The 144,179-nt window shown below is 47.5% G+C and overlaps 3 protein-coding genes and 1 pseudogene across 4 annotated transcripts; all 4 read right to left on the bottom strand.

The window, feature by feature from the left end:
* Positions 1–6,526: 6,526 nt before the first annotated feature.
* On the bottom strand, positions 6,527–28,429 carry LOC143989457 (uncharacterized). 2 transcript variants are annotated; one of them, XM_077489586.1, is made up of 7 exons: positions 28,382–28,429; positions 20,747–20,875; positions 20,339–20,473; positions 20,129–20,252; positions 19,915–20,012; positions 18,063–18,198; positions 6,527–8,674 (listed from the first exon to the last, which is right to left on the bottom strand). In XM_077489586.1, the coding sequence occupies exons 2-7, from the start codon at positions 20,840–20,842 to the stop codon at positions 7,599–7,601; spliced, it is 1,665 nt and encodes a 554-aa protein (XP_077345712.1). In that variant the 5' UTR covers positions 20,843–20,875; positions 28,382–28,429; the 3' UTR covers positions 6,527–7,598. The 2 variants fall into 2 exon arrangements, with proteins under 2 accessions (XP_077345712.1, XP_077345711.1); XM_077489585.1 differs by lacking the exon at positions 28,382–28,429 and having other exon boundaries at positions 20,747–21,109.
* A 14,953-nt stretch (positions 28,430–43,382) lies between these two features.
* On the bottom strand, positions 43,383–111,941 carry LOC143989522 (uncharacterized). Its single transcript, XM_077489657.1, has 9 exons — positions 111,882–111,941; positions 95,522–95,646; positions 95,190–95,321; positions 94,980–95,103; positions 94,766–94,863; positions 94,489–94,686; positions 94,038–94,173; positions 90,163–91,429; positions 43,383–44,589 (listed from the first exon to the last, which is right to left on the bottom strand). Exons 2-9 carry the CDS (start codon positions 95,615–95,617, stop codon positions 43,686–43,688), a joined length of 2,955 nt encoding a protein of 984 aa, XP_077345783.1. The 5' UTR covers positions 95,618–95,646; positions 111,882–111,941; the 3' UTR covers positions 43,383–43,685.
* A 13,740-nt stretch (positions 111,942–125,681) lies between these two features.
* Positions 125,682–132,198, bottom strand: LOC143986865 (uncharacterized; annotated as a pseudogene).
* Positions 132,199–132,235: 37 nt separating this feature from the next.
* Positions 132,236–134,413, bottom strand: LOC143989511 (oocyte zinc finger protein XlCOF7.2-like). The gene is made up of 2 exons (XM_077489649.1): positions 132,484–134,413; positions 132,236–132,397 (listed from the first exon to the last, which is right to left on the bottom strand). Exons 1-2 carry the CDS (start codon positions 132,586–132,588, stop codon positions 132,278–132,280), a joined length of 225 nt encoding a protein of 74 aa, XP_077345775.1. The 5' UTR covers positions 132,589–134,413; the 3' UTR covers positions 132,236–132,277.
* Between the last annotated feature and the right edge of the window lie 9,766 nt (positions 134,414–144,179).

Here is a 144,179-nt window from a genome sequence, read left to right as displayed (position 1 = left end):
ATAAAACAAAATAAAAATAATTTCCAAAAAAAAAAAAAAAAAAGACACTCAGGCACAAATGTGCTGGCTTGCTGGGCTTTCAAAGCCTGCTCCAGTAACTTCCCACATTTGTCACTATGTTCATAGAACGTGTGTCTGTATTTAGCAATAGTGGCTTTGGCTCTAACACCAACCAATGCAATTGGTTTCGCAGAGCCTTGACTTCCGCCAAGGTCTTGTCAGCTAGTGATTTCTTATGGGTGGCCTTCATGTCCCTAATTTTGTTCATAAAGTCTATCATTTGCTGTGCTCTGGCCTTCTTGACACGAGACCCAAGCTTAATCAGGACGCCTCGGATATAGCTCTTAGGCACCTCCCACACCATCATTGGAGCACTACACGAGCTAACGTTGGATGAAAAGAAATTGCTCAATTCCCTGGATATCTCTTCCCTGACCTCCGGAGTTTGGATTAAAGAGTCGTTTAGCTTCCACCTCCAATGATTGGGTGTAGGGGGTAACAGATCTATATTTACAAAGACTGGAGCATGGTCCGAGAAGGTAATCGAACCAATAGAGGCCAATGTCATCCTGGACAGGAGGGACTCGGGCAACATGAAGAGATCAATCCTAGAGTATGTGTTGTGAGGGTGTGAGTAAAATGTGTAGTCTCGTAGAGTAGGATGCAGTATCCGCCAGATGTCTACCAGGTGGAATGTGTAAAAACTTTTCTTCAGGTGTTTAAGGGTTGCATACAAGATCTGGGAGGCCTTCCTGGAAGTGTCCAAGGTGGGATCTAATGTGAAATTCATATCTCCCCCACTATCACCGCACCCTTCGTAAATTCCTTCAGCTTAATGAGAACTAGTTCAAAGTAAGCAATCTGATTCAAGTTAGGAAGGTATAAGTTCACCATAGTAACCAGGAAACTGCCCAAGGTCCCCTTCACAAAAAGAGCCCTTCCCTCTGCATCGCTCCACTGATCTCTAAATACCCAAGGGATCGAGCTACGGATCAAGGTGCTAACTCCCTTGGACTTGGAGTCAGGAGAGCAACCGTGGTATGCCATTGAAAAAAAGTGATTTCGGAGTCTTGGTAGTTTATAAGCACAAAAATGTGTCGTCTGAAGGAAACAAACATGAGCTTTCATGTGTTTCAGATTAGTAAGCACCATGGAACGCTTCTCGGGGTATTTAACCCCTTCACATTAATAGACACCAGGCGCACAGGCTGTTTTACCCTTATGCTTAGAAGTGGAGGCTGGTGGGGGGAATAAAATAATAAAAAATAAATAAAAAGGGGGGGGGAGGGAGAGGAAGGTGAGGTGAGAAAGGAATAGAAGAAGAAAATAAAAAGCTGTAGAAAGGGCAATCAGACAGCAGCCCAAGGAGTCCAAAAAGCTACTATGCCAAAAGCGTAGATGAGACAGTCTCTATGCACCCTTTCTGCGCCCAATAGCACTACCAACAGGATGTCTCCCTATGTGGGGAAAGCAGTTGTACACAGCAGGGGTCAGGGGCTCCCTATCCCAACCCACATATACTATAATCAATCATCAAGAAAAAACAACATATAACCATAAACTGTAGATACAATGGTTGCTAAATATGCCAAACAGTTGGAACACTGATAACCGGAGGTATACACTCAGACCCCCCGTGAGGCATAGCCCGCACGCACACCTTCCTCTCTCTGATGAAAGCACCAAGAGAGATACCATGAGCACAGTACTACTAAAGCCTGTGAGCAAGAACGCCAGCTCCCCTTTGAGAGCTAGCAAAACATAGGAACACATTCTGAGCAATGAGATACTGCATTATATACGGGTACAACCTAACGTGAGAAAAATAACAAACATAGGTCGTCCTCTGGGGGGGGGATCCACAACAATTCAGCCAGGGGGAATTATAACAGGGACACAGGCACACAAGGGAAGGGACAGTAAGGGGGGGGGGGGGGGGGGTTGAAAATGGGGGCACAGGGAACACAGGAAGGGGAAGGGAAATATAACCGCCAGGAGCTTTTTACTTTTATTATTAAACAAGTGTGATTTAACTGTACTTCTGTCTCGGCCTGATTTCAAGGTTTCTGACAAAAAGGGAGTTTGCCTGCAGCAGGGGACAGCAACAAAGGGTCAAGCCATGCAGCCAAGAAAAAGACGCCCAAGGTAAAGAGCAGTACTCACATGTCTCTTCATCGCAGGAGTCACATTTCAGGGTCATTCCCCCTCGATGGGGCTTGGCTACCCCTCCGTCTTCTGAAGGAGCAGCGTGTTAGGCCAGACTTGAGATCCCTAGTGGTGGAGCGAGGCTCTCTGCCTGGCAGCGGGCACAGCCAGTCCTGGTTAGGCACCGGCTTGACGTCCAGGAATGCAAATAGGTCTGGAAGATCCTTGTGGTGTCTAAGGAGAAAGGAAGAGCTGCCTTTACGCACAGTCAATTGAAGGGGAAAATCTCAATGATATGTCAGCTCAGAGCGCCGCAAGATCTCCAGTAAGAGCTTTAGCATTGCCCACCACTGCAAAGTGGCTCTGGATACATCAGGAAATATGGAGATTTACATGCCATCGAAGTCGTTCTGCCCCTTGGCCCAGGCAGCACGGAGCACTTGTTCTTTCTACCCATAGCTGTGCAAGGAACATATCATATCACGTGGGCATTCTGGATCAGTCGGCTTAGGTCCATGCGCCAGGTGCACTCTATCAAATTCCATATTGACAGGGAGGCCAGAGAGTAGGATCGCTAATATAGTCTCCTGCAAGTTCTCCCGGCCTCTTGCTTCTGGCAACCCCCAGAGCCGCAAGTTGTTTCTGCGGCCCCGGTTTTCCAAATCCTCCACATGGAGTTGCATCTCCGCAAGGCTGTCCTGGTGAGATGCATGGCCCTGCTCCAGCTGAGCGATACGGTGCTCTAAAGCACTTACCACTGGTTCTCCCTTAGAGAAATTATCGTCCAGGATATGCACCTCTGGGCGGAGCTGCTGGAAGTCCCAACGGTGCTGCTTCTCTACCCGCAGCATCAGCACTTCGATGTCCGCTTTTGTGGGGAGGGCTCGAAGCAGGGCCCTGATGTCTGTATCTTCCTGCGGTGTCTGCGTGCTAGATTCCGAGCTACGGGAGGTGTTGAGTGAGGGATCCAGGATGGCCAGTAGTCCAGCCAGCGAGACAGATACCTGTGACTGGGAGGCGTCCATAGAAGGATAAGGTAAATCTGTGCTCCGGTGAGCGCCACGTGGCTCCGGGGTGCGGGCCGCAGGGGAAGAGTTGGACGGGTACCTGGAAATATTGGCTGATTGAAGCCGTAATGTTAGCCTTTGATGATCCTCTGGTCCTCCTGCATTTAGAGTAACTCATGGCAGGTAAAAAGCATGCTGAAAAGGGTCATAATAGCCGAGTCAGGCAGGTCGGGAGTCAGAAGTTGCATGTCAGAAACCATGAATCAGACTGAGACAGAAGCATAGTTAAATCACACTTGTTAAACCACCTCAATACCAGGCACTTAACCACTTCCCACCCGGCCAATGCATATATACGGCCGGGTGGGAGCCGTCTACTCCTGATAGGCCGTTCAGAATCGTCCTTCAGGAGTAGCGGGATCGCGCGCGCGCGCGCTCGCTCAGCGGCGCGATCCCGATGTGCTCGTGTCACCCGGACACGGCACATCTCAGATCGGCAGGAGGGCTCTGTGATTGGCCCTCCTGATCACATGACGGCCGTGTCCAATCACGGCCGTCATGTGATGTAAACAAACAGCCGGTTGCTAGGCAATCGGCTCTCCTCTCCTCACACGGAAGTCACCGCTGAGGAGAGGAGAGCAGAACGCTGCAGCCGGCTGATGATCAGTGAGTATGGGCTGCTTTTTACAGCTTTTTACTCACTGATCATCAGTGTAGTGTAAACACACAACACACCACACAGTACAAACACAGTCCCCACATATGTCCCCAAAACACACATGTCCCCAAAACATACATGTCCCCAAATAATAAAAACACATGTCCCTAATAATAAAAACATGTCCCCCACATATGTCCCACTAAAATCACATGTCCCAATGATTATCTGCACACATATGTACGTGATCACCTGCACACATATGTACATGATCATTTGCGTACATATGTCCGTGATCACACAAACCAATTATTATACACTTAACGGAATTTTTTTTACCAAAAACATGTAGCAGAATACATTTTGGCTTAAATTTATGACAAAATTTGATTTTATTGGATTTCTTTTCAAATAGAAAAAAGAAAATATTGTTTTTTTTCCAAATTTCCGCTATTTTTGCGCTTATATCGCAAAAAAAAAAAAACGGAGTCGTGAATAAATAACACCAAAATAAAGCTCTATTTGTGCGAACAAAATGATAACAATTTCATTTGGGTACAGTGTAGCATGACCGCGCAATTGTCACTGAAAGCGCTAGAGCGCTGAAAGCTGAAAATTGGGCTGGGAAGGAAGGGGGTGAAAGTGCCCTGTATTGTAGTGGTTAAACACCTTCCTGCCCAGACCAATTTTGAGCTTTCAGCGCTGTCGCACTTTGAATGACAATTGCGCGGTCATGCAACACTGTACCCAAATTAAATTTTTATCATTTTTTTCCCACAAATAGAGCTTTATTTTGGTGGTATTTGATCACCTCTATGGTTTTTATTTTTTGCTAAACAAATAAAAAAAGACCGAAAATTTTGAAAAAAAATATGTTTTTTTTGTTTCAGTTTCAAAACATTGTAAATAAGTACGTTTTCTCCTTCACTGATGGGCACTGATGGGGCTGCACTGATGGGCACTGATAAGGCCGCACTGATGAGGTGGCACCAATGAAGTGGCACTGATGAGGTGGCATTGATGGGCACTGATAGGTGGCACTGATGGGCGACACGGATGGACACTGATAGGTGGCACAAATTGGCACTGATAGCTGGCACGGATAGGCGGCATGAATGGGCATAGATAGGCAGCACAGATGGGCATGGATGGGCACTGATAGTTGGCACGGATGGGCACTGATAGGTGGTACAGATGGGCACTGATCGGCGACATTGTATTGTATTGTTTTGTACTGATGGATGCCAATCAGTGCCAAACAATAATGCCCATTGTGGGCACTGATTGGCATCCATTGTGGGCACTGATTGGCATCCATTGTGGGCACTGACTGGCATCCCTGGTGGTCTAAGGTGGCATACCTGGTGGTCCAGTGTGGGAATCCTCGGGGGGCTGTGCTGATAATTGATCAGCACAGACCCCCCCTGTCAGAGGAGCAGCCAAACGGCTCTCCTCTACTCGCGTCTGACAGACGCGGGTGAGGAAAAGCCGATCACGCGTCTTCCTATTTACACTGTGATCAGCCGTGATTGGACACGGCTGATCACATGGTAAAGAGACTCCGTCGGAGACTCTTTACTGAGATCGTAGTTGCGGGGTGTCAGACTGACACCCAGCAACAACGATCGCCACGATGCGCGCCCCCAAATCCTGAGGACGTCATATGACGTCCGGTCAGGATTTTGAAACCACTTTGCAGCCGTCATTTGCCTATAGGGCGGGCGGCAAGTGGTTAATAATAATAATAATAAAAAAAAAGCGTAAATGTAGTCAAAACATAGCCAGAGTTTCAGGAACCAGAACGGATAATCAGGAAAGCCAAAATGTCAGGGAACAAATATAAAATATGATATAGCGCTTAAACAGTAATAAATATAAAGTTCAAATTATTGATGGACGGATTCCAGGGAAATGGTCTAAACGAAATCGTTGTCTTTTAATTCATGAAAGGAACAGAGGGAACCACCACCAACACCCGATATTACTGACTCTTACCGTCAGTGCTCATATCAAACGCACGTAGGATTGAATTGTAAAAGATCGTATATCCAGACTTCTCCTTATCACAATATGATTAATCCACATAGAGGGAACCATCCAAAGGCCATAAAGGAATTTTTTTCCTCTTATTTATGCACTTCTCAAGACCTCCTCAAAAGCGTTCTCAGAGAGATTAATTTCCCCAATGGCCACATAAAAAAATATAAGAAGAATGGTTTCATTGCGCAGACTTCATGAAAAGTCAATCACTCTTTAATAAAAAGATTTTAAACTCACATTTCAGATGAGATACAAACAGCATCAAAAGTATTAGCAGCATCCGACAACAGGGATGGAAACCACTCTCGTGCTCCTTCTAATGTCACAAGTCCCTCATTCGCCCGACGTTTCGTCACAAACGTGCGTCCTCATTGCATGCCCCTGAGGACGCACGTTTGTGACGAAACGTCGGGCGAATGAGGGACTTGTGACATTAGAAGGAGCACGAGAGTGGTTTCCATCCCTGTTGTCGGATGCTGCTAATACTTTTGATGCTGTTTGTATCTCATCTGAAATGTGAGTTTAAAATCTTTTTATTAAAGAGCACTGATGGTAAGAGTCAGTAATATCGGGTGTTGGTTCCCTCTGTTCCTTTCATGAATTAAAAGACAATGATTTTGTTTAGACCATTTCCCTGGAATCCGTCCATCAATAATTTGAACTTTATATTTATTACTGTTTAAGCGCTATATCATATTTTATATTTGTTTCCATATTGTTTCCAGCAATATTTGTGTTAGCCGCTGTATTTTCTTTGTTTATTTTCTTATGCTTTTAGCGCAACAAAAACTTTGTTCTACAAAATGTCAGGGAGCCAGAAGGAATGTCAGCCAAGCAAGTCTTTAACAGGAACACAAGAGAGCATCTCTAGAGATGTGACCAAGGCGAAGGTCGAGATCTGGACTGGACGGCTTAAGTAGGCAGGCCCGATGAGCAGGATATCATCAACAGGTGAGTCACTGTGGAGAGATAGGAGCTGGCAATTAGCCGACAGCTGAGCGGCCAGCTCATAGAAGATAGGGCTGGACCCAGCCCTGACGCTCCAGCAATGAGTGTCTTCAATCCGTCATGTTCAAGCCACGCCCCCAATCTCCCCAGTCTTGGCGACGATGGGCTCCCTCACAGCGTCCTCCACTTCCCACACCTGGAGTTCATGGTTTTCAGGGTGAAGATCCGGCTTCACACCACTGGGGCCACCACACTACTCTTGGCCCTCCTGGGGGCCCCTGCATCTACCTTCCTCAGTTTGCCGTGGAGCACCGGACCCCTCATGTCACTGGAATACCGCCGCACTATGGTGGGCGGAATCAGGAGGAGGGTCCAGGTGCTGCACTGTGGTGGCCGGAGTCAGGTGGAGGAGCAGGATGGTGCTTTGTGGTGGGCGGAGTCAGGGAGGGGCATGGTGGCACTCTGTTTGTGGGGCAGAGTCAGGAGGCTGAATGCGAATATCCGCCCGCCCTCCCCCAACATCAGAGGCTGAATTTGACAGCTGCACTTTCACTCATTGCAGCCTTATCCCTGCCGGCTTGCCCACCAATCCCTGGATTGCCTATCAGTAGCTGGCAGTGCTAGATATTACAGCATACTGCTGCAGGTCCTCCTCTGCATGGAGTAATGTGGGACAAAGTCCCTGTACTGCAGGACAAAGGTCAAAACGTGGGACAGTCCCGTCCAATCCGGGACTGTTGGGAGATATAGATCCCTGATGTACAGGAAGACAGGACTTCAGAAAGTAACAAATCCCTCAATCAGGACAGGAAAGTGACTTCTCCCCCCGTGTGAGACCTCTGATGTCTGTAGAGATGGGAAGTCTGGTAAAAACATTTCCCGCACTCAAGACAGGAATACAGCTTTTCCCCTGTGTGGCACCTCTGATGCTTGACAAGTTCTCCCATTGTTACAAAACATTTCCTGCACTCAGAACAAGAATGAGGCTTCTCAGGCGTGTGAGACCTTTGATATGTGATAAGATTGCCTTTCTGTGAAAAACATTTTACGCACTCAGGACAGCAATACGGCTTTTCTCCTGTGTGAGACCTCTGATGTGTGACAAGTTCTGATTTATGTACAAAACATTTTCCACACTCAGAACAGGAAAGTAGATTCTCTTGGGTGTGAGATCTCTGATGTCTGTAAAGATGGGACGTCTGTGAAAAACCTTTTCCGCACTCAGGACAGGAATATGGCTTTTCCCCTGTGTGAAACCTCTGATGTGTGACAAGTTCTGATTGTCGTATAAAACATTTCTCGCACTCAGGACAGGAATATGGCTTCTCCCCCGTGTGCAATCTCTGATGTCTGGAAAGATGTGACTTCTGTGAAAAACATTTCCCGCACTTGGTACAAGAATATGGCTTCACACCAGTGTGAGACCTGTGATGTGTGATAAGTTCTGATTTCCGTACAAAACATTTCCCACACTCAGAACAGGAATGCAACTTCTTCCATGTGTGTAATCTCTGATGTCTTTGAAGACTTGACTTCAATAAAAAACATTTCCCACACTCAGTACAGGAATATGGCTTCTCACCTGTGTGAGATCTTTTATGCACATTGAGTTTGGATTTAAAAAGAAATCTCTTCCCGCACTCAGTACAGGAAAACCTCTTCTCTGTTGGAAGGACGGCACCGTCCCTCACAGTCTGAGGTTCCTCAGGATAAGAGGAATACGATGGTCCATCTACACTGTGTGGTGCCGGATGGACATTTGAGGTAGTCGGGTTTTCTCCTGGACTATACTGTGTGATGTCCTCATCTTCTACTTTACAGTCTGGAGACAAAGTGAGACAATCCTCTGAGGTTTTCCTCATCTCCCGTCCATCTACTAAAATAGAAATAAAAAGATTATTCCCAGACAGGAGCTGATTGGTTCCCCTAAACCAGGACTCCACCCACATCAGGCAGCTTGGTCTGTCTGAGAGTATTATGGAGTGAATATCCCCACCCCTTCTACCAATCATGAATAACAACAACTTGGCTGAGCCCCACCAGAGGTCAGAGAGTGAGGATGGAGGGGAACAGCCAAGATGAAGACTGGACTGATGATGAATTCCACCGTTATTTGGTTATTGACTCCTCCCTCATTATAATTTTCTGTTAAATATGTCAACATGTTATCACAAGTATACACACATACCACCAACCAGCACTGCCAGCAAAAAACAGTAATGCACATGATCGAATTGTCTGGCGTACCTAGTCCGACATACAATCCGGCGGATATTCCGGCGGACTTTCTACCGAATGGACTTGGCCACACACGGACACACAGAGAGTCCGACGTTCGCTTGCGCGATGACGTACAGCACGTACGACGGGACTAGAAAAAGGAAGTCCAAGACCCAGCAAAGCACCCTTTGGGATCCTTCTGCTGATTTTGCGTTAGTAGAAGTTTGGTTAGAGACGATTCGCGCTTTTCAGACTTCAGCTTAATTCGTTCATTTTCTGCGGCGCAGTCTGCCTGTGAGGTTTGTATCTGTCTTTCGGTACGCGTGGATCAGTTAGTACCTGTTGTTAGGCGCTTCTGGTCCGCTCGTTTCTGTTTTTCAGATCGTTCTTCATAGGTCTGGCTGTTCTTCGGTGCGTTCAGTTGAGCTTGTTTGTCCAGCCGACCGTTTCAAAGCCATGGAGAGTGGACGTACTCGTTCGCGCTATATGGGGGCTTGGTGTTGGGGTTCATACTTTGACCCGAGCCCAGTCCGTGAACAGGGCAAGGAGGAGTTCATGGACGAAGAATTGGTTGCGCCAGCGCGACCAATTCTCACATATGCCTTTACTCCGTGAGATCCGTGAGAATAATCCTGATGATTTCAGGAATTATCTCAGGATGACGGACCCCGCTTTTCACCGTCTGCTGGCTTTGCTGACCCCTTATATCAGCAGGCAGGATACCTGCATGCGGCAAGCCATCACTCCGGAGCAGAGGCTTATCGCCACGTTGCGCTACTTGGCGACAGGGAGAAGCCTTCAGGACCTCAAGTTCTCTACAGGCATCTCCCCTCAGGCTCTGGGGATCATTATTCCAGAGACCTGTTCTGCCATCATTCAGGTCCTGCAGAAGGAATATATGAAGGTAAGTTTTATCCTTTAATATTGCATTATATGCATTGTATGTTTGTATTAATTTCATCATGACTTTTAATATCCATGACAGGAATATGCTGTGAATGTCCCCTTTATATGCATACATGCATTTATTTTTGCGTAATTTTTTATTGCTTTTACCTTTTGTGTCCCACGTGCATATTTGCCTTCACTAACGTCCCCAGCATGCAATCCTGGGCCCATATACACCCACAGCCGAGACCTTTTTTTCAAATTCATATTGTCAGCTCCATTGTACTGTTTTACTGCCCCCACCCTTTTGGAATTGGTTTCAGGTATTATATACTCATTAATTAGGCCCCTAGCCTTTTGGAATTGGTTTCAGGTATTATATACTCATTAATTAGGTCCCCACCCTTTTGGAATTGGTTTCAGGTATCATATACTCATTAATTAGGCCCCCACCCTTTTGAAATTGGTTTCAGGTATCATATACTCATTAATTAGGCCCCCACCCTTTTGGAATTGGTTTCAGGTATTATATACTCATTAATTAGGCCCCCACCCTTTTGGAATTGGTTTCAGGTATTATATACTCATTAATTAGGCCCCCACCCTTTAGGAATTGGTTTCAGGTATCATATACTCATTAATTAGGCCCCCACCCCACACTCACCCACATAAATTATGTTCCCTGGTCCATCAGAGGGCTGAGTAATCTGTGAATTGGGCCTTATCTTTTTTTTTTTTTTTAAAGACAACTTTTACAATATGTATGTTTTACTGCTGTTCCAAAATGTTTTATGGTTTTATTTGGTATGAATTGTTTTTATTTAATGACTAATTTTTTTTTTTTTTCCTGTGTTTGACTCCCCAGTTTCCATCCACGCCACAGGAACGGCAGACTGTGGCTTCCCAGTTCGCTGCCTGTTGGGACTTTGCCAACTGCGGAGGGGCGATCGACGGGAAACATGTGCGGATTGTGCCCCCACCCCATTCGGGGTCCTACTACTGGAATTATAAGGGGTTCCATAGTGTGGTGTTAATGGCGGTGGTGTCGGCACAATATGACTTTCTCTATGTGGATGTGGGGAAGAACGGTCGGATGTCAGACGGAGGAGTGTTTAAGCAGACCGAGTTCTGCCACCGTCTCATCACTGGTGGCCTGGACTTGCCACCAGATGCTGATAATGTGGAGGGTCTACCTTTTGTCTTTATCGCTGATGAAGCGTTTGGTCTGAGTGACCATTTGATGAAGCCGTTCCCCCAAAGGACCCTCACCCCGGAGAGGAGGGTTTTTAATTACCACCTGGCCAGAGCGAGAAGAGTTGTGGAGAATGCCTTTGGTATTATGGCCAGCCGGTTCCGTTTGTTTTTGACATCAATAAACTTGGCAGAGTACAAACTGAACTGTCATTCTCTGCTGCTGCATTTTACATAACTTTTTACGAAGAAATTCAGGAACCCATTACCTGCAACCAATTGGGCTTGAGGCCGGACAAATTCCTGAACTCACAGGGCTGGATCCTGCCCATCCTGGCTCAGCCCCCCAAACAGCACGTGAGGTGCATGACCAGTATGTCACCTATTTTAATGGTGGGGGGCCATTCCAATGCCAGCTGAACAATAAAGATATCCTTTTGTTCAAATATATATTGTCTGTTCAAATTTTGAAGTTTGATTCTTCTTTGCTTTTCTTGGTGGCTGTCTCCTACATTCTCCTAATTAATGGATATGCAATTGGCGGACCTCCAGCTGTTGCAAAACTACAAGTCCATCATGCCTCTGGGTCTCATGCTTGTGGCTGTCAGTCTTGCTATGCTTCATGGGACTTTTAGTTCTGCAACAGCTGGATTTCCACTAATTGCATATTCCTGTCCTAGTGCATTTGTATTGCAAAGTGTTTTTTCCCAATAGTAAATAAGGCCCTTTGTCACAGAAAACACAAAATGACTTCCCAAACTGGTATTGAGTATTGAAAGAAGGAGACACACACACACACACACACATCTTTTTTAGAAATTTTTAATAGTGCACATTCCAACAAGTGCCTCTTTTTTTTGTATTTTTGTTTTGTTTTGGTAAACATTTTTTTTTGTAAACAATATATATATATATATATATATATATTTTTTGTAAACAATATATATTTTTTTGTAAACAATATATATATATATTTTTTTTGTGAACAATATATATATTTTTATTTTTTTGTAATATATATATATATATATATATATATATATATATATATATATATATATATATATATATATATACACATATACACACACAAACTTTTTTTTTTTTTCAACAATATTATTTTTTATTTTTTTTATTTTACTATATCTATATTTTTTTACATTTATTTTTTATTTTATTTTATTATATAATTATTATATAATTATATAATAACATTTTAAATAAAAAATAAAATAACATTTTTAACTATTTACAGAAAACAAGTGCTAAAGCCAAATTTTGAAGATGCACACCAAAAATTGGTAATGTCAACATGTGCTATCTACCATCATGAGTGATCAATGGACTTGTTTGGTGGGTGCAATCCCTTCCTCTCACACACTAGAATGAGGAAGGTGTTGCAAACCCAAAATGCGTACATTGCAATCCTCTGATGGCACATAGCACATGTTGACACACCGTGTGCATCTTCAAAATTTGGCCTCTAAAAACACATAAAAACAATGTTATAAAAACATTAAAAACTTTTTTACAAGGAAATGAAGAACATGATCTTTCGTTTTAGGGAAAAGGGGCTTAGATTCTCCCTAAAACATGTTCTTAATTTCCTACTGCATAGTGTCCAGTTGCCGTTGCATGTTTTGCATCTGGTTCCTCATGTGATCGATCTGGCCATTCCAGGCCATGATCTGACCAATCAGTCTCTGGGCACTGTCTGTGGAAAATGGCTCCGCGGCTTGTCCCTCCACAACCAGATCATCACCTAAAAACATGTGTAGATAAAAAAATGTGTTAAAATATGCAGCCATTAATTGTTTACCTTAAGCTGGGTTGTCAGACACTCACTTTGTGGGGTGCGTATCTCCACCACCTCTTCTTCCTCCACATCTGGCCCTGGGCTGGGCTGCTCCAGCTCTGGCCCTGGGCTGGGCTGCTCCACGTCTGGCACTGGGCTGGGGCTAACTGCCCAATCAGGCTGGTGAGGTCGGGGGGTCCAGGGCTGCTCCGACTCTTGTCTGAGTCTTTGTTCCCCTATGAGAATGAAAAAAACAAAAAAAGGTATACTTTTAAACAGTGATATTTGAGTCCAGAAATTGGAATATGAAACATTGGTTTAAAGTGGTGTACAATTATTAGCTGGTTGTTACAAGATCCTAGTTTAATACATCATTTAAATGACATTTTTAGTTAGGCTGTCTTCAGACTGCTGCGATTCGCAAACGCTGCAAATCTACTGCGGTTTCCTGCATCGCATGCCTCCCGGAGGCAGTTCGCACTGCCCTATGTGACCTGCTGGGAGTGTCAGTGTAAAGTTTTATTGCAACCTCCAAATTAGTTCTCATATCACAGTGCAATCTTTAAACTCGGACAGGAATCGGACCGCATGGTGTGAACACCCATGTGATCCGATTCTGCTGTGGAGTAAAAAAGGGTCATATACAAGTTTGGGCCGGATTCGATGCAAATTCAGGCATACTATATGTATGGCTGAAATCGCATCACACAGAGATCACATATGATTTGCACTGCAGTGCGGTGCAAATCCCATCCGATCTCGTACATTGCAGCAATGTGAACCTAGCCTTTAACCAAACTGTGATACTTTATATCTTTTGTCCAAGTTTCATAGACGGACACACTCGAATCATCCCCTGGAGTCCCTGTGTGTGATTATCTCAAAAAATGTTCTATGATGTCCCAAACTACACTAAATGATTCCCAGTCCAGATGTTGAATCAGCATTTTATCTATCTATCTAAATTTTTTTTTTTGGACTACATTACACTGAATAAATTTATGAAACAGTTGCAGCTAGAAAGACATGTACACAAGGATATCCTAAACTGAGTGTGACAATTCAATTTATTATGAACAATACCAAAAAAATAATAATAACTAATTAAAATCTAACCCAAAACCAGATAAATTTACACCATATACAAATTCACGCTATTTACGTCCACATATACGAACTATAATATTCGCTACATGAACGATCAATCACACTAATGACCAAATTCGCCAGATTCATAAACCTATACGAACGATTAACCACACGAACGTTCAAATTCGCTGGATTTATAAACAAAATAAACGAACGATTAGGTACGACCGTCATGATTAAGCGCAAAGTACTCACTTTTTTTGAGCGCCTTTTTTATTCTCCTGTATTGGTCCGGCTCCCTGGATTTTATATCGGACCATCGTTTGTGGAGCTGATCTTTGGCTCTTCGCACCCCAAATTTGTTCTCCAAAGTGCTCACAACTGTTGTCATGATTCGATCCTTTCGGATATTGGGTTTGGGATACGGGCCATTTTTCCCATCATAATCCTCCCTTCGAAGTATATGCACCATCTCTTCAAAGGCCATGTTTGTTACCTTAAACCTCTTCCTTGCTCCGGAAGCATGGGGTTCAGGGCTTTCCTCCGCGCTGCTAACTGAAAATCCGTCTGCCATCTTTATCTAGTCAATCTCCCACAGCGGAATGAGGGGAAGAGGGGCGGGGAAATTTGGTCAAAGGAACGTCAGGGGCGGGCGACGTGAGTGACGCAGGCGGAGCTTGACGCATACGCAGTGTATAAAGCGCTCCCGCGAGGTCGTACGTGTGTCCGAACGGAAGCAGCGAGCGATCTAAACGACGGTAAGATTCTAGATCTCAATGGTTTTTACTGTTTAGCATTTTAGGCCTACATTAGGACAGTATATGATGGGACTTTACATTGGTCATTGTTATTTCATTTTAGTGTGGGTTGGTGTTTGTGTGTGGGTGGGTGTCGTGTGTGTGTAATGTGGGTGGGTTAGTAGTGTGTAGTGTGGGTAGGTGGGTGTAGTGTGTGTGTAGTGTGGGTGGGTGGGTGTAGTGTGTAGGTGGGTGTAGTGTGTGTGTAGTGTGGGTGGGTGTAGTGGGTGTAGTGGGTGTGTGTGTGTGTGTGTGTGTGTGTGTGTGTGTGTGTGTGTGTGTGTGTGGGTGTGTGTGTGTGTGTGTGTGTGTGTGGGTGTGTGTGTGTGTGTGTGTGTGTGTGTGTGTGTGTGGGTGTGTGTGTGTGTGTGTGTGTGTGTGTGTGTGGGTAGTGTGGGTGGGTGTAGCATGTGTCTCATCTACATTGTCACAATAATAATACTGTGCGTTTGGTCTGACATTAGTATTTATGTTGTGTGTGTGTGTTTTTTTTTTCAGACAAAAAAATGCAAAAATACAATCCTAACCCCTTTAAGGAGGAGGCATTCCTCTCCAAGTTCATAGAGCTCTATGAGATGGCACAGGAACCTGTGGGAGGTCAGGCACCCATTATATTCAAACCGTCCTGCCCGGAAGAAAACACTGGGAACACTTTTGAAGTTTGTGCAAACCTGACTCCCCCAGTCAGACATTACGTTTGTGGATGCCAAAATTCAGACCCTGCGGAACATGTATAGGCGGGAGCACAACAAGATCATAGAGTCCCACACATCAGGAGCAGCAGCAGCTAAGATTTATGTCCCCAGGCTGTGGTACTACAACAAACTGCGTTTTCTGGATGACCAGTCTGAAGCCAGGCAGTCGCTTTCCACCCTTCCCTCCACCTCAGCTGAGCCATCCCAGGAAGATCCAGACCCTTCCTTCCTGGAAGAAGTTGATGCGCCCAGCTGAAGACAGGTATATTTTATTTTAGCAAATAGTGATGGCTCGAATATTAATGATGTAAAGTTCAATGTTTGAATTGCTTCCAAATCTAGGATTTCATCACAAATTAAATTAGATATAAGTATACAGTAGTTTCCACAAATGTGGCTAAAATCTTGGTGAACTGCTGGAAAAATGATGGTGTCAAAATGATAGTCTTTTGTATTTCAAGACAAATGTATTTGTAAGTGAGAAATTAAAATTGTCAGGGATTGATGAGGCAAAAATATTGATTTTTTTTTTTTTTTTTACACAGGATGAGCTCACCCAGGAGGAGGCCGGGACCAGTGGTATGGAGGAGGAGGCCGGGACCAGCCACACGCAGGAGATAGCTGGGCCCAGCAGGAGTCGGACAGAAAGTCAGGTCTCTCCCCTCCGCATAGCCAGCAAAAGGCCCAGGAGGATGACACGGACGGAGGAGGAGTCATTGGCGCTAATACGTCAGGTGAGCCAATTACTGAGCAAACCCCCCAATCCAGAAGAGGCCTACGGTACCTATTTGGCCAGCAAGTTGCTGGAAAACGACAAGGGACAACGCAACTTATGCGAGCCAATTCTGTTTGACACCATTCAGAGGGGTTTGAAGGGTGAACTAACATCAAGCACCCGACTCTCTAACGCAGACCCTACTGCTCCTCCTCCTCCTACCACAAGTCCACCACCAGAGGCACAGCCTCCAGCGAAGCGTGGAGGGAAGGCTACACGGAAGAGTCGGAAGTGACTGCCTGGTTTCAGTCTGGTCTGACAGAAAACGCAGGCTGTTGTAGTATCACAGCCTGGGGACATAGATGTCATCTGCTGCTGTTCCTGGTCTGTGGGATTCCAGGACCATGTTGTGCTCCCTATTTGCTTGTTTACACAGGATCTGAATTTTGGTGGCCACTGACTTGATGTGTGCCTGGGGGACAAAAGGCTTCACAAACTTCAAAAGTGTCTCCAGTGTTGCCTCCCTCTTGATTTTGATTTGGACAGACTAAAAATAAACATTACATTTTTCCCCAAATAATGTAATATGTGTTTTGATTAAAAAAACAGAGTTTATTTGTGAGTAGGCAGGTACATGTCAAAAGACTATGGGGGTTATTTACAAAAGGCACATTCATGTTAATATACAAGTGCTAACTACAAGTACAATTTGAATTGCACTGCAAGTGCACTTGGAAGTGCAGGCACTGTAAATTTGAGGGTAACATTTGAAATGAGGGGAATCTCTGCTGATTCTAGTTACATAGTCTGCTTAGAAAAAAAAACACAAGTCCATCTAGTTTAAACACCCCCCCCCCCCAAAAACAAAAACAAAATCAAATTAAATTAAAACTAACAATAGTAGTTACAAAAATATATAGTAATAGATAGATTTTAAAATTATATATATATAATATATATAATTCAAAAAATAATAATCATAACTATAAAAATATTAACAAAAATAAATAAATATATATATATATATATATATATATATATATATATATATATATATATATATATCGAATTGTAATATTAATCATAAGAGGATGAATAAAGGAATAAAGACGTTTGGGATAACTCTGTGTGAATATAAGCAGCAAAGCAACTTCACTTTTCTCGCAATTATGAAGAAGAAAAGAATGCGCTATATTAAAAGATCACAAAGTTAGCAGCATGACGAATGTGCTAGCTTCAATACGAACGCTAGTTTTACTAGACAGAGCGCTTCCGCCCTGTAAATGCTTTCTGAGCATGCGCCATTCTTAGTCCGTCGGACTAGCATACTCACAAACGTATTGTCCGCTGAAACCCAAGTCCGACGGGAAGATTGGAGTGCAAAAATACTTTCTTAGTCCGCCCGACTTCACGCTGGAAAAGTCAGCTGAAACCCACACACGATCGGATTGTCCGGTGAAATGGGTTTCAGCGGACTAAGTACGCCAGACAATTTGATCGTGTGTACGCGGCATAAGTGACTCTGGGAGAATTTCTCTGTTAGAGGTATTGCTAGACCCAGGTATGGGGCAGAAGACCAAAAGCACATGCATCAGGTGTCTAGGTCCATCAATGTCTATGACTAATGTCTATGACTAAAATCCACATTTTGCTGCCAGCTGAACCCCAGAATCCATAAATCCAGTCTAGATACATAAATTGTGTCTGCAGCACAAAGGAAGATTATCCAAGAGAAATACAGGATTACAGGACGGGGAACACAGCTCAGGAAAGTGACCGGGGATTACAGGCTGATATCACCCAGTCCTTGCCGTACTCTGGACCAATCAGTGAGCAGTATGGGTGGAGGAATGTATTTAGTGTTAATGACCCACCTGTGCTGATCTCTGTAGGAGTGTCCTCCTCTATAAATGTCCCCGTTATTCCATCCTCCTCCATAGACTGCTGATCATCTCTCACATACGTTCCTTCTTCTTTAACCTCAACTTTTATATCTATCAGATCTTCATCCTAAACCAAGATAATGAGAGAAAATAACATCTAAAAAAAAAAAAAGCTTTAATAATGGAACATTACAAAAAATAATCCACACATTGACTCCTCGAGTTCATGTTGTAGATGCTCTGTCCCACCAACCTTATAATGTTGTGGGATGGTGTGAACTTCCTGTGTGGAATCCCAGGAATACAGAGGACGGGGACATCTCTCTGGTGAGTTCCTGGTATTAGGTGGCTCCATCTTATCCTTGTGTCCTTTTGAAAACGCCTCCATCACTCCATACTCCTCATTAACATTTTCTTTAACTACAATACTATGATCCCAGAGGTTTCCACTCTAAATATATTGTAGCACCCTCTACCAGTAGGTAGGTGCTAGTATAGTTTTTTTTTACTAGTGACAGTCAGCACAGGCAAATTTAAGCAGGCCTATGCTGCATGCTAAGCCTGTCTGTTTTGATCTGGGGGCTGGGAGTGGTCAGAGTAGCATTGGGTGTGACCACCTGTGCTCTAGTTCTGGGGCACCTCCCCTGTTTCCAGAGAGAAGATTCTGGAAGAGGGGCTGGGCCTGGAACTGAAGTGGCAGGCAGCTCATGTGGGAGCCCTGACCAATCCCCAATTGCTATTGGCAGGAGGCGGGCATCCTATATAAGCTGAGGTGATATGCCACTGGGGGGGAGAAGTCGGCTGAGTGAAGTGAGGAATGGAATGCTAGGCAGTAGCAGGAGGCCATCCCCATCTGAGGGGGGGGGGGGGTGCGCTGATTGCAAGAGAAGGCCCAGGGAAAACTGTGAGGGAACATTGCCTCTACAAGGTCACTGGGAATGTCTCTGCCACCACATGGTCAGATGGTAGAGAACTCCTGGAGCAGAGGGGCAGGTGAAGCTGTCAGAATGCATGATCCGGACAAGTTCCTCATCAAGGACTCAGGGCTGTGGATGGTCGGTGAGTGTTACCACAGTGGAGGGCTGGAGGTGCCAGGAAGTCTGTGAGGGAACTCTTTTACACAGTCATTAGCAGAGTCTTAATCATACACACGATGGATTATGGGGAGTCCTGGGTCAGAGAAGAGACTGTGGGGATCTGTGTCAAGTCGATGTGGCCTGAGGGCACATGATTTGCAAGTTGGGCTGGCTGGGAACAGTAGTCAATTACCTAAAGTCATGCTTTTAACCTACTAGGCCTCTGGGGAGAGGTTCTGCATGCCTGAGGTCTAGTAGCAGCGAGCAACCAGAGCTAATAAAGGGACTTATTCAGAGTGGGCCCCTATTACCTAATAGAAGATGTGACATACTTTAATTCGGTAACTACAAGTTTGTGCAGGAGGAAACCAGTGTGGGTAAAAGGGAACAAGTTTGTGCAGGAGGAGTAACAGTCTGCATTGAGATGCAGGAAGAGAGTTACATTTAATGTCCATGCACATCTAATCTTCTGGCTCTAACATTGTGCTTAAGTTATGAATATCATGGCAATGACAAATCCTATGGGCATCCCATATTACAAATCCCTAATCAAGTTATACCCCCCAATAAAACAAAAACAAAACCAGGAAAAGACTGTTCATTGTCTCTGGAAGTGATGTATGAAGTCTGGCAGTGGGGTGATTTGGTGGATTGTTTGTTACTAGCTGCAACACCATGGCTACATATAATAAATAATTATATCAATGGTAACAATACAGATAATGTACAGATCCTAATGATACCAACAGTGGTTGTTCCTCATCTACCTGATGATAATGGGGGATGGTGTGATCTTCCTGTGTGGAATCCCGGGAATACAGAGGACGGGGACATCTCTCTGGTGGGTTCCCATTACTGGATCCATCTGTAGGAAACACACACACTGACTGAATACATTGTTTCTATGTGTTTATCAGATGATGGGGGATCTAGGTGGAGCCTCCGTACTGCTCTCTCCTTTACAATAAAGTCTCCTCTTACCTGGTGATGTGAGGGGCGGCTGATTGTCCATCATGACGTCCTTGTAGAGATCCTTGTGTCCTTCTAAATACTCCCACTCCTCCATGGAGAAATAGACAGTGACATCCTGACACCTTATAGGAACCTGACACACACAATGATACAGTCACCATCCAGACACATCCCTTGTCTGTTACTGGATAATGTCCCAGAATTCCCAGCACCGCTCACCTCTCCTGTCAGCAGCTCCATCATCTTCTTGGTGACTTCTACAATCTTCTGCATGTTGTGTCTATCGTGTTTTAGGGAGTCACATGGAGGCACTGTGATGGTCATATGATCACCTGACTTCACAGGAGGAAATCTCTGTATTGAGGAACCAATAGGAATATTATGTTAGAATCCCAGAATCCTCCTCACTTCTCCGGTCAGGTCTGTGTTTCATTAATAGAGATAAGAGTGATGTCATGTGACCTCCCAGAATCCTCCTCACCTCTCCGGTCAGGTCTATGTTTCATTAATAGAGATAAGAGTGATGTCACGTGACCTCCCAGAATCCTCCTCACCTTTCCGGTCAGGTCTGTGTTTTATTAATAGAGATAAGAGTGATCTCATGTGACCTCCCAGAATCCTCCTCACCTCTCCGGTCAGCAGGTAGATGATCTCCAGGGTGAGGTTTAGTATCTTCTCAGTCATGTGACTCCGGTCCTCCTCTATCCTCATTGGTGCCGTCATTTGATCTATACAGGTCTCCTTGTAGACGGATAACTTTGGGATATGAAAGTAAGAATTACTTGGATGGTTTTGGTAACACAATAATAGGATGGGGATGTAAGGGGGGAGGGGGTTGCTGTACATTAACTACTAACCTTCAGTCTGGATTGTTTAGTATTTGAAATATTTTTGGCTCTCTTGTCCTGCCAAATCAGAAAATGACCAGTTACACTTACCGGTAACGGGTTTTCTAGGAAATCTTCCAGGACGGCACACCTGAGAGATGACTGGTCCACCTGACAGGAAACACAATCAACAAGTTTAAAAGTTTCCACCCCTCCCTCAGACCCTCAGTTATGGCAAAGGATAGACCCACACCAGTGTCAGAGGGAACATTCTGTGAGGAGTGAATACACCACACCAACAAAACAAGGGTAGGGAAGTAGGCCTGCCGTCCTGGAAGATTTCCTAGAAAACCCGTTACCGGTAAGTGTAACTGGTCATTTTCTCCAGTCATCTTCCAGGACGGCACACCTTAGACGATGAGCAAGAAGTTCAGGCCTACCTTAGGGCGGGACAACCGCTTGTAGGACCTTCCTGCCAAATGCCAAGTCCTGAGCGGACAACAGCTCCACTCTGTAGTGCCTCAGAAATGTCCTATGGTTCGTCCATGTTGCTGCCCTGCAGATCTGGTCGATTGAGGCGCCTGTCCTTTCTGCCCAGGAGGTCGCCAGGGATCTGGTTGAAGGTGGGCTGGCACTGGTCTACCTGCCTGCCTATAAGCAATAGTTATGGTCTGTCTGACCCATCTAGCTATCGTTGGCTTAGAAGCTTGTAGACCCTTTCTCTTCCCAGAGAAGGTGATTAGTAACTGGATCTCCTAAAGTCTCTCACTCTTTCTAAGTATGCTAGGAGACAGCGCCTGACATCTAAGAGATGGAACCTTTCCTCTTCCTTGTTCTTAGGATTCTGGCAAAAAGACGGGAGAATAATCTCCTGTGTTCTGTGGAACAAAGAAGCTACTTTTGGCAAATAAAGGGGATCCTGAGTGAGGATTACCCTATCCTCTAGGATACGCAAAAATGGCTCTTTAATCGAAAGAGCCTGTATATCACCCACCCTTCTGGCCGTGGTAATAGCCAGAAGGAAGGCTAACTTAAATGATAATAGTCTAACAGAAATTTGAGCCACCGGCTCAAAGGGCCCCTTTGTTAGGGCATCTAACACCAGGGATAGGTCCCACGGAGGGCAACTGACTGACCTGACCGGAACTACCTTTTCCCTGGCCAACAGAAATCTCTTTATCAGGGGTTTTTGTCCTAGCCTTCTGTCGAAAAACACAGACAGGGCTGCCACTTGGACCTTGAGAGTGCTAACTGCCGATCCCTGGTCCACCCCCTCTTGAAGAAAATCTAGGATGGTAGGTATCATCTGGAGAGCCCCCTCCTTAGACTGCAGTCAATGGAAGAAAACTTTCCAGACCTTTGCATAAATTCTCCTGGTGACGCCTTTTCTACTGAGGAGAAGAGTGTCTATCACTCTCTCCGAGCAACCCCTGTCACTGAGGATTTCCCTCTCAAGAGGCATGCTGTCAGAGAGAGACGGTCCGGGTCGGGGTGAAAGACTGGACCTTGGATGAGTAGGTCTCGTTGTACCGGCAGGTGCAGCGGGGGAGCTACTGAGCGGTTCTGAATGGTGGGGAACCAAACCCTCTTCGGCCACCAGGGTGCTATCAGCACCAGGTCTGTCCTTGACTGAGCCAACTTTTGTAGAACCCTGGGAATGAGTGCCAGTGGGGGAAAGGCATAAGCTAGCCTGAAATCCCACATCTATACAAAGGCGTCTATCCCTTCTGCCCCCTGTTCCTTGTAAAGGGAGAAAAATCTGCGGACCTTCGCATTCCCCCAGGAAGCGAATAAATCTATTTCTGGCCTGCCAAAATGCCTGCACACCAGGGCAAAAACCTCTTTGTTCAACCCCCCATTCTCCCTGAAGGATGGGTTGTCTGCTTAGAAAGTCTGCCTAAAGATTGAGCGACCCTTTTATATGAATCGCTGAAAGTAAAAGGATCCTCCCTTCCGCTTCCACTAGGATCTGCTGCGCTAACTTCCTCAGTCTGCCTGACCTTGTCCCCCCTTGGTGGTTCAGGTAGGCAACCGTGACCAGGTTGTCTGAGAGGACCTGTATCTCTCTGCCCTGAAGCTGCTCTTGGAAGTAGCTTAGCGCCTTGCCTACCGCCAGAAGCTTCCTGAAATTGGAGGACTCCCTGGCCTGACTGCGGTTCCAGGATCCCTGGGTATACCGGTCACTGGCGTCCGTGGTTAAAACCAGCGGGTCTATCTGGGACCAGGGGCGACCCTTCGACAGATTGTCTGAGTCGAGCCACCACCGCAGAGAGAGAGCGACCTCTTCTGTGAGCGACACTCTTCTCTCCAGTGTTTCTTTTCTTCCTCCCCACGAGGCAAGCAGGAAGGCCTGGAGCTGCCGAGAATGGAGATGCGCCCAAGTCACTGCCAGTATACAAGAGGTCATGAGACCCAGCAGTTTCATGATATACCTCAGGGAGGCTTCCCCCCCTTCGAGAAGGGTGATGACTGCATTCTGGACTTTCACTACCTTTTCTGTTGGTAAGAATACCCTCTGTGCCTGTGAGTCTATCAGGTAGCCTAGATAAAACTTGGACTGAGATGGAGTCAGCAAAGACTTTTCTCGGGTGACCATCCAACCCAAGGTCTCCAGGGTCCGTAGCACCGTGTCCCTGTCTCTCAAAGTCTGCGCCTGATCCACACTGTAGACCAATAAATCGTCCAGGTAGGGTATCAAACCTATTCCCTGGAGATGCAGGTATGCCACCACCTCGGCCATTACCTTCGTGAAAACCCTTGGACTGGCCGCTAGTCCAAAGGGGAGTGCCCTGAATTGCCAGTGTTCTACCTTCTGCTGTATGCATATCGCAAAGCGTAAGTATTTTTGGTGTTCTGGAGCAATGGGTATGTGTAAATATGTGTCTTTCAGGTTCAGAGTGACCATAAAAACTCCTGCCTGAAGATGTTTCCTTACAGAATAGATACTTTCCATTCTGAACTTTTTGTGTAATAAGTAACGGTTGAGTCCTCTCAAATTTATTATCAACCGAAACTTGCCCGAGGGCTTCGGAACCACAAACACGTGGGAGTAAAAGCCCTGGGCCAACTGACTGGCTGGTACCGGAGCAATAACGTCTTGCTCTGCCAGCTCTTGTATACTTCCCAGTAGACCCTCTGCTTTGGCAGGGTCCCTGGGGAGAAAGGTAACAAGAAAATTCTGTGGGGGGAACAGCTGAAACTCTAGTCTGAACCTGCAGAGCCTTGCGCCTACCTTTACGGTGGCGTCATTTGGCTTTCTTATGGGAAGAACCGGAAAAAAGGATTGCACTCTTTTCCTTTCCTTTTCCGAGACCCCACTTCTTCCTCTGGTCACTTCTCCCCTTATGTTGGGCTTTTGACTGGGTGTCACGAAAAAATCTCTTGCCCCTTTCCCTTTTGGGCTTGCCCGGGAACTTCTTTCCCCTCTCAGTGGACCGGGATAGGACCTGATCCAGACCCGAACCAAAGAGCAGGGAGCCCTCAAAGGGGATCCCGCATAGACGAGATTTAGAAGTGAAGTCCCCGTCCCAGGTTTTTACCCATAGGGCCCTCCTAGCAGAGTTTAGAAGTGCCGCTGACTTGGCTGTGGTCCTGACAGTTTCCACTGCTGCGTCTGCCACATACGCTACCGCTCTGCTGATTACCTCCAGCGAGTCTACAATTTCCTTAGCCTCTTTGCTACGCGAGACGTGTTCCATTAATCTGCCAAGCCACGCGTCTGCATTTCTGGCTACACAGGCGGAGGCTAGGGCGGGAGCAATTGCTGCCGCATTCGCCTCCCAAGCCCTCCTGAGTAAAATCTCAGACTTCTTGTCCATCTGGTCCTGAATGCTTCCGGAATCCTCAAAGGACAGATCAGACCTTTTGGACACCTGTGCTAGGGCTGCGTCCAAACGAGGAGTCTTAAAAAACTTCTCTTCCTCCTCGTCCTTAAAAGGACACCTTCTCTTCCAGGCCTTTAGCCTAAGAAGCTGACACTCAGGTTCTTTCCATTCCCTGAGGATTATATCCTTCAGGGACTGATGAACAGGAAAGGTTCTGGCCTGTAACTTTCCTAGGCCTCTATACACCATATCCTGGGCTGATACCTGAGCAGAGTGTACTTGTATATCCCCTGAAGCATAAATGGCTTTTAATAAGCCCTCCATGTCCTCTGCCGAGAACAAGAGACCCCCAGGCTTAGCCTCCCCCTGGCTATCCTGGTCCAAATCCTCCTCCCCAGTACTAAATTCTGGGACCTGACCTTCCTCCACCTCAGATAGAAAGGAGACTTGGCCCTGGGAACCCTCCGTGTAGGACGTGGATAAATCTTCCTGTGAGCGAGGGGTATCTCTACCAGAGGGGCCCCCATCCTGACCTTTCTCCAGTGTAGTCCAGAAGGACTGGAGGGTGGCTAACATTTCTGACTGCAAGGCACGACACTCCTTCACTACCTGAGCGGTCTCCTTGCCTGCGAGCTTAAAAATGCACTTATCGCAAAATGGCTTGCTGTGGTCTTGTGATAGTTAAGAGTTACAATAACCACAGCGCCTGGACTTAGATGTAGCCTTTCCCTTGGACCTACTGGCTGACCCCTGGGCAGAGCCTTCGGTCCCTGGAAACAGTAAAAACAAACAGTTAGCTACTCACGTCCTAAAAGGGGAAGGGGGGTCTGCCTCAGAGTACCCTGCCCCTATATTATACAGCCGGATCACTCACCCCCTGTGGCGACCTCATTGGCTGTCTGCTCAGACGGACCTTCCATGGCGGTTTTGCTGCCCTGCAGGATCGCTGACTCTGGAACACGTGCTGTCTTGAGCGTCTCCTCCTGTTTGCCTGCTGGAGTGCTGTGGTCGTGGGCTTGGATTGAGCACTATTGCGTCTCCAAACCTTTTCAGTGCTGCCTGGGTGCACCCTCTGCCGCATTTGCCGGTAATTGGCGCCATTTTCTGGAAGTCCTTTGCCCGGAAATGACGTCGGGCACTCGCAACGGACTTCCGGTCATGCGCAGTGATGCTGGAACGCACTCCACCAACACAACCGGAACCAGCGACCCCCTTTTAGGTAAGGGCAAACAGTACAGACGGGGAGCAGTGGTACCAAGGACAACTCCCTTGTCCTGCGAGCCTGCTATTAGTTTTCCCTAGTAACCGGGAAGATTACCCCTAGGCGGTATGGCATCGAAGTTCACTTGAGACTACCGCAGACCTCCTGTCTGCTCGAGTCTCCAAGCCTGGGGAAAAATTCTTGAGGAAAAGGGTCCCAGACCCCACCAGTTAAAAAATGAAGAAACTTGGTTTCGCTGCCCCTTGTGGGAAACACAATCAAGAACTGAGGGTCTGAGGGAGGGGTGGGAACTTTTAAACTTGTTGTTGATTGTGTTTCCTGTCAGGTGGACCAGTCATCTCTCAGGTGTGCCGTCCTGGAAGATGACTGGAGAAATTCCCTTTCTTCTGTTGGGTGTGTTTGGTTTCTGAATTGGTTTTGATTAGTGTTAGATCTGCAGACAAAGAATGAAAAATATGATCCTTCCTTTGACTTGTCCGCTCTGAGGCAATGCTGAGAGGTCAATGTGGGGCCTTCATGATGTCCAGGAAGGGGAACTTGCTGACTTTTGGCCAGAGTTGCCGGATAATCAGGATAATTACCAGAAGCTGTAGGGCTCAAATCTTTGTCAGCCTGCTGACTGATAGGAGTGATGTCACCCCCACAGTTATTCTCTTTGGTTTCGCTTGACCCTCACTTGTAGATTGGAAGCACTAGCAAGCAGAGTCCTCTGATTCCTCCTGTATTGAATTGTAATGTGACTGCACTGTCTGCCCTCACGTTGGAAAGCTCTGCACAAACTGTTGGTGCTATATAAACCCTGTATAATAATAATAATAATGATAATGTCACTCTCTGCAGTAAGAGAAGGGATTGTATTGGATAGCAGGAGGATGCTGCTGGTGGAGGAGAGAGCTTTGGGGGAGGAGCCTGTTCTCTTCCCTCGAATAGCAGCTCAGTGTGGATAGTAAGAGAACAGCATGGGGAGGGGTTTTCTATCTTTGTTGCCAAGTATACTGTAGTATCCAGGACATTGTACAGAATAGCAGTGGGCTCCTGGGGCTCTGAATTCCAGGGCCGGGCACTGCCAGACCCTGTGTCATGGGAAGATATTGGACGCCCATCCCGAGATGCAAAGCCCTCACCCCTGACCACCTATTAACCACTTCAATACTGGGCCTACTCTGGCACTTCTCTCCTACATGTAAAAATCAGCAACTTTTTATCTTGCACTGTACTTATGCAATCATTTTTCAAACGCCTCTTTTTTGGGAAAAAAAAAAGGTTTCATGAACTAAAAAACAACAAAACAGTAAAGTTAGCCCACATTTTTTGTATAATGTGAAAGATGATGTTACCCTGAGTAAATAGATACCCAACATGTCACGCTTTAAAATTGAGCACACTCATGGAATGGCGCCAAACTTCAGTACTTAAAAATCTCCATAGGCGACGCTTTGAATTTTTTTTACAGGTTACCAGTTTAGAGTTACTGAGGAGGCCTAGTGCTAGAATTGTTGCACACGCTCTTACGCCCACGGCGATATCTCACATGTGTGGTTTGAACGGCGTTTACATATGTGGACAGGACTTACATGTGCGTTTGCGCCTGAACGCGAGCTACCGGGGACAGGGGTGTTTTAATTATTTTTTTTATTATTTTTTTTTTTTCTTGATCACTTTTATTCCTATTACAAGGAATGTAAACATCCCATGTAACAGGAATGGTGTGTGACAGGTCCGCTTTATGGAGAGACATGGGGTCAGTAAGACCTCACATCTCTCCTTCAGGCTGGAAAGCATGAGATCGAGAAAAAAAACAAAATCATCGATCTCATGCTGACAGCCACAACGTTTACTTCCGGGAACCCAGGCGTGACGTCATAACGTCACGACCGGGCCTCCAACAGTCATAGAAATGGAAATCTCTATCGTCGTCACCTGGCGCCGGACAATTCTTTCTCCGGGCCCCCATGGAGAAGCACCTATAAGAACGATCAAGCGGCGGAACTGGCACTATGATCATTCTTATCGTGCACAGAATCGCCGGCTTGAAAAAATGATATCTGAATGATGCCTGTAGCTGCTGGCATCATTCAGATATCCTCACTCAATGTCACGGCTGTCATATGACGTCCTTAGTATAGAAGTGGTTAAGCAATGCTGTGCAAACAGACCTCTGAGAACAAATGCCCACCAAGGGGTGAAGGACTGCAGTTCTTCATTCCACTTGGTACTCTGAATTTTTTTTTACTGGACAAGTGAGATGGTAAAAAGGTGAAGGTTGCCTTTATTTCCTGGCAGGAGTTCTGTAAGGAGGTCTGGAAAATAATTGTAAATGGGTGGACCATCATAGATCAAAAGGGGGGGGGGGGTTACTGGGTGTAAATAGAAAATAAGATCTTATTACCTCCTCTACTTCTACTTCCTCCCGACTCTCCTCTCACCTGAAACTTCCTGTCTGTACCTGAGATCACTTCCTGTCTTCCGTAGAGACTTCCTGTCTGGGTAGAAGTGAGATTACCACCTTGTGGAGCTCAGAGGAACTGCAGCCCAGGGAAACGTCTCGTAGTGTGAACACGGCCTTGTGCTGTGTGTATGTACTGTATATCCTTATAGATGGGGTCATCTCCACTCCCACCAAGGGGGATAGAAATATATTACTGCCCAGTCCAGCCTTTCCCAGCCAGGGTTCCTCCAAAGGTTTCTAGGGGTTTCTTAAGCAATAAACAATTTTATGTCTCTCAGTAACAACTGCCATCAATGATCTGTAAGAGGGGCAGTCTTCACATTGGTGACAATGTAAGAATCTCCTTTTCACAGAGATTTCTAATATAATGGGGATCTTCTCCTATTAGTCACCAATGTAAGGGTCCACTACACTGACCACTGATATAAGGAGGTCCTTCTCCTATTGGTCACCGATGTTAGGGACAACCACACTGACCACTGATATAAGGGGTCCTTCTCCTATTGGTCACCAATGTTAGGGACAACCACACTGACCACTGATATAAGGGGGTCCTTCTCCTATGGGTCACCAATGTTAGGGACAACCACACTGACCACTGATATAAGGAGGTCCTTCTCCTATTAGTCACCAATGTAAGGGACCACTACACTGACTACTTATATAAGGAGGTGTTTCTCCCATTGGTCACCAATGTAAGGGACCACTACACTGACCACTGATATAAGGAGATGCTTCTCCCATTGGTCACCAATGTAAGGGTCCAATACACTGACCACTGATATAAGGAGGTGCTTCTCCCATTGTTCACCAATGTAAGGGTCCAATACGTTTGACCACTTATATAAGGGGGTCCCTCTCCTTTTCATCACCAATATAAAATTCATAACACTGACCACTAAAGATGAGCTCTGAGTTTGGACTGAACCCAGGTTTAAAAAAAAAAGTAAAATAATTACTGTCAGTCACAGCTCTCTGCTTCCTCCTCGCTCATTGGAGTGCTGAGCCGTGGAGAGGTCAAGGGCGGCCAGCTCAGGCTCTCAACAGCTCGCTGAGAGGCTGAGCTGGGCATCAGTCCAGGCACCTGGCAGGTCCAGACTCCATTGTCGGGATGACACGGTGCCTGGAAAGACATCCATGACGCCAGCAGAGAGAGGAATTCGGCCCGCTCTCTGCTCAAAACAGGTCACATGACCTGTTGCGTGACTACATGTGACACGTCACTGATCTTTACTCCGATCACAGGGAGCAGAGATCAGTGACACTGTCACTAGCCAGAATGGGGAGATGCTTGTTTACATTAGCATATCCCCATTCTTCCTTCCCGTGAGGTGATCACGGGTATCCCGGAGCTTGCGCCACTGGCCGCCTCTTAAAGGGCAACGTACAGGTACGTGATTCTGCCTGTACGAGCCCTTCTGCCGACGTATATCAGCGTGAGGTGGTCTACAAGCGGTTAAAATGCACTTACAAGCATCCGAGGTGGCAGCAGGCATGTGATAGCTCAAAGTGGGACCACCAAGGAGTCCAAGCCATGCTGAAGCCGCTGGATGTCAAGCTGCTGCAGGATGCGATGCAGGGATCTGAATAGAGCACAGGGTAGCCACCACGAGAGAGCTGTGAGCTAGGCCTATTTAATTTTTGATTTGGGGGCTGGGAGTGGTTTTGAGTATAACAGTAGGTGACTGACATGTACTTAATCTCTCTGGCGCCTCCTCTGTTTCTAGAGGGTTCTGGAGAAGAGGCAGGGCAGAGGACGGGAGTGGAATGGAGTGTATCTGGGAGCCCTGACCAATCCCCAACTAGGATTGGCAGGGGGCAGGCTCCTATATATATATATATATATATATATATACTCATGATCAGCCTGCTGTGGGAGGAGTTGTCGGGTGGAAGAACTGAGTGATGGAGTGTTAGGCTGTTGTGGTCCTTGAAGGAACCCCCTTTCGGGGGGGGGGGGGGGGAGCTCAGGAGCTGGGAATGAACCTCTTCATACACAGTCATAGAGAGGTGTCTTGAGCAGGAGGAGGACAGCGGGGAACATTGCCGGGAAAGTCATTCAGGAGGGATTCATTCCAGGGTCGGTGACAGGCACAGTGAAGAAATCTGGGAGAGACATGCCAGGAGTGGATGGGAAGCCAGAAGGAGAGGCTGTGATGTCACCGGTGTTGTAGTTAAGTTGCTGCAGCCAGGAGGGTTGGCAGAATTTGCACAGGACTGTCTGAGACCAGTTGTCCACCAAGCTTTGCAGCTAGCACAAGAAGTATTCTTCATACTGCTATTGGTTGCTTTTCAACTGTTAGGACTTATTGTTAGGGGCCTAAACACATGCTAGCTGCATCAGTAGAGAAAGCAGAGTTTACTCAAGTGATATGCTGGAGGAGTATGGAGATTTAGAGACTGCCAATGAAGATTCAAAACGATTGTTCAATCTATCAAGATCAATTATTTAGGCATCCCATGTCCCTTTTCCCCAATCCAAGTTAAATCCCCTAAATAAAAACAACAAAAACAAGCTAAAGGACTGTTCATTGACTGGCAGTGTGTGTCCGATGTAAATGCCTGGCCAAGCAGGGTGACGTGTGGAACTACTACATTCAGCGACCCCACGGGGGCACCTCTACACGCGCGGGGGGCACAGTAGCGTAGTGTTGTGGAAAATTTTATGAAGATGTATTAGATGTATATGTATTGGTAGCACACTTGCCGAGCAGTAAAAACGGTCGCTGGTTTGAATCCTGACCATGACTCTACCTGCCTGGAGTTTACATGTTCTCTCTGGGCCTGCGTGGGTTTCTTCCGGGTACTCCAGTTTCCTCCCACACTCCAAAGACATGCAGGTAGGTTAATAAGATCCTGTCGAAAAATTGGCCAAATATGTGTATGTTGTATGTGTTTGTACGTGTGTCGGGACCCCATGGGGCAGCCTTTCTCAACCTTTTCAACACAGAGAAACCCTTGAAATAATTCTCCGGGCCTCAGGGAACCCCTGCTAAAAATTTGAAATCTACAACTCATGATACATTAGTGTGATGGTCAGTGGGAAGAATGGTCCTTACACTTGTGGTCATTGGGAAGAATTACCTCCTTACAGATAGTTAAAAAGATCAATGGTATCAGTGGGAACGTGTCTGAGAGGCAGAAATTGCCCAATGCTGAAGGAACCCCTAGCAACCTTTGGAGGAACCCTGGTTGAGAATCACTGCCATGGGGCAAAGGACCACGCTATACCACAGATGGACACTGCAAAAGCGCCCTGAGGCAATTCAGTTCCCATAGGTAGCACTCATTCATTCTTGAGGGTAGGAACTGATGTGAATGTACAATGTATATGTAAAGCACTATGTAAATTGAAAGTGATATATAAGTACCTTAAATAATAATAATACTAATGTATGAGGTCATGCACTGATGTTGGACAAGAAGGCCTGGCTCTAGTCTCCGCTCAAATTTATCCCAAAGCTGTTTTATCCAGTTGAGGTGCAGGCCAGTCAAGTTCCTCCACCCAAAACGCACTCATCCATGTCTTTATGGACCTTGCTTTGTACACTGGTCCAAATCATTTGGTGGAGGGGGGATTATGGTTTGGGGTTGTTTTTCAGGGGTTGGGCTTGGCCCCTTAGTTCCGGTAAAGTGAACTCTTAAGGCGTCAGCATACCAAAATATTTTCGACAATTTCATGCTCCCAACTTTGTGGGAACAGTTTGGGGATGGCCCCTTCCTGTTCCAACATGACTGCGCACCAGTGCACAAAGCAAGGTCCATAAAGACATGGATGAGCAAATTTGGGGTGGAAGAACTTGTCTGGCCTGCACAGAGTCCTGACCTCAACCCGACAGAACACCATTGGGATGAATTAGAGCAGAGACTGCGAGTCATGCCTTCTCATCCACATAAGTGCCTGACCTCACGAATGCGCTTCTGGAAGAACGGTCAAACATTCCCATAGACACACTCCTAAACCTTGTGGACAGCCTTTCCAGAAGAGTTGAAGCCGTTATAGCAAAGGGTGGGCCAACTCAATATTGAACCCTACAGACTTATGCCCTGTAGACACGGTCGGAAATTCAGACGGAAAAGGGACAGTCAGCAATTGTTTCCATATATATATATATATATATATATATATATATATATATATATATATATCAAATATAGGCATCCCAATACTTTTGACAATATAGTGTATGTAAAGGTTTACAACCACCTTAAGCCACTCTTCTAGTTCTGTGGTATAGCAGATTAACCTGATTATTACATGGTTGCAGATGGACCCCCAGTCTTAGGCTTTTAGTCTCCCTGCTGATGACACTTGACTCAGGGTGGAATGACCCAGCTCTAAGAATATAAAAAATTGTGGTTCACATTGTTCTGGGGTCAATATTTATGCATTATATTTAGTGGAGTTAGCATCTTTTTCTGGTTTAAGTTTTTTTTTTTTTTTCGGTTTCTTTAGTTTTGTGGTTATCTGCTGTTTAAGAGATTCAACATTATTTCTATTTGTATGGGATGTGGGCTTATACACTTATTCATTTGTTACTATTGTGGTTAGCACCTCTGTAGGGTGTTTACTGTTCCTTTCTTATTTATCATTCATCACTGCATTTGGAAGTATATTACTCAGATGAGCAGCACAGCATCATTTAGTCATTGAACGTGGATCTCCAGGTCTTCATTCAGACCCTTTGGTGTCATGGTACCCAACCTGTGGATCCAGATTATTTCCTGGCTGCAGACACTTATGTTTTCTACCTACATCTGCGTGCCCTATTCTAAACACCTTGAGACTGTCCGGATTATTATTATGCACCTCCAAAAAATGGCGGGGAACAAGGGGGTTTAGCAAATCCTTTCCGGGTATTTCTCTTTTTCTACTCTGTGTGCTCAAGATGCGTGACATTTGGCCTACATAAAGCAGGCCGCAGGGGCACAACAGGCCATAGACCACATATGGCGAGTCGCGGTTAATTAATTGTCTGACAGGGTACATTTTGCCATCAGTTCCTGTCACTTCTTTTTTTCCTAGGCCACATAAAGTGGCATTCCCCCTCAGTTGGCTGCACCACACTTGAAATTACCTTTCTGATCAAAAAGGGAAGTCCAGATGGCAGAGCCGCTGATAAGGAGGTAGCACTGGTCCTCTTGCATGGGGCCCAGGCTCTACATGTTCAATGAGGGGGCCCATACAGCTGTATGGCAGTTTACTAGGCTGGCGGGATGGGGGGCAATTACTACAGCCGATGCCCTGCGACTCCCCCTGCATAGCAACCATCTTCTCCTCCTCTCCCTCCCACTTGTTCCAGTAACTGTGTCCCCCATACTATTCTGATCACCCCCTCCACAATCACACCTTCCCTTCCTACAGCTCTGATCCCCCCGTGTGCCCCCCTTGCAGTGCTGCTGGGTGTCAAGGTGGAGGGGGGGGGCAGTAAACACGTCATATTTACTGACGTCTTCATTTCTTGAATTAACACAGTAAGCAATGGGTACTAATTGTCTCTGTGTTCATTTATAACTAAAGCATAGTAAACTGTGTTTACTATATAGCTCCCAACTGTCGCTGATTCCGAGGGACTTTGCCCGATTTGGAGCAATGTTCCTCTGTCCCTCATTTCGGTCCGATCTATATATTTATATATATAAATGCACTAATTAGCTTTCAAAAAGTGTTTTCCAGTGCTAAACTTTTCATCCAATTTCTAAATTTCTGCATTTGTAACTTTTAAAAGCCAATATAAAGGAGTAGTAGTAGTGGTGAAAAAAAAAGCCCTTTTGGATTTGATTAACTTTTTTGGGGGGTTAATTCTCCTTTAAGGGTGTGTGGCCTATGCCTACATACATTTGCTAGTAGGTGTCCTTCATTCCCATCTCAACATGTTGGGAGGTATGTTACTATGTTTCAGTTTGTGAATGAGCAAGGAGCTTCTGTACAGAACACTTCCTGTTCATTCATTCCGCAGTGCTGCAGAAAAGGGGATTAAGGAATCTTTGTCCTCAATCTCTTGGTACTCTGGCCGTGTGAATGAGTGTTTGTTCATGCAGATAGAGCCATCTGTTACTCTGGGACTGTGGTTCTCAATTCCTGTCCTCAGGGCTGACTAACTAAGATAACTGAAATTCATCACAGGCGGTATCATTTACTGCTCAGTGATTGCAGGATTCTAGTCTGCATCTCCCCAAGTTAATACTTAAAATCTGGCCTGTTAGTGGGTCCTGAGGACAGGGGTGGAGAACCACTGCTCTATGGGGACGTAGTGGCTGAGAAACACAGCCATAGGTCCTAATCCTAAAGAGCCTATGATGTAGGCCCTTTAGCATGTGTTCAACTGTATACAATCACAGTATAAATAGAAAGTGTGAGTTATTGGCATTCCTCTATTCACGCTGATAGTGCTTGAGTAGAGGAGAGCCAATAAGCGGCTTTTCTGATAGAGTATGTGCTGATAACCAGTGCAGCCAAATCAGTGATGCTCACCAGTGCTCCCTTTCAGTGCCCATCAGTGCCTCCTCATCAGTGCCGCCTCCTCGGTGCCCATAATTTCCTCATCGGTGCTGCATATCAGTGATTCATCAGTGCGGCATAGCAGTGCCATCTATCAGTGCTGCATATTAGTGCCTCCTCATCAGTGCCCATCATTGGCTCCTCATCAGTGCTCCCTCCTCAGTGCCCATCAGTGCTGCATAGCAGTGCCGCCTATCAGTGTCCATCAGTGCTGCACAGTAATTCCTCCTCGTCAGTGCCCATGAGTGCCACCTTGTCAGATACGCCTCCTCAGTGCTGCATAGCAGTGCTTCCTCATCGGTGCTGCATAGCAATGCCACCTATTAGTGCTGCATATTAGTGCCTCCTCATCAGTGCTGCATAGCAATGCCACCTATCAGTGGTGCATATTAGTGCCTCCTCATCAGTGCCCATCATTACCTCTTCATCGGTACCCATCATTACCTCTTCATCAGTGCCACCTACTCAGTAGCCATCAGTACTGCCTACCGGTGTCCATCAGTGCTGAATATTATTGCCTCCTCATCAGTGCCCATCATTACCTCTACATCGGTACCCCTCATTACTTCTTCATCAGTGCCCATCATTACCTCTTCAACAGTGCCGCCTACTCAGTAGCCATCACTACTGCCTACCGGTGTCCATCAGTGCTGAATATTATTGCCTCCTCATCAGTGCCACCTCGTCAGTACAGCCTCATCAGTGAACAAGAAAAATTACTTTTAATTAATTAATTTTTCTCCGTTTGATATTAATTGTTTCACTTATTGTAAATTGCTGTACTTTCCTTTGGTTTATAAATATTGTAGCGCGAGGATAATCTATTCACATTAAGAAAAATTACTTATTTACAAAATTTTAGAACAAAAACTAAGAAAAACTGTTTTTTTTTTTCCTTCAAAATATTAAATCTTTTTTCATTTGTTTAGCAAAAAATAAAAATCCCAGTGGTGATTAAATACAACTAAACAAAAGCTCTATCAGTCTCAAAATAACAATATAAAAATGTTGTTTGGGTACAGCGTTGCACGACCGCACAATTGTCATACAAAATGTGAGAGCTGAAAATCGGCCTGGGCAGAAAAGGGGGTAAAAGTGCCCAGTATTGAAGTGGTTAAATAGACTTTTAAGATCTTATGCACACTGGGCATGAAAAATGCTGCTTATACAGGCTTTTGGCATTTTTTTTTCTTCAGCCTGTATAAGCAACTCTATGTTAGCCTATTTGTCCATTTTTCTATTTACAGGCATACTTGAAGAGTAGGGATGTGCCGAACACCCCCCGGTTCGGTTCGCACCAGAACTTTCGAACGGACCTCAAATTCGAACGAACTTTAGAACCTCATTGAAGTCTATGGGACTTAAACGTTCGAAATGAAAAGTGCTAATTTTAACAGCTAATATGCAAGATACTGTCCTAAAAAGGGTTTGGGGACCTGGCTCCTGCCCCAGGGGACATGGGTCAATGCATAAAATGTTTTTAAAAATGTCCGTTTTGGCGGGAGCACTGATTTTAATGACGATTAAAGTGAAAAAAAAAGTGAAATATTCCTTTAAATATGGTGCCTGGGGGGTGTCTGTAGTATGCCTGTGAAGTGCCACGTGTTTCCCGTGTTTAGAACAGTCCCTGCACAAAATGACATTAAACGGAAATAACACCATTTAAAACTGCTTGCGGTTTTAATGTTATATCTGGTTCCTGCAATATGGTTAAAAATCATTGAGAAAAATGGCATGGGTAGCCCTCCCTGCCCATTACCAGCCTATTTGGGTCTTGTACGCATATTAAGGGGAACCCCGTCCCCATATTAAAAAAAGGAAATGAGTGTGGCCCCCAGGCCCTATATACTCAGAACAGCAGTATACAGGCGGTGCAAACAAGACAGGGACTGTGTAGGTTTGTTGTGTTAAGTTGAATCTGTTTGTAATTTTCAACTGGTACATTTTTAAAGTGTAGCTCCAGTCAAAAAAACTATTTTTAAGCTTTTTGGAAAACATAGGGAAGGGTTATCACCCCTGTATAATTTGTTTTGTCGTCCATCTTTTTTCATCTCACTTGCTGTTGTCTCCTTCCGTTTGCAAGTAGGAGATGTTTGTAAATTGGATTTTTGAAAGTAGGGGCCTGCCCTATATGCTCTGCAGAAATGGCGGAACAAGGTGTTGGTTTTGCCACAACATTGTAAGCCCTCAAAGTGACTCTTGGTGGGCGCTGGAGCGCCCTGCTGTGAACGATTATATCAAGAATTGTAATTACATGCCATTGTTGAACAGTGGTAGAAAAATTGACCTTTGGTGGTTGTGGTGCTGGTGCCACAACACTATAAGTCCTCACCGTTACTCTGGGTGGGCACAGGAAGGGGCCCTCCTGTGAAATATTATATCAAGAATTGTAATTACATGTCCCTGTTAAACAGGGGCAGAAAAATTTGGCCTTAGGCACTGCTGCTGGTGCCACCACACTGCAACCTCTTCCATATACTCTAGTTTTATTGCAGGAATTAGCCCTGCTGCAAAGCATTGCATCAAAAATTGTACTTAAACGCCCCTGTTAAACAGGGGCAGAAAAATTGGGCCTTAGGCACTGGTGCTGGTGCCACCACACTGCAACCTCTGCCATATACTCTTGTTTGATTGCAGGAATTAGCCCTGCTGCAAAGCATTGCATCAAAAATTGTACTTAAACGCCCCTGTTAAACAGGGGCAGAAAAATTGGGCTGATGGCATCAACCAGAACCAGAAATGTTCTTCCAACATATCAGCGGAGGAGGAAGAGGATAGACAATCAACATAACAGGACAGTCACTCAGCATCAGCATAGGCAGTCTTGAAGGGATGTGATATTTCAAAAAAAATTATTCTGTTATATCAGCTTCAGGTGCTTGGTAGCTGTGGGTGATCCAAGACTGATTCATCTTGATGAAGGTCAGTCGATCAACTGATTCGGTGGACAGGCGCACCCTGTGATCGGTAACAAAGCCACCAGCAGCACTGAAGGTGCGTTCCGAAAGAACGCTGGATGCAGGACAGGCCAGTAGCTCAATTGCATACTGTGCAAGCTCTGGCCAGTGATCCATCCTCAAGACCCAGTAAGCCAGAGGATTTTCGGTGGGAAAGGTGTCCAAGTCTGACCTTGCCCCTAGGTATTCCTGCACCATGTGAATCAGACGCTGGCGATGGGTGCTGGAACCGATCATACCTTGGGACTGCGGACTAAAAAATTGTCTGAAAGCATCAGTCAGATGGCCACCTTCTCCACCGCTCCTTCTGACCGATGCCTCAGCAACACGTTGTCCAGGACCAGGAGTTTGTAACCTCCCAGTCTCTGGGAACGCGTTGCACAGACCTTTCTGCAAGGCCTCCCGGAGATGTCTCATCCTCTGCTCCCTCTGCGATGGCAAGATAAGGTCGGCAACCTTACCCTTGTACCATGGATCAAGGAGAGTGGCCAGCCAGTAATGGTCCCTCTCCTTGATCCGAAGAATACGAGGATCCTTCCGCAGGCTTTACAGGATCAGGGATCAGGATCAGGGAGGCCATGCAGCGTAGGTTAGCTGAGGCATTCGGTCCGGAGTCCTCTGGGTCACTAAGGACAACATGATCCGCAGCTACCTCCTCCCAGCCACGTACAAGTCCACGTGTTTCTTGGGACTGTAAATCATCCCTACAAGACTGCTGCTGCTGCTGAGTGCCAGCCTCCACCTCCATGCTGACACAATCATCCTCCTCCTCTTCCTGTGTGATGGGTGGCACAGCAGGAACACTGTTTGGATAAAGGGGGCCTTGAGAGGCAAGGAAGTCCTCCTCTTCCTGCCTCTGTTCTGCCTCAAGTGCCCTGTCCATTATTCCACGCAGCGTATGCTCCAAGAGGTACAGTGTCACTGATGCATGCACTGTCACTGCTCACCATCCTTGTGGCCTCCTCAAATGGTGACAGGACAGTGCATGCATCCCTGATCATGCCCCACTGGCGTGGTGAGAAAAAACCGAGCTCCCCTGACCCTGTCCTGGTGCCGTAGTCGCACAGGTACTCATTGATGGCCCTCTGCTGCGTGTGCAGCCGCTGCAGCATGGCCAATGTTGAGTTCCATCTGGTGGGCATGTCACATATAAGGCGGTTCTTGGGCAGGTTCAACTCCTTTTGGAGCTCAGCCAGCCGAGCACAGGCATTAAATGATCGGCGGAAATGCACACAGACTTTCCTGGCCTGCTTCAGGACATCCTGTAAGCCGGGGTACCTGCCCAAGAACCGCTACACCACCAGGTTAAGGACGTGAGCTACACAGGGCACATGGGTCAGTTGTCCCTGTCGGAGGGTGGAGAGGAGGTTGGTGCCATTGTCGCAAACCACCATTCCTGGCTTAAGCTGGCGTGGCGTCAACCACCTCTCGGCCTGCCCCTGCAGAGCTGACAAAACATCCGCCCCAGTGTGGCTCCTGTCCCCCAAACAAACCAGCGCAAGCACGGCATGGCATCGTTTTGCCTGCGTACTTGCGTAGCCCCTGGAATGCCTACGGAGCACCGCTGGTTCTGAGGACAGAGCACTGGAAGAGGCCATGGAGGAAGAAGAAGAGGAGGGGGTGGAGGAGAGAGGTGTGTCACAACCAATAGTAGCATTTTGGAGGTGTGGTGGCGGAACAACCTCCAACACTACTGCACCTTGTCCTGCATCCTTCCCAGCTGCCAGAAGAGTGACCCAATGGGCCGTGAAAGACAGGTAACGTCCCTGTCCATGCCTGCTGGACCATGAGTCAGCGGTAATATGCACCTTACCGCTGACCGCCCTGTCCAGCGAGGCAAGGACATTGCCTTCCACATGCCGGTAGAGAGCCGGAATCGCCTTCCGTGAGAAAAAGTGGCGTTTGGGGACCTGCCACTGAGGAACCGCAAATTGTACAAACTCACGGAAGGGGGCCGAGTCTACCAACTGAAAAGGCAGCAGTTGAAGTGCTAGCAATTTAGCCAAGCTAATATTCAACCGCTGGGCATGTGGATGGCTGGGAGTGAACTTCTTTTGCCGGTCCAGCAGCTGGAGCAGGGACATTTGCCTGCTATAATCGGACGTGGGTGTACCGCTAGCAGAGTTCCCGGAAGCACTTGGCTGTGACACACCTAATTCTACACCTTCATTCCTCTCAGAGCAGGTTTCAGAGAGGACTGAAGGTCTAGTGGGGTTGGAGATGCCAGCTGATGAGGAGCAAGGAGAGGTCCGCTTTGTTCTTTGGTGTGGGTCTTTGAGGTAGGCTTGACAACGAGCTGCATGGCAGGTCAACATATGTCTGGTCAAGCATGTGGTGCCCAAGCGGCTGATGTTTTGGCCACGTGAGATACGCTTGAGACATATGTTGCAAATAGCAGCGGTGCGATCTGATGCACTCGTCTCAAAAAAGGCCCACACCAAAGAACTTTTAGAATAAGGCGCAGAGGCAGCGCTCTGCACAGGCGGAGCTCTGCGGTGTGATTCAGTCGGTGTGCTGCCCCTAAGCTGGCCCCCGGAGGGCATCCTGCCTCGTTGGACATGTGCCTCCTCCTCCTCCTCTCTCCTTCCAGGCACCCACGTGGAGTCAGTGTCCTCATCATCCCCTCCCTCTTCATCGCTGTAGCAAACCTGGCAGTATGCTGCAGCTTGTGGAACATGACTGCCAGATTGCTGTCCTTCTAGAGCATCCCCTCTCTCTGCGCTCACGCTACTGCCTTCCTCTAGCTGAGTGTCATCATCAGAGCCCACAAAACACTGGGCATCCTCCTGGAGCATGTACCCAACACTGTGCTCAAAGAGTTCAGGAGACTCCCCAGGAGGACGTGGTGGGTCTAGGGAAGGAGTCACTGATGATGACATTGAGAGGAGGGAAGACGATGCGTTGGCAGCTGCTTTGCTAGTACCCTGAGACTGGGTGAGAGAGGATGAGGAGGATGAAGAGGGCTTGGTCATCCACTCTACCAAGTCGTTGGCATGTTGCGGTTCAACATGTCCAGCTGCCGAAAAGAAGGACAAGCGTGTCCCATGGCCACGTGCTGATGACAATGCACCGCGTCCACGACCAGCACTGTTGTCTCTAGACACAGAGCCTGCTTGCCCTCTTTTATCGGCTCGCGCCTGTCTGCCTCTCCTTGCTGGCCTTCCAGACATGGTAATGGCCTGAAGGGAGTTGGGTAAAAAAGCAGTTGGGTAGTGTATATTGTGCTAGAGGCACACAACACCCACTAACTCCTGCAGATGCCTTTATTATAGAACACCAGAGATAAAGGGGTATATACAGATGTAAACTGTGCTGTGCTGGAGGCACACACAACTTCCAATAACTCCTGCAGATGGCAAGTGGTCTCAAATAGAGAAGAGCTATGTAGGTGGATATAGCGGTATGTACTGGGTACAGAGCACGCAGACAGCACGCACAAGCTCCTAACACTACTGACTGCAAGCTCTATTATAAAAGATAGATCACTAGCTATATAGGTGAGGTGAATATAGCGGTGTATACGGCGGTCAGGGCACGCAGACAACAACCACTACACAACAGCAAGATCGAAAATCGTCCAAAAACGATCGGTGTGTACTGTGTTGAAGGTACACAGAACACCCACTAACTCCTGCAGATGCCTTTATTATAGAACACCAGAGATAAAGGGGTATATACAGATGTATACTGTGCTGGAGGCACACACAACTTCCAATAACTCCTGCAGATGGCAAGTGGGCTCAAATAGAGAACAGCTATGTAGGTGGATATAGCGGTGTGTACTGGGTACAGAGCACGCAGACAGCACGCACTATCTCCTAACACTACTGACTGCAAGCTCTATTATAAAAGATAGATCACTAGCTATATAGGTGAGGTGAATATAGTGGTGTATACTGCGGTCAGGGCACGCAGACAATAACCACTACACAACAGCAAGATCGAAAACGATCGGTGTGTACTGTGTTGAAGGTACACAGAACACCCACTGCTTCAGACGCCAACACACTACACAAGGCCGCCGCGCTGGCGGCCTTATATAGTGTGGGGCGTGCACTACACAGCCTGAGCTATGATTGGCCACAGGCATCCTGCCTGTGGCCAATCATGGCTCTCCTCGCTGCTGGCGCTGCGATTGGCCAAGCATGCGGGGTCACAGTGCATGCTTGGCCAATCATGAGCCAGCAATGCACTGCGCCATAGCAGTGCATTGTGGGGCGTGAGCGCCACACGAATTTGGCGCGAACGGACCAAAATGTTCGGACTTCGCCGAACGGACGAACAGCCAATGTTCGAGTCGAACGTATGTTCGACTCGAACACGAAGCTCATCCCTATTGAAGAGTAGTGCTTTCAGGCTCAAATAAAAAAAAAACTGACCTGCAGGAAGCAGGCTGAAGGGGTTATAGCCAGAGGGACCGCCCCCTGGGCGGAACTGTACAGTTCTGTTGTTTTCACATGTATTAAATGTTCTGCCTAGTCCTCTCCTGAAGGTGGCGTGATAACCCTACAGTCAAGATTTAATGGAGCCGTGTCTGTCAATGAACGAAAGAGAAAAAAACTATCACAAGTGCGTTTTTCAGAGGAGCTTTCGGGCAGAAAAATGCTTCATGCGCATAAATTTAGACACGATCAGCATTTTCAAGTGTACTGATTTTTGCAGAAAATGAGCAGCGGAGTATTTTGGAAAAGAAAACACTTATAAAAGCGAAATTGTCAGGGCTGGCTTAGCCCTTCCCCCTCTGGGCTGGCCGCTCAGCTGTCGTCTAATTGCCAGCTCTCTTCTCTTTCCACAGTTACCAGCTGTTCCCGATGATGCTCGTCTGACCTGCCTATTTAAAGCCTTCCAGCTCACTTTTCCTTTGCCTTCGCGTTGGTCACATCACAAGGAATCATCACCTGCTGTTTGCTTCAAGACTGGATTGCTGACATCCCTCCTGGCTTCTTATCCTGCTTGCAGTTGCTCTCCCTGGATCCCTGACGTCTGGCCTGGCTGATTACCCGATCTGGTTAATGAACTTTGGACTGGCTGACTACCCGATCTAGCTACAGGACTCTGGCTATGCTTGACTACGCTTTTTTCTATTTACCTTTTTATTTTTATTAATAAACAAGTGTGATTTGATTGTACTTCTGTGTCAGTCTGTTTCATGGTTCCTGACAGAAATATCGTAAACAGTTGTGAAATATGAGCCACTGTGAGCATCTTTAGGCCACTTTTTTTCTGGCATTTTTTTTTCAGCTGTCTAGCATGCATGGACCCTTTGGGGTTTATTTACTAAAGCTGCAGAGTGCAAAAATCAGGCTCACTCGTTTATAGAAACCAATCAACCAGGTTTTTCTGCCAAATCTTAACTGAACAAGCTGAGTTAGAAGCCGATTGGCTACCATGCACAGCTGCACCAGATTCGGAGTGCTCCAGTTTTAACAAATCTCCCACCAAGAGTTTGTGAAAGCTTACACCACAAAATGTACTCAGCCAATGAAAGGTAATGACTCCATTTTTATTTTTCTACTGCTATCAATGGCCAACACGGTACAACACTTCATCCATGTCTTTGGTGATCTCTGATCTCCTTATCAACTGTTTCTTACATGATGAAGATCAGCCATGGAGTATATCTGAGGTGTATATCAGGGTGTGCTTCTTCCCCACATGAGAGCTGTGATGTCCAGGAACATTCATATAGAAGACATTTCCCGCACTCAAGGCACTAATACACCTCGAGGGTTGTGTGGGATCCCTGATGTACAGGAAGACAGGACTTCAGTGAGGAACAATTCCCTCACTCAGGACAGGAAAGTGGCTTCTCCCCCGTGTGAGATTTCTTATGTCTGGAAAGATGAGACTTTTCTGTAAAACATTTCCCGCAATCAGGACAGGAATACGGCTTCTCCCCCGTGTGACATCTCTGATGTGTGACAAGTTTTGATTTTTGTACAAAACATTTCCCACACTCAGGGCAGGAATACGGCTTCTCCCCCGTGTGCAATGTCTGATGTCTGTGAAGATTGGGTTTCCTTGTAAAACCTTTCCCGCAATCAGGACAAGAATACGGCTTTTCCCCCGTGTGAGATCTCTGATGTATGACAAGTTCTGATTTTTGTACAAAACATTTCTTGCACTCGGAACAGGAATACGGCTTCTCCCCTGTGTGAATTGTTCGATGTCTCTGAAGATTGGACTTCATTGAAAAAGATTTCCCACAGTCATTACAGGAATACGGCTTTTCCCCCGTGTGCAATCTCTGATGTGTGTAAAGATGTGACGACTGTGAAAAACTTTTATCACACTTAGGACAGGAATACGGCTTCTCGCCGGTGTGCAATCTCTGATGTCTAAGATAAAAGGACTTGTTTGCAAAACATTTCCCACACTTAGGGCAGGAATATGGCATCTCCCCCGTGTGCAATCTCTGATGGCTGTAAAGATGGGACATCTGTGAAAAACATTTCCCGCAGTCTGGGCAGGAATATGGCTTCTCATCTGCGTGCAATCTCTGATGGCTGTAAAAATTGGATATCCTTGAAAAACATTTCCCGCACTTAGGACAGGAAAGTGGCTTATCCCCTGTGTGAGATTTCTGATGTATGTAAAGATGTGACTTATCCAAAAAATATTTCCCGCACTCAAAGCAGGAATATGACTTCTCACCCGTGTGCAATCTTTCATGTGTACAAAGGTTGGATCTCTTAGAAAAACACCTCCCGCACTCAGCGCAGGAAAACTTCTTCTTATCTGTTGGAAGGACGGCACCGTCCCTCACAGTCTGAGGTTCCTCAGGATAAGAGGAATACGATGGTCCATCTACACTGTGTGGTGCCGGATGGACATTTGAGGTAGTCGGGTTTTCTCCTGGACTATACTGTGTGATGTCCTCATCTTCTACTTTACAGTCTGGAGACAAAGTGAGACAATCCTCTGAGGTTTTCCTCATCTCCCGTCCATCTACTAAAATAGAAATAAAAAGATTATTACTAGACATGAGCTGATTGGTTCCCCTAAACCAGGACTCCGCCCACATCAGGCAGCTTTGTCTCTGAAGATCTTACAATTCCCCCCTCAAGGTAACTAGTAAATGGGTCCTCTGATCTCCTACCAGATCATTTCTTTATTCATGGACTTTAGTCAGAGAGTGAGGAAACAATAAGTACATATAGGAGTGAGGAGGAGACTATAGAGTCAATGTCACCACCCCCCTCCATCACTCATGAATAACAGCGGGGCTGAGCCCCACCAGAGGTCAGAGAGTGAGGATGGTGGAAGAACAACCAAGCTGAAGACTGGACTGATTCTGAAGACCCCCGTCATTGGGTTATTGACTCCTCCCTCACCGTCACTTTATGTTAAAGGTTCCAAATGATTGAACATGTAATCATATTATTATCAACAAATAAAAGTATACAGAATTATCCCTCCACCCAGCACTGCCAGCAAACAGAGTAAGTTACCCTGGAAGAATTACTCTTTCAGAGACCTAGACCTGGACCTGGACACGGGGAAGAAGAACCAAAGCACATGCATCATATGCCTAAATTGAGCTATGCTTATGGTGAAAATCAACATTTTGCTGCCAGCTGAACTCTAAAATCCCCATAAATCCAGTCTAGATACATAAATTGTTTCTGCAGCACAGAGAAGGAAGATTATCGGCGAGAAATAAAGGAATAAAGGACGGGGAACACAGCTCAGGAAAGTGACCAGGGGATTACAGGCTGATATCACCCAGTCCTGGCCCTACTCTGGACCAATCAGTGAGCAGTATGGGTTGAGGAATGTATTTAGTGTTAATGACCCACCTGTGCTGATCTCTGTAGGAGTGTCCTCCTCTATAAATTTCACCGTTATTCCATCCTCCTCTATAGATTGCTGATCATCCCTCACATACCTCTCTTCTTCTTCTTCTGATTTAATCTCAACTTGTATATCTATCAGATCTTCATCCTAAACCAAGAAAATTTGAGAAAATGTCATCTGTAAAATATAAGCTTTACTATTGTGACATTAAAAAAATGATCCACACGTCATCTCCTCTCCTCAAGGTTATGTTCTAGATATTCCATCCCACCAACCTTGTAACAGTGAGGGATGGTGTGAACTTCCTGTGTGGAATCCCGGGAATACAGAGGACGGGGACATCTCTCTGGTGGGTTCCTGGTATTAGGTGGCTCCATCATATCTTTGTGTCCTTCTGAAAACTCCTCCATCACTCCATACTCCTCATCCTCCTCTTTATACTCTTCTTTAACAACAATATTATCATCCCCGAGGATTCCACTCTGAAAGATCTAATAAAACATTCATTATAACAAACATGCTTCTGTATAAATCATTACAAACAATTGATCCTCATCTACCTGGGGGATTTTGTGATCTTCCTGTGTGGAATCCCAGGAATACAGAGGACGGGGACATCTCTCTGGAGGGTTTCTGTAACTGAATGACTTCACCATGGTGTCCTGGTACAGATCTTTGTGTTCTTTTAGAAACTCTGACTTCTCCATCAGTCTATCCCCATCACTCTCCTCTTTTATCTCTTCTTTACCCTCAACTTTAGAATCTCTCAGGTTTCCACTCTAAAAATATAATAAAAATGGCATGAATCGTAACAAAGCAGATAATGTACAGATCCTAATGCTACGATCGGTGATTGTTCCTCATCTACCTGATGATGGTGAGGGATGGTGTGACCTTCCTGTGTGGAATCCCGGGAATACAGAGGACGGGGACATCTCTCTGGTGGGTTCCCATTACTGGATCCATCTGTAGGAAACACACACACTGACTGAATACATTGTTTCTATGTGTTTATCAGATGATGGGGGATCTAGGTGGAGCCTTCGTACTGCTCTCTCCTTTACAATAAAGTCTCCTCTTACCCGGTGATGTGAGGGGCGGCTGATTGTCCATCATGACGTCCTTGTAGAGATCCTTGTGTCCTTCTAAATACTCCCACTCCTCCATGGAGAAATAGACAGTGACATCCTGACACCTTATAGGAACCTGACACACACAATCATACAGTCAGCATCCAGACACATCCCTTGTCTGTTACTGGATAATGTCCCAGAATTCCCGGCACCACTCACCTCTCCTGTCAGCAGCTCCATCATCTTCTTGGTGACTTCTAGAATCTTCTGTATGTTGTGTCTCTCAGGTTTTAGGGAGTCACATGGAGGCACTGTGATGGTCATATGATCACCGGACTTCACAAGAGGAAATCTCTATATTGAGGAACCAATAGGAAAATTATGTTAGGATCCCAGAATCCTCCTCACCTCTCTGGTCAGGTCTGTGTTTCATTAACCACTTGCCGCCCGCCCTATTACAAATTGACGGCGGCAAAGTGGTTTCATTATCCTAACCGGACGTCATATGACGTGATTAGGATAATGAGCCGCTGCACGCCCCCGGGGGCGCGCATCGCGGCGATCGTTGTTGCGGGGTGTCAGTCTGACACCCGGCAACTACGATCTCGGTAAAGAGTCTCCGACGGAGACTCTTTACCATGTGATCAGCCGTGTCCAATCACGGCTGATCACAGTGTAAATGGGAAGAGCCGGTGATCGGCTTTCCCTCACTCGCGTCTGTCAGACGCGAGTAGAGGAGAGCCGATCGGCTGCTCCTCTGACAGGGGGGGTCTGTGCTGATCGATTATCAGCACAGCCCCCCCGAGGATGCCCACACTGGACCACCAGGGACACCACTAGACCACCAGGGAAAAGGTAATAAAAATCCATAATCCTCCCTAGACCACCAGGGTGCCAGTCAGCACAATGGGTGCCAATCAGTGCCCATAATGGATGCCAATCAGTGGCCACAATGGGCATCACTGATTGGCATGCATTATTGTTTGGCACTGATTGGCATCCATTACTATAACACCGATGCCGCCTATGAGTGCCCACCTGTGCCGCCTGAGTGCCCACCTGTGCTGCCTGAGTGCCCACCTGTGCCGCCTATCCATGCCCACCTGTGCCGCCTATCCATGCCCACCTGTGCCGCCTATCTATGCCCACCTGTGCCGCCTATCTATGCCCACCTGTGCCGCCTATCCATGCCCACCTGTGCCGCCTATCCATGCCCATCCGTGCCGCCCATCCGTGCCAGCTATCAGTGCCAATTTGTGCCACCTATCAGTGTCCGTCCGTGTCGCCCATCAGTGCCGCCTATCAGTGCCACTTCACTGGTGCCACATTGGTGCCCATCAGTGCCACCTTATCAGTGCCCATCAGTGTAGCCCCATCAGTGCCCATCAGTGAAGGAGAAAACGTACTTATTTACAAAGTTTTGAAACTGAAACAAAAAAAAACATTTTTTTTTTTCAAAATTTTCGGTATTTTTTTATTTGTAGCGCAAAAAATAAAAACCGTAGAGGTGATCAAATACCACCAAAAGAAAGCTCTATTTGTGGGAAAAAAATGATAAAAATGTCATTTGGGTACAGTGTAGCATGACCGCGCAATTGTCATTCAAAGTGCGACAGCGCTGAAATCTCAAAATTGGTCTGGGCAGGAAGGTGTTTAAGTGCCCTGTATTGAAGTGGTTAATAGAGATAAGAGTGATGTCATGTGACCTCCCAGAACCATCCTCACCTCTCCGGTCAGGTCTGTGTTTTATTAATAGAGATAAGAGTGATGTCATGTGACCTCCCAGAATCCTCCTCACCTCTCCGGTCAGGTCTGTGTTTTATTAATAGAGATAAGAGTGATGTCATGTGACCTCCCAGAATCCTCCTCACCTCTCCAGTCAGTAGGTAGATGATCTCCAGGGTGAGGTTTAGAATCTTCTCAGTCATGTGACTCCGGTCCTCCTCCATCCTCATTGGTGCCGTCATTTGATCTATACAGGTCTCCTTGTAGACGGATAACTTTGGGATATGAAAGTAAGAATTATTCGGATGGTGTTGGTCACACAATAGGATGTGGATGTGAGGGGGGTAATAGGAGGGTTTCTGTACATTTAAGAACTACTTTTATTCTGGACTGTTTAGCATTTGCTAAATTTTTGTGGACCCTATTGGCCTGCTAGATTGCAAATTTCCCTTTCTCTGTTGGGCTTGCTTGGTTTTTAAACTGGTTTTGATTAGTTTCAGATCTGCAGACAAAGATTGATAAATGCGATCCTTCCTTTAACTTGTTTGCTCTGAGGCATGGGCCGTGAGGTCAATGTAGGCTCCTAATTTTTGGTACAATGTCTTTTGAATCTGTGGAACTGTCCTTTGGGTATATTATTTTCCCAAAGAGAGTGGTGGCAACGCGTATAATGGAGATACGAGTTCCCACCAGTAGGTTTACAAAATTCTTTTTGTGATAATTCGATCTTCCTCATGAGCTAATTCCAACTCTTATAAGTAAAACTGAGCCCCGGGTTGTTGTTATTACAGTGTGTGTCAAACTCCAAGAATGACACTTTGTCACCATCCCTGATGAGGGGCACATCTTCAATATAATCAATATCATCTGGGAAGGTGACAAAGCTTTACTACGTTGAACAGAGAAAGCTTCTTATGAATAAGTTTAAGGAGAACGGCTATCCCCATTCATCTCTAAACACCTCTATGGTCTAGGACAGTGGTCTCCAAACTGTGGCCCAGGGGCCGGTGCAGCTTTTTTCTTGCCGGCCCTTGAAACACTATTCTTCGCTTTTACATCAACAGCAGGGTATTATTCTTCCCACTGAGCATAAATATTTTCACTGACACCAATGATGGGGGACTATTCCTTCCCCTGACATCAGTGATGAGGCACTATTCCTCTCACTAGCACCAAGAATGGAGCACCATTCCTCCCACTCATACCAATGATGGGGCACTATTCATTCAAATGATACCAATGATGAGGCACTATTCCTCTCACTGGCACCAAGAATGGGGCACCATTCCTCCCACTCATACCAATGATGGGGCACTATTCATTCAAATGATACCAATGATGAGGCACTATTCCTCTCACTGGCACCAAGAATGGGGCACCATTCCTCCCACTCATACCAATGATGGGGCACTATTCATTCAAATGATACCAATGATGAGGCACTATTCCTCTCTCTGGCACCAAGAATGGGGCACCATTCCTCCCACTCATACCAATGATGGGGCACTATTCATTCAAATGATACCAATGATGAGGCACTATTCCTCTCACTGGCACCAAGAATGGGGCACCATTCCTCCCACTCATACCAATGATGGGGCACTATTCATTCAAATGATACCAATGATGAGGCACTATTCCTCTCACTAGCACCAAGAATGGAGCACCATTCCTCCCACTCATACCAATGATGGGGCACTATTCATTCAAATGATACCAATGATGAGGCACTATTCCTCCCACTGATACCAATGGTGAGGCACGATTCCTCCCACTGACATCAATGATGGAGCACTATTCTTCCCACTGACATCAATGATGGGGCACTATTTCTCCCACTGATACCAATGATAAAGCACTATTCCTCCCACTGATACCAATGATAAAGCACTATTCCTCCCACTGATACCAATGATAAAGCACTATTCTCCCCACTGACATCAATGATGGGGCACTATTCTTCCCACCGACACCAATGAAGGGACACACTATTTCTCCCACTGACACCAATGATGGGGCACAATTCCTCCTCCCAACCACAGAAGTGCTTAAGTAAACTGGCCCTTTGCTTACAAAGGTTGGAGACCCCTGATCTAGGAGGACCGGTGTGACGTCATTACATCACTTTTGGTCTAGCGCGGGAAGTAAACAAAAGGCATTTGTTGTGTCCTTTAATGAAATAGAAGCCAGTTCACAATGGGTTAACAATAGTGGGTGGGTCCTGGTTGATCCAATTCGTGGCCTCCTATATTAACTTCCCAGGGTGGTTCCTGTCACATGACCTGATGACGAAATTAGCCCCGAAACATTAAGTTGTGACAACTGGCTGTCTACAGTACACGACTTCCTCCACTGGAGATACCTTGTATATTACCATATCTATCGGTGTATATAACACACATTCATTTTAGGAGGAAAGTTTTAGGAAAAAAAAAAACATTTTAAATAAGGAACTTTGAAACAAAATAAGGGTCGGTGCCCATCTGCAGCCTCACCATTGCCATCAATGCAGCCCAATCAATGCCCATATGCAGCCTCACCATTGCCATCAATGCAGCCCGATCAATGCCCATCTGCAGCCTCACCATTGCCATCAATGCAGCCTGATCAATGCCCATCTGCAGCCTCACAAGTGCCATCAATGCAGCCTCACCATTGCCATCAATGCCCATCTGCAGCCTCACCGTTGCCATCAATGCAGCAGCCTCACCGTTGCCATCAATGCAGCAGCCTCACCATTGCCATCAGTACAGCCTGATTGATGCCCATCTGCAGCCTAGTGGGGACAGGCAGGGGGGCGGGATGAGCGCCGACAGATTACATACAGTGAGAATCTCCTATGTTACACAGAGCAGTGGTCCAATGGCGGCCGAGGAGATGGGACTCCTATTACAGAGGCCGGCAAGTAAACAGGAGATTCTCACTGTATGTAAGCTGACAGCGCTCATCCCGCCCCCCTCCCTGTCCCCTCCGAGGCAGCTAAAATTAAAGTATTGGCGTATAACAACACGCACACGCTATTTGCATCCGATTTTCAGGGTGGAAAAGTGCGTGTTACACACCAATACATACAGTAATTTCTTACACTGTAAAACCTGGAATGCAACTTCACTGGCAGCGCGAGTCTTCTTCTGGAGTTTATGTTTTTACAGCCAATTTATTTTCTTTTTTTTTTCAATTATTTTAATTTAACCCACAAGAGGCAAGTCTAGGTCATCACAGTAACAATGCAAAACTACTATACAAAAGCATTGAAATGGGATAACATAGGGGGCGTGACTGGAAGTCGAGTCGAATGGACGCTTAATCCATTCGCTCTCCCACCAGCTAAGCTCCAGCGGCACTTTGGGGGACAATCCACTGCCATCCGATGGGCAGATCGAGGGCCACCCACTCTGCTTCCACCAAGGGACCCTCCGCAGCCCCTCCGGGACCTGTGACGGGCCTTCTTTTCGCCGACGGATCCCCCGGCCGGCGGGCCTCCTAAGATGGCGCCGGCCGCGGAGACGTCCCGGGCCTCATCCCCGGCATCCAGCCTGCAGCACAGCCGCTCCACGGGCCCAGAGGAGGTCGAGACGCCACCCGGTTCCAGTGCTGCCGATCGGACCTCTGGAGGGGCGAGTGCATCCCCGCTCCCGGCCCCACATCGGGCCGCCGGACTAGGCCTGAGGCCTACCATGACGCCCTCCGTACCTGGAACCCGCGAGACCAGCCCCTCGCAGGCATCAGGGCAGAGCACAGCCACCAGGGGCCAGCGACCACAGCAGTGGGGCCAGAAGCCCCCCCATGCACCGCAGTGGAGTGGGAGCCTGACAGAGGGGATGGCTGGGGGCTGCATGGAGTCTGGACAGCGCCCGGAGCACTTGAGGTGCTGTTCCCCTCCCCCCCAACAGATACGCAGTGCACGCTGACACTCCCCAGGCTGCTTAGAGCGGCGTCGGACCCCCTTCTCCCCGCCAGTTCATTGGGGTCCCCCCCTTCCCTGGATGATACTGACTTTCCCACCCTCCCCCCAGGGGAACCGCTGTCCTGGTCGCATCAGGGACATGGGGGAGTGGGGGGGCCCCGACTGAGCCCGGGGGCCCGGTCGCCTCCATCCAAGACCCAGAGGCTGGCCTCATCATGGGCTCCCAGCCCACAACGACACCACAGTGGCTCCCCAATCCCCTCCACATGTATGGCGGGACTATCCCCACGACGGGAGGAAGGACAGAGCCATCAAACCCCCCCGGCCCCTATGCCTGCCTGGGAGGGGGTGTGGGACCTACCCACCGAACCTGTCCCACCTACACGGGCGAGCGGGTCCGGGAGTTTCGGAGCTGCGCCGCCACCTCACTTGCACCCAGCTGGGGGTGACCCTGGAGGGCCCTCCCCACTGCCCACCACCCGCAGTGGCAACACTACCTGCAAGCATTTCCCACTAAAGAGGACTTTAAGCAATTGATCGAAGACGTCAAATCTACATGTAGAGCGGAAATACAAATGCTACATTCCGTCCTTAAGCACTTGGCGGACCGGGTGGAGATGGCCGAGGAGGAGATCCAAGAGACCAAAATAGCGATCCACAGGACCCAAGCACAGGGGGCCGACCATCGCATGCTCCTGAGGGATATGCAACGCCATGTGGAGGACTTGGATAACAGGGGGCGCAGGCATAACATAAGGGTGAGGGGTATACCGGAGGCGGACGGCCCGGAAGACCTAGGCCGCGTACACACGGGCGGACTGTTCGCTCAACTTTGTCCGCTGAACAGTGTTTCAGCGGACAGTCCGCCCGTGTGTGGGCTTTCAGCGGACAGTTTCAGCGGACAGTTTGACGGACAAAGTCTTTCGGAAATTCCGAAAAACTGTCCGCTGAAACTTTGTTTGAGCGAACAGTCCGCCCGTGTGTAGGCCACTTTCGAAATGAGCAAACTGTTCCCGCTCGGAGGAGTCTGCTCATTTCGAGCGCGTGTGAAGGTAGGCGGGGCCCGCGACGGAGACGTCGCGGGCTCCGCCGCCTGGAATGGACTTAAAGGGGAACCCCAACGCCGAAAAAAATCGGCGTGGGGGTCCCCCCAAAGTCCACAACAGACCCTTGTCCGAGCACGCTACCCGGCCGGCAAGGAAAGGGGGGCGAGCGAGCGCGCCCCCCCTCCTGAGCCGTACCAGGCCGCGTGCCCTCAACATGGGGGGTGCCTTGGGGAAGGGGGGGTCGCGCGGCCCCCCCACCCCAAAGCACCTTGTCCCCATGTTGATGAGGACAAGGGCCTCTTCCCGACAACCCTGGCCGTTGGTTGTCGGGGTCTGCGGGCGGGGGGCTTATCGGAATCCGGGAGCCCCCTTTAAGAAGGGGGCCCCCGGATACCGGCCCCCCACCCTATGTGAATGAGTATGGGGTACAATGTACCCCTACCCATTCACCTGTAAAATAAAAGTACCCAAAAAAAAAACACAACACACGAGAAAAAATATTTTATTGCACAGCTCCGGGGGTCTTCCGTCTTCGGGGGTCTTCTCGCCGGACTCCTCCGCTATCTTCGTGTAGCTCTTTTGCTAGCGGAGGAGTCCGGCTTTCTTCCTCCCCGCCGCCGGCCTCTTCTCCCGACTTCGGGGGTCTTGTCCCCCTCTTCGGTTCTTCTGCCGGGCCACCGCGCCTTCTTATAGCTCTTTTACAGGCGGTGGCCCGGTCTTCTGTCGCCGCTGTCGCTGTCGCCGCCTTCCGTTCTTCTTCTTCTTCTTGTTCTTCTTCTTCTTCTCCAGGAGATGTTGACACAACGCTCTCTCCGGCCGGAATGCCAGAGCCGCCCTGCGCTGCCACTTATATAGTGCCAATGGGGCGGTGTCACATGGTATATGTCACATGGGTTGGTCACATGGGTTGATGTCACATGGTGACCCCGCCCCCTTACGATGTCATAGTCCCCATGTGACATCAACCCATGTGACCAACCCATGTGACATATACCATGTGACACCGCCCCATTGACACTATATAAGTGGCAGCGCAGGGCGGCTCTGGCATTCCGGCCGGAGAGAGCGTCGTGTCAACATCTCCTGGAGAAGAAGAAGAAGAACAAGAACAAGAAGAAGAAGAAGAACGGAAGGCGGCGACGGCGACAGAAGACCGGGCCACCGCCTGTAAAAGAGCTATAAGAAGGCGCGGTGGCCCGGCAGAAGAACCGAAGAGGGGGACAAGACCCCCGAAGTCGGGAGAAGAGGCCGGCGGCGGGGAGGAAGAAAGCCGGACTCCTCCGCTAGCAAAAGAGCTACACGAAGATAGCGGAGGAGTCCGGCGAGAAGACCCCCGAAGACGGAAGACCCCCGGAGCTGTGCAATAAAATATTTTTTCTCGTGTGTTGTGTTTTTTTTTGGGTACTTTTATTTTACAGGTGAATGGGTAGGGGTACATTGTACCTCATACTCATTCACATAGGGTGGGGGGCCGGTATCCGGGGGCCCCCTTCTTAAAGGGGGCTCCCGGATTCCGATAAGCCCCCCGCCCGCAGACCCCGACAACCAACGGCCAGGGTTGTCGGGAAGAGGCCCTTGTCCTCATCAACATGGGGACAAGGTGCTTTGGGGTGGGGGGGCCGCGCGGCCCCCCCTTCCCCAAGGCACCCCCCATGTTGAGGGCACGCGGCCTGGTACGGCTCAGGGGGGGGCGCGCTCGCTCGCCCCCCCTTTCCTGGCCGGCCGGGTAGCGTGCTCGGACAAGGGTCTGTTGTGGACTTTGGGGGGACCCCCACGCCGATTTTTTTCGGCGTTGGGGTTCCCCTTTATTCCATTCCAGGCGGCGGTGCCCGCGACGTCTCCGTCGCGAGCCCCGCCTACCTGTACACGCGCTCGAAATGGGCGGACTTGCCTCCGCCTTACGTGGGCGAGTCCGTTCATTTCAAAAGTTGAGCGAACTGTTTGGCAAACAGTTCGCTGAAACAGTCCGCTCAAAAAGTGCCGTGTGTGGCCATGTCCGTCCATGCTAATTTTGAGCGGACTGTTTGCCGAAACTGTTTGACGGACAAAGTTGGGCGAACAGTCCCCGCGTGTGTACGCGGCCCTACAAATTATCCTGCAGGAAATATTTAATGACCTTCTTGGGGAGCCCCCTACCAACTTTATTGAAATGGACAGAGTGCACAGGGCCTTGCGCCCCAAAAATGCAACCTCGAGCCCCAGGGATGTCATCTGTAAAATCACTTCGTTCCACATTAAAGAGGACATTATGAGACAGGCCCGCCTGGCTCGGGTGGTGACCTTTCGAAACACACCAGTCCAACTCTTTCCGGATCTCTCCTGGCTTACGCTACAGAAACGCAGACTTCTCCAGCCGCTGCTCCGCACCTTGCAGGACGCTGCCATTCCTTACCGTTGGGGATTTCCGTTCACCCTTACAGCTAAACATCAAGGCAAGACAGCATCCTTGCGGTATCCTGAAGACTTCCGCGCCTTCTGTGAAGAATTGGGCGTTCACCCTCCCCAGCTGCCGGATTGGGATCTAGTGGCTACCCAGTCCACTCCTCCAACACTGTGGCAGAAGGTCCCCTCCCGACAACGTCCTCGAAACCGGGAAGCACCTAAAAAATCGGCCCGACAAGGACATGGCTGAAGCATCGCACAGTGGCTATTTTTGCATATTTTTTTTCTCTTTTTTGATTCCATTTGCCCTTGTGGCGAAAGGGAATACGGCCCGTTTTGTTTGTTGGTTGGCCTATGGACCGCTGTCTGGACATTACGATCCTGCCCGCATGCACTGCCCCCTGAGTCCCCTTCCTGCCCCTCTAAGTGCCTACCTTATTGACATGTTGCATTTAGGCTGGTACACGTGGGAGACCCGAGAAAGTGGGTTTCCTCATGTTCTTGTGTCACCCCCCTCCTTCCCGGATGCCAGGCCCGGCCCTCGGGTTCGGGATCTGGTGGCCCCCTGGGAATCCATCTAGACCTGAGCGACTTGCCTGTTCATGGTCTCATGTGGTTGTATGTTTTGTTGTATAACAGTTGCCTGCTTGATATGAGTTCTTTTGTTTGCTGCTCTAACCTCCTCTTCTTTTCTCTTTCTCTGTCTCTCTCCCCCCTTCCCTTCCCTACCATCCCACCGTGTTGGGGTCCGTAGATATCGGGACGCATCCTTGTGGGTCCCTCCACCGGAACAAGCAAGCTCCTGGCTCCTGGCGGTCATCCTGAAAGGTGGTAACCGGGTAAGAATTCGCTTACACCCCCCCCCCCCCCCCCCGACATGACTGATGGCTAAAATTTTATCCCTAAATGTCCACGGCTTAAACTCAAAGAAACGGCATCTGGCACTGAGGGAATTCAGGCAGTCTGGAGCGGACATTGTCCTGGTTCAGGAGACACACTTTGATAAGGGGGGTTCTTTTGCTTTTGCCTCTAGATATTTTCCTCTTGCTTACCTATCCTCGGGGTCTCATAAGAGAGCAGGCGTGGCCATCCTGATCCGTCACGGAGCCCCATTTATCTACCTTGATCATTACAGTGATCCCGGGGGAGGCTTCCTGATACTTAAAGGCACGTGGCGGTCCTAACCGATCACCCTGTGTACCCTATACGCCCCGAATACCCGTCAGCACAGTTTTCTCTCTAAACTCTTGCTGCGACTGTTTAAATTGGACCACGGTTACCTAGTGGTGGGGTGTGACTTCAACCTGGCCCATTCAGCTACTGCGGACCGCCTGGCGGCGATGCCCCGGCCGCCCTCAGCTACAGCACTTAGGGACTCAAAACTTTTTCGCCAACTGACCCAACGATACGCTCTTTTCGACGCCTGGCGTGCCCTCCACCCGGTAGATCGGCAGTATACTTACTACTCGGCCCCCCACCAGCTGCACTCCCGCATAGACTACTTTTTCACCAACAATGTTACACTGAGAATGGTCCAGAGTGCCCTTGTCCTACCAATCTCATGGTCAGATCATGCCCCGATCCTACTAACGCTGGACCTGGGTGTCCCTGTAGTTAGGCCCTATAATTGGAAGCTAAACACTTTCCTCCTGCAACATCTTCCCTCCCAGGCAGAACTAGTCTCGACTTTGAAATATTACTTTGCTGAAAATGCAACCCCAGATGTTACCCTCCCTACATTGTGGGAGGCCCACAAAGCGGTCATCCGCGGTAAGTGCATGGCCCTTTCTTCAGCATTGAAGAAAGACGCCGAGGCCACTAAACTGCGAACGGAAAGGGAGCTCAGGCAATTAGAACGGGACATGCAAACCTCCCCCTCACTGCGAACCCTCCGAAAAATAACGAAGCTCCGCATGGCGCTTGGGGATCTGGCGCTTCGCCGGGTGGAAAAGACCCTCTTGAGGATCAGACAGACATTTTACGACAGGGGCAACAAAGCGCACTCTCTCTTAGCAAGGAAACTTAGAGATAAAAACCTCCTGTCCACCCCGCATCAGATTAAAACTAAAGCCAATACTGTGGTCTCCCACCCTAGGGAGGTCGTAGACACGTTTGCAAGCTTCTATGAGGAGCTGTACAACAGTCGTGACATCCCCAGTGACCCCTTGTCGGCGGAGCTCTCCCAACGCATGCAACAATACCTGATGGACAGCGGGATCCCCCGCATCCGAGCCCAGGATCTAGCCTCCTTGAATAAGCCCATTACAGAGGAGGAAATAGAACTAACCATCAAGTCGTTACCGGCTCATAAATCTCTGGGTCCGGATGGCCTGCCCTATGAATACTATAAATCGTTCCTACCCCTATTGCTCCCACACATGAGCAGATTGTTTAACGCGTCCGGTCCCCCCTGATATGCAACGCTCCTTTCTCACCCTGATACCCAAACCGGATAAGGACCCCATCCTCTGTGCCAACTACAGGCCTATTGCGCTCTTGAACGCAGACCTGAAAATCTTTACAAAACTCCTATCCCTGCGGCTCAACATGGTCCTCCCTTCCCTTATACATAAAGATCAGGTGGGATTCGTCCCTCTCCGTCAAGCTGGTGATAATAAGGAAGGTTATAGACTTGGTCGATGCGGCGAATAGGGGGGGTATCCCGTCCCTGCTCCTGAGTCTGGGCGCGGAAAAAGCATTTGATAGACTGGGGTGGCCCTTCCTGTTCGCCACGCTGACACACATGGGGATGAGGGGACCATTTCTGCAGGCTATACGGCACCTCTACTCCAACCCGTCCTCTCAAGTTAAGACCCCCTTCGCTACTTCATCGACCTTCTCTGTCTCTAATGGCACACGCCAGGGATGTCCCCTGTCACCCTTATTATTTGCCCTTTGCGTAGAACCCCTGGCGGCGTCCATTAGGCAGAATCAGGATATCAGGGGCATCCCGGTTAGGGATAGGGAGTTTAAGGTCTCACTGTTCGTGGATGATGTTATCCTTACCCTGACCCAGCCTAGGATTTCCCTGCCCAATTTACACAAGGAGCTAGATCGCTTCAGTGCCCTATTGGGTTATAAAATTAACGCCTCAAAATCGGAAGCCCTCCCGGTAAACATCCCACCCCTGGAGGTAGACCATCTCCGATCCACTTTCCCATATCATTGGAAAACCATTGAAAATCATTGAAATACCTGGGGATACATATTACCCCGACTTTCGCTTCCCTATACCAGGCAAATTTCCCGCCCTTGTATGGCACTATCAGGCAGCTACTCTCCCAATGGCGGAAGCACCAGATTTCCCTCTTCGGTAGGATAGCATCGGTAAAAATGACGATCCTTCAGAAACTCTTTTACCTTTTCCAGACCCTTCCTATCCCCATACCTTACCACCACCTGAAAAAACTGCAAGCGGATCTGCTCAATTTCACGTGGAACTACAAACGCCATAGAATACCTCGCTCTGTAATGACTGCCTCCCGCTCGGACGGGGGTCTGGCGTTTCCGGACCTCGTTAAGTATTACCAGGCAGCCCAGCTCCGAGCAGTGACCTCCTGGTTCACCCAGCGGTCGTATAATAGATGGACGGAAATCGAGAAACTTTGGCTGGCCCCAGCTCACCCTAGTAGTATGCTCTGGAGTGCGGCAGCATTGGTCCCCCAGGCCGAATTACTGGGAACTATGTCTCACCTGCAGGGCCTATGGCGTAAGCTCTCTAAGGTATATGATTTGTCCTCGGATAAGTCGCTCCTGACGTCCTTTTTATATCACCCTAAGGTGCCAGATAGCCTGACATACCCGATGTCCCATCCATGGTCATCCCGGAATCTTTTCCATCTGGGGACCCTGGTGGACCCCAGATCGCAGATACTGATGCCATATGCCGACCTTCAATCTAAATTCGACAACCCGCGACAGAGTTTTTACAGTTATTTACAGATTCGACACTATGCCCAGACCATATCCTCTGACCTGCGCTTCTCCCCGCCCTCCGCTTTTGAGACTGTAATCCTAGCGGGCCTAGCCCAAAGGGGATTGATATCTGCCATTTATAAAATAATCAACGCTCCCCCTAAAGCTTTGAAAAGCAAGCATACCTATATGCTTAAGTGGGAGGAGGCGTTGGGTGGGGAGATCACGGAGGAACAGTGGCAGACGATATGGTCCCAGGCCTCGAAAAGCTCCCTGTGCACGCTCTACAGGGAGAATGCGTATAAAATTTTATTTTTTCTGGTACATGACCCCGGACGTTCTTCACGCCATCTACCCCACCTCCTCCTGCCTGGACCACAGGGGGTGCGCTGTTCCACATTTTCTGGCAATGCCCCATTATAGTTCCCTTTTGGGAAGAGGTCCAGCGCCTCTTGACTACTATCCTAGATCAGCAGGTGGCACTGGACCCCAAGACCTTCTTGTTGGGCATCCCCTTTCCTAATTTGGCAAAGTCCCGAAAGAAACTGTCAAGACATATCCTGACAGCGGCGAGGTGTCTAATTGCCCTACATTGGAAAAAAGTACAGCCCCCCACCCTCGGTGCGCTCCATACTAGAATTAGGGACGTGGAGTTGATGGAGAGGATGACCGCCAGGATACAGGACTGGATTGAGGCTCATGATGTGGTCTGGAGCCCATGGAATCTTCGGGAGGACCGGATGTGATCTGGCGCTGGACCACACACAGTGATTACCCCCTCTTCCCTTCCCCCACCCTCCCTCCCACCCCTCACCCCTTTTCTATTTCTTAAAGTTCTCTCTCCCTTCTCTTATCCCTTTTATCTCCTATTCTCTCGCCTTTGCTCTCCCTTTTCTTTTCCTTATCGCTTAGTATCTCTTTCCTTTTCTTTATCTTCTTGTTTCTATATTCTCCTTGGCTCTCGTTTCCATGTGCCTTATCGTTCCTCTAGAAAGTTGCTTTGAAAACAACGACTGGAGTGAGCAGTTAGTAACATTTATAGATATCTGTACCTATCTATTGGGCTACCTCACTGGACACCATGATGGGTGGCACTATATATCTAAATCCAGTGATGGCCCGGTTGATCGCGGAGGAGTCTCTTTGGCCTGGTCTGTACCTGTTCCAGAAGGCTCCCTGTGGTGGGTCAACAGGCGGGAGGCCCCTAGCGATTGCTCATTTTCTTTCTTGTTGAGCTAATGTGACGCAATACAGCATGAAGTGTAATGCATTGTTGGAAACAATAAAAAGTTATTTGACAAAAAAAGAAATGGGATAACATAAATCTGAATGCAAATTAAGAATAAATGTAACATTGTCATATGGAGGTAAGCTATGCAATGTAGTATCCAAAGGATAAAGCCATCGGTAGGGAGTCCTGGATTTACCAATACCATTTACCATTATCGTAATATTAAGAAAAGAAAAGAAAGAAGGATAGTTGAAAACAGCGAAAAACAGAGGGGGGGGGGGGGGGGGGGGATCCTGGACTGGGGATGGTTAGGTAGCTATTCCTAGTATAGTTGTTCAGTAATCAGGGGCCAAGCAAGGCTAGACCATCTTCAGAGAGGATGAAAATGTTCAATAATCTCCCCATCTCAGAGTGTTTATGTTGCGCTAAAAGTGTGAGATCTTCCGGCTTATTAATCTCTTCCACTTTACTTAGCCAGCAACCGACAGTTGGGGACGGGGCGAGGCGCTTTTCCATTTGAGAAGGATACATGACGTCGCTGCATTTAACAGATGGCCTATATTAGAATTTTTTTTTTCTACAGCTTACCTGTAAAATCCTTTTCTTTATTGTACATCGTGGGACACAGAGCAGCTGTAATAACTAACTATCTGGGTTATTCGCCACCTATAGGTGAATGGACATGGACACTGGCAAACCATAAAAAACAGGAAGTCAATACACTTCCCAGACAAGAGGGGCGGGATCTCTGTGTCCCGTGAAGTACTCCAAGAAAAGGATTTTACAGGTAAGCTGTAGAAAAAAAAAATCCTATTTTCTTTATCGTACATCACGGGACACTGAGCAGCCATAATAACTTACTGGGATGTCCCCAAGCAATGCTTTTGCAGGGAGGGAACCCATTTTGAGCAAAGGAATACCATTAGAACAACAGGATGGGTGACACAGTGGTGTAGTGGTTAGCACTCTCACCTAGCAGTAAGATGGGTCTTACCTGTCTGTGCCTGCGTGGGTTTCCTCCAGGTACTCTGGTTTCCTCCCACAGTCCAAAGACATGCAGGTAGGTTAATTGACTTCTGTCCAAAATTGGCCCTAGTATATGAATGGTATATGAATGGGGACCTTGGATGTGGGCTCCTTGAGGGTAGGGACCGATGTGAGTGTGCAATGTACAGGGACAATTGTAGACTCACTCAGGTTGAACTGGATGGACTGGTGTCTTTATTCAAGCTTACTAACTATGAAACTATGAAGGATCTATACTGCTGCCTGCAGTACACCACGTCCAAAGGCAACATCTTCCTGGAGTCCTAACATTGACTTGATAAAACTTAATGAACATATGCACCGAAGACCAAGTAGCAGCCTTGCAAATCTGAGCCATCAATGCTTGATGATGGACTGCCCATGAAAGACTCACTCTTCTGGTAGTGTGTGCCCTTACTGGAAAAGGCAGGGCCTTACCCCTTAATCCATGCGCCGGAACAATCACTTGGTGGATCCACTGAGAAATAGTTGACTTAGATGCTGCCTGTTCCATCTTGGGACATTCTGGCAATACAAACAGAACATCAGTCTTCCGCATCTGAGCTGACATTCTCAGATAGACCCTGATAGCCCATTCTACATCAAGAGAATTAAACAATTTCTCCTCGGCAAACTGTGGATTCGGAAAAAAGGAAGGTAGAATGATATCCTAATTGAGATGAAAAATGGACATTACCTTGGGCAAAAATTCTCTTTGTGGCCGCAAAACCGCCCTATCCTGGTGCAAGATAAAATAAGGTTCTTTACAACACCCTCCTGGCCGATGTCACTGCCACCAAGAAAACTAAATTTTCTTGTCAAGAGGATCAGAGCCAGATAGGCTCAAAAGCAGAGGCGTAACTATAGGGGGTGCAGCAGTCGCGACCGCAACTGGGCCCTGTGATGCAGGGGGCCCATGCAGCCCCCTCTACATATGGCCAGCATCAGCATAGGCAGCTAAGGGTTACCAGTGCACCATGCACACAGGTGGCTGGAGGTGGAGGGTGACTATCAGAGCTCCATGCTCGACTATCGCACTGGCTGCTCTTTAGTTGTGCATTCCTCGCATGACCTGTGTCCTCAGCCGGCTCCTCAGAGTACCCCTCTCCTGCTCCATGCATTGCCGCTCAGTCCGATGTCTGTTCTCCCCAGCCAGAGTCCTGCCCCCCCTGAGTCCGGCCCACACTGCACTGCATACTTCTCCCGGGTAAACAAACTTTAAGCACACAGATGCAGTGCAGCCCTATGAGAGCCCCCCCGGAGGACACTGCAGGCTAGTGTGCCAGCCCCCCTCCTCCCCCGTCATACACAGATGATGAAAGGTCTTTCTGGGAGATATGCTGATCACCTGTCCAGGACCCCATCCTGCCTAGGGACAGTCCCTCAATGGGGCACCTAAAAATAAAAATAATAAAAAGAAACTACTGATACCAGTGGTGGAATTACAGGGCTTACAAAGGTCATACCTGTGACCCCACCCTGGAGTTTCACCGCCGGACTCGGAGGGAAGGGCCCTGGCTGGGGTTCAGGGGGGCCCTTCATGGTTTCTTGCATCGGGGCCCTGAAGGTTCTAGTTACGCCACTGCTCAAAAGGCTGCCTCTGTAAAACGCCCAGGACTAAATTTAAATCCCAAGGACACAGAGGCGGCCTGACCGGTGGAAGCACACAAATCATCCCCTGTACAAACTTTTGTACTAAGGCGTGAGAAGCAATAGGCCTCTGAAAAAAGATTGCTAAGGCCGAAATTTGACCCTTAATTGTACTTAAGGCCACATTCCGATCTACCTCTTTTTGCAGAAAAGCCAAAACTCTCCCGATGACATATCTGTGGGGGTACCACCTCCTGGCCTCACACCGGGCAATATAGGATCTCCAGACTCTATAGAAGATACTCCTAGAGACTGACTTTCAAGCATTCAACATGGTAGACAATACTGACCCAGAAGTTCCCCTGTCCTTTAAGATCCTAGTTTCAACAGCCAAACCGTTAAATTTAGAAACCGTAATGCAGAGTGGAATACCGGAGCCTGTGAGAGCAGATCCGGACGGAGTGGAAAAACCCAGGGGTTTCCCAAGGCCAGTCTAACAATCTGTGCGTACCAAATCCTTCTGGACAAGGCTGGAGCTACTAGGATCATCGGCTTTCTCTCTTCTTGGATCCTGCGTAGTAGCCTTGGCAACAGCCGGATTGGAGGGAGGGCATACATCAGGGAAAACTGATCCCACGGAATTATCAAGGCATCTGCCCCTAATGAAAGCGGGTCCCTGGTTCTGGACACAAAACTGTCTAGTTTCCCATTGAACCTGGATGCCAGCAGGTCTATATCCCCAACCCCCCATTGGCAGCAGATTGATACAAAGATGTCGGGATTTAGGGACGACTCCCCTGGAAACATTTGCTGGTGACTCAAAGTCCGCCTGTCAATTCTCCACTCCTGGAAAAAACACAGCCAATAGGGATGGAACAAATCTTTCTGCCCAGGTCAGCATGTGATCCCCTTCCTTCTGGGCTGTCTGACTCCTGATGCCTCCCTGATGATTGATGTATGCCACAGCCGTGACATTTTCCGACTGGACCCTCATATGACATCCCTGTAGTCTGGAAGTCCTTAGAGCCAAGCGAGCTGCCCGAATCACCAAAATGTTGATGGGCAAGCTCCTCTCCCTCCAGGACCACCCTCCCTGGATGGTGGCCTCCTCTAGGACTGCCACCCACCCAGAGAGACCCATATCTGTTGTCACCACCCTCCTGTCCACAGGCAAAAACGACTTTCCTTTTACCAGATTCTTGGTTAACATCCACCAACTGAGACTCTGATGCACCTTCAGCCAAAGAGACATGTCCCAGTCCAGAGTCTGGACAGTCTTGTTCCAGACAGACAATGTTGTTCTGAAGTGGTCAGGGAGTGGAACCGTGCATTAGGGACTGCTTTGAATGAAGATACCATTTTCCCTACTAGTCTCATACACAAGCGAATGGAGGGATATCTTTTCCCTTTTATGACATGGACAAGGTTTTTCATGACTGTGATCTTCTCTGGTGGCAAAAAAACCTTTGCCCTGACACTAGATCAGATACTCTAGGCACTGAACCAGCTGCAGGGCTAATTTTGACCAGTTCAGAACCCAACCCAGTCACTCTAATGCCCCGTACACACGAGAGGACTTATGTCCGACAGACCTCCAAAGGAGTTCCGCCGGAGTTCCGACGGAGTTCTGGCGGACTTTTCGACCGAACGGACTTGGACACACACCATCACACCAAACTCCGACGGAGTCGAACGTGATGACGTACGACTGGATTCGAATAAGGAAGTTCATAGCCAGTAGCCAATAGCTGCCCTAGCGTCGGTTTTAGTCCGTCGGAGTAGCATACACACGAGCGGATTTTTCGAAGGGGACCGGGTCCGGCGGAGTTCCGTCGGGAAAATTTGAAGCATGCTTCATTTCTAAAGTCCGTCAGACTTTTGCGAAGCTAAAGTCCGTTGCAGCCCACACACGATCGAATAGTCTGACGGACTCAGTCCGTCGGACTTTGGATGTCGAAAAGTCCGCTCGTGTGTACGGGGCTTAAGAATTGAACCGCCCGGGCTACATTCTATCAATAGTAGATCGTCCAGGTATCCTGCAACCAATATTCACTGAGATCTAAGAACTGCCAATACCGGAGCCAATACCTTTGTGAATACCCAAGGTGCCGTGGCTAACCCGAAGGGCAGCGCAACAAACTGAAAGTGTTGGTCGCCCACTGTGAATCGCAGAAACCTTTGATGGGATTTGCAGATTGGCACGTGTAGGTACGCGTCCTTGATGTCTATGAACGCCAAGAATTCTTCTCCATGCAAGTAGGCTACGACTGAACGAATTGACTCCATCCGGAAAGAACGAGACGTGAGTTTCTCTTCCCGCTGTCGTTTGAGTGGTGACCCGTGTTTGATGAGGACACCTATGATAACTGCCTTGTGACCTTCCCATACAATCCCTGTGTCACAATCGAGTTGGGTGTTAATCTGAAAATGTTGAGTCAGTTCTTTTTGAACATCCTCTATTACCTTAGTGGTCTGTAAAAGGCTTTCATTTAATTTCCAGAATCTGGTTCTGGAGGAGAGCATTGCAGAGAGTTTGTATGTCAGCTCAATTGGTGCATAGTCTGACCATGTTGTCGTACCAATAGCTGAACTTTGTACAGCATGTAACTGCTGTGTGTGTGGGTGTAAAAAATAGTCTATGCAGGTTGAGACCCGTGAGGGAAGGAGTAGTCTCTTTCATCTGAATGCTGCAACCGCCAGATATCTACCAGTTGGGTTTTGTGGAGGGACTGCCCCACCTGTTTGCAAATGGCAGGAGGAACGGAGGACGAGCCAGAGGAGGTATCTACATTAGGAAGCAATGGAACATTTTGATCCCCCCTAGGATTAACTGAACTTCAGAGAATTCCAGGCGAAAGTCTATCGATCGGTTAAGGAAGGCATCTCATTAGGGGCATAGATAGTGGCATACATCATTTTAACATCCCCCAGTAAACCCTTAATGAACATGAAGCACCCAGCAGAATTCGCTAGGGCTTCTTGGCAAGTCCAAGGAAGTCGGTTGGACAGAAGTATGGATACACCTTTGGATTTAGCGATTTTGTTAGTAGAATGGTAATTAACTGGGTAAAATCTATTTTTCAGTATGGGACGTTTATCGTCTCTGAAGTGAGTTTCTTGAACGAACGCCACATCCGAATGTGTGCATGTCAGGTCATTCAAAAGCACTTGCATCCCTTTTTGGGGACATTAAGTCCTTTAGCATTTTTTTTTTTTTTTATATTGTGAAAGATAATGTTATAATGTATTGGATAGCAGGAGGATGATGCTGGCAGAGTAGAGAGCTGTGAGGAAGTGCGAACCTAGGTTTTGAATTCCAGCACCGGGCACTGCCAGAGCATGTGTCATGGGATGGTATTGGACTGCAACACCCAGATCCATAGTCCTGACCCCTAACCACCTGTGAATTCTGTGAAAACAGACCTTCTCTAAGAATGAGTTCCCACCAAGGAGTGAAGGACTGTTTTTCTTCATTCCACTTGTTATCCTGGAAAATGTTATTTGTCCATCGAGATGGTAAGAAGGTAAAGGTTGCCTTCCTTTTCTGGCAGGAGTTCTGTAAGGAGGACTGAAAAGTAAGGATGAGCTCAGGCGTGTTCGCACAGCCCATGTGCAGAGCCCGCCAGGAAGTTGGCACTGTGCTACGCTAATCACAAGCAGTGAGACATTGTCCCGATCTTTGCAGCCACACATCGGGACAATGTCTCACTGCTAAGGATGAGGTCAGGCGTGTTCGCATACCCCACGTGCAGAGCCCGCCAGGAAGTCGGCGCAGAGCTGCGCTAATCACAGGCAGCGAGACATTGCCCGATCTCTGCAGCTACGCATCGGGGCAATGTCTCACTGCCTGTGATTAACACAGCGCTGCGCCGACTTCCTGTCAGGCTCTGGACGTGGGGTATGTGAACACGCCTGAGCTCATCCTTACTCACTGCCTGTGATTAACACAGCGCTGCGCCGACTTCCTGTCAGGCTCTGGACGTGGGGTATGTGAACACGCCTGAGCTCATCCTTACTCACTGCCTGTGATTAGCGCAGCGCTGTGCCGACTTCCTGGCGGGCTCTACACGTGGGCTGTGCGAACACGCCTGAGCTCATCCTTACTCACTGCCTGTGATTAGCACAGCGCTGACTTCCTGGCGGGCTCTACACGTGGGCTGCGCGAACACGCCTAACCTCATCCTTACTGAAAAGTAAGTGCAGGTATGAGGATCATCACAGACCAAGACCCCCCCCCCCCCCTCCTTCCTAGCTTAAAGTCCCCCTGCGCCCTACAACCTCCTCTTCTTTTAGAGCTCTGCTGCCCTCCAACCCTATCAAGGGCTCAAAGTCCTTCAGCTACACTAACCCCTTAGGGGCCCCAAAATCCTTCAGCCTCAGTACCTCCTCTACTTCCCTCAGAGTCCTCAGTATTTTCCTCTCTCTGACACAAATGATGGAACATATTCTTCATGGCAGGCTGGGGAATGTTTTCTTCCTCCTGACCAGCAATGTAAGGGGCTCTACGCTCCATACACCTGACCCCTGAGCCCCATCATTGTGTTGCCTGAATAGATTGCCCATTTGCTGCCTATGTAGTGTAATAATTGCCCTTTGTAGGCCGTGTATGGTCATCATCTTGTCTATTTATTATCAGTGCTGTTTGTCGAGAGGACCATAGTACTAGAATTTATCTCCAAAACAAAGAAAATATTCCGGCCCCGTAAATGGGGAAATGTTCTGCCCCTGAAGGGGTTAATCTAGGTCTTCACACTATATATGTGTGTATCGTTATCTGCTGGAGATAAAAGACATCACAGTGACTATGGAGGAAGAGGACGGACATGACGGGGGTTACTGGGTGTAAATAGAAAATAAGATCTTATTACCTCTTTAGGTGCCACTTCAACAACGTCTCCTCTCTACTTCCTCCCGTCTCACCTCTCACCCGGAACTTCCTGTCTGTACCTGACATCACTTCCTGTAGAGACTACCTGGGTAGAAGTGAGATCACCATCTTGTGGAGCTCAGAAGAACTGCAGCCCAGAAAAAGTCTTCACTCCCACCAAGGGTAAGGTGACCAGATTTTTAAAGCGCGAGTCCGCCGGGAGTCCGCCGTTTTTTTTTTTTTTTTTAAAGCCAGCAGCTACAAATACTGCAGCTGCTGACTTTTAAAATAAGGACACTTACCCGCCCAGCGCGCCCGCGATGTCGGCACCCGAAGCCAATCTCTCGATCGTCTCTCGGGCGCTGCCGCCGCCATCTTGGGTATGGGAATCAGGAAGTGGAGCCTTTCGGCTTAATTTCCCGGTTCCCTACTGCGCATGCGCGAGTTGCGCTGCGCAATAAGGATGGTCCCGCTGCCTCTGGGATCCGTGTGTTTCCCAGCAGGCAGCGGGGGACTTTCGGAAAGGGGCGTAATCTACGCCCCCTTTCCGCAGATAGCTATGCCGGAAGTGGGTGCAGATACCTGTACTGTACAGGTATCTGCACCCCCCTCCCACCTGAAAGGTGCCAATTGTGGCGCCGGAGGGGGGGAGGATTCCAATGAGCGGAAGGTCCACTTTAGGGTGGACCTCTGCTTTAAAATGAAATCCGGGGACATATTTTTTTTTTTTACTAGTAATGGCGGCAATCAGTGACTCTTTGCTCGTCGCCCTGCCTCACAGCTTGTGAAGTCTTACTCTCCGGGCCCCCGGCTACTACTGGGTTAGGAGCGGAGGAAGCTCACTCCGCCAGAGAAGGCAAGGAGATAAGCAGGTAGGAAGCTGGCCGGGACTCGAGCCAAGGCAAAAGAACATGGACCCGATACTGAAAAAAATATTCCCTCTGCTCCGACCAGCACATGATCATTAGAAAGGGGCACAGATAATGTAAAAAAATACATCCCCTTAAGCTAGTAGGAGCAGCGGAGCGGGGGGGTGTAATTCAGAATTTTTATTAATTTTTTTTTATGTTTTTGAAATTGCCCAGCCTCTGTTCAAATCCAATCTGGGGACAAAACCGGGGGCAGACTTGGTCTGGGGACAGTGTCCTCAATCCGAGGACTGTCCCTGGAAACCGGGGATGTCTGGTCACCCTAACCAAGGGGGATAGAGATATATGACTGTCTAGTCCAGCCTTTCTCAGCCAGGGTTCCTCTGAAGGTTTCTAGGGGTTTCCTGAGCAATTAACAATTTATCTCTCTCATTAACCACTTCCCACACCCCCACCCCCCCACCCCCATTGCAAGGGTGGTCCGGTGCCATCTTGTCTGAATGCAGAGGCCCAGCAACTGAAGAACCCCAGGGGAGGACTCTTCAGGAGAATGCTGTGTGCAAGGCTAGCTTCTCTGAAGGAGCCTGGAGGCTTAGTTGAAGGACGCAACCTGGATCATCACACATATGGTATCACCGCATCGGCTGAGAGAACCTGGTACCGTATGTTAGCTCTTTAAATTTATCTACATCCCTCAGTAACGCTCAAGTGTACCTCACAAGTCTCTGGCAGAGACTTTGTCGAGCACCCCACCGGCTGCTAGGCCTAGTGAGAGGAGGTCTATCTGGGGGTTGTTAAATCCAGTTGTGAAACGGTTGCTATTCTCTGGATTTTCCTCTAAAGACTTCCAATTTTTTGCAATACAACAGACTCTGTTTTTGTTCTAAATAAAAAAACTCAACAGAAGATTCAGTGTCAGTTTCTACATTCTTTGGGCCATCTATTACGGGAATCCCAAGACGGAGAAGCAAACAACGAGGTAACGGTAAGCCCAAATAAAACCAGCAGCTCCTTCAGGGGTCAGTGCTACATGATTATTATTTATTTTACTTTTTATTTTTACACTGTCCTTTTAAAAAAAAATGGGGTCACTTTTAAGGAATGTAAACATCCCTTGTAATAGAAAAAAGAATGACAGGAGCTCTTTCATGTGAGATCTGGGGTCAAAAAGACCTCAGATCAAGATGTGGGCCCCATGGTGGTCCTACACATTCCCTAGTCTACATTCAACTAGTCTAGGAATTCAAATTCAATTTGACCCTGTTTCCAGCCAGGGGGACCCCCCTTTCTCTTTCACACTTCCTCTCTGTTTCTGGGCCTCTTGCCCACCGCTCTACTCCATACCTACCACCCCCCTTCCTCCCCACTGTCGTGTGTGTTTTTTTTTTGGTGTTTTTATTTTTTGTTGTTTGTTTTCCTCTTCCCCGTTCTGCGGATAACTCCGCTCCTCCTTGTCTGCCTTAGCCCCTGGGTCTCAAACTCGGGAATAGCGCACCGACCCCCGGCCCTGGCTGGCGGGTCGGTGTCAGTTTATAATCTATACCCTCATAATATACATTATATATACATTATGTACTTTTATGTGAACTTCTTTCTTATGTTTTATGTCCATTTCCCCTGCGTGGGAATTTGTTATCTGGTTTTCCCTTTTTTCATATCCCAATAAAAATATTGTACTGGAAAAAGACCTCAGATCTCACATTTACACTTAAATGCAATAAAATAAATAAATTTCTTTAAAAAAAAAGAAAAAATAATTTCCCCTTTAAGATGATTGGGCTGACGTGACGTTTGACATTGCTTCCCTCATCCAATGGTTTGGAGCTGAGTGGGGGCCACCTTTCCCTCACTCATCTCCAGGCCTCTGATGGGGAAAGGATTGGATCATCTCTGCCGCTACCAGCGACGAACCAAAGCGTGGCGGGACGACCACCGCCAATAAAAGTGATCTCGCAGTGAATCTGCCACTGAGACCACTTTTATCTGAAAGAGGACCACCAGCCAGTGCGGAAAATACCGGGGTTATGGTAACAATCTGCTGCAATAACCCCTGAATTCTACATCAAAGTACCAATGTACAGCTATGGCGGTTTGCGGTAAGTGGTTAAAAAAAGGGGTATTTGTATTGTCCTGGCATTTTCAGGCCTCAAAAAATGAGGTACGCCATCAGTACATCAGGATTGATCAATTTTTAGATATATCTCATAGTTTGTAGCAGGGGAGGCTCCAGGCCAATTTTTTGGGGGGTGCTATGGTGGTGCTTAAGGAACAAGTGTGGGAGCTACTTGTGGTGCGCAAAACCTATAGTGCACACGAGGGCGTGGCCACGATGGGTGTGCCCAGCAAGTGGATGTTTCTTCATGGTCTATGGCTTGTAATGTAACACTGTAACATTAAAATAAGCCCAGCTGGTGCAAGAAATTAAAACCCCCAGCTTGTGTCAAGTTCAGCAATAACCCCCAGCACAGCAAAATAACTAACTCACAGTACCTCCCAATCAACCCATAGTAGGACACAGAAATTAACCCCTAGCACAGTACAGTAATTAAATTAAGTGATAGATAATCGTTTTCTTTGGGAGATACATGAATACCAAGATATTTAAATTCAGATACCCAAGCTATAGGGACCAAGTGCAATGCTTGAGCCTGAGCCCCATCATCAATAGCCATGACATTGGATTTCTCCCAATTGACTTGTAGACCTGAAAAATTAACAAAGGTGCACAGAATCTCAAATACCGCTTCTAAGGATGATCCCGGATCCTCTAAAAAGAGGAGCATATCATCCACATATATGGCAGTACATTCTCGAAAACCTCCCACCTCAAGAGCTTTCACCTCTGTAGATGTTCGCAAAGTAATAACTATGGGTTCAATGGCGAGAGGAAATAGGGCTGGGGAGAGTGGACACCCCTGATGCGTCCCCCTACCCATCAAAAACTGCGCAGAGACTGACATGCCTATCTTTATTGTCACATTGGGTCTACTATAGAGCAGGGAGATCCAGGTGAGAAACATTTCCAAACCTCATGTACCATAAGACCGTGGACATATAATGCCAGTCCATGGAATCTAAGGACTTGGCCATGTCTAGGGACACTATCACCATGGCCCCAGGATTGGTATGGTCAATTTGTAAGTGTGCAAATAGCCTGCGAAAATTGGTGTCTGTAGATTTCTTGGGGAATGAAGCCCTTTGATCTATGTCTATCAGTGTGGTGATTACCTTCGATAATCCTGTGGCCAAAATTTTCGTTAGGATCTTGAGATCCTGATTGAGAAGAGCTATTGGTCTATAAGAGGAGCAGCTCAAGGGGTCCTTGCCCGGTTTAGGCAGCAGAACCACCTGAGCCTCCATGAGAGAATCTGGAAGAAGCTTATTTTCTAAGCAGAAGTGAAACAGAGTCCTAAGTCTTGGGACAATAGCTTCTAGATGCAATCTATACCACTCTATGAAGAACCTGTCAGGACCTGGGGATTTGTGGGGAGGGAATGATCTGATGGTAGTTCCAATTTCCTTCTCTGTGATCTCTACCTCTAAGCTGTTTTTGTCTGTCTCAGAGAGCACTGCAATTCTTAGGGAGGAAAGTAAGGATTCCAAGCCCTGTTCATTATAAGCCGGGATAGACGCAAAAAGTGCTCTATAATCTACAAAAGTGTCTAGAATGCCTTTTGGGTCAGTTAGCAAGGTTCCCTGGAAATTGGTAATGCAAGGGATATTAGTCTGAACTCTCTGTTCTGCAACCAGAATAGCCAGCAATTTCCAGTTTTTATCTCCTTGTTCAAAAAGGGATTCTACCCTCCTCATCCAAGAGGTGTGTGTCAGTTCAGTGAAATCCAACGACAGAAGATGGCGTTCTTCCAACAGTTCATCATATGTAACATCTGACAGGTTGCATGAGGCAGCTCACATGTTCTCCCTTTATCCTGAAGTTCCTGTGACAAGACATTAAATTCTTTACGTGCTTGCTGATATATACTAACTTCGCATACAGGCCTTAAAGGCATCCACAACTATAGGCAAGGAAGCCGATTGCAGGGTGTCCTCCCAGTAGCCAGAAAAAGATGGTGCCACCTGGGAGGCCACTGATTCCACCTCTAACCAACCTGGGTTCAACCGTCATGCACCCCCTCTGACCTGTAAATGTAGACCAATATGTACTGATAAAGGTGTGTGATCTGACAAGCCCCCTGCAAGATAATTAGCTCCCCTCTCCAACTGCATCATTGAAACATTTGCGAAAGCTAGATCAATCCGTGAGGAAGACCTATGTGTTTTAGATAAATGTGGAAAAACTCCTGGTGGTAGGATTCTTCCATTGCCACAACTCCGTTGAAGAAGCTGTCTCCGCCCTACTGACGTAGCTCTCTTTGAGTTATAGGAGTCCAGGGTGGCGCTCAAAATGGCATTAGAATTGCCCGCTACAATGAGAGGCAAATTCATGAAGGGAGCCAACTTACTCAATAAGTCATACAGCACCTGTATATGAAATGGGGGAGGTACATAAACATTAACCAGCACCATTTTATACATATATATATGTCAGATACAACAATCGCATACTGCCCCCCTGGATCTGTTATGACCTTATGAACAGTACAGGGGACAGCTTTACTGAGCAAAATAGCCACCCCCCTGGTGTACGTGGAGTACCAGGGGCGCCCTAAAGTCAAAACCCTATTGCCATCTGAATGTGTCTCCTGTAAGAAGACTATATGGGCTTAAGTGGCTTCAGATATTGGAACATCAGGGCTCGGTGGAATTTATCGTTTAAGCCTCTAACTTTCCAAGACATCAAATTAAACGTGGTTCCCACTATAGTAATACATTTTAGAAATATACATTGAATAACCTAACATTACTAGAGATTCAAGCTACCAGTGACCATTTAAGGCCTCAGGTAGTTTACGGCTCACATGTGGCCAAAGGTGTAGTATGAAACATTGCACAGACCAACCCACAATTATTCCCAGTCCCATGTAACTCCCTGCTGCTTTGTAAAACATTGGAACAAATACATGCAGCATAGTCTCGAAACTTGTTAAAAAATTATCAAAAAATGTGGTCGAAAAAATAGGTCTAAAACATTATAGAAAATGAAAACCTAAAAAATAGGCCTCTGGTAATAGAAAAAAGATATGTTCCTGTGTAATCTCCATTCCGTGCCACAGAGAAGGAGTAAAAGCACGCCCCCCCACACACACATATTTCCAGGAGTGATGGTATCTCTGTATTCCAATAATAATAAAAAAAAAAACAACTCCAGCAGTAAAATAACAGTGCAGGTGCCCTCCGGGAAGTTCTGGTCCTGCAAGTTACACATTCAAGGAGGATTCTAAAGATGGGGAGTTAAAGTGTACTGTTAGCCCCCAATAGGAATGCCATCATCAACCCCGCAGATATCAGGATCCCCCAAACCTTCTAAACAAACGAGACCCCAGCCTCTGGCTCAAAGGGTATTGATCCACTCACTGGCCTCAGGCGTATCAAAGAATCAGACCGTGCCCCTGTGGGAGATTCGCAGCTGGCTGGGATAAAGCATGCTATACTTGATGTTTTTGTCCTGAAGTCAACTTCTCACTTCATTGAAGGATCTGTGGCGTATTTGAACACACTTGGTGTTTTCATATGGCAATTCAGGATGCTTTCGTGCCTTTACCAAAATCATATCCCTATCCCAGAAATTCAGGAGCCAGACCAGGAATGGTCTGGGAGGTGCACCCTCTGGGCATTTCCCAGTAGGCACCCTGTGCACCCTTTCAACAATGTACGTAGGCAGCATATCAGGCAGATTCAGCAGTTGTTTGAACAGGGTTTCAGCAAATATTGCAGGACACAGGCCTTTTGCTCCTTCCGGCAGGCCCACTATGCAAATGTTATTCCCTCTCTGCTTGTTTTCGGCATCATCCACTTTATTTACGAGGGAACTCACCAGCGATTGCAGCTTTGCATTTTGAGAGGTGTGTGAGCCCTGCTGGTCCTCCTCCGTGCCAATCTGGTCCTCAGCTTCTGTAATCCTCCCCCTCATTTTGTCCAGATCATGGCAGATTAGGGTGCATTCTGATGCCAAATGATCTATGCGGACCATCATAATTGCTTTAAAGTCCTCTATGGCTGCCAGAATCAGTTTTGTGATTGTGTCTGGAGCCACCTTTAGTAATGCAGGAGAGAGAGAAGCATCCTGTGCTTCGGGGTGGGGGGGGGGGGTCATGGCCAAAGGGGACGCTGACATTCCCGGGCTCTGTGCCTTCCCCTGCCCACTCCGTGGTCAGCTTGCGCCCCACCCCTTCCCTGAGTGCTGGGATTTTGAGTCTTTGGAGCTCTTTCCTCTGCCTTTTGCGTCCATCCTGCTTCACATCCTGGCCACGCTCCACCATATAGAGCATGGTTAGGGTGATATATAGAGACAGGTTAGGGTGATATACAGAGCCAGGTTAAGGAGGTATATAGTGCCAGGTTGGGGTGATATATAGAGACAGGCTGGCGTGGTATATAGAGTCAGGTTAGGGTGGTATACAGAGCCAGGTTAGGCTGGTATATAAAGATAGGTTAGGGTGGTATACACAGCAAGGTTAAGGTGATATAGGGTTAGGGTGGTATACAGAGCCAGGTTAGGGTGGTATACAGAGCCAGGTTAGGATGGTATGCAGAGCCAGGTTAGGGTCGTATATAGAACCAGATTAGGGTGGTATACAGTGCCAGGGTAGGGTAGTATACAGTGCGAAGTTAGGGTGGTATATAGAGCATGGTTAGGGTGGTACACAGAGCCGGGTTAGGGTGGTATATAGAGACAGGTTAGGATGGTATACACAGCCAGGTTGAGTTAGTATACACAGCCAGGATAGGGTGGTATATAGAGCCAGGATAGGGTGGTATATAGAGCCAGTTTAGGGTGATATATAATGCCAGGTTAGGATGGTATAAAGAGCAAGGTTAGGGCGGTATACAGAGCCAAGTTATGGTGGTATACACAGCCAGGTTAGGGTGGTATATCGAGCCAGGTTATGTGATACAGAGAGAGGATAGGGTGGTATACAGAGCCAGGTTAGGGAGGTGTACAATACCAGGTTAGGGTGGTATATAGAGACAGGTTAGGGTGGTATATAGTGCCAGGTTAGGCTGGTATATACCGCCAGGTTAGGGTGCTATATAGAGCCAGGTTAGGGTGGTATACAGTGCCAGGTTAGGGAGGTATTCAGTGCCTGGTTACTGTGATATATAGAGCCAGGTTAGGGTGGTATACAGAGCCAGGTTAGGGTGGTATATATATCCAGGTTAGATTCTTATACAGTGCCAGGTTAGGGTGGTATATAGTGCCAGGTTAGGCTGGTATATAGAGCCAGGTTAGGGTGCTATATAGAGCCAGGTTAGGGTGGTATACAGTGCCAGGTTAGGGAGGTATTCAGTGCCTGGTTACTGCGATATACAGAGCCAGGTTAGGGTGGTATATAGTGCCAAGTAAGGGTGGTATACAGAGCTAGGTTAGGGTGGTATATATATCCAGGTTAGGGTCTTATACAGTGCCAAGTTATGTTGGTATACAGTGCCAGGTTATGGTGGTATATAGTGCAAGATTAGGGTGGTATACAGTGCAAGATTAGGGTGGTATAGAGAGACAGGTTATGGTGGTATACAGTTCCAGGTTAGGGTGGTATACAGAGCCAGGTTATGTTGGCATACAGAGCCAGGTTAGGGTGGTATATAGTGTCAGGTTAGGGTGGTATACAGAGCCAGGTTAGGGTGGAATTCAGTGCCTGGTTACCGTGGTATATAGAGCCAGGTTAGGGTGGTAATACAGAGCCAGGTTAGGGTGGTAATACAGAGCCAGGTTAGGGTGGTATATAGAGCCAGGTTAGGGTGATATACAGTGCCAGGTTATGGTGGTATACAGAGCCAGGTTAGGGTGGTATTCAGTGCCTGGTTACTGCTATTCCAGTAAGCCCCACGCCCGCAGACCCCATCAACAAGCTGCTTTGGAGGGCCGCTACCCCAAAGCACCCTCCCAACGTTGGGGGCATGTGGCCTGGTACGGTTCAGGAGGCGGGGCACTCTCTCGCCCCCCCTCTTTTCCTGCGGCCTGCCAGGTTGACCTGAAGGGCCTGGTATGGAATTTGAGGGGACCCCACACATTTTTTTTTTTACATTTTGGTTCGGGGTTCCCCTATGGGGGAATCCCATGCCGTTTTTATCAATGAACTTTTATGTGTATTGCTGGACCAACAATTCATTATAGCCACGAGTAGTTTTAAATGACATTTTTCCTTTAGAAATGTCATTTTGCTGTCAGACTGTTCTAAACATGGGAAACATGCTCCACTTTACAGGCATACTATAGACATCCCCCAGGTATGACATTTAAATGAATATTACACTTTGATTGTTTCACTTTAAACATTAGTAAAATCACTGCTCCCGAAAAATGTCCGTTTTTAAAACTTTTTTTGCATTGATACATGTCCCCTGGGGCAGGACCCAGGTCCCCAAACACTTTTTATGTGCAAGCCTTTAAAATGAGCACTTTTGATTTTTCATGTTCGTTTCCCATAGACTTGAATGGTGTTTGCGCGTTTGAACAAATGTTTTGCCTGTTCGCATGTTCTGGTGAGAACCAAACAAGAGGGGAGGGGTGTTCGGCCCATCCTTACTGTCAGGTATTTGTATGAAACCATGGCTGGATCTAGGGGGGTGCTCAGGTTGGCTGCTCCCCCCCAGATTTCTGTTGTGCCTCCCCAAGGCCAGTCCCCCCCTGGACAAAGTACCTAGCTGACTGGGTTCCTTCCCCCATTTCCACATTCGGGGCTGCAATACGAGTGGGGAGTCTGGTGCACATCACACAGAACACCTAGATTGGGACTACATATACACAGTTTTTACACACAGATCCTACTCCCAGGAGATGAGCAGTCCTTGGAGGAGGTAGAGGCCAGTAATCAAACTGTGTACAGTCCCAATGTAAGAGCGATCCTGTGTGTGGGGAGGGGGGGAAGGTGAGCTTATAGGTGAGGGAACACAACGTGGGGGGGGGGGGGGAACAATAATTTGCGCTTGGGCTGAAAAGGGAGAGATTGGTGGCTATGTGTGCTGGAAAGCAAGGTAATTTGGGGGAGCATATTTGCTAGAAGGGGGGCTATGTTTTAGGAGGGGGGATTTGGGGGTGATATGTGCTAGGAAGGGGGATATTTGCTAAGAGGGGGGATTGGGGGATAAATGCTTGGAGAGATTGGGGGGTATGTGCTATAAGAGCAATTGGAAGGATATGTTTTAGGAGGGGAGAGTGGAGTGATATGTGCTAGAAGAGGGGATTAGGGGATGTGTTTTAGGAGGGGAGATTTGGGGGGATATATGTGCTAGGAGGGGGGATGAGGGGTATGTGCAAGAAGGGGTATATGTGCTAGGAAGGGGGATGGGGGTTGTGCCGGAGAGGAGGCTATTTGCTAGGAGGGGGGATTGGGGGATATATATGCTTGGAGGGGAGATTGGGGGGTATGTGCTAGGAGGGGAATACGTGCTAGGAGAGGGGATTTGGTGGGAGATGTGCTAGGAGGAGGGATTTGGGCGATATGGATATGTGCTAAGGAGGGGGGTGGGGGTTGTGCTTGAAAGGGAGATTGGGGGTTAGTTAGGGCTAGGAGGGGTATGTGGTAGGAGAGGGGATTTGGGGGGATATGTACTAGGAGGGTGATTTGGGGGGGGGGGGGGAATATGTGCTGGGACTGGGGGGATATGTGCTAAAAAAAAAGGGGAGCTGGGGGTATGTGCTAGGAGTGGGGATAAGTGCTAGGAAGCGGAATTGGTGGGGATATGTGTGAGGAGGGGGATATGTGCTAGAAGGGTAGATTGGGGTATGTGCTAGCAGGGGAGGTATTTGCAAGGAGGGGGTTTAGGGGATACATGCTAGGATGCGGGATGGGACTTTTTTCTAGGAGGGGGTAGGGGATTTGAGCTACAGGGAGAATTTGTGTTAGGAGGAAATTTGGGTTGAAAGCAGAGGACTGGGGAAGATTTGTGCTAGGAGGGGGAATTTGGGTGGAGAGGGGATTTGTGTTGGGAAGAGTACTCTCATAACCGAGCGTACGCTCTTCTTTAAACGAATAGCCTCTACACTGCCCGACAACTGTTGACTTTATCCTCTGCAGTGTTGACCCCCTATAGACTGCCCTATTAACCTCACATTCTCTGCCCCCGTTTTTTTTTTCCTGCACCCCCACATCAGACAGACTAGAACTGGCCCTGTATGAAACCTTGCCTTACCTTCGCAGGAAACTAAAGGGTCACATTTGTGGAAAATGTGTGACAAGCATTTGTCCAGCCATGACAAATTCTGGATATATTTTAACAAAGCGATTTCCTGTGATTATCATCTCCATGTAGTGGCCATAATGTGGTCTTTTTATTAAAATACATCCATCATTAAAAAAAACAACACAGTATTATGGCCCCTAGATGAAGCCAATGATCATAGGAAATCATTGAAATAAAATAATGCCAAAGCAGCCCTTTGTCTCCACCCCCACCCACCTCCTAGCACCTAGAAACAGTAGACAGTCAGCCCCCCATCCAGAAACAGTAGAGAGTCAGCCCCCCATCCAGAAACAATAGATAGGCAGCCACCCTATCCAGCAACAGTAGACAGGCAGCCGCTGTCAGGAAAGGCTTGCCAGAAGACGAGATGGTTCCTGCAGGCTAACGTCTGTTCCCCAAACTTCTCTTAGAAAAGGCTGTGTTAAAGATGCGCCAGAATGTAAATAGATATGTGTATGTGCACATTAGTGTGCGCAGCGCATCCTATGACAGATGAGGGTGCTAAATGGCTTATATAAACTGGATCAGTACCCAGGATCAGTGCTGTCTTGTCCACAGCGTTCCTGTGATTGTCCTGTTCCGTTTATCTGCATCTGCTTCCAGTTACCTACCCGGTTTATTCTGACTGCTCCTGCTCTCCACCTATCCCGACCCCGGCTTGTACCTGGACCACTCTCCAGTCTCTGCTTCTGTACTTCATCTGACCGCACTGTGTATGACCTGGCTTGTCTGACTCTGGAACATAAACAGTCTATAAGGAGCTACCTAGCTGCAAACATCTGTCCATCTGCCATTGGGGGACCTGCTCTTCTGCTGACTCGGTCCAAGTACCAGCTTGTTCCAGTATTCAAGACATCCGCTGTTATCTGGCATACCACTCAACCAGAAGCCCAGCAGCTAGCATGACTACCAGCACTTGTGCGACTCTGCACTCCTGCGCCACCTGTCTGCTCTATCAGGGGCCCCCCGAGTCAGAGGTGTAAGAGAGGCCTTCCTCTGCATATCAGGCTCTTCCTATCAGGTACGTGATAGCCACCCAGCAACAGTAGATAGGCAGCCCTTCTCCTTTCCATCCAGGAACAATAGGTAGGCAGCCCCCCCTCTCCATCCTGCAACATTAAATAGGCAGCCCCCCATCCAGTATCAATAGATACGCAGCCCCCCTCTATCTAGAAACAGTAGATAGGCAGCCTCCCTCCTCTCCATCCAGCAACAGTAGGTAGGCAGCCTCCCTCCTCTACATCTAGCAACAGTAGGTAGGCAGCCCCCCTCTCCATCCAGCAACAGTACAGTAGGTAAGCAACCCCCCTCCACCCAGCAACAGTAGATAGGCAGCACCCTCCTCTCCATCCAGCTACAGTAGGTAAGCAGCCCCCCCTTCATCCAGCAACAGTACAGTAGGCAGGCAGACCCCCCCTCCATCCGGCAACATTAGATAGGCAGCACCCTCCGCTCCATCCAGCAACAGTACAGTAGGCAGGCAGACCCCCCTCCATCCAGCAACATTAGATAGGCAGCACCCTCCCCTCCATCCAGCAACAGTAGATAGGCAGCCACCTCCAGCAACAAAATGACTAATAAACTGTGTACATTGATCAGTACGACTGAGCAGTGCAGCCCAGCTCTCACTTGCAGCTGCTACTGGCACATGAAAATGCAGTCATAGCTAGATAGAGCTATAGGGAGAGGCAGATTGCAGGTGATATCACTCCGCCAGGTCTCCTTCAGGCTGCAGCCATCGCAACCGAAGCTGCTTTGGAATATGCGGCCGCTGGCTCACTCCATTGAGCTTATTGGAGCTAACTTGACATGTTTGGAGGGAGAAAAATGCTGACTATGACTCTTATGCCGCTTACACAGGACCGGTTTTGCCGTCGGAATAAACTCTGCATGTTTTTCTGATGGAGTTCCACTCAAGCTGTCTTGCATACACAAAGTCACACCAAAGTCCGACCGCCAAGAACGCAGTGACGTACAACGCGTACGACGGGACTAGAAAACGGAAGTTCAATAGCTTCCGTCTCGTACTTGCTTCAGAGCATGCGTCATTTTTGGTACGTCGGAACAGCATGCAGACGAGCGGTTTTCCCGTTAGGAATTGGTTGTGTCGGAAAAATATAGAACATGTTCCCTTATCTCTAGGTCCGTCAGAATTTGAGACGTAAAAAGTCCGATGGGGCATACACATGGTCGAAATATACAATGAAAAGCTCTCCTCTGACTTTTTCTGTCGGAAATTCCGCTTGTGTACGGGGCATCAGAACACCATCCCTACAGCCAAGCATGGAGGTGGAAATAAGATGCTTTGGGGCTGTTTCTCTGCTAAGGTAGAGGTATAGGCCAACTTTGCCGCATTGAGGGGCCATGTATTGTAAAATCTTGCTTGAGAACCTTCTTCCCTCAGCCAGAACATTGAAGTTGGGTCATGGATGGGTCTTCCAGCATGACAATGACCCAAAACATACCGCCAAGGCAACAAAGAGGTACCTCAAGAAGGAGCACATTAAGGTCATGGAGTGACCTAGTCAGTCTCCAGACCTTAATCTTATAGAAAATGTTTGGAGGGAGCTGAAACTTTGAGTTGCCAAGAGACAGCCGATAAACCTTACGGATTTAGAGAAGCTCTTTAAAGAAGGGTGGACCAAAATCTCTCCTGAGATGTGTGCAAACCTGGTCACCAACTACAAGAAACACCTTACCTTGGTGCTTGCCTACAAGGGTTTCTCCACCAAGTCATGTTTTGCCTGGGGATCAAATACTTATTTTACTCAATGAACTGCAACTTAATTTATAGCATTTGTATCATGTGTTTTTTCTGGATTTTTGGTGGATATTCTGTCTCTATCATTTAAAATACACCTATGATAAAAAAAATGATAGACCCTTCATTTCTTTGTAAGTGGGCAACCTTACAAAATCTGCAGGGATCAAATCATTATTTTCCCCACTGTATATGTTTATGATCTTTTAACAACTGGATTAAACAGCGTTTTTTTGAGTAAACTGTTGTGTATATTACTCGTCCCTACATTATTGACAGTCATTCTTTCTTGTGGGGTTGAATTTATCCATATTTAGATGTTTTATGAGCAGGGCCCTCCTAGTCCTTCTGTATTGACCTATATGGTATTTGTAGATTTTAGTTTATTAAAAAAATCATACAAACATACAACATAATAAAAACATATTTACATATATACATAATAAATAATATTAAGAATTAAGCTGTTTTTGTTTATTTACTATATACATTATATATAAATAACTTTATACAGCATAGGAACAGAAAATGGCTTTTTTTGCTAAAAGAAAAAAAAAAAACCATAAACAAAACTAAATATACAAACCAAGACATATTTTCATATAAATATCATGATTATCCTAACTTCAACCTAAACAAACACTCAGGCTAAGAAACGATTACACATTTAACCCATGCATGCAGCCTTATTTCAAAAATCTGATCATAACATAATCTAGGGGACAGAAAGAAAAGCGACACACCCAGAGACTGACAGATTGAAGCTACAGGAACCCTGGCCGTCACCTGTCCTTCTCAAGACTCCGAATCCTCCCAACCTTACCCAGAATGTTGTGCACCACCACGTCGACAGGAAGGACTTTTTTTCTCTTATATTCTCCCGACCGACACAGCTTATCTCTGTAACTAAATGGGTTTGTTAGCCTGCCACTAGGAGAACTAGTCAAAATTTTGTAACACAATCCACAGAGCTTTCAGTACCGCCCCGGGGGGTGGACCCCGTGCTAACAACCCTCCCTGCTGGCCCAGCAGACTCAGTTTTTATTTTGCCTAGTGAAGGGGAATGACCTAAGAACCCTGCAGGCCCTTTGGTGCATTTTTTTGATGCAGGATTTTTACTTTTGCACAAGATGAAAGATCCTGGGATCTTCTATCAACTGCCGGCTGGGTGACAGGATGGTTAAGTTATCCTTGTAGTCCCCCCAGTCCAGCCATCGAGCGTGTGCAGGTCGCAGCTAAGGCTCGGCAGGCCACGACATACCTCAGCTCCAGAGGTGGTCGGTGAGCTTCAATGCTCGGGGGTATACATATGACTGGGCTACTGATGTCTGGATCACAGTATACCGGGCCAGCAGCCACCCTGTAACTGCGCAGGAGTGGGTCTGTGATGGAATGTCTCCCAGCTCTTCAGGACTGGTAAGTACGGTTCCCCCTCCCTCGGGGGGTTGAGCAGCTGGGCATTCCCTGGGAGGTCGATTCGTGGGGCCACCTCACCTCCTCCTCTTCTCTCCCACGTCCCTATCTTCCCTCCTTCCCCCCCCCCGGGGATCACTGGGTCTCTCACATGTGGGGGGTCTGTGCGGCTAGCGATGGTCCTGGTCCCTGTGTGGGGGGTCCCAAAAGGTGTCTGTGGGGGTATTCTTGCTGGTTTAGGGCAGTGCTGTTTGATGATTTTTCCTGTCACCGCATGGCGCTGTCCGGCGGCCATTTTGACTGAGGGCAGAGCAGGTTCCATTTGTGAGCCTCAGCGGCCATTTTTGGGAGATTTTCCTATTAGTTGCATTGGCAGCCATGTTTTGAAGCCCGAGCGCTCTTTTCACCGCAGTTCTCTTGTGACAGCATTACATGTGCTCTCACATGCTGTTTCCACTGTGTATACAGGACGCTGGATGGCCATTTCCTGAACACTGGTGCAAGCTCTGCAGATCGTTTCACCGCTATTTTCTACAGCTGCTGCCGACACAGTTTCCTCACTCTGCACTTGGGTAACCTCCTGGGGACTACATCACAGAACGCCCCAGGGTGGTGAGTCTGCCGCTAGGAACCCCCCTCCCCCCCAGGCGGTGGCAGCAGGAGGGTGGGACCTTCACTGTCCTAAGTCCCCTTGCAGATGGCAGACAGGGTAGGGTCAGTATGGCTTCAGAAACTGGTGTTTCTTCCCCCGAAATCCAGGTTATTGCAAAAGGGTCACCTGCGGATAGCGCTGTGCCCATGGACACAGTGACGGCGGTCCTTAACTCTTTTGTTGCTAAAATAGAGGCGGTGCGTGGAAGGAAAGGTGCACATAAAAGGCCCCTGCCCCCCGTCCTCTGGGGAGAGCTCTGAGGCAGACTCGGGCCCTGCTGCGGCTGGTGACCCCTGCTCTGACCTATCAGACGAGGCTGACCAGGACCAGTCGGACAGCGAGGATAATTCCCCGTTCGGATCTGGGCACGACAAAGCGCTTATTGGAGCACTTATCACAGCTGTGCGTGATACCCTGAAGATCCAGGAGCCAGCGGATCCCTCTGCTGATGTATCGGTCCCTTTTGGGTCCCACAAGACAGCACGTTCACCTAAGGTGTTCCCGTATTTGACTTATTTTGACAAGTTCATCTACAGGGAAAGGGGTCGGCCGCAAAAGACCTTTTCGGTCCCCAAAAACATGGCGGTGCGTTACCCCTTTGAGGAAAGCCTTCTCAAGAAATGTTCGGCTCCTCTGGTCGTGGACCCCCCAGTATCTAGGTTAAAAAAAGTAACCATGATCCCGGTTGAGGGGACTCCTGCATTCAAGGATCCCACAGATAGGAAGGCCGAGGCGGTGGCTCATTCCTTGTTTACGGTTGTGGGGTCAGCTGTGTGACCTGTACTGGCATCCGCACTGGTGTCACAGACACTGACTGAGCGGGCAAAACTTTTGCACCGCGAATTGGGAGAGCAAAAGGTCTCCCCTGTCTGCGTAGAACTAGCAGACCAACTAGTGCAAGGCCTCAAGTACGTTTGTGACGTGGCCCTGGATACTCCCCCCCCGTTATCCAGGGCTTCAGTGTCAGCTGTGGTGCTGAGGCACCTGATTTGGCTAAAATGCTGGTCTGCTGACCAGGCATCCAAGAAAGCCCTGACGGATCTTCCCTTCCTTGGCGACCGGCTCTTTGGAGCTTTATTGGATGACATTATTAAAAATGCCACGGGTGGTAAGAGTACACTACTCCCACAGGCCAGGAAGGCTAAGGAGCCACGTCGCAGGCAAGGGCCCTCTTTTTCCGCTCACAAGCGGCTTTTTCGTCTGCCTGGTGCTTCGACAAAACGCTCCCATCCCAACAGGATGCCCACGGACGGTTAAAAGCGTCCCTGGGACCTCCCGGTTATCCAAACAATGGGTCTGCGACCTGATTTCCACAGCCTACAAGATAGAGTTTCTCTCTTGGCCGCTGAACAGATTCTTCCCCTCCAGCATACCCGTATCCCCGATTCGCCGGGAGGCCCTGTTAGGGGCGGTGAGGGACTTGCTGAATCAGGGGGTGATTTTACCAGTTCCAGAATCGGAATGCTTCCAGGGGTTCTACTCAAATCTGTTTGTGGTTCCCAAGAAGGAACAGGTACGTCCAATCTTGGACTTAAAAGCCCTCAATCACTTTGTAAAAGTGCCGAGGTTCAGAATGGAATCAGTTCGCTCAGTAGTCGCTGCACTCCATCAAGGGGACTCAATGGTGTCCTTGGACATCCAGGATGCGTACCAGCACATACCCATATGCCTTCGGCATCAAAAATTTCTGCGTTTGGCAGTCGGGGAAGCCCACTACCAGTTTGTGGCTCTTCCCTTTGGCCTGACATCAGCTCCCCCGAGTCTTTACCAAAGTACTGGCTCCAGTATTGGCGTTGCTGCGACAATGCGGGATCGCGATCGTGGGTTACCTAGACGATCTCCTCCTGAGAGCATCTTCCGCCTCAGAATTAGAGGAGGATGTGGCTATCACCATGCAGACTCTGTGAGAATTTGGGTGGCTGTTAAATCTAAAGAAGTCGGTGATTGTACCGACCCAGCGTCTGGAGTACCTGGGTTTACCATTGGACTCCAGGGAAGCGAGGGTCTTTCTCCCCTCAGACAAATTGCAGACTCTCAGATCTGCGGTCAAACTACTGATGAACCGCAAGTAGTCATCGCTCCTCTTTAGCATGCGAGTACTGGGGCTCATGGTAGCCTCCTTCGAGGCAGTACCTTATGCTCAGTTCCACACCAGAGTCCTGCAGAAGGAGATTTTGACAAAATGGGACAAATCTCCGTTGTCCCTGGATCGACAGATCCAGGTGAGCCAGCCAGCCAGGGACTCTCTGATCTGGTGATTGAGGTCCCCGGTGATTCAGTCCAGAAAATCATTCCTTCCTCTGAAATGGACGGTGATTACTACGGACGCCAGTCTATCAGGCTGGGGTGGAGTGATGGAGATTCAGTCGGCTCAGGGCCTCTGGTCGACGGACGAATCCAAGTTGCCGATCAATCTGCTCGAATTGAGAGCGATCAGGCTGTGCCTCCACACATGGTCGACGTGTCTTCAAGGCCGTCCGATCAGGATACAGTCAGACAACGCCACGGCGGTGGCGTACATAAATCACCAAGAGGGAACAAGAAGCTCAGCCGCTGCTCAGGAGGTCACTCTCATACTTCGGTGGGCAGAGCGACACGTTCCTGCCCTGACGGCCATTTACATCCCGGGGGTGGAAAATTGGCAGGTTGACTATCGAGACAGATGCTGGACCCAGGAGAATGGACATTGCATCCGGAGATATTCAGGCTGTTGTGCCTGAAATGGGGCACACCAGATGGGGATCTATTGGCCTCCCGCCTCAATCGGAAGGTGCCGAGATTCGCTCCAGGACAAGAGATCCATGGGCAGATGCGTAAGACGCACTGGTGGCTCCGTGGGATCAGTACCAGCTGATCTACGCCTTTCCTCCGCTAAAACTGTTGCCACGTCTGCTGCGCAGAGTGGAAGTCGAGGGGATCCCAGTAATCCTGGTGGCCCCAGCAGTCCTGGTACGCAGACCTTGTGCGTCTGGTGGCAGACGCTCCCTGGCGACTGCCGCTGCGAGAGGACCTCCTGTCTCAAGGTCCAATCTTTCACCCTGCTTTACCATCGCTGGCTTTAACGGCCTGGCTATTGAGAGCCAGGTGCTGAGGAACCGGGGTCTGTCGGACTCGGTGATCCCGACTATGTTAAGGGCGTGAAAATCTTCTTCACGGAAGATATATCATCGTACCTGGAAGGCCTACATCTCCATGTGTGAGGAGAAAGGGTGGCATCCGTGCTCCTTTTCTATATGCAGGATCCTGCTGTTTCTTCAGCAAGGTGTAGAGTAGAAGTTGGCGTTGAGCACCATTAAGGGGCAAATTTCAGCTCTGGCTGTCTTTTCAGCGACCCCTGGTGTCTCATTCATTAGTGAGTACCTTTGTTCAGGGGGTACGACATGTAGCCCCTCCGGTGCGCCCACCGTTACCTCCGTGGGATTTGAACCTGGCGTTGTCTGCGCTTCAAAAGCCGCCGTTTGAGAATATCAGGGAGATTCCCTTGTTGACCCTTTCACAGAAGGTGGTTTTCCTAGTGGCCATAACATCGGCCAGGAGGGTTTCGGTGTTGGTGGCCTTGTCCTGCAAGTCGCCTTATCTGGTCATCCACAGGGATAAGGTGGTGTTGCGTCTGCAACCGTCCTTTCTAGCTAAGGTGGCCTCGGCCTTTCATATTAATGAGGACATTGTATTACCATCGTTGTGCCCTAAGCCGAAGCACCCCAAAGAGGTGGCCCTTCACGCTCTCGACGTGGTTAGGGCTCTAAAAGTGTATTTGTCTGCCACAGCTCCCTTTCGGAAGTCAGACTCGCTGTTTGTTTTTGGTGGCTGGTCCAAAGAAGGGTATGGCGGTCTCGCCTGCCACCATTTCCAGGTGGATCAGACAGATTGTAGTACAAGCCTACGCCTTGAAGGGGCAGGTGCCCCCCTTTCCGGTCACTGCCCACTCTACAAGGGCAATCGGAACGTCTTGGGACGTCCGACACCAATCGTTTGTCGCTCAGGTGTGTAAGGTGGCCACCTGGTCGTCTGTCCATATGTTTACCAAGTTCTACAAGGTAGACGTCAGTGCATCGGCTGATGTCTGTTTTGGCCGCAAAGTTTTTTGCAGGCGGCTGTGTAGTTGCAATTGAATTTTTTTCCTGTTTTTTTTATAAAAACGCAGTAGTTTGTAAATGCACTGTTGCATTACTTCTGCATAAAGTTTGCGGTGTTGGGGATCTCTCCTGTTGAGGATACCCGGTTATATGGCGGTGTGTTTTTTCGGTACATTGCTGTTTTTTGTGGGTTTAGTTTCACTAGTTCCCACTTGCCATGGTGGATGAAGTTTTAACGCTGTTTTTTCTTTTCCCACCCCTCGTTTGGCACTGCTTGGGGACGTCCCATTTAGTTACAGAGAGGAGCTGTGTCGGTCGGTGAATATAAGAGAAAATAGGATTTTTGTACTCACCGTAAAATCCTTTTCTCTGTAATTCACCGACCGACACAGCACCCGCTCCCCCTTTCCTCTACGTTATACTGCTTGTTGACGTACTGAGTCTGCTGGGGCAGCAGGGAGGGTCTAGTTCTCCTAGTGGCAGGCTAGCAAACCCATTTAGTTACAGAGAGGAGCTGTGTCGGTCGGTGAATTACAGAGAAAAGGATTTTACGGTGAGTACAAAACCCTAGTTTTCCAAATGGAAACCTGGCACCCGCGCATTCCACGTGAAGTAACGGACTACTAAATCAACTAGAAAACGGGTCTCAAAATCGAAATCCCTGCAAGTCTCGAAAGCCCCGTAACTTCAGTCTAAACACACCCTCAGGCTAAGAAACGCTTACACACTTAACCCATGCATGCAGCCTCTTTTCAAAAATCTGATCATAACAAAATCTACGGGATGTGAAAGGACAGAAAGAAAAGCCACACGCCCAGAAACTGACAGATTTCAGCTACAGGAACCTGACATTCCTCCACTCCTTTGTCAAGGCCCCCGGCCGTCACCTGTCCTCGGGATTCCGAATCTTCCCAACCTCACCCAGAATGTTGTGCACCACCACCTCGACAGGAAGGACTTTTTTCCGAAATGGAAACCTGGCAGCGCGCATTCCACGTGAAGTAACGGACTACTAAGTCAACTAGAAAAGCATCTCAAAATCGAAATCCCTGCGAGTCTCAAAAGCCCCGTACGACGGGGCTTTTGAGACTCGCAGGGGGTAATTGTACTGTTCTCATTATATTGTAAAGTGATGCATAAACCATTGGCGCTATAGAAATCCTATATAATAAAAATATTTCTTTTTGATGCAAATTTCAAACCCTTCTCCAATACTTTCCTCTTTCCTCCTTAGTCAATTGTGCATCGCTGAGATTGAATATGCCTTCTCCAATTATTCTCTTTTTCCTTTGCTTCTTTGTCCCCACATCCTCTCCTCTTATGGGGTTTCTTCTTTGAATCCTCGATCTTTTATTAATTTATTCATTTTATTTTCACAAGTTGTCCTAAATCACGGTGTTAATCCAGAGTTGGTATAAAGGCAACACATTTGTATTACGACAAGCACGGGTTTACCTTATCACTTTATTATAACACTTCATCCATGTCTTTGGTGATCTCTGTTCTCCTTATGAACTGTTTCTTACACGATGAAGGTCAGCCATGGAGAATATCTGAGGTGGACAGGACAGGACAGGAAAGTGGCTTCTCTTCTACGTGCAATCTCTGATGTATGTAAAGATTGGACAAATCTGAAAAACAATTCCCGCACTCAGCACAGGAATACGGCTTCTCTCCCATGTGAGATAACTGATGTGTGTAAAGATTGGACATATCTGAAAAACATTTCCCGCACTCAGGACAGGAATACGGCTTCTCTCCCATATGAGATCGCTGATGTGTGTAAAGATTGGACATATCTGAAAAACGTTTCCCGCACTCGGGACAGGAATACAGCTTCTCCCCCATGTGAGATCTCTGATGCGTGTAAAGATTGGACATATCTGAAAAACGTTTCCCGCACTCGGGACAGGAATACGGCTTCTCTCCTGTGTGAGATCTCTGATGTGTGTAAAGATTGGACATTTCTGAAAAACATTTGCCGCACTCAGGACAGGAATACGGCTTCTCTCCCGTGTGAGTTCTCTGATGTGTAACCAGATCTGATTTTTGTGCAAAACATTTCCCGCACTCAGAACAGGAATGCGACTTCTCCCCCGCGTGCAATCTCTGATGCCTGTTAAGATGTGACTTATGTGAAAAACATTTCCCGCACTCAGGACAGGTATATGGCTTTTCCCCCGTGTGAGATCTCTGATGCGCCTCAAGTACAGATTTTCGAATAAAACATTTCCCGCACTCAATACAGAAATATGGCTTATCACCCGTGTGCAATCTTTGATGTCTGATAAGATTGGACTTCTCTGAAAAACATTTCCCGCACTCAGAACAGGAAAGTGGCTTCTCCCCCGTGTGCAATCTATGATGGCCGTAAAGATGTGACTTCTGTGAAAAACATTTCCCACACTCAAGACAGGAATAAGGCTTTTCCCCTGTGTGAGATCTCTGATGCGTGACAACATGTGATTTTCGCATGAAACATTTCCCACACTCAGGACAGGAATACGGCTTCTCACCAGTGTGCAATTTTTGATGTCTGTTAAGACTGGACTTCAATGAAAAACATTTCCCGCACTCAGAACAAGACAGTGACTTCTCACCTGCATGAGACCTTTTAAGCACATTGAGACCGGATTTAAAGTGGAAACTCTCCCAGTACTCAGTACAGGAAAAGCTCTTATCTGTTGGAAGGACGGCACCGTCCCTCACAGTCTGAGGTTCCTCAGGATAAGAGGAATACGATGGTCCATCTACACTGTGTGGTGCCGGATGGACATTTGAGGTAGTCGGGTTTTCTCCTGGACTATACTGTGTGATGTCCTCATCTTCTACTTTACAGTCTGGAGACAAAGTGAGACAATCCTCTGAGGTTTTCCTCATCTCCCGTCCATCTACTAAAATAGAAATACAAAGATTATTACTAGACATGAGCTGATTGGTTCCCCTAAACCAGGACTCCGCCCACATCAGGCAGCTTTGTCTCTGAGGATCTTACAATTCCCCCCTCAAGGTAACTAGTAAATGGGTCCTCTGATCTCCTACCAGATCATTTCTTTATTCATGGACCTTAGTCAGAGAGTGAGGAAACAACGAGAACTGTCTTTTATAGGAGTGACAGTGATGAGGGGATTATAGGACGAGTGTCCCCACCCCCCTCTATCACTCATTGTCACAGGGCTGAGCCCCACCAGAGGTCAGAGAGTGAGGATGGGGGGAGAACAACCAAGATGAAGACTGGACTGATCCCGAAGACCCACATCATTGGGTTACTGACTCCTCCCTCATTATCACGTTCTGTTAAAGGTTCCAAATGTATCAACAAGTACACAGACATATCCCTCCACCTGGCACAGCCAGCAAACAACAGAGCAAGTAACTAGAGATGCACCGAAATTTCGGCCGCCAAAACATATCGGCCGAAAATGCCCTTTTCGGCAATTTGCCGAAAGAGAAAAACGGCCGATAATGGAGCCGAAAATGGGGCGGGGCCAGGGTAGGGGGCGGGGCTCCGCCCCCCGCCCCTGTGTGCGCCCATCATGAAGAGCTATATCATGCTATAGTGCAGGCGAGCCGTCTCCGTCGCCTGTTTGATCACAGCAGGGGAACATCACAGCTTTCAGTTCAATAGCTGTGTGTTCCCGGCCGCGCGCCATCACGTACAGCCCCTCCCCCTTGTCAGGGCACTTTGATAGACAGATCACCCGTAGGATTGGACGGATGATCTGTCTATCAAAGTGCCCTGACAAGGGGGAGGGGCTGTACGTGACGGCGCGCGGCCGGGAACATACAGCTATTGAACTGAAAGCTGTGATGTTCCCGCGCTGTGATCAAACAGGCGACGGAGGCGACTCTCCTCCTCTTCTCTCTTCTGTTTTCTCTTCACAGGTTAGCTGCTATGAGGAGACACACACTGGCTGCTATGAGGGGAGACACACACTGGCTGCTATGAGGGGAGACACACACTGGCTGCTATGAGGGGAGACACACACTGGCTGCCATGAGGGGAGACACTGGCTGCATTGTATCAATTGTATCATGTGTGCAATTTCTGACCATCTCCTGTACCACGTCTGCAGTCTGACCATCTCCTGTACCACGTTTTCAGTCTCTGACCATCTCCTGTACCACGTCCGCAGTCTCTGACCATCTCCTGTACCACGTCCCCAGTCTCTGACCATCTCCTGTACCACGTCCCCAGTCTCTGACCATCTCCTGTACCACGTCCCCAGTCTCTGGGCATCTCCTGTACCACGTCCCCAGTCTCTGACCATCTCCTGTACCACGTCCGCAGTCTCTGACCATCTCCTGTACCACGTCCGCAGTCTCTGACCATCTCCTGTACCACGTCCGCAGTCTCTGACCATCTCCTGTACCACGTCTGCAGTCTCTGACCATCTCCTGTACCACGTCTGCAGTCTCTGACCATCTCCTGTACCACGTCTGCAGTCTCTGACCATCTCCTGTACCACGTCTGCAGTCTCTGACCATCTCCTGTACCACGTCTGCAGTCTCTGACCATCTCTTGTACCATGGCCCCAGTCTCTGACCATCTCCTGTACCATGTCCCCAGTCTCTGACCATCTCCTGTACCATGTCCCCAGTCTCTGACCATCTCCTGTACCATGTCCGCAGTCTCTGACCATCTCCTGTACCATGTCCCCAGTCTCTGACCATCTCCTGTACCATGTCCCCAGTCTCTGACCATCTCCTGTACCATGTCCCCAGTCTCTGACCATCTCCTGTACCATGTCCCCAGTCTCTGACCATCTCCTGTACCATGTCCCCAGTCTCTGACCATCTCCTGTACCACGTCTGCAGTCTCTGACCATCTCCTGTACCATGTCCCCAGTCTCTGACTATCTCCTGTACCATGTCCCCAGTCTCTGACCATCTCCTGTACCATGTCTCCAGTCTCTGACCATCTCCTGTACCATGTCCCCAGTCTCTGACCATCTCCTGTACCATGTCCCCAGTCTCTGACCATCTCCTGTACCATGTCCCCAGTCTCTGACCATCTCCTGTACCATGTCCCCAGTCTCTGACCACCTCCTGTATAAAAATATTTTTTAAAAACAGTCATTTTCGGTATCGGTGCTGTTTCGGTATCGGTTTTCGGCCTAGTGTATTTTTCATTTTCGGTATCGGTTTCGGCACCAAAAAACCCATTCGGTGCATCCCTACAAGTAACCCTGGGAGAATTGTTCTGTTAGAGGTCTTGCTAGATCCGGGCATGAGGTAGAAGGTCCAAAGCACATGTATCAGATGACTAGAATCTGCCAGCTGAACCCCAGAATCTCCATAAATCCAGTCTAGATATATAAATTGTGTCTGCAGCACAGAGAAGGAAGATTATCGGAGAGAAATACAGGAATACAGGACGGGGAACACAGCTCAGGAAAGTGACCAGGGGATTACAGGCTGATATCACCCAGTCCTTGCCCTACTCTGGACCAATCAGTGAGCAGTATGGGTGGAGGAATGTATTTAGTGTTAATGACCCACCTGTGCTGATCTCTGTAGGAGTGTCCTCCTCTATTATTGTCCTCATTATTTCATCCTCATCCATAGACTGCTGATCATCCCTCACATACCTCTCCTCTTCTTCACCTTCAACTTTTATATCTATCAGATCTTTGCCCTAAAGCAAATTATAAGAATATAAGAATTATTAAGAAAATTATATAAGAGGTCAGCTGTAAAATATAATCTTTAATATTATGACATTACAAAAATAATCCACACATTGTCTCTACAAGTCCACGTTCTAGATCAGGGGTGCTCAACCTGTGGCTCTCCAGCTGTTGCGGAACTACAAGTCCCATGAGGCATTGCAAGACTCCGACAGCCACAAGCATGACACCCAGAGGCAGAGGCATGATGGGACTTGTAGTTTTGCAACAGCTGGAGAGCCACAGGTTGAGCACCCCTGTTCTAGATAATGGATCCCACCGACCTTGTAATGGTGAGGGATGGTGTGATCTTCCTGTGTGGAATCCCGGGAATACAGAGGACGGGGACATCTCTCTGGTGGGTTGCTGGTATTAGGTGGCTCCATCTTATCCATGTGTCCTTCAAAAAGCTCCTTCATCACTCCATACTCCTCATCCTCCTCTTTAAACTCTTCTTTAACAACAATCCCAAGGCTTCCACTCTGAATATATAATAAAACATTCATTGTAACAAACATGCTGGGTATAAATAATAACTACCAATATTTGTCAATTAGCTACCTGATAACAGCGTGCATAGTTGTGATCTTCCGGTGTGGAATCCCGGGAATACAGAGGACGGGGACATCTCTCTGGTGGGTTCCCATTACTGGATCCATCTGTAGGAAACACACACACTGACTGAATACATTGTTTCTATGTGTTTATCAGATGATGGGGGATCTAGGTGGAGCCTCCGTACTGCTCTCTCCTTTACAATAAAGTCTCCTCTTACCCGGTGATGTGAGGGGCGGCTGATTGTCCATCATGACGTCCTTGTAGAGATCCTTGTGTCCTTCTAAATACTCCCACTCCTCCATGGAGAAATAGACAGTGACATCCTGACACCTTATAGGAACCTGACACACACAATGATACAGTCACCATCCAGACACATCCCTTGTCTGTTACTGGATAATGTCCCAGAATTCCCGGCACCGCTCACCTCTCCTGTCAGCAGCTCCATCATCTTCTTGGTGACTTCTAGAATCTTCGCCATGTTGTGTCTCTCAGGCTTTAGGGAGTCACATGGAGGCACTGTGATGGTCATATGATCACCTGACTTCACAGGAAATCTCTGTATTGAGGAACCAAAAGGAATATCATTTTAGACTCCCAGAATCCTCCTCACCTCTCCGGTCAGGTCTGTGTATTATTAATAAAGATTAGAGTGATGTCATGTGACCTCCCAGAATCCTCCTCACCTCTCCAGTCAGGTGTGTGCATTATTAATAGAGATAAGAGTGATGTCATGTGACCTCCCAGAATCCTCCTCACCTCTCCGGTCAGCAGGTAGATGATCTCCAGGGTGAGGTTTAGTATCTTCTCAGTCATGTGACTCCGGTCCTCCTCCATCCTCATTGTTGCCGTCATTTGATATATACAGGTCTCCTTGTAGATAACTTTGATAAACGAAAGTAAAAATTATTTTAATGGAATTGATCACATGATAATAGAATGTGGATGTGAGGGGAGGGTTGCTGTACATTTAAGGACTACTGTCCCCATGAGAACACATTTCTTTGGGACTGTTTAGTGTTTGTTAAATTTTCATGAACCCAGCACTTGGCCTGTCGGATCAGAAATTCCTTTTTCTCTGCGATCCTTCCTTTGACTTGTCTGCTCTGAGGCAGTGCTAAGAGGTCAATGTGGGGCCTTCATGATGTCCAGGAAGAGGAACTTGCTGGATTTTGTCTGTAATTGTCAGCTTATCAGGATAATTACCAGAAGCTGTAGGGCTCAAAAGGTCAGCAGTCTGCTGACTGATAGGAGTGATATCATCCCCACAGTTATTACCTTTGCTTTTACTTGATAGCCCCTGTTAGATTGTAAGCTCTAATGAGCAGAGCCCTCTAATTCCCCCTGAAAGCGCTATGCAAACTGTTGGTGCTATATAAATCCTGTATAATAATAATAATAATGCCACTGTCACTCTCTGCAGTAAGAGAAGGGATTGGATTGGATAGCAGGTCCATAGACCTCAAGATTACACAGTCATTGTTTCAAGTCGTGTCAAAGTCGTGGCAAAAATCGTGCGACTTTCAGGTGTGAAAGGGGCCTAAAAATGACACTACGAGGATACCCTTTTCTCTGCATGAACTATTACAAGATGTGATTTTAAAGGGCCATACACCCAGTCACTAACAGAGTTACCGGGACACCAGGTGGAAGAATGGTGGAGGAGGAATACAGAGAAGTCCATCCTTGCATACCCCAGTATTAGAGCGTTAGATTTTACCTAACAAGAGAGATCAAACAGAGAGATGAGCGCATAGTGTGAGAGGTGGTGGGAGTCACCGAAGCACCAGCACTTTGATTGTGGATGATATTGTTTGTGGATGCACTAATGAACTACAAGCACCAGCAGTTTATTACCAATTTATTTGTTGTGGAATGACTTTATGAAGAGTTTTAGAACATCTTTAATGATTATTATTAACAGTTGGAGATTGTAGTCACAGTTTTCACTGAAGCACTAGCACTTTTAAAAGTGGCTCATATTGTTCATGAACTAATAATACCAGTGTTGAATTTCAAAAGAGCCAACTTCCCTAAACTACAAACCTTACTAGAAGGCATAAATTGGGATAAAATCTTAGGAACAAAGAACGCAGAGGAGAGATGGGTTTGCTTTAAGAGCTTATTAAATAAGGGCATTAGCCAATGCACCCCATTGGGTAATAAATTTAAAAGCGCAAACAAAAGTCCTGGATGGCTTAACTCCAATGTAAAAATGCATTTGAAAGCAAAAGAGAAAGCCTTGAAAAAATACAAGGTTGAGGCTCATTATCAGCATTCAGACTTTATAAAGAATGCAACAAGAAATGTAAGGGTGCAATTAGGGCAGCTAAGATAGAACACGAAAGACACATAGCAGAGGAGAGCAAAAAAAAAAAAAAAACAAGGAATTCTTTAAAGAGGAAGTAAACCCTGATGGATTTACTTCCTCTTTTTTTCCCTGCAAAGGTAAAGCATAATGGACTACTATGCATCGCATAGTAGCTCATTATGTGTCACTTACCTGACACAGGAGCCAGCGAAGTGGTGGCGTCTCGCAGCTCCGACGAATCACAGCGGCGCAGCCGCGATGACGTCACTCCCGCGCATGCGCACGGGAGTCGCGTCTCGCAGCTCCGCCGCTGCCATTCGGCGAAGCCGCGATGACGTCACTCCCGCGCATGCGCACGGGAGTCGACAAATTAGGCAAATCCATTCTTGGATTTGCCGCATTTAGTGCGCCTGCGCGCCGCTGTCTACGGCGCATGCGCCGTAGACAGCGGTGCCCATTTTCGGGCAAATATCTCCTAAACCATATAGGTTTAGGAGATATTGCTTGGACCTACAGGTAAGCCTTAATCTAGGCTTACCTGTAGGTCCAAGTTGTTTGGAAGGGTTTACTTCCTCTTTAAGTATGTAAACAGTAAAAAAGGGAGGACAGACAATATTTGCCCCATAAAGAATGAGGAAGGACATCTGGTTACAAAGGATGGGGAGATGGCGAAGGTATTGAATTTATTCTTCTCCTTAGGGAATCGGCAGGCTTCATTAACCAAAACTGCAGTGTTTATCTTCAAGATACATCACAGGAAGCACCTCCATGGTTAACAGAGGACAGAATTAAAATTAGACTTGGGAAACTTAACATTAATAAATCACCGAGACCAGATAGCTTGCACCCGAGGGTACTTAGGAAACTCAGTCAAGTAATTGCCAGACCATTGTTCCTAATTTTTACTGACAGTCCACTGACTGGAATGGTACCAGCTGATTGGAGAAAAGCCAATGTAGCACCAATATTTAAAAAGGGCCCAAAAGACATCCCTGGGAATTACAGACCAGTTAGCCTAACATCAATAGTATGCAAGCTCTTTGGGGGGATGATTTGGGACTTTATACAAGATTTTAGTAATGAGAACGGTATCATTAGCAGTAATCAGCATGGATTCATGAAGAATCATTGTTGCCAAACCAATCTATTAACCTTCTATGAGGAGGTGAGCTGCCATCTAGATAAAGGAAGGCCCGTAGACGTGGTGTATCTGGATTGTGCAAAAGCCTTTGACACAGTTCCCCATAAACGTTTACTGTACAAGATAAGGTTGGTTGGCATGGACCACAGGGTGAGTACATGGATTGAAAACTGGCTACAAGGGCGAGTTCAGAGGGTGGTCATAAATGGGAAGTACTCGGAATGGTCAGGGGTGGGTAGTGGGGTCCCCCAGGGTTCTGTGCTGGGACCAATCCCATTTAATTTGTTTATAAACGACCTGGAGGATGGGGTAAACAGTTCAATCTCTGTATTTGCGGACGATACTAAGCTAAGCAGGGCAATAACTTCTCTGCAGGATGTGGAAACCTTGCAAGAAGATCTGAACAAATGAATGGGGTGGGCAACTACATGGCAAATGAGGTTCAATGTAGAAAAATGTAAAATAATGCATTTGGGTGGCAAAAATATGAATACAATTTATACACTGGGGGGAGAACCTCTGGGGGAATCTAGGATGGAAAAGGACCTGGGGATCCTAGTAGATGATAGGCTCAGCAATGACATGCAATGCCAAGCTGCTGCTAACAAAGCAAACAGAATATTGGCATGCATTAAAAAGGGATCATCTCCAGAGATAAAACGATAATTCTCCTGCTTTACAAGACTCTGGTCCAGCCGCACCTGGAGTGTGCTGTCCAGTTCTGGGCACCAGTCCTCAGGAAGGATGTAGTGGAAATGGAGAGAGTACAAAGAAGAGCAACAAAGCTAATAAAGGGTCTGGAGGATATTAGTTATGAGGAAAGGTTGTGAGCACTGAACTTATTCTCTCTGGAGAAGAGACGCTTGAGAGGGGATATGATTTACGTCGGGTTCACGCTGTAACCGGCTGCGAATCACACAGGAGCGCTGTGGTTCCCCAATTCAGGGACAAATCAGGGCCAAATCTTTGCCTGAATTTGGCCCTGAAAAGGAGCCACAGACGCACAGTGTTTGCGTCTGCGCAGTGCGCTCCACCGCCGCAACGGAGATATGTGAACCGGCTCCATAGGAAGCCAGTCACATTCTCCTGCTATGCAAATTGGAAACCCACATCTAATTTGCATAGGCATGAACCCTGCCTCAAATTTACAAATTTGGTGACCCCACAATAGGGATAAAACTTTTTCGCAAAAGGGAGTTTAACAAGACACGTGGCCACCTTATTAAAATTAGAAGAAAAGAGGTTTAACCTTAAACTACGTAGAGGGTTCTTTATTGTAAGAGCAGCAAGGATGTGGAATTCCCTTCCACAGGCGGTGATTTTAGTGGGAGGCATCAATAGTTTCAAAAAACTATTAAATAAGCACCTGAATGACTGCAACATACAGGGTAGAGCTGCACGATTAATCGTTAAGAATCAAAATCACAATCTTTTTCCGTTTTTCAAAACAGCATGTCACGATTCTTTCTAACAAGTGCAAAGAGTTCTCACAGCTGGGAAAAAAATAAATAAAACCCGCCTGCCAAGTTTTATCACAACACTGCGAATAAATAGAAACAAAGAATCTTTTCCTTCTTTTATCAAAGGAAAGAACTTGGCATAAATGAAGGAAGTTTAACCATTTAAAGACCAAAACCTTTTCTGACATTATTTTCTGGTAGAAAATTATTTGGAACACCCAAAAATGATATATATATATATTTTTTTTTATTTATTTTTTTATCAGAAACCATAGAGAATAAAATAGTGGTTGTTGAAATATTTTATGTCACACCGTATTCGCGCAGCGGTCTTTCAAATGCATTTTTTTTTAAAACACACACTTTAATGAATTAAAAAAAAAAACTAAACAGTAAAGTTAGCCCAATTTTTTTTTGTATAATGTGAAAGAAGATGTTACACCACGAGAATCGTGATCTTTAATCTAAGCAAAAAAATTGTGATTCTCATTTTAGCCAAAATCGTGCAGCTCTAATAAAGGGATATACAATGTAATGCTGACATATAATCACACACGTAGGTTGGACTTGTGTCTTTTTTCAACCTCACTTACTATGTAACTATGTAGCATTTTTTTGTGGAATCACTATATATATATATATATATATATATATATATATACACATATACATACACACAGATAGCTATATATAATGTAATGGAAATTTTTAAGTTCTGTATATAATTGTATTCTATTTTATATGTATTGCACACTGTTTTCACTGTGCACACGGCACTAATAATGTTTTCAGTACATGTTTTGCATTCTTTCGAGTCCTGATTAGAATTAGCCTGCCTATGTTACGCCCTTTGTTACCATAAACGTACAATTGTAATATTAATGTGATACCTATGTAATCATGTGTATAAAAACCTTCAAATGCGTCATAATAAAGGAGAACGGTTATTTGGAAAGATGCTGAGCGTATCTTTTGTGTCTGTTCACTACTGCAGTAGTTATTAATTTGGAACCACTAATCAATATGAGGATAGGAGTTGCCATTTATAAAATATCTATGTTTTATTTATATATATATATATATATATATATATATATATATATATATTATTATTATTTTTGTGGTATCACCTTATGAATGGCTGTTTAATATTGTTAGGATTTGAAGATTGTACTTACTGTTCCATGTGTACTTAGGAATATTGTATTATTTATAGATAAGGCCATCCACAACATCGCCCCTCCAGCTACATCACCAACCTGATCTGCAGATATCGCCCAAATCATTCTCCGCTCCTCCCAGGACCTCCTGCTCTCTAGCTCCCTTGTTACCTCCTTCCATGCTCCTCTCCAGGACTTCTCCAGAGCCTCTCCCATCCTCTGGAACTCCCTGCCCTGATATGTCCAATCAGCCCCTACCCTGTCTGCCTTTAGGCGATCCTTGAAAACTCAGTTATTCAGGGAAGCCTATCCCACGCCCACCTAAGAATTGTACTTGAGTCACCTTCATCGGACCATCCCCTGCAGACACTACCTTTTGTAACACCTCCCCCTCCCAATAGATTGTAAGCTCCATGAGCACGGCCCTCCTATTGCTTCTGCATTGAACTGTATTGTAAGTTGTACTGTCCCCCTTTTATTGTAAAAAGCTGCATAAATTGTTGGCACTATATAAATCCCGTATAATAATAATAATAAATACACAGGAGTATATATAGGATGTCACATTGGCTAATACACAACATATTTTTAAACTCTTTTTATTAGGGACGCACCGAAATTTCGGCCGCCGAAACATATCGGCCGAAAATGGTGTTTTCGGCAAAATGCCGAAAGGAAAATCTTGCCGATAATGGGGCCGAAAATGGGGGCGGGGCCTTGCGGGGCTCCGCCCCCTGGTGCCGCCCATTGCACGGGTGTTTTCCTGGCTCGTCCCCAGTCCTCTGTCCTCCGTCCTCCCTCCTCCTTTCCTCCCGCCCGACAGTGCGGTGATCTCCGTGTGTCACCGAGCTGTGCATTGAATTTCCCGGGCGGCTGCAGTAACAATGTCCCGCCTCCTGTGACAGACAGTACACTGATCCAATGGCGGGACATTGAATCAGCGTGACGTGATTACAGGAGGCGGGACATTGTTACTGCAGCCGCCCGGGAAATTCAATGCACAGCCCGGTGACACACGGAGATCACCGCACAGATCTGGGCATGGGTGAGGCTGCATTTAGACACTGCATAAGGGGGAAAGAGTGTGCCCAGGGCAAGCATCGCAGAGTTTTGTCCGCAGCTAAATCAAGTTTTTTTGTGCCCACAGTGCTGCTGCATCCAAAAGTCATTTGTTTGCCTCTGAGACTATCTACCTCTGGCCACTTGTGTGAATGGAGCCATGCTATATAAACCAGGTCACAGGACAAAGGCTGTACTCACTTGACCATATAAAAAATAATAATCTTGATTTTGACCCAGCTAGTTTTTTATCGCCATGTGATAGAATGGGGAAGGGTTAAGTTATTGCTAGTAGAGGTAACGATATGAGCATTCCCAATAGAAGTCTGTTGGAACGGAACCAGGTAGCTTGCTTGGGGCCAGTTGACACCAGATGCAGTTCCGTGTGCTTTTTTTTTTTTTTGCACAAAATGCATGCACAGTGTTTTCCATGTATTCCAATGACTCTAGTTCACACCATGCAGTCAGTTTCCACACCGGAAACTGACTGCATGGTGTGAACTAAAGCCATTGGAATACATGGAAAACACTGTGCATGTATTTTTATCAGGCAGGCTGCATCTGAGGGGGAACTGGTGAGGCTGCTTTGATCTCCTGTACCATGCCTGCAGTCTCTGACCATCTCCTGTACCATATCCCCAGTCACTGACCAGCTCCTGTATCATGTCTGCAGTCTCTGACCATCTCCTGTACCATGTCTGCAGTCTCTGACCATCTCCTGTACCATGTCTGCAGTCTCTGACCATCTCCTGTACCATGTCCCCAGTCTCTGACCAGCTCCTGTATCATGTCTGCAGTCTCTGACCATCTCCTGTACCATGTCTGCAGTCTCTGACCAGCTCCTGTATCATGTCTGCAGTCTCTGACCAGCTCCTGTATCATGTCTGCAGTCTCTGACCATCTCCTGTATCATGTCTGCAGTCTCTGACCATCTCCTGTACCATGTCTGCAGTCTCTGACCATCTCCTGTACCATGTCTCCAGTCTCTGACCAGCTCCTGTACCATATACCCAGTCTCTGACCAGCTCCTGTATCATGTCCGCAGTCTCTGACCATCTCCTGTACCATGTCTGCAGTCTGACCATCTCCTGTACCATGCCTGCAGTCTCTGATCATCTCCTGTACCATGTCTGCAGTCTCTGACCATCTCCTGTACCATGTCTGCAGTCTCTGACCATCTCCTGTACCATGTCTGAAGTCTCTGACCATCTCCTGTATAATGTCTGCAGTCTCTGACCAGCTCCTGTACCATGCCTGCAGTCTCTGACCAGCTCCTGTACCATGCCTGCAGTCTCTGACCAGCTCCTGTACCATGCCTGCAGTCTCTGATCATCTCCTGTACCATGCCTACAGTCTCTGACCATCTCCTGTACCATGCCTGCAGTCTCTGACCAGCTCCTGTACCATGCCTGCAGTCTCTGACCATCTCCTGTACCATGCCTGCAGTCTCTGACCATCACCTGTACCATGCCTGCAGTCTCTGACCATCTCCTCTACCATGCCTGCAGTCTCTGACCATCTCCTCTACCATGCCTGCAGTCTCTGACCATCTCCTCTACCATGCCTGCAGTCTCTCACCATCTCCTCTACCATGCCTGCAGTCTCTGACCATCTCCTGTAATATGTCCCCAGTCTCTGACCATCTGCTGTATGAAAATATTTTTTAAAAACAGTCATTTTCGGTATCGGTGCTGTTTCGGTATCGGTTTCGGTTTTCGGCCTAGTGTATTTTTCATTTTCGGTATCGGTTTCGGCACCAAAAAACCCATTCGGTGCACCCCTACTTTTTATTGCACGGTTGTGGGAACACAATTAGGTTGTTTGCAGCCACCCATCACCAGATTTATTTACATGCCATTTTAGTTAGTGCGGGATAATACACTTGTCCTTTAACCACCTCAATACAGGGCACTTAAACCAGGGGTTGACAAATTTGTTTGGAATCTAGGAGCCATCTGAAAAAGTTAGCAGCCAGGTCCGTGACGGCGATCTGCACCTGTCCCTGGCCTGACATGGGGACGAGTGAGGGGAAGATAGCCCCCAGCCCCCCACCTGTCTCCAAGTCATTGCCCATAGCTCTTAGAGGGACATTTTTATTTTTTTATTTTTTTCAAATGACACATTTTTTTTAAATTGCATTTTAGTGTAAATATGAGATGTGAGGTCTCTCTGACCCCCGATCTCATATACAAGAGGACCTGTCATGCTTTTTTCTATTACAAGGGATTTTTACATTCCTTGTAATAGGAATAAAAGTGACACACTTTTTTTTTTTTTAAAAGAACAGTGAAAAAAATTAAAATAAAAGTTAAAATAAGAAAAAAAAATATTTTAAACGTGCCCTGTCCCGCCAAGCTTGCGTGCAGAAGCGAACGCATATATGAAAGCGGTGTTCAAACTACACATGTGAGGTATCGCTGCGATCGGTAGAGTGAGAGCAATAATTCTAGCCCTAGACCTCCTCTGTAACTTAAAACGTGCAACCTGCAGAATTTTTTAAATGTCGCCTATGGAGATTTTAAAGGTAAAAATTTGTTGCCATTCCATGAGTGGGTGCAATTTTGAAGCATGACATGTTGGGTATCGATTTACTTGACGTAACATTATCTTTCACAATATAAAAAAAAATTGGGCTAACTTTACTGTTGTCTTATTTTTTTTTTTATTAAATATATTTTCCCCAAAAAAGTGCGCTTGTAAGTCCGCTGTGCAAATACGGTGTGACAGACAGTATTGCAACGACCACCATTTTATTCTCTAGGGTGTTAGAATAAAAAAATAAAAAAAAAAAATATATATATATATATATAATGTTTAGGGGTTCTGAGTAAAGGGAAGGAGATAGGCTGGCAGGCAGGGGAATTAGCATTGCATCCATTAGCATTGCTGGTTGTAATTCCAACGGCCACCACAAAAGGGCGCCAGATTCCAGAAGGAACCATAGGATCGTAGAAGGCCTCAAAGCCGGGGGCTCAATTACCGGCCGCCGGCGGTGCGGCCCAACGCGATCACGCCGGGGGGGTCCGCAGAGACAGGATACCCCCAGCTGTGCTGCCCCAGGTCGCTAATTCTAGTCGCAAATGCGACCTGGTGCCCGGGTTTTGTCGAGCCCTGACTTAAACCCCCCTCCTACCCAGGCCGTTTTTTAGCTTTCAGTTGCTGTCACACTTTGAATGACAATTGCGCGGTCGTGCTATACTGTGACCATGTGAAACCTTTATCATTTTCTTCACACAAATAGAGCTTTCTTTTGGTGATATTTAATCGCTGCTGTTTTTTTTTTTTTATGTAGCCTTGGCTCCTGACGAGCAGGCGCTATATGTTTTTCAAAGTTAATTTTCCTGAGACTGCAGTTTGGTTTTGGGGCTAATTTTCTAAATTTATGGTTTCAGTTAGGGATGAGCTTCGTGTTCGAGTCGAACATACGTTCGTCTCGAACATCGGCTGTTCGCCCGTTCGGCGAATACCGAACGTTATGGGCCGTTCGCACGAAATTCGTGTGGCGCTCACGGCCCACAATGCACTGTGACCCCGCATGCTTGGCCAATCACAGCGCCGGCAGCGAGGAGAGCCATGATTGGCCACAGGCAGGATGCCTGTGGCCAATCATAGCTCAGGCTGTGTAGTACACGCCCCACACTATATAAGGCCGCCAGCGCATGTATTGGCGTCTGTAGGAGTTAGTGGGTGTTCTCTGTGTACCTTCAACACAGTATACACCGTTCATTATCGGCCGATTTTGCGTTCTTGCTCTTCTGTAATTGAGCCGTTAGCAATCTGCAGGAGTTTGTGCCTGTTGTCTGCGTGCCCTGACCGCAGTATACACCACTATATCCACCTATATAGATAGCTATATTGCTCTTTTGTAATAGAGCTTGCATTCAGTTGTAGGAGATTGTGCCTGTTGTCTGCGTGCCCTGACCACAGTATACACCGTTATATCCACCTATATAGCTACCTATATTGCTCTTCTGTAATAGAGCTTGCAGTCAGTTTGTAGGAGATTGTGCCTGTTGTCTGCGTGCCCTAACCGCAGTATACACCGTTATATCCACCTACATAGCTAGCTATATTGCTCTTTTGTAATAGAGCTTGCAATCAGTTGTAGGAGATTGTGCGTGCTGTCTGCGTGCCCTGACCGCAGTATACACCGTTATATCCACCTATATAGCTCTTCTCTAATTGAGCCATCTGCAGGAGTTAGTGGGTGTTGTGTGTGCCTCCAGCACAATATACATCTCCCTTCAGGCCATTACCATGTCTGGAAGGCCAACAAGGAGAGGAAGACAGGCGCGAGCCGATAAAAGAGGGCAAGCAGGCTCTGTGTCCAGAGACAACAGTGCTGGTCATGGACGCGGTGCATCGTCATCATCAGCACGTGGCCATGGGACACGCTTGTCCTTCTTTTCGGCAGCTGGACATGTTGGGCCACATCATGCCGAAGACTTGGTAGAGTGGATAACCAAGCCCTCTTCATCCTCCTCATCCTCTCTCACCCAGGCTCAGGGTACTAGCAAAGCAGCTGCCAATGCATCATCTTCCCTCCTCTCAATGTCATCATCAGTGACTCCTTCCCTAGACCCACCACGTCCTCCTGAGGAGTCTCCTGAACTCTTTGAGCACAGTGTTGGGTACATGCTCCAGGAGGATGCCCAGTGTTTTGTAGGCTCTGATGATGACACTCAGCTAGAGGAAGGCAGTAGCGTGAGCGCAGAGAGAGGGGATGCTCAAGAAGGACAGCAATCTGGCAGTCATGTTCCACAAGCTGCAGCATACTGCCAGGTGTGCTCCAGCAATGAAGAGGGAGGGGATGATGAGGGCACTGACTCCACGTGGGTGCCTGGTAGGAGAGAGGAGGAGGCACATGTCCAAAGAGGCAGGATGCCCTCCGGGGGCCAGCTTAGGGGCAGCACACCGACTGAATCACACCGCAGAGCTCCGCCTGTGCAGGGCACTGCCTCTGCGCTTTATTCTAAAAGTTCTTTGGTGTGGGCCTTTTTTGAGACGAGTGCATCAGATCGCACCGCTGCTATTTGCAACATATGTCTCAAGCATATCTCGCGTGGCCAAAACATCAGCCGCTTGGGCACCACATGCTTGATCAGACATATGTTGACCTGCCATGCAGCTCGTTGGCAAGCGTACCTCAAAGACCCACACCAAAGAACAAAGTGGACCTCTCCTTGCTCCTCATCAGCTGGGATCTCCAACCCCACTAGACCTTCAGTCCTCTCTGAAACCTGCTCGGAGAGGAATGAAGGTGTAGAATTAGGTGTGTCACAGCCAAGTACTTCCGGGCACTCTGCTAGCAGTACACCCACGTCCGATTATAGCAGGCAAATGTCCCTGCCCCAGCTGCTGGACCGTCTAAAGAAGTTCACTCCCAGCCATCCACATGCCCAGCAGTTGAATGCTAGCTTGGCTAAATTGCTAGCACTACAACTGCTGCCTTTTCAGTTGGTAGACTCGGCTCCCTTCCGTGAGTTTGTACAATGTGCGGTTCCTCAGTGGCAGGTCCCCAAATGCCACTTTTTCTCATGGAAGGCGATTCCGGCTCTCTACCGGCATGTGGAAGGCAATGTCCTTGCCTCGCTGGACAGGGCGGTCAGTGGTAATGTGCATATTACCGCTGACTCATGGTCCAGCAGGCATGGACAGGGACGTTACCTGTCTTTCACGGCCCATTGGGTCACTCTTCTGGCAGCTGGGAAGGATGCAGAACAAGGTGCAGTAGTGTTGGAGGTTGTTCCGCCACCACGCCTCCAAAATGCTACTATTGGTTGTGACATACCTCTCTCCTCCACCCCCTCCTCTTATTCTTCCTCCATGGCCTCTTCCAGTGCTCTGTCCTCAGAACAAGCAGTGCTCTGTAGGCGTTCCAGGGGCTACGCAAGTACGCAGGCAAAACGATGCCATGCCGTGCTTGCGCTGGTTTGTTTGGGGGACAGGAGCCACACTGGGGCAGATATTTTGTCAGCTCTGGACACCTTTCCCACCAAAAATCCTCTGGCTTACTGGGTCTTTAGGATGGATCACTGGCCAGAGCTTGCACAGTATGCAATTGAGCTACTGGCCTGTCCTGCATCCAGCGTTCTTTCGGAACGCACCTTCAGTGCTGCTGGTGGATTTGTTACCGATCACAGGGTGCGCCTGTCCACCGACTCAGTTGATCGACTGACCTTCATCAAGATGAATCAGTCTTGGATCACCCACAGCTACCAAGCACCTGAAGCTGATGTAACTGAATAATTTTTTTTTTAAATATCACATCCCTTCAAGACTGCCTATGCTGATGCTGAGTGACTGTCCTGTTATGTTGATTGTCTATCCTCTTGCTCTGATATGTTGGAAGAACATTTTTGGTTCTGGGTGATGCCACCAGCCCAATTTTTCAGCCTGTTTAACAGGGGCGTTTAATTACAATTTTTGATGCAATGCTTTGCAGCAGGGCTAATTCCTGCACCACAACTAGAGTATATGGGAAAGGTTGCAGTGTTGTGGCACCAGCACCAGTGCCAGCAGCCCAATTTTTCAGCCCCTGTTTAACAGGGGCATGTAATTGCAATTCTTGATATAATATTTCACAGCAGGGCCCGTTCCTGTGCCCACCCAGAGTAACTGTGAGGACTTATAGTGTTGTGGCACCACAACCACCAAAGGTCAATTTTTCTACCACTGTTCAACAATGGCATGTAATTACAATTCTTGATATAATCGTTCACAGCAGGGTTCTCCAGCGCCCACCAAGAGCCACTTTGAGGGCTTACAATGTTGTGGCAACACCAACACCTTGTTCTGCCATTTCTGCAGAGCATATAGGGCAGGCCCCTACTTTCAAACATCCAACTTACAAACGGAAGGAGACAACAGGCAGTGAGATGAAAAAAGAAGGACGGCAAAACTAATTATACAGGGGTGATAACCCTTCCCTATGTTTTCCAAAAAGCTTAAAAATAGATTTTTTGACTGGAGCTACACTTTAAAAATGTACCAGTTCAAAATTACAAACAGATTCTACTTAACACAACAAATCTACACAGTCCCTGTCTTGTTTGCACCGCCTGTATACTGCTGTTCTGAGTATATAGGGCCTGGGGGCCCCACGTCTTTCCTTTTTTTAATATGGGGACGGGGTTCCCCTTAATATCCGTACAAGACCCAAAGGGGCTGTTAATGGGCAGGGGGGGCTACTCATGCCAGTTTTCTCAATGATTTTCATCCATATTGCCGGAACCAGATATTACATTAAAAACGCAAGCAGTTTGAAAATACTTTTTTTCCGTTAAATGTCATTTTGTGCAGGGACTGTTCTAAACACGGGAAACACGTGGTACTTCACAGGCATACTATAGACACCCCCCAGGCACCATATTTAAAGGAATATTTCACATCGTCATTAAAATCAGTGTTCCCACCAAAACGGCCATTTTTAAAAACATTTTAGGCATTGACCCATGTCCCCTGGGGCAGGAGCCAGGTCCCCAAACCCTTTTTAGGACAGTATCTTGCATATTAGCCATTAAAATTAGCACTTTTTTCGAACGTTCGAGTCCCATAGACTTCAATGGGGTTCTAAAGTTCATACGAATTTTCGGTCCGTACCGAACCGGGGGGTGTTCGGCTCTTCCCTAGTTTCAGTACCAGTCCAGCTGGGTTGCACTGGGTTCTCCTTGACCGCAGGTGTCGCTGTCACCACCGGCAAGTGTGAGAATGCAGTTTAGCTGGGTGCCACGTTTTTCTGGGAACCAGCCCAGTGGGAGTGTTCTCCTGCTGTGCGTTCTGGGAGGTGGTATTTAAGGTATTGACATCATGTGCTTTGGGGTTCCACTCCAGATCTTTTCTGTGTGTTTGGTTATGGTCCTCCTGACCAGCCCCCATGGCCCTCCTGGCCTGGGGTGTGGTTCCATGCATTTCCAAGTCTCGGGCTGGATAGCCCCTGGTGAAGCAACTGCAGGGACATGCCTGAATGGATATCGGGGCTTGGTGATTCAAGAGTGGTCCGGTGCCGTCTCATCTAGGGAGAGGCCCAGCAACTGGAGAAGCATCCAGGGGAGGACTCTTCAGGAGAAGGCCATGTGCAAGGCGGGTTTCTTTGAAGGAGCCCGGAGGCTCAGTTGAAGGACACTTCATGGATCTACACTCATACGGTATCGCCGAACTGGCTGTGAGATACTGGTACTGTATGATAGCGCTTTAAATTTGTCTATGTCCCTCAGTTATGCTCAAGTCTGTGGCAGAGACTTTACTCAAGTATTCTACGCTCAAGTCTGTGGCAGAGACTTTACTTTACTTATCACCCTACCGGCTGCTAGGCCTAGTGAGAGGAGGTCTATCTGGGGGTTGTGAGAATCCAGTTGTGAAACGGTTATTCTCTGGATTTCTTCTAGAAGACACTTTCCATTTTTGCAGTCCAAAGTACCTGAACTTCCTCCTAACCCTCTACCCTAAACTGAGATCCAGTGTCAGCTTCTACATTCTCTTTGGGCCATCTACCACGGGAAACCCTAGACGGGGACGAGGTCAAGAAGGTAACAGTAAGCCCAATAAAACCAGCAGCTCCTTCGGGGGGTCAGTGCTACATTTAGGAAAATATAAAAGACCAAAAGTAAAAATAAATAAAAGCTTCTTAGTTTCTGTCAGTAAATTTTGTAAATAAGTAATTTTTCTCCTTCACTGATGGGCGCTGATGAGGCAGCACTGATGAGGAGGCACGAATATGCCGCAATTATGGGCACTGAGCACAGATAGGGGGCATTGATGGGTGGCATTGATGGGCACCAGTGATGGGCAGCACTGATAGCCAGCACTGATTTCTAGCTCTTGTGGGCACTGATTGCTGGCAGTGGCTTTGCTGGCACTTAAACGTAATCAATTGTAAACTCAAACTGATGATCAGTGCCCTGATTACATCCCTAGATGTCCCCTGTGCGGAGATGCCGCTGATTGGCTCTCCTCTCCTCGCACTCTGTCAGTGTAAGGCGAGGAGCGCAGCTTACCGTCATTTCCGAGTTTACATGTGTCCGGCTGTGATTGGACACAGCCGATCACATGGTTAAAGAGCCGTGACCGTGGCTCTTTACACAGATAGGGATCGCGCAGTGTCCTAGCAACATGGCGCGGCCGTAATCGCCACGCTGCATGCATACGGGGCACGCGAGAGCGGCCGTTCTGGAGGGCCATCATATGACGTCCACCCAGAACGAGAGACGCACCACCCAGCCATCATTTGACGGCCAGCGGGCGAGAAGAGGTTAATCCTTCAACCCCACTACCCAATCAGGTGCCACAAAGTCCTTCCACCTCAGTACCCCCCCCCCCCCCCCCACATCGACTCTTGTACTTCCCTCAGTATTTTTCTCCCTCTGACACCAATGATGGAACATATTCTTCATGGCAGGTTAGGTAGGGTTGCCACCTTATCCTTTTAAAACCAAACACATATTGATTACACGGGTTCTGTGGCTGATGAAGGTGGTGCGGAAACTCACTCGGTGCCTTATCTGCATTAAATCAGCCTCAGAACCTGAGAAATTCATATGTGTTCGGGTTTAATTGGATGAGTTGGCAACCCTAAGGCCGGGGAATGTTATCCTCCTCCTGACCTTTGGCTCTATGCTCCATACTCCTGACCCCTGCACTCTATCATTGTGTTGGATGCATATTGTAATGATTGCCCATTTGCTGCCTGTTTGGTGTAATAATTGCCCTTTGTAGGCCATGTATGGTCAGGATGGTCATCGTCTTGTCTATTTATTGTTTGTTTAGAGGACCATATTACTAGAATTTATCTCCAAAAATGAGGAGAATGTTGTGGTCCTGTAAGTGGGGGAAATGTTCTGCCCCTGAAGGGGTTAATTTAGGTCTCCACACTATATATGTGTGTATCATCCTCTGCTGGAGAGAAATGACATCACAGTGACTATGGAGGAAGAGGATGGACATGACGGGGGGGGTTACTGGGTGTAAATAGAAAATAAGATCTTATTACCTCCTGTGCTGCCCCTTCCAGCAATGTCTTCTCTCTACTTCCTCCCGACTCACCTCTCACCCGGAACTTCCTGTCTGTACCTGACATCACTTCCTGTCTGCATTAGCCAGAGATGTTCCATCTTAGTATAAGTGAGATTGCCATCTTGTGGAGCTCAGAGGAACTGCAGCCCCGAGAAACACGGCCTTGTGCTGTGTGTGTATGTACCTATCCTTATAGATGGGTCATCTCCACTCCCACCAAGGGGGATAGAAATATATTACCGCCTAGACTAAGCTTTGGCAGCCAGGGTTCCTTTAAAAGTTTCTAGGGGTTCCTTGAGCAATAAATAATATAAAAGATGATGCATAGAGTATATAGATAACATACTTATCAAGATTTAAAACTGCGCACCCCTGTGAAATGGCGTCAAACTGAGAGAACCTAAAAATGATGATAGGCAATGCTTTAAAATCCTTTACAGGTTATCAGTTTGGAGGTAACCATGAACTATGGACCTAGAATTATTGCTCTCACTGTGACATTTGTGGTGATACCTCACGTGTGCTGCAATCACCATCTACATATGTGTGCCAGACCTACATAATTGTTTGCGTGACCTAAATACATGTGAGAATGGGGGGACAGGGCTGCTTTTTATGTGCATTCGGTGTGTTCCGTTCGTTAGCGGTGCATTTTCATGTGTTTTCACTGTGTTTGCAGTACATTAAATGGGTTTTCAGTGCATTATATGCCTTTTCAGTGTGTCTACATATATTTACAGTTTGTTTCTTGCAGTGAGTTATCTTTTATTTCATTTATTCTGTTTACAAAGTTGTGTTTGCATTTGTGTGTGTGCATGCACATTCCTGTACGTTCACGTGTGTTCATGTGCATTTTCTGTGAGTTCTGTTTCTGTACAGCGTTTTTAAAAAATGCACTTGACGGCATCTAGTTTAAATGTGTCCTACATGCATGAAAATGGGTATAAACAAACGTATCTCTTCTAGAAGAACCTGCGTACCCTTTTGAAAACAACACTTATGTGGGTACAGGACCTCAAACAAGGTGGCTAGAATGTTGAATAGGTTTTCAGTTTTGGGTGGAATAATGAAGAATTTTTTACATTTTGGGTGGAGGGACTGATAACTCTCAATTGAAATATTGGATGTTCACACAGATCTGAGTACGGAGACCACAGACTTTACTAGTGATCTCGATATCGTGTGAAAATTTGGAGGTTGTTTAGCTCATTAGTAGTGCTTCGCAGTGAGTTCAGTCAATGCCAGATACACCACCTGCTGCACACACTGCAGAGCAAAACATTCTCTGGCAACCTACTGTTCTGGCATGAGAGGATCTGGAACTCCACTGTCTTGCCCGCATCCTCCACCAATTGTGGGGATTGTTTAGCTCAGTGGTCATCAACCCTGTCCTCAGGGCCCACTAACAGGCCAGGTTTTATGTATTATCCTGGGGAGATGCAGACTAGAATACTGTAATCAATGAGCAGCAAATGATATCACTTGTGATGCATTTCAGTTATCTTACAAACCTGGCAGTAGGTGGGCCCTGAGGACAGGGTTGATATCCACTGGTTTAGCTCATTGGCAGTGCTTCGCAGTGACTTCAATCTACATCAGATATGCCTTTTCAGGGCTGTTTATGACCACGTTTATTAAAACAGAAAGAAAATGTTCACAGTAATCAGCTTCCCATGCAGGGGGTTTCCACCATCTATATGAATGGAAAAAATATCCAGCCTCCTGGCTCTCTTGCTCAGGCCTCATGGATTGGTCCTTCTGACCATCTAACACAATGTCCCAGTACTCATACACAAACACTGTATCTCTGTCAGCTCTCTTTTACTTCCTACAGCTCCCTGCCGTTACATCTCTCAAGCTTAGGTTCTGTCTGTCCTGGACAGCACAGTGCAGATCTGCCCACATCTCTGCTCCCTTGCACACACAGTGATTCTGCGGGAGGGTGGAACCCTGAACTCTAATCCTGACTCTGCCAAGAACCCAGCACACACCTGCACCAGCATTATAACTGTTCTATACAAAATCTGGTCCAGACTGCCTTTTACACGTGGCAAGGCACTGCCACCTATCCCCCCTTGTTTCACACCAGAGTGTCATGGCTGGGCTCAGTCCTCCCTTCTCGGTGCTCAACTTTTTCAGCTGTCGGTTAATTGCCAGCACTCATTGTTCCACAATGGCTCACCTGGTAATAATTTCCTGCTCATGAGCCAGCCCCTTCTGGCTATTTGAAACTGCCTGGTTCATTCCTTCCATATGAAAAAAGATCCGCGCTCTGGTTGTTGCTCTTTAAAAAATCTTGGTTTTTATTGACAAGCCATAGTGAACAAATGCAGATGAAAAACAGTTGATGCATTTCAGCCTATAAGGCCTTAGCCCTTGTACACACAGTCGGACATTCCGACAACCAAATCCGACGGATTTTGTCCGAAACTGTTGCATACACACAGTCGGACAAAGTTGTCGGAATGTCCGATCGTTCAGAACGTGATGACGTTATTTCGTTACGACGGGACTACGTTCAGGCTAGTAGCCAATAGCTTTGGTGTAGGAATTTGATCTGAGCATGCTTGGCACTTTGTCCGATCGGAATTCTCTACAAACGATTGGACAAAGTCCGATCGGATCATGTTGTCGGAAAATTTTATAGCCAAGCTGGAAAACTTGGTCCGTCGGATATTCAGACGAAAACAGTCCAATGGAGCCCACACACGGTCGGATTATCCGACAACACAGTCCGATCGGACATTTTCCGTCGGAGTGTCCGACCGTGTGTACAAGGGCTTAGTCTAAAGCCTTATAGGCTGAAACGCATCAACTGTTTTTTTTATCTGCGTTTGTTGACTATGGCTTGTCAATAAAAACAAAGATTTGGAGCGCAGATCTTTTTTCCTACAATACTTTACTCAGCCAGCGACTGTGGATCAAGCACCCGGGAGCTCTGCTAATCTCTTGCTTCCTGGTTTACTGGCTTGTTCTGACTACCAACTTTGGCTACTGAACGGTGGCTATGTTTTCATTATGTTTACTATTTGTACAATTTTTTGCCATTATATTAAAATGTGTGAGTTTTACTGCATTTTCTGTCTTCGTCTGATTCATGGTTCCTGACATTAGGCGAAGGCCATGAATTCAGAAGATGCAGGCAATCCACCAACTGGTAATATTTTTTCCAGATTGAATGAGCAGGACAACCGCATGGTTCAGTTTTCCATAGCATTACAGATGCTCTTGATTCACACTGCTCACTTGGATCCTTCCACTGTCGCTGTTCCGTATGTCTGGGTCCACTCCACTTCCCCAGCAATTTGGAGGCAATCCAGTTCAATGCAAAAGGTTTTTCAACCATGTTGGAAAATACTTTGAGTTGCTGCCCCAGGCATTCTCCACGGACAGAAGCAAAGTAGGCTGTACTCTGGTGGCAGAGGTCGCTTGGAACAATGAGACCCTCGTGGCTGCTTTTACTCATGGTCTCTCAGATAATTTTAAAAAAATAGGATAGCAGACAGAGACATACCTACGAACCTGGAGAAGTTGATCACGCTTGCCATTCCCATTAACTCCAGACTCAGAGAGAGACCTTCCTTTAAGGAGCGCTTGCGGAAGCTTCCTGTGCATTTGGCTCTGAGCTTTGCATTCCCACACTTGCCTCCCTCACCTCCCATGCCTCCTGCTACCAAATCCACCAGTGAAGAAGAACCCATGCAGTTGGGTTTTGCACATCTCTCGGAGGATGAGAGGGCCTTTAGGAGGATGGAGAGATTGTGCCTTTATTGTGGCCAGGCACTACACTTTTGTGTCTTTGGGGTCTTGTCCTACCCGTCTGGGAAACACATTCTACCTGAGGTCCTGTAGGAGACAGACCTTAGGTGGCATTGTTACATCCCAAGTTATCCTGAAAGATAAGCCTTTAGTTTCAGTTACCCTTTATTGGTCTGAGTCGTTCATCGAGACACAGACTCTAATTGACTCTGGGGCTGCAGGCCTATTCATAGATAGTGCCTTTGTGTCTAAGCACTCGATTCCACTGCAACTTTGTGCCACTCCACTTGCCATTGAGACTATTGATGGGAGACCTCTACAACCTACTGATGTGACACAAGAGACTGCTCCATTGACCATGGCCATAGGGGCTGTTCACTATGAGATTATCCAATTCCAAGTAATTTCCTCACCTCATTTCCTGGTGGCTATTGGTTATCCTTGGTTACAGAGGCATAACCCCTTGGCATCATGCTGAGGTTCTTTCCTGGTCACCACAATGCAGTAAAACATGTGGCTAAGGTCTTGTACACCTTTTCACCCTCCTCCTTGCCAGAGGAGTACCACGAGTTTAACTATATCTTTGACAAAGGTCAAGCCAGTCATTTTCCTCCACTCCCGATTGTGCAAATGACCTTCAACCTGGCGCCATGCCCCCTCGTAGCCTGGTCTATCCTTTGTCTTTCTCAGAAGATAAAGCCATGGAAGAGTATGTTGCCGAAACATCCATAAAGGGTTCATCCATAAATCCTTGTCTCCTGCTGGTGCTGGCTTCTTATTTGTGAAAGAGAAGAGTAGTGGACTGATACCTTGTATCGATTATAGGGGTCTCAATCTCTTCACGATTAAAAATGCTTATTCAATTCCATCGATTACAGAATTTGACCGCTCTCAAGGGAGAAACAGTTTTCATGGTTTTCTGAGAGGGGAGTACAATCTTGTGAGGATCAAAGAGGACGACAAATGGAAAACTGTGGACAGGACATTACAGTGGTGTGAAAAAGTGTTTGCCCCCTTCCTCATTTCCTGTTCCTTTGCATGTTTGTCACACTTAAGTGTTTCGGAACATCAAACCAATTTAAACAATAGTCAAGGACAACACAAGTAAACACAAAATGCAATTTGTAAATGAAGGTGTTTATTATTAAAGGTGAAAAAAAATCCAAACCACCATGGCCCTGTGTGAAAAAGTGATTGCCCCCCTTGTTAAAACATACTATAACTGTGGTTGTCCACACCTGAGTTCAATTTCTCTAGCCACACCCAGGCCTGATTATTGCCACACCTGTTCACAATCAAGGCATCACTTAAATAGGAGCTGCTTGACACAGTAAGGTTCACCAGAAGATCCTTAAAAGCTACACATCATGCCGAGACCCAAAGAAATTCAGGAACAATTGAGAAAGAAAGTAATTGAGATCTATCAGTCTGGAAAGGGTTATAAAGCCATTTCCAAAGCTTTGGGAATCCAGCGAACCACAGTGAGAGCCATTATCCACAAATGGAGAAGACATTGAACAGTGGTGAACCTTCCCAGGAGTGGCCGGCCGCCCAAAATTACCCCAAGAGCGCAGCGACGACTCATCCAAGAGGTCACAAAAGACCCCACAACAACGTCCAAGGAACTGCAGGCCTCACTTGCCTCAGTTAAGGTCAGCGTTCATGCCTCCACCATCAGGAAAAGACTGGGCAAAAATGGCCTGCATGGCAGAGTTCCAAGGAGAAAACCACTGCTGAGCAAAAAGAACATCAAAGCTCGTCTCAATTTCTCCACAACACATCTTGATGATCCCCAAGACTTTTGGGACAACATTCTGTGGACCGATGAGACAAAAGTGGAACTCTTTGGAAGGTGTGTGTCCAAGTATATCTGGCGTAGAAGGAACACTGCATTTCATAAAAAGAACATTATACCAACAGTAAAATATGGTGGTGGTAGTGTGATGGTCTGGGGCTGTTTTGCTGCTTCAGGACCTGGAAGACTTGCTGTGATAAAAGGAACTATGAATTCTGCTGTCTACCAAGAGATCCTGAAGGAGAATGTCCGACCATCTGTTCGTGTACTCAAGCTGAAACAAACTTGGGTTCTGCAGCAGGACAATGATCCTAAACACACCAGCAAATCCACCACCGAATGGCTGAAGAAAAACAAAATGAAGACTTTGGAGTGGCCTAGCCAAAGTCCTGACCTGAATCCTATTGAGATGTTGTGGTATGACCTTAAAAAGGCCGTTCATGCTCAAAAACCCTCTAATGTAACTAAATTAGGACAATTCTGCAAAGATGAGTGGGCCAAAATTCCTCCAGGACGCTGTAAAAGCCTCATTGCACGTTATCGCAAACGCTTGGTTGCAGTTGTTGCTGCTAAGGGTGGCCCAACCAGTTATTAGGTTTAGGGAGCAATCACTTTTTCACACAGGGCCATGATGGTTTGGATTTTTTTTCACCTTTAATAATAAACACCTTCATTTACAAATTGCATTTTGTGTTTACTTGTGTTGTCCTTGACTATTGTTTAAATTGGTTTGATGTTCCGAAACACTTAAGTGTGACAAACATGCAAAGGAACAGGAAATGAGGAAGGGGGCAAACACTTTTTCACACCACTGTAGACAGGGGAGAAGATCCAGCCATACCTCAAGCAGGAAATCTCACAGAAGTCGCTCAAGATCCCCTTCACGCCACCGAAGGCATAGCCATTCACGGCATAGCCACTCACACCATAGCCAGTCAGGACGCAGGAAATCTCCCTCGCACCATCAGAGTCACCATGCCCGTCCTGCAGAAAATGCTTGCTGGGTATGCGGTGCCCCGGCTTTGTCAGACAAGCTTGCTTGTCGCTCCTGCTTCAGTGAGGCCACTAGAGAAAAGGAGGCAGATGCTAGAATGGCCACGGATCTCATTAGGGAATCTATTCGGGAGACATTACTGGGATCAGCCATGCCAGCGGTGGATAGAGCAGTTCCTAGCACATCCTCTGCAGAGCCTCGTCTCACCCCGGCATCAGAATCCTCCTCTGAGGATTTAGAGTCAAGATTTGTCAGCCGGCTTTGATTTTTCCCTTGTGGAACCTTTTGCAAAATCCGTTAAGGAGGCAATTGGCTGGCAGGAGGAAGCGACTAATCCCCCTAAAGTACGGAAATATTTTCCAAACTTAAAAAGGGATCCAGAGACATTTCCTTTTATCGAGGAACTTGAGGATCTCATCTGGGACGAATGGGAGAGATCAGATAAGAGAGCTAGCCTCTCCAATAGACTGGCAAAAATGTATCCCTTAAAGGAAGCGAAAGTGAGGCCCCTAGTGAATGCCCCCATCGTTGACTCTTCATTAATGCGCCTTGCCCGTCATGTAACCTTACCGATCAAGGATGCGGTATCTTTCCGGGATGTTTTAGATCGAAAGATGGATCTGGAATTAAAAAAAGCTTATTCCACAGCTGGAGGGGCCTGTAGACCAGCGATTACTACGGCGGCAGTGGCCAGAGCCATCTCAGGATGGGCATCCGGAGTGGAGAAGGACCTTAAGGACGGCGTCGAGATGGAGAAAATAATATCTTCCCTGCAGGAGATCAGACTCGCAGGAGATTTCGTGGCAGAGGCCTCGGTAGATGTTATTAGATCTTCTGCTAGGTCAATGCTGGCTTCGGTGACAGCTAGAAGAGCTCTATGGCTGAAACCATGGATAGCGGACGCAGCCTCCAAAACGAATTGGTGCAGGATTCCATACGACGGTTCAAACCTGTTTGGTGCCAAGCTAGATTCAGCCATCTCCAAAGTTTCCGGAGGGAAATCAGGTCTGATCCCTTCCGATAGAAGACCTAGGGCTCAGAGAGGTCCAGCCTTCAAACGTAATTTGCCAGACAAATACCGAGAATCCAGATCCTACCGTCCAGGTAGGGAGTTTAGAAGGGATTGGAGGAGCACAAAACCCTCATTTCTCAAATTGCAGAAATCCAAGGCTACCCCGGCTAGGGATCAGCCAAAGTCATTTTGAAGATCCGCCTACCCACCCGGCCCAGGTGGGCACCAGGCTGAAAAGCTTTTTCAAAATTTGGGCAAGACACATAAAAGACTTATGGACACTCTCCACAATAAAATTGGGTCACAATGGAAGTTCAGGAACAATTTTCCACCAAACTACTTCCGCTCAACCAGGCTTCCGTCTTCACTGTCCAAGAGGAGCCTGTTAGTAAAATATATAACAGAGCTGAGACAAAAGGGTGCAATCCTAGAAGTGCCATCACACCAAAAAGGGAAGGGATTCTATTCCCCTCTTTTTTTAATGAAAAAGAAGACAGGCGACTTGAGACCCGTGCTGGACCTCAAGAGACTCAACAGAGGCATCCAAGTGGAGTCCTTCAAAATGGAAAGTTTACCGTCTATTCTCCTAGCGATAAATCTAAACGACTGGATGCTTTCTATAGATTTGTCAGATGCTTATCTTCACATGCCAGTTCACCCGTTTTTTCAAAAGTTTCTGTGTTTTGCCATAAAACAGCACCACTTCCAATTTCAATGTCTTCCGTTCGGCATTTCCTCGGCTCCCAGGACATTCACCAAAGTTCTGTTGCCACTAGTAGCTTTCCTCAGGGAAAAGGGATTGCGAGTCCATCACTATCTGGACGATATCCTGCTGTTGGCAGAAGATCAAGAATCTCTGATTCTTCACCGGGAGATTCTCCTTGCGACCCTTCAGAAATTTGGGTGGATAATCAACTGGAAGAAGAGCAGTCTGCAACCTACACAGAGAATGAACTTCCTGGGGGCAGACCTGGACACCAGATTAAACAGGATACAGCTTCCGCAAGAGAAAGTCAAACCTCTAGTGTGGAAAATGCAGAGACTATTGTCAACAAATCAGTTGCCAGCCAGAGCCTGCCTAAGTGTACTGGGGTCCATGTCAGCAACTATACCCATGATACAGTGGTCACAGTGGCACATGAGACTTCTCCAGAACTCATTTCTCAGGCAGTGGGATGGAGTATCGATGCGTCAAATCATCTTTGTCTCCAGTTCGGTAAAGCAGACGATATGGTGGTGGACACACCGCAGCAATCTCGAGAGATACAGACCAATAGTCCCTCCGGATCCAGAAGTAGTAACTTCGGACGCCTGCCAGACGGGTTGGGGAGCCCATTTTCAGGATCAGGCAGCCCAGGGGCAGTGGCTTTTTCAGGCATTAGGCCTAGTCTCCAACATTCTGGAGCTCAGAGCGGCTTTCCAAGCTTTGAAAGCCTTCGCGCCACTACTGAGAGGCAAGAATGTAGTTATCCGCATGGACAACAAGGTGGCAGTGGCCTACATTCAGAAGCAGGGAGGTACCCGGAGTGTCACTTTAATGGAGGAAGTTCGACCCATTTTAGAGTGGGCTCAGATTCACCTTTCAAGCCTAAGAGCAGTATATGTTCCAGCAGCGCAAAACATGCTAGCCGACTGCCTAAGTCGAGAGGTTCTTTCCAACAACGAGTGGTCCCTAAATCCTCGAACCTTCACTCTTTTGACGGATCTTTGGGGAATGCCAGAGATAGATCTAGCGGCTACCCCAGCGAATACCAAATGCCTCAGGTTCCTATCGAGAGGGTCATTCCCATCAGCGGAAGGGGTGGACTGTCTGACTCACCCATGGAACTTCAAGCTGGGATACATTTTTCCTCCAGTTCCATTAATCGCAAGATTTCTGTCCAGGCTCCGGAGATCCTCAGTGACGGTGATCGCAATCATCCCACTATGGCCACGGAGGCCATGGTTCACGACTCTTCTGCAACTCAGCCTTCAACCTCCTATTCCCCTGCGGATATCTCCGGATCTTCTATCCCAAGGTCAGTTCCTGCATCCAGCTCCAGAGAGGTTGCACCTGATGGCCTGGAGATTGAGAGGGCTAGGCTGAGAGCCCAGGGATGCTCTCAAGAGGTCATATCAACTCTAATGCAGGCCAGGAAAATCACGACCAATTCCATTTATTCTAGAATTTGGGAAAGATTCTGCTCCATGGCCCAACAAAAAGGATGGAACAGCGTTTCTCCAGAACCCGCTCACATCCTGGAATTTCTCCAATCAGGGGTCAACAAGGGTCTGAGTCTAAGTACCCTCAAGGTTCAGGTGTCTGCCCTATCAACCAAAACGGATACAAAATGGGCCTTTCATCCTCTAGTTGTCCAGTTCTTGAGAGCTTATCTGAAAATCAAACCCCCCAGGAGGCCGATTTTTCCGTCATGGGATTTATCAGTAGTTCTTCACGCCCTGTCTTCACCTCCGTTTATTCCATCTGAGAAGATCTCTCTATGGGACTTAACTTTAAAGCTGACTTTCCTGATTGCAATCACATCAGCAAAGAGGGTATCAGAAATACAAGCATTAATGATCTCGGAACCACATTTAGTTCTTTTTCCTGACAGAGTGGTTCTAAGGCCCTCGGAGCAGTTTATACCCAAAGTGGCCACTCCATTTCACTACAACCAGGATATCGTTCTTCCATCCTTCTCTAACGATCAGGGAGATCCACACCCTCTGGATGTAAGGTCAACCATCATCAATTACCTATCTACTACTGCCTCATTCAGAAGGAAAGATTCTCTCTTAGTCATCCCTCATGGATCCAAGCGAGGTCAAGCAGCTTCTTCACGCACCATCGCTTCCTGGCTGGTTAGGATCATTAAGAAGGCATATTCCTCCCAGCAACTAGCAATTCCTGAAGGCATCAGGGCTCATTCTACAAGGGCAGTGGCTACCTCCTGGGCAGCATATTGCAGAGTGTCTCCAGAGACAATATGCAGAGCAGCATCCTGGTCCTCCAGGCATACCTTCATTTCCCATTACAAAGTGGATTCAGCTCACTTGTCCATGACTGACTTCGGCAGATCTATCATTAGAGCAAATTCTTCCGCATTATAAGGAATTAAAGTTTATTTTTTACTTGCACCCACCCGACTGGCAAGTTATTTCCCAGTGTGTGCTGCCATGAAGGCGTCAGGAAAACGGAAAATTGTATACTCACCTTCCGTAATTTTCCTTTCCTGACGCATCTTCATGGCAGCACACGGTTCCCTCCCTGTCTCTTTGTGATGATATATACGGAGAATGCAGCAGGAGGTCTCCCCTTCAAATTTATAGCTAATCCAATCCTGTCAGGTTGTGGGGGCGGAGCCACAACCCAGTGTGTGCTGCCATGAAGATGCGTCAGGAAAGGAAAATTACGGAAGGTGAGTATACAATTTTCCGTTTTTATGGGTGGAACTCCGCTTTAAAGACTCCAGATCCTCCCCCCAAAAAAATACCTGTCACAAGGGATGTTTACATTCCTTGTGACAGCAATAAAAGTGATCAAAAAATAAAAACTTTTTTTTACACTGTCCCTTTAAAAGAAAATAAATAAGAAGAAAAAAATAAAAATGAAAACGCCTTACTCCATAGAAGTCAATGGAAATGAAGAGCATTCATTGACTTCTAGATCCCAACTGTCCCTGATTTCGAGGGACTGTCCCTCTGTCCCTCCTTATTTTAGTCTGATCTATATAGTTGTATATAAAATGCACTTTTTATCTTTCAAAAAGTGTTTCCCAGTGCTAAACCTTTCATCTGATTTCTAAATTGCTGCATTTGTACATTTTAAAAGCCAACATAAAGGAATAGTAGTGGTGAAAAATAAGCCCTTGTGGATTTAATTAACCTTTTTTTTTTTTGGTAAAATTCTCCTTTAAGGTGGTGTGGCAGGAGGCGTGTCCTATGCCTACATACATTTGGTAGTAGGTGTCCCTCATTCCCATCTCAAAATGTTGGCAGGTACAGGTTTATTATATCACTTTATTAAAACACTTCATCCATGTCTTTGGTGATCTCTGATCTCCTTATGAACTGTTTCTTACATGATGAAGATCAGCCATGGAGTATATCTGAGGTGTATATCAGGGTGTGCTTCTTCCCCACATGAGAGCTGTGATGTCCAGCAACATTCATATAGAAGACATTTCCCGCACTCAAGGCACTAATACACCTCACTAAGGGCTAGTTTACACTTGGTTCAAAACAAGGCTTCGGAAACGCATTGTTAAAGCTCTCAGAACACCAGTCAAAGCTTCTGCCACTAAATAAAATGGTTAGCTTACAGGCCTTTTTACACCTGCTTTTGCTTGGTGCTTCGATGAGGCTTCGGTGGGGCTTCGATGAGGCTTTGATGAGGCTTCGATGAGGTTTCGATGGGGCTTCCATGAGGTTTTGGTGGGGCTTCCATGAGGCTTTGTTGGGGTTTTCGAAGAGGCTTCGGTGTGGCTTCCATGAGGCTTTGGTGGGGCTTCAATAAGGCTTCGATGAGGCTTTGGTGGGGCTTCCATGAGGGTTCCAGTGGGGCTTCCATGAGGCTTTGGTGGGGCTTCGGTGAGGTTTCAGTGGGGCTTCCATGAGGCTTTGGTGGGGCTTCAGTGACGTTTCAGTGGGGCTTCAATGAGGCTTTGGTGGTGCTTCCGTGAGGCTTTGGTGGGGCTTCCATGAGGCTTTGGTGGGGCTTCGGTGACGTTTCAGTGGGGCTTAAATGAGGCTTTGGTGGGGCTTCAATGAGGCTTTGGTGGGGCTTCAGTGGGCCTTTGGTGAGGTTTCGATGGGGCTTTGATGAGGCTTCGGTGATGCTTCCATGAGGCTTTGGTGAGGTTTCGATGGGGCTTCCATGAGGCTTTGGTGGGGCATCCATGAGGCTTCGGTGGGGGCTTCCGTGAGGCTTCGGTGGGGCTTCCGTGAGGCTTCCATGAGGCTTCGGTGGGGCTTCCATAAGGCTTTGGTGGGGCTTCCATGAGGTTTCGGTGGTGCTTCAATGAGGTTTCAGTGGGGCTTTAATGGGGCTTTGGTGAGGTTTCGATGGGGCTTTGATGAGGCTTCGGTGGGGCTTCGATGAGGCTTTGGTGATGCTTCCATAAGGCTTCAGTGAGGTTTCGATGGGGCTTCCATGAGGCTTCGTGGGGCTTTCATGAGGCTTTGGTGGGGCATCCATGAGGCTTCGGTGGGGCTTCCATGAGGCTTCGGTGGGGCTTCCATGTGGCTTTGGTGGGGCTTCCATGTGGCTTCGGTAGGGCTTCCATGTGGCTTCGGTGGGGCTTTGGCGGGGTTTCAAGTGAGCTTTGCCATAGACTTCTATGTAGGCTTTGAAGATGCTTTGAAGCACTACTGAAGCTACATAGGGTATATTTTTTTTTAAGCAAAGCAAAAGCCAAAATAAACAGTACTGTAAGCTAACCATTTTATTTAACAGAGAACTTTAACAAAGCCTTAGCAAGTGTAAATGAATCCTAGAGAAACTTTTTTATTTTCACAAATGTAGGTCTTTTTTTTTTTTTTTGCAAAACATAAAACCCCCAGTGGTGATTAAATACCACCAAAAGAAAGCTTTGTCACAAAAAAATGATACAAATGTTGTCTGGGTACAGGGTTGCATGACCGCGCAATTGTCATATTGTTTTCTAGTACGGTGACAATATTCTAAAGTGTGTAGACAACCATTGTTTCATTTCTATATGTATTTTTAATGACGTTAACCATTAATAAAACATTTTCTATTATAAATATTCTGTATACTCCTCTATTACATAATACTATGTGCTTTTAAAGTCCATCTAGGGGAATCTTCTCTCTTTAGCTACTTGATGGAGCTAATTCCTATGATACTTAGTGCCGGTTAAAGGCTAAAATGGGGTCTTCGCTGTTTTAGATCAAATGGTTGGTTTAATATAGCTGGTTTCATTATGTCCTTTATTGTGACAAGCATTGGCCCAGCCGTGCCGAATTCTGGTCATATTTTCATTAACACAGTGATTTCTTATGATCGTCAGCTCCATCTTGGGGCAATAAAGTGCTACTGTATATTATTGACAGTAGATGAAGCCAATGATCATAGGAAAGCACTGTATAAAATAAAATGTGACCAATGCTTGCCACGGGTGGGCGAATGTTGGTCACAGTCATTCGACAATTGTTTTTATTAAAATAGACCTCTAAGTGTTTGTGGAAGCTTACACCACAGAATGTACTCAGCCAATGAAAGGTAATGACTCCATTTTTATTTTTCTACTGCTATCAATGGTACAACACAGTACAACACTTCATCCATGTCTTTGGTGATCTCTGATCTCCTTATCAACTGTTTGTTACATGATGAAGATCAGCCATGGAGTATATCTGAGGTGTATATCAGGGTGTGCTTCTTCCCCACATGAGAGCTGTGATGTCCAACAACATTCATATAGAAGACATTTCCCACACTCAAGGCACTAATACACCTCGAGGGTTGTGTGGGATCCCTGATGTACAGGAAGACAGGACTTCAGTGAGGAACGATTCCACAGAAGTCTGTGTTTAAAGATCAGACTTCTGTGAAAAACATTTCCCGCACTCAGGACAGGAATGCGGCTTTTCCCCATGTGAGTTCTCTGATGTGTGACAAGTACTGATTTTTTTATAAAACATTTCCCGCACTCAGGACACGAATTCGGCTTCTCACCTGTGTGCAATTTTTGATGTCTGTGAAGTTTGGACTTATCTGAAAAACCATTTCCCGCACTCAGAAAAGGAAAGTGGCTTCTCTCCCATGTGCAGTCTGTGATGGTTGTATAGATGCGATATCTGTGAAAAACATTTCCAGCACTCAAGACAGGAATATGGCTTTTCCCCCGTGTGAGATCTCTGATGTGGGACAAGTGCTGATTTTTGTATAAAACATTTCCTGCACTCAGGACACGGATACGGCTTCTCACCTGTGTGCAATTTTTGATGTCTGTTAAGACTGGACTTCATTGAAAAACATTTCCCGCACTCAGAACAAGACAGTGGCTTCTCAGATTTTTTATGCCTATTAAGATGGAATTTAGAACGCAAACACTTCCCGCACTCAGTAAACTAAAAGCTCTTCTCTGTTGGAAGGGCGGCACCGTCCCTCACAGTCTGAGGTTCCTCAGGATAAGAGGAATACGATGGTCCATCTACACTGTGTGGTGCCGGATGGACATTTGAGGTAGTCGGGTTTTCTCCTGGACTATACTGTGTGATGTCCTCATCTTCTACTTTACAGTCTGGAGACAAAGTGAGACAATCCTCTGAGGTTTTCCTCATCTCCCGTCCATCTACTAAAATAGAAATAAAAAGATTATTACTAGACATGAGCTGATTGGTTCCCCTAAACCAGGACTCCGCCCACATCAGGCAGCTTTGTCTCTGAGGATCTTACAATTCCCCCCTCAAGGTAACTAGTAAATGGGTCCTCTGATCTCCTACCAGATCATTTCTTTATTCATGGACCTTAGTCAGAGAGTGAGGAAACAACGAGAACTGTCTTTTATAGGAGTGACAGTGATGAGGGGATTATAGGACGAGTGTCCCCTCCCCCTCTATCACTCATTGCCATCTTCCCAACACAAGAAGTCCTGCACTTCCTTATTTAGTCCATGATTTAGTCATGACTAACAGCGGGGCTGAGCCCCACCAGAGGTCAGAGAGTGAGGATGGGGGGAAAACAACCAAGATGAAGACTGGACTGATCCTGAAGACCCCCATCATTGGGTTATTGACTCCTTCGACAATATCATTTTTAGGTTAATGTGGAAGTCCAGTCAAAAATGAAAAATTTCTATGAATAATATGTAAAACATCTTTATCTTTGACATTATTCATTTTCTGTATAGCCAATTGGCAAGCTTAGAAAGTCTAATCAAAGTCAGACAACCACCTTCTTCCAGTTCTTCAGGGACAACCTCACTTCCTCATTTCTGAATTTTGCATGGGGGCCTCTCACTTCCTGAAAACGTTGTCCTTCTTTTCTACACAGGCATGACTACTGTTCATCCTAACTGGCCCTGTCTTGCCCAGCCCTACCCCGCACCCATCCCTCCTCTCCTTTTTAGACAGACATGCCTAGACCTACCCAGCCCCATCCCTCCTCTCCTTTTTAGACAGACATGCCTAGATCTACCCAGCCCCATCCCTCCTCTCCTTTTTAGACAGACATGCCTAGACCTACCCAGCCCAGCCCCGCCCCCATCCCTCCTCTCCTTTTTAGACAGACATGCCTAGACCTGCCCAGTCCCACCCCATCCCCCTTCACAAATTTCCTCCTGTCTTCATTGCCTTGTTTTGGCCAGCAGTTTCTCCTGAGAGAGAGGGGGGAGGCTTTGGAAGTATGTTCTGTTTGTTAGAAACTGTAATATAGATTACAATGCAACATGCGCAGATTTTCTACCACATGGTTGTTTCTGTATGGCACTGTGATGGGCACTGTGTGAATGGTGTGGCAAATGCCCAGATGTGGAAGCTACATGTGAGTAATGAGTTTAAGGCTTGATGCACATCTATGTATGTTGCGTTTGAGCATTTCTGCTGTGATTTTTGCAGTGCTTGCTGTCTTTTTGGACACACGTTTTTGTTGCAGTATTTTTTTTTTTGTTTGTTTTTTTACACACTGTATATAGCTAGTTGCTAAGGAGGGGGCTGGGAAGCCGACCACTACGTCCTTAACAACCGATGAGTCATCAGCTGTCAGCTGGCTTCCCGCTCAATGTAAAAAAAAAAAAAAAAAATTGTGGAAAAATAAAAACAGCGTGGGGTCCCCCCCAGGTCCATAACAGGCCCTTGGGTCTAGTATGGATTCGGAGGGGACCCCCAAACACCAACATTTTTATAAAATTGGCATGGGGGCCTCCCCAAAATCCATGCCAGGCCCTTATCCGAGCATGCTGCCCGGCAGGTCAGGAAAAAGAGGGGACGAGGGAGCGCCCCTCCCCTCCTGAACCATACCAGGCCGCATGCCCTCAACATGGGTGCTTTGGGGCAGGGTAGGGGGGCTCTGCGCCCCCATCCCAAAGCACCTTGCCCCCACATTGATGGGGACAAGGGCTTCTTCCCGACAACCCTTGCCCGGTGGTTGTAGGGGGTCGGTGGGCGGGGGGCTTATCTGAATCTGGAAGCCCCCCTTTAACAAGGGGGCCCCGAGAGCCAGGCTTCCCCCTATGTGAATGAGTATGGGGTGCATTGTACCCCTACCCATTCACTTGAAAAAAAAAGTAGTGTAGTGTTAAAAAAATTCAGTAGACAGTTTTTGACAAGTCTTTTTTTGCTCCACTTCTTCCTCCGGTCTTCCTCCATCTTCTCCCGCATCTTCATCCTCTGGTCTTCTCCTTCTCCGCCTCCTTCTTTCACACTTCTTCTGGCTTCTTTGTCTGGTGTTCTTCTTCCTCTGCTGCCGCTCCAGCCGACGACCCTCCTCCAGGAAGCCACCCCCCCCTTGTGACGTCACATCACCCAGTGACCATGCCCCATGCCTATATAAGTCGTTGCGCAACTCGCAGACGGCATTACAGCGGGAGAGAGTGTCGTGTTCACACCGGAAGAAGAGAAGAGGGATCAAGATGACGGAGAAGACCGGGCCACCGTTAGCAAAAGAGCAGAAGATAGCGGAGGAGCCCAGAAGAAGAAACGGACATCGGGAGAAGAACCGGAGACCTAGAGAAGAGGCCAGAGAGCAGGGGAAGAACCGGACACTGGGAGAAGAGGCCGAAGAGAGCGGAGAAGTCAGAAGAAGACCCCCGGAGCTGCCTAATAAATTACTTTAAAAACCTGTGTAGTGTGTTTTTTATTGACACTATTTTTACCTCAGGTGAATGGGTAGGGGTACGATGTACCCCATACTCATTCACATAGGGTGGGGGCCAAGATCTGGGGCCCCCCCTTCTTAAAGGGGGCTCCTGTATTCCGATAAGCCCCCCGCCCGCTGACCCCGACAACCCTGGCCATTGGTTGTCGGGAAGAGGCCCTTGTCCTCATGAACATGGGGACAAGGTGCTTTGGGGTAGGGGGGCCGCAGAGTGCTCCCCTTCCCCAAAGCACCCACCCCCCCCATGTTGAGGGCATGCGGCCTGGTACAGTTCAGGAGGGGAGGGGTGGCCCGGCAGAAGAACCGAAGAGGGGGACAAGACCCCCGAAGTCGGAAAAAGAGGGCGGCGGTGGGGAAGAAAGCCATGCTCCTCCGCTAGTAAAAGAGCTACAAGAAGATAGCGGAGGAGTCCGGCGAGAAGACCCCCGAAGACAGAAGACCCCCGGAGCTGTGCAATAAACTATTTTATCTTGTGTGTTGTTTTTTTTGTACTTTATTTTACAGGTGAATGGGTAGGGGTACATTGTACCCCATACTCATTCACATAGGGTGGGAGGCCGGTATCCGAGGGCCCCCTTATTAAAGGGAGCTCCCGGATTCAGATAAGCCCCCCGCCCGCAGACCCTGACAACCAAACGGCCAGGGTTGTCGGGAAGAGGCCCTTGTCCTCATCAACATGGGGACAAGGTGCTTTCGGGTGTGGGGCCGCACGGCCCCCCCTTCCCCAAGGCACCCCCCATGTTGAGGGCACGCGGCCTGGTACGGCTCAGGAGGGGGGGGCGCTCGCTCGTCCCCCCTTTCCTGGCCGGCCGGGTAGCGTGCTCGGACAAGGGTCTGATGTGGACCTGGGGGGACCCCCACTCCGATTTTTTACGGCGTTGGGGTTCCCCTTTAAGTCCATACCAGGTGGCGGGGGCCAGCGACGTCTCCTTCGCGGGCCCCGCCTACCTGGAGACCCGCTCAAAATGAGCGGACTTTTCTCTGGGCGGGAAAAGTCCGCTCATTTCAAAAGTACGGCGGACTGGCACACACACGGCCGGATTGTCCGCCGAAATGCGAGTCCGGCGGGAAGATTGGAGTGCAAAACTACTTTCTAAGTCCGCTGTACTTTCGGGTCAAAAAAGTATGCCGGAGGCTACACACGGGGGGGGATTGTCCGGCGGATTTCAGTTTGTCGGACTTTTCCACCCGCTTGTTTGATCGTGTGTACGCGGCATTAGGGTGGACTTCCACTTTAAAGGTTCCAAATGTATCAACATATTAGCACATTATTATCAACAAGTATACAGACATTTCCCTCCACCCGGCACAGACCGCAAACAGAGAAAGTGACCCTTGGGAGAATTGTTCTGTTGGAGGTCTCGGGGATGAGGTAGAAGGTTCAAAGCACATGCATCAGATGCTTAGAACAAGTCATGTCTATGGTGAAAAACAACATTTTTCTGCCAGCTGAACCCCAGAATCTCCATAAATACAGTCTAGATACATAAATTGTGTCTGCAGCACAGAGAAGGAAAATTTTCCGAGAGAAATACAGGAATACAGGACGGGGAACACAGCTCAGGTGTCACGTACCTAGTAGGCGAGCCCGGAATGCAGGAAGCGGCCCCTCGTAGCCCCTGGCTAAAGAACCCCTGGAGGTGGTAACAGAAGCTCAACAGTTCAGGGGGCACAAGTGCCTGGCGGGTAGATGCTGGTCCGGATGGGCAGCAGGACACCAACAGCGAGCAGATGAAGCTGAAGACAGGAGACTGGTGTAGGCAGGCACAAGTGGTGGACTGGCTGGCAGACGGACGTCAGCGGGTACAGCAGTCACAGGATATCCAACCAGGAAGGTAGGAACAGCAGAGTCGGGTACAGGCCGGGTCAGCAGGTAGCGGTCAACGTGGTACAAGAGGGATGAGGCAGAGGCGTAGTCAGACAAGCAGGAGGTCGTAGGCAGGCAGCAACGGATCAGGGTCAAGGTCAAGCCGGGTAACAGGAACTAAGGTAGCAGATACAGGTATAGGGTAGTAGGATCTCCGAACGCGCTGTAGACTGGTCAGCACGAGTGGAAGGGAGCAAGTGCCTTAAGAAGACTGTAGGGCGCCAAACGGTCGCACGACGAGTCAGCGTGCGCGAGTGGACGTGGGCCCGTTCATGCCCCCACGTGCACGCGTGCGTTCGTTCAAGGCGACGCAAGTGCGTCCGATCGCTCTAGCGCGCGTTAACGGAGCACGACGGGTCCTTGAGAACAAACTTCTGTGGGTAAGTCTCTCGTGCGCAAACGAGACGCCAGGACGATCGTGACATCAGGAAAGTGATCAGGGGATTACAGGCTGATATCACCCAGTCCCCGCCCTACTCTGGACCAATCAGTGAGCAGTATGGGTGGAGGAATGTATTTAGTGTTAATGACCCACCTGTGCTGATCTCTGTAGGAGTGTCCTCCTCTGTAAATGTCCCCGTTATTCCATCCTCCTCCATAGACTGCTGATCACCCCTCAAATACATCTCTTCTTCTTATACTGTGAAATCACCAAACAGAATCCACATATTGTCTCCACAAGTCCTTGTTCTAGATACTCCATCCCACCAACCTTGTAATGGTGAGGGATGGTGTGACTTTCCTGTGTGGAATCCCAGGAATACGGAGGATGGACACATCTCTCTGGTGGGTTTCTGTAATTAGGTGGTTCCATCATGATGTCTTTATAGATATCCTTATGTCCTTCAAAAAGCTCCTTCATTACACCATACTCCTCATCCTCCTCTTTAACAATCCCAAGGTTTCCACTCTAAATATATATTAAAGAATGAATTGAAACAAAGTTACTGTGTATAAATCATAACCTTCAGTGATTGTTTCTCATCTACCTGATGATGGTGAGGGATGGTGTGACCTTCCTGTGAGGAATACAGAAGACGGGGACATCTCTCTGGTGGGTTCCCATTACTGGATCCATCTGTAGGAAACACACACACTGACTGAATACATTGTTTCTATGTGTTTATCAGATGAAGGGCGGCTGATTGTCCATCATGACGTCCTTGTAGAGATCCTTGTGTCCTTCTAAATACTCCCACTCCTCCATGGAGAAATAGACAGTGACATCCTGACACCTTATAGGAACCTGACACACACAATGATACAGTCACCATCCAGACACATCCCTTGTCTGTTACTGGATAATGTCCCAGAATTCCCGGCACCGCTCACCTCTCCTGTCAGCAGCTCCATCATCTTCTTGGTGACTTCTAGAATCTTCTGCATGTTGTGTCTCTCAGATTTTAGGGAGTCACATGGAGGCACTGTGATGGTCATATCATCACCTGAGTTCTGAAGAGGAAATCTCTGTATTAAGGAGCCAATAGAAATATTATGTTAGCATTCCAGAATCCTCCTCACCTCTCCGGTCAGCAGGTAGATGATCTCCAGGGTGAGGTTTAGTATCTTCTCAGTCATGTGACTCCGGTCCTCCTCCATCCTCATTGGTGCCGTCATTTGAGCTATATAGTTCTCCTTGTAGACGGATAACTTTGGGAAATGAAAGTAAGAATTATTTGGATGGTATTGGTCACACAATAATAGGATGTGAATGTGAGGGGGGGTGGTAATAGGAGGGTCGCTGTACATTTAAGAACTACTTTTATTCTGGACTGTTTAGCATTTGCTACATTTTTGTGGTCCCGGCCTATTGGCCTGCTAGATTGGAAATTTCCTTTTCTCTGTTGGGCTTGCTTGGTTTTTAAACTGGTTTTGATTAGCTTCAGATCTGCAGACAAGGATTGATAAATGCGATCCTTCCTTTAACTTGTTTGCTCTGAGGCATGGGCCGTGAGGTCAATGTAGGCTCCTAATTTTTGGTTAAGAGCTACTGCCCCCATGGGAACGCATTTCATTTGGACTGATTAATGTTTGCTACATTTTCATGAACCCATATCTCCCCTGGATCAGAAATGCTCTTTTTCTTTGTTGGGTTTGTGTTGTTTTTTAATTGGATTTGATTAGCTTTAGATCTGCAGACAAGGAATGATAAATATGATCCTTCCTGTGACTTGTCCACTCTGAGGCAGTGCTGAGAGGTCAATGTAGGGCCTTCATGATGTCCAGGAAGGGGAACTTGCTGAATTTTGGCCGGAGTTGTCAGTTAATCAGGATAATTACTAGAAGCTGTAGGGCTCAAAAGTTTGGCAGCCTGCTGACTGATAGTGACGTAACCCCAACAGTTATTACCTTTGGTTTCACTCGATCCTCCCTTTTAGATTGTTAGCTAGAAGTAGCAGGGCCCTCTAATTCATCCTGTATTGAATTGTATTGCGACTATACGGTCTGCCCTCAAGTTGTAAAACGATGCGCAAATTGTTGGTGCTATATAAATCCTGAATAATAATAATAATTATGTCACTGTCACTCTCTGCAGTAACAGAAGGAATTGGATTGGATAGCAGGAAGAAGCTGCAGATGGGGAGTAACAAACTGTGGAGGAGGAGTCTGTTCTCTTCCCTCCAATGGCAGCCCAGTGTGGGTAGGAGGAAGACAGCAGGAGGACGGGTTAGTTCTCTTGGTTGCCAAGTATACTGTAGTATCCAGGACATTGTACAGAGTGGCAGTAGGCACCTGGGGCTCTGAAATCCAGGCACTGTCAGAGCCTGTGTCATGGGAAGGTATTGGACTGCCTCCCCCAGATGCAGAGCACTGACCCCTGGGCAGCTATTAAGCAATGCTATGCAAACAGATCTCCTAAAAATGAGTGCCCACAAAGGGGTGAAGGACTGCCCTTCTTCATTCTACTTGGCATCTTGGAAAAAAATTTGAGATGATAAGTGAGATGGTAAGAAGGTGATGGTTGCCTTCCTTGCCTGGCGGGCGTTCTGTAAGGAGTTCAGAAAAGTAATTGCAGGTGAGAGGACCATCATAGACCAAGACCCCCCTCCATACCTTAGAGTTAAACTTCCTTTCTTCTAATTTTAAACACGTGGCCATTTACTGATGGTCTTTTGTATAAAATGGTGAATGGCTCATGGTTTGAGAACAAATAATATGGCCAGCTGAAAAAAACAAGGATAGCTGAAAAGGAAAAAAAAGGCATCAGAGAGCGAAACATTTAGAGATGAAAAAGAAATATACATTGGCAAAAAAAAAAAAAAAAAAAAATGAAAAAGTGTTGCTTTTTTTAAATAGAAGTCTGAGGGAAATAAAGAAATTATTGCCCGCACATACACATACGAATATGTGTATACACACACACACATATATACAAACACAGGGTTTTTTTTTTTTTTTTTTTATGTGCCATAAACTCTGAAGTGCCCTGAAGCAAACAGCAGGGGGCATTGAAAGAAAGCTCACCTATCCCAGCAAGCAGAGGGAAGAACGATCCAGAGCCAGGCAAAGGAGGCTCTGGCTGACCAAACCCCCAGGGCTGTTTGAGCCCCTCCAATTATCCCTCTATCTATAGATCTACCCTGTGACTCTGTCCCTCATTATTAACAATAGTGATGGACGAACTTCCGACGGGACGTTTCGCGAACGCGAAACGCGAACGGACACAAACGTTCGCGAAAACGACCGTTCGCCGCGGGCTCCATTGACTTCAATGGGAGGCGAATTTCGCAAACCTTTAGGTCGAATTTGCGGCCACGGGGTAATTATTAGGGGGTAGCACGTAGTCCCACCACCTGGACAATAGCATAATACATGTATGAGGTGAATTTGGGATCGATAACTACAAGCATTTTTTTTTTATTTGGGAAATTGTTCTGACAATTCAGGACTATGGAGCTAATGAAGGCAATGGAGGAGAGGGAAGGTCAGGGACCAGGGTAGGCAAACAAGAGGGTGCAGGAGATACAGAGCACTGACAGCAGCACCGTAATACAGAGCACTGACATCAGCACCGTGACATACAGCGCTGACAGCAGCTCCGTGACATACAGCGCTGACAGCAGCTCCGTGACATACAGCGCTGACAGCAGCTCCGTGACATACAGCGCTGACAGCAGCACCGTGACATACAGCGCTGACAGCAGCTCCGTGACATACAGCGCTGACAGCAGCTCCGTGACATACAGCGCTGACAGCAGCTCCGTGACATACAGCGCTGACAGCAGCTCCGTGACATACAGCGCTGACAGCAGCTCCGTGACATACAGCGCTGACAGCAGCTCCGTGACATACAGCGCTGACAGCAGCTCCGTGACATACAGCGCTGACAGCAGCTCCGTGACATACAGCGCTGACAGCAGCACCGTAAGCAGCCCCAGGAGGAAGTCAGCACAGCACAGGGATGGTGTGATCCCCTCATAATAAGAACCCCCAGGAGGAAGTCAGCACAGCACAGGGATGGTGGGAGCCCCTCATAATAAGAACCCCCAGGAGGAAGTCAGCACAGCACAGGGATGGTGGGAACCCCTCATAATAAGCAGCCCCAGTAGAAATATGACACCGCTCAACCTCTTCAAAGAGGAGGGTAGGGGCATATAGTACGGTGTGCTTTTTTGGGTCAGGGAAGTGAGCCAAATGAATTAAGAAGGTCTGTGTGCTTGATTCCAAAAATTGTTTATAGACATATACATGGTCTACTGATCACATGTGTTGAATTCCTCCGAGATCCATGCCTCATTCATTTTTAGAAATGTGAGGTAGTTAACACTGTCGTGAGCTAGGCGAGTACGCTTATCGGTCACAATCCCCCCTGCTGCGCTGAACGTCCTTTCGGACAGGACACTGGATGAGGGGCAAGCCAACAGTTCGATTGCAAATTGGGCAAGCTCTGGCCAGAGGTCAAGCCTGCCCACCCAGTAGTCTAGGGGTTCATCACTCCTCAGAGCGTCCACATCGGCCGTTAACCCAATGTAGTCGGACACCTGACGGTCTAGGCGTTCCCTGATGCTGGATCCGGATGACACCTGTCGATGGGTCGGCTGAAAGAATGACCTCATATCCGAAGTCACCAACACATCTTCAAACCGGCCTCTTCTTGCAGGCGCTGTTGGATTGGTACCCGCAAATCCTTCTCTGGGAGTGGGAATTGCTCCTCTGCCAGCGCACGCAAAAGCAGAATGCAGCATTTCTCGAAGCAAGGCCTGGAAGTGCTGCATTCTGACAGCCCTCTGCGACGGCGGTAACATTTCCGCCATTTTGTGTTTGTACCGGGGATCTAAGTACGTTGCCACCCAGTACTGGTCCTTGACCCTCATGCTTTTTATACGGGGGTCCCTATTAAAACACTGGAGCATGAAGGCCCCCATTTGCACTCAAGCGGAAGGTATGTGGTGGTGGTGGTGTTGTTGGTGGTAGTGTCTTTGGGGGTGCACATAGCAGAGAGTGAAGAAGAGGGTGCAGATCGAGAGGATGAGGAGGGTGCAGAAGAATAAGGCTGAGTGAGCCACTCAACCAAGTCTGGTGCGTCCTTTAAAGTAATTGAACGCACCTTCTGCAACTTCCCACTTTGGCTCAAGGCTGTTGCTCCTGCCCTACCCCTACCACCCCTGCGGAAGGGCCTGCCTCTTCCTCTGCCTGTCATTTTTTAAATCACCCTGTGACAAAACTCTTAGTCCCTATACCGCTGAAGGACTGCTGCAGTATAGGGCAGCGGTCAGCAGTAGTGCACGTCAACCCTATGTATTGTGGACCGATAGCGGTCCTTACAGAACAGCAGACTGTACTGCACTCAGGCCTATGTACCGTAGCACCCTATACCAAGTTACCAGTCCTTATAAAAACTTTTGTGGACCAAGCAGGTTGTGTGTTAGTGTTTAGCAGACTGTGCGTCAGTCCCTATACCGCTGAAGGACTGCTGCAGTATAGGGCAGCGGTCAGCAGTAGTGCACGTCAACCCTATGTATTGTGGACCGATAGCAGTCCTTACAGAACAGCAGACTGTACTGCACTCAGGCCTATGTACCGTAGCACCCTATACCAAGTTACCAGTCCTTATAAAAACTTTTGTGGACCAAGCAGGTTGTGTGTTAGTGTTTAGCAGACTGTGCGTCAGTCCCTATACCGCTGAAGGACTGCTGCAGTATAGGGCAGCGGTCAGCAGTAGTGCACGTCAACCCTATGTATTGTGGACCGATAGCGGTCCTTACAGAACAGCAGACTGTAACGCACTCAGGCCTATGTACCGTAGCACCCTATACCAAGTTACCAGTCCTTATAAGAACTTTTGTGGACCAAGCAGGTTGTGTATTAGTGTTTAGCAGACTGTGCGTCAGTCCCTATACCGCTGAAGGACTGCTGCAGTATAGGGCAGCGGTCAGCAGTAGTGCACGTCAACCCTATGTATTGTGGACCGATAGCGGTCCTTACAGAACAGCAGACTGTAACGCACTCAGGCCTATGTACCGTAGCACCCTATACCAAGTTACCAGTCCTTATAAGAACTTTTGTGGACCAAGCAGGTTGTGTATTAGTGTTTAGCAGACTGTGCGTCAGTCCCTATACCGCTGAAGGACTGCTGCAGTATAGGGCAGCGGTCAGCAGTAGTGCACGGCAACCCTATGTATTGTGGACCGATAGCAGTCCTTACAGAACAGCAGACTGTACTGCACTCAGGCCTATGTACCGTAGCACCCTATACCAAGTTACCAGTCCTTATAAAAACTTTTGTGGACCAAGCAGGTTGTGTGTTAGTGTTTAGCAGACTGTGCGTCAGTCCCTATACCGCTGAAGGACTGCTGCAGTATAGGGCAGCGGTCAGCAGTAGTGCACGTCAACCCTATGTATTGTGGACCGATAGCGGTCCTTACAGAACAGCAGACTGTAACGCACTCAGGCCTATGTACCGTAGCACCCTATACCAAGTTACCAGTCCTTATAAGAACTTTTGTGGACCAAGCAGGTTGTGTATTAGTGTTTAGCAGACTGTGCGTCAGTCCCTATACCGCTGAAGGACTGCTGCAGTATAGGGCAGCGGTCAGCAGTAGTGCACGGCAACCCTATGTATTGTGGACCGATAGCGGTCCTTACAGAACAGCAGACTGTACCGCACCCAAGCCTATGTACCGTAGCACCCTAGACAGACCAAGTTACCAGTCCTGATAAAGAGCTTTGTGGAACAAGTGAGTTGTGAATGATTAGCAGACTGCAGCAGAAGGGCAGCAGTCAAGTATAATATTCTTTCTATATTTGGAAGAAAGAATATTATACGTGTACAAGCCTATTACCGTACCACTGATACCAGTCCTGAAAAGAACCTTTGTGGAACTAATAGTAACAGCAAGTCTTTAAAATTATCCTCACTGCCTGACACACTGCTTCCTGCCTGTCCCTATACAAATTGGCAAAAAAGAGTAGGCTGGAACGATTAGCTGGAATAGCTCTTTTGTGGACCTGATAGTAACAGCTAATGATGATGATGATGATGATGATGAAGAAAGACTAATCTGGCTGAGCTGTCCCTAAAATAGCAGCATACAGCGCTCTGTCCCTTTATCTAAACTGACAAAAGAAACTCAGGCTGCTGACCTAACACCTATACCAGTCCTGAAAAGAACTTTTGTGTACCAAATAGCTAGCGTTTTCTCTGTCCCTACTCCACACAGGATCCTTTCCCTACAGTGACAGAAGAAAGAATGTAAAATGGCCACCGGATCGGGTGTATTTATAGGTTAGGGGGAATGTCCAAGTGTCCATGAGCTGTCATGTCTCAATTGGTTGTCCTGTAACACATGATAAACGTGTCACGAAAGGTTAAAGTTCTTGTATACATTAAACACGTAAGTCCGCCGGGGCGAACGACGGAAAAAGGCGTTCGAACCCGCGGACGGCGAAAGTCGGAAATTCGCCGCGAAACGACCGCCAGGCGAAACGTTCGTCCATCACTAATTAACAAGAGGGTAGCTTTTCCCAAAAGAAAAATGGTGGCCGCCAGCCAGTGTGCATGTGCATGTGCAGACCGATGCAGCCCGATGATGTCATCAAGCGTGCCTCCAGCACAGAATCCAAAGACATGCTGGTAGGTTAATTGGATCATGTATGAATGCGAGTTAGGGACCTTAGCGTGTAAGCACCTAAAATTAATAAAACAAGCAAAAAGGGCAAACATAATTAAAAAAAAAAAAAAGAGCCAGAAGAAGGCACAGAAAAGGAAAAGATCAAGGTAAAAAAAAGGGGAACTATATAGGCAGATAAAAAAGAAAAACCAAAAGGGATAGGCAGCCCTGTGAGATACAAGGGACTTAAGGAGTGAAATTAATGAACTAGCTGGCCCCCCCAAGCCTCAGCCCGCAGACACTTACTTACTGGCAGATTTCATTCCTAAATTGAAAACACTGCAGGACCCCATCAAGACCCACAGAAGGGGTTCCCAGGCTGTTTAGCGCAATTCAGTGGCCCGAGTGCTGGGACTTCACACTGGGAGAGGCTGAACCCAGCCGGAAGCTGCACAGAGGCAAAGGTGGGGAGTTAGTACTGCTTACTCATCACTGGTGCGTGGCGGTATGAGGGGAAAAAGAAGAATGGGGTGGGGCCTGTAATTTATGCTATTCACTGGTCCTGAGGGAGCAGAAGAGAGGCGGAGCCTATCACTAGTATGGTGGCACCAGGTAAGGGCACTATGCTCCATACTCCTGACCCCTGCACTCCACCATTGTGTTGGCTGCATATTGTAATGGCTATCCATTGGGTGCCTGTGTATAATAATTGCCCTTTGTAGGTCATGTATGGTCAGGATGGTCATTGTCTTGTCTATTTTCAGTGCTGTTTGTTTAGAGCAGGGATCCTCAAACTACGGCCCTCCAGCTGTTGTGAAACTACACATCCCATGAGGCATTGCAAAACTCTGACATTCACAGACATGACTAGGCATGATGGGAATTGTAGTTCCAGAACAACTGGAGGGCCATAGTTTGAAGACCCATGGTTTAGAGGACCATATCACTAGAATTTATCTCCAAAATGAAGAAACACTGCACAGCGCTAATCACAGACAGTGAGAAAGGATGAGCTCAGGCGTGTTCGCATGCCCCCACGTGCAGAGTCTGGCAGGAAGTTGGCACAGCGGTGCACTAATCACAGGCAGTGAGACATTGCCCGATCTCTGTAGCCGTGCGGCACATCGGGGCAATCTCTCACTGCCTGTGATTAGCGCAGCGCTGCGCCGACTTCCTGGCAGACTCTGCATGTGGAGCAATGCGAACACGCTTGAGCTCATCCCTAATCCTTTGCATGCTCCACGTGCAGAGCCCGCCAGGAAGTCGGTGCATCGCTGCGCTAATCACAGTGAGAGATTGCCCCAATGTGCGGCTGCAGAGATCGGGCAATGTCTCACTGCCTGTGATTAGCGCAGCGCTGCGCCGACTTCCTGGCGGGCTTTGCTCATCCCTAATCCTTGGCAGTGAGACATTTCCCGATCTCTGCAACTGCGGACCGGTGGGAAATGTCTCACTGCCTATGATAAGCTGCGTTTAGTGTCAGCTTTCTGGCGGACTTTCGAACATGCCCAAGCAGAGCACACCTCTACTGGGTGTAAATAGAAAATAAGCTCTTATTATTACCTCCTCTGCTGCCAGTTTCAGCAATGTCTCCTCTCTACTTCCTCCCGACTCACCTCTCACCCGGAACTTCCTATTTATGATGTTCAATCTCGGTATAAGTGAGATCAGATGAACTGCAGCCCAGAGAAACGTCTTATAGCGTGAACACGGCCTTGTGCTGTGTGTGTATGTACTGTTTATCCTTATAGATGGGTCATCTTCACTCCCACCAAGGGGGATAGAAATACACACCTTCCAATTCTGAACTTCAGAATGATAAACACCGAAGGAGTAAAAAGACCTGCGGCACGCTACGTCGTGGTAAATTGTGTTCAAGCGCCTAGCAGTGGGAGGAGCTTAAGTCATGTGGTTAAGCAAAACCCATGCTTCCTTGTACCTATAAAATATGCTTTGATTGCTTTGGCTGAGCCTAACTTAAAGAACTTCATTAAAATAATCAGAGACAGCATAGCAGAGGTATGGACGTGTAGCGACCACAACCCTTGCTGGGCAGCCTTGACTTGTTGGGCTTACCAGTTACCTTCTCTTGGCCTGCTCTTCCATGTCTAGGGGTTCCCAGGGTTGATACCCAACGACTTGAACACTGACACAGATGAAGTCCTTTAACAAAGGTTTTATTTTGCAGTAGTAACATCCAATAACACAGTCTCTCATGGGAACAGAGGGCACGGGTGAAGAACTCAGGCACCTTAACTGCAGATCTAGCAAAGTCTCTAATTCCACCCAGAGAGTAGCCACTCGCAGATGGGTACTTCAAGGCTCAACAGATCTCTAGCCAGAGATTATGTCATTCAGCACGTTGACTCAAAGCTTGACGCAATCCTATGAACGTGTACAAGTTGTAACTAAGGGTGAACAGGAACCTTTTCCTCAGTACCTAAAAAACATTTCCGCCTCCTCAATGGTACTGGAAAAGCGTGAATTTGTCAATGTCCTTCCCAACTCGGTAACCAGGCACTTCCCAGGATGCCATTTGCCGGCACTTCCACGAGCTGTGATGCCTCTCCAAGCCGAGAGCACACCCGGACACCTTGAATCCTCCCTCAGTTACTGCGCCTCGGACCAGCCGGGTCCGAGTCTCGGGAACAGAGGGATCCCTACCCCAGACCAGACAGGTCTATCAGGGGCCTCCAACAGGAACATGTTGCGGGGTGTCGAACACCCCGTAACCGGGACCCCTCACAGGGCTACCCCGGTCCTGGAACCAGAACAGACCACACGGGTCCTGCAAACTCCTCTTGCTGAACACGTGACCCACATCTCTTAAGTACCCCTTCTCAGACTCCTCAGCGGGCCCCAGCACTCCCACTGATTGGTTCCGAGAAGGCTGATACCCAAACATCCAACCAGGCCTGGTTCTGGCCTGTCATGCGCACCTCACCGTTCACATGACCAGGCAGAACTTCCAAACACAGCCTGGCCAGACTGGTGTTAAGGCCAACCTATGTAATCAACCCTCAGAACCCCTACTGTTCTGAGGCAAAAAACTAAATTTACACGCGTATGACATTTTTTCCAAAATGTCATCCGCTACAGACATAATACAGAAGATAGTCAGAGACTGCAGACATGCTCCAAGAGACTGTCAGAGACTGCAGACATGATACATGAGACATGATACAGGAGATGGTCAGAGACAGCAGACATGCTCCAAGAGATGGCCAAACTATAGATATGCTTCAAGAGATAGTCAGAGACTGCAAACATGCTCCAAGAGAATGCAGACATGTTCCAAGAGATGGTCAGAGACTGCAGACATGCTCCAAGAGAATGCAGACATGTTCCAAGAGATGGTCAGAGACTGCAGACATGCTCCAAGAGAATGCAGACATGTTCCAAGAGATGGTCAGAGACTGCAGACATGCTCCAAAAGACTTTGGAGACTGCAGGCATGCGCCAACAGATTGTCAGAGTCTGCAGACATGATACAAGAGGTGGTCAGACACTGCAGACATGATACAGACATGCTCAGAGACTGCAGACATGATACAAGAAATCAATGCAGAAAGACTATGAACATGCTGCAGGGGTTGTTGGGGACTGGGGACATGCTTCAGAAATCATAGACTGGAGACATAGTACATGATAGATTACAGATAAGTATCTGCAGGGGACCAATGAGTCACACAAAGTGGCAATGGGCTCCATGTGGCCCCTGGGCACTAAGCACTGCATTGTATAGTTGGAGATAAGTGCACATGCTTTTTCCAAAACCCCAAGAACTAGCTCTCTTCTCCAGCTCTAGCACATTGCCAGGATGCTTGCTATGAGAAATGAAATACAATCTATTGCTGAGATCGGGGACGTGCAAGAGCCAGTCTTCACTAAGGTGACCACATTTCCAAACTGCCATTCAGGGACACCCTGGGGAATGCAGTCTCAGGATTGACAGGGAATTTGGAATTTGGAAACTTTCTGTGAGTCCATCTGAATGCCTTCCACAGAGATGATCAGGTCCAGAAACTGGATACTCTGATGTTCAAACACACATTTCTCTGGCTTCGCATACAGGCCATGACAACGGAGTCTGGTTAACACCTTTTTAACGTACTCGCGGTGCTCGGGCAGAGAGGGAGAAAAGATCAGGATGTCATCAAGATAAATAATAACGAACAGATCAAGATAGTCCCTGAAGATGTCGTTCACAAAGTGCTGGAACGTAGCAGGTGCGTTGCACAAACCAAAGGGCATGACCAGGTACTCGAAGTGCCCGAACCGGGTGCGGAAGGCAGTCTTCCACTCGTCGCCACTCCGGATGCGGACTAAGTTGTAGGCCCCACGGAGATCCAGTTTAGTAAATACTGCCGCTGTCCCCAGTCTCTGGAACAGTTCGAGTACCAGAGGTAGAGGGTACCGATTCTTGATAGTTATTTAATTAAGTTCCCGATAATCAACACAGGGGCGCAGCGAGTGGTCTTTCTTTTCCACGAAGAAGATTCCGGCTCCCGCAGGGGAGGTAGAAGGTCGGATAAATTCCCTCTCCAGGTTCTCGTCAATATACATCTTCAATGTCCCCAAATCCAGCTCTGTTGGGGGAAGATCCGTCTGAAGGGGATTTTGGCTCCTGGAAGGAGCTCGATCGGGCAATCGTAAGGCCTATGTGGAGGGAGAGTTTCTGCACCTTTCTTGTTGAAGACGTCCAGGAACTCATGGTAAACTTTAGGAACAGGTTGGTGAATTTCCTTGTCAGCTTCCAGGCATAACAAAGATGGAGAAACATTGGTAGTCCTTATCAGGCAATGCCGATTACATGACCAGGGTAGTCTAAAGGCCCCCACTATTACCTGTTGCCCATATACTCCAACCTCCACCCCCCATGTTATACCATAAGTAAGAGACCACACCTTGCTTTGGAGTAAAATGGCCACAACAGCCTTTATTACAAACCTCAAAAATACTCCAACCAAAAATATA

The sequence above is a fragment of the Lithobates pipiens genome, unplaced genomic scaffold, assembly GCF_037356315.1.
Source record: "Lithobates pipiens isolate NorthernLeopardFrog02 unplaced genomic scaffold, aLitPip1_a1.2 Scaffold_18, whole genome shotgun sequence".
In the NCBI taxonomy this organism is placed as follows: Eukaryota; Metazoa; Chordata; class Amphibia; order Anura; family Ranidae; genus Lithobates; species Lithobates pipiens.
This window is presented reverse-complemented; position numbering and strand designations above follow the sequence as displayed.

Coding starts and splice junctions, on each gene's coding strand:
- LOC143989522 (XM_077489657.1), bottom strand. CDS start 95,617: ATGACGGCAACAATGAGGATGGAGGAGGACCGGAGTCACATGACTGAG. Junction 94,864..94,979: donor GCCGCCCCTCACATCACCGG/GTAAGAGGAGAC, acceptor TGTTTCCTACAG/ATGGATCCAGTAATGGGAAC. Junction 94,687..94,765: donor ACTATGCACGCTGTTATCAG/GTAGCTAATTGA, acceptor TTATATATTCAG/AGTGGAAGCCTTGGGATTGT.
- LOC143989457 (XM_077489585.1), bottom strand. CDS start 20,965: ATGTACAGCAACCCCCTCCCCCCTTACATCCCCATCCTATTATTGTGT. Junction 18,199..19,914: donor CCATCCCCCATTATCATCAG/GTAGATGAGGAA, acceptor ATCTTGGTTTAG/GATGAAGATCTGATAGATAT. Junction 8,675..18,062: donor TCCTACAGAGATCAGCACAG/GTGGGTCATTAA, acceptor TTTCTATTTTAG/TAGATGGACGGGAGATGAGG.
- LOC143989511 (XM_077489649.1), bottom strand. CDS start 132,588: ATGACCATCACAGTGCCTCCATGTGACTCCCTAAAATCTGAGAGACAC. Junction 132,398..132,483: donor TGGAGCTGCTGACAGGAGAG/GTGAGCGGTGCC, acceptor TGTGTGTGTCAG/GTTCCTATAAGGTGTCAGGA.